Source organism: Brachyhypopomus gauderio, chromosome 16 (assembly GCF_052324685.1).
Source record: "Brachyhypopomus gauderio isolate BG-103 chromosome 16, BGAUD_0.2, whole genome shotgun sequence".
NCBI lineage: Eukaryota > Metazoa > Chordata > Actinopteri > Gymnotiformes > Hypopomidae > Brachyhypopomus > Brachyhypopomus gauderio.
In genome coordinates, this window is record NC_135226.1 from 20573001 (window position 1) to 20689675 (window position 116675).

Below are 116675 nucleotides of genomic sequence, written 5' to 3' on the forward strand. Positions count from 1 at the left end.
AATTCAAGGACTGAATCTGGATTTGCGATTGAGAATGAAAGACCTCTTCTCTAATGGTTGTAGTCATTGGCTGGTAACGACCTGTCCTGAAGTGGATCATTTCACCAGCCACATCTAGTGCACTCCTGCCCTGCTTAGAGCTCCTACACTACAGTGGTGCCAAATCTGTGGATTAGTTTTATTTCACATGACGTGACCATTACTGCGTGTGGCGTGTGTGTAATCTGAAGAGAGTAAATAACTCCTTCTCAATGAGGACTGGATCACACCTTAGCTGGCTGTAAACATCTAACTTTCACGACATCCATTCAAAGGAAAGTGTGGTTATTCCCAGATAGTGTACGAAAGCTGAGGCCAATGACCGGACGTCTCTACAGCTACATTACTCCACGTGGTCAGACACGTCTGTATGAAAGCCTCTCCTCTGGGTAAACACACTCACAGGTCAACATGCAGTAACTCCACCGAGGGCCACTCAAAGTCGTAGTTAACTCAAACTTTCCATAAATCCTCGAGATACCGCGAGATACAGATGAGAAACACATGTGAGCTGAACGGGACAGTCCTGTGCGTGGTAGTGGTAAAAAGGAGAGAAACACTCAAAGCCCAGTTAGAGCTGGTGCAGTGGGCATCTGTAGAAACCATCTACAGAAATCATTCCAGCACATAACATGGGACAAAATCATGAACGAGATGTTATAATGACATATTCACAGACCCCCCTCACCCCCTCCCCAGGATCAAAGCTGAACCAGTCTGCAGTCCCAAATAAGCGCATTTACACACATTTTCCATTCAGGCACAAGCTATGTGGGTTTGATGATAAAAACATCTCCTCGGGCCTTTTTACATTAGAGGTCATGGATAGCCTACAGACTCATTAACTGCCACAGTCCGGGTCAACACGTGTACCTGTTCCTGTTTCTGCTCCTTACCTGTTTAAAGTCAGCGACAAAGGTTATAAGAGTTCCGTCTCCTTGTTTGAACTCCAGTGTGATGGAGTCTCTCTCACTGTCCGCCTCCAGCACCTCTTCAGTGATCTGTCCATCACCTAACCGAACTCGCACCTTTAATTCCGAACCCAGCGCAGGCGTGATCCACAGCGCGAGCGCCCACAGGGACAATGTGACCCGTGCTGACAGCGTCGGGATCCACTTCGCCAACATTCCAAATCCGAACGCGAGGATCCAATCAGAACGGGGATCCACTTAGAACGGGGATCCACTCAGCGCGAGGATCCACTCAGCGCGAGGATCCACTCAGCGCGAGGATCCGCGCGCGAGAACAACACGCGCACTCGTCTCTAACTCAAACGGGGATCTCGCGTGTGTCATTCCAACTCATTCCGACAAACGCAGCTGTCGCAACTATGTCAGAGCTGCTCAGTTTTAAGTCTTTCATCCATTTTCTTGTGCCGATTTCTTCAAAAATAAGCGACAATGTTCCTCAGAACAATAAAATAAAGTGTTGAAACTTGGTAAATGATCCCATACGATCTCCACGTCACTCGGATCAATCTCGGATTTTCACTTCTCGAGCGCCGCACGTTTAGTTTGGATCCGTGACCCGGCCGATCTTCGCAGTAAAGGACAGGCGGACTCCCATCCAAGACTCTTCACGCTGCCTTCACGTTTGCTATCTGTTCTTCTCCGCTTCTCCCCAGCGCTCCATCGAAGATCCGTCACTTCCTTCATAATTCAAAGTGCAACTCCGCAGTCCGACGGCCTCCAAAGTTTCAGTGTGAGCGCAGTAAAGTCTTAAAGGCGCACTGCCCCTCTCACACGCCTCCTCACACACACCTCCACTGGCGCAGGTCGGATCAACTAGCCAAGAAACCAAACAACACCTGACAGGACCTCACTTTGCTGGAAATATATTTTCCTAAGCAACTACATAACCGATTGTGAACACAACAAAATCACAACTTTTAACGATTTTTTGTTTCCTAGCCGTCTTTAGTAATCTTAATATATCGAATTAGTTATCCTATAAAAGTGGTTGTCACGTACAATTTAGATTCTCTACAGATTCTCTACTTCACTTTATTTTATTAAATGCCTGAGGGAAAATTTGACGATACTGAGATAATTTGTGGTGCCACACACCAAGAGCAACATCTGTGTGTAGTGATCAAAGTAGCACATTAAACCTCGCAGGTGACGTGTGTCTCCCTGGGTGGCCCAGGTGGGGCTGTGTGTGTGTGTGTGTGTGTGTGTGTGGGGGGGGGGGGGGGGGGGGGGGGGTAGCCCACCGTGGGGGAGGTCGCGTCAACAGCAGGAGAACGGGGGGGGGGGGGGGGTTGAGGACAGGAGATCGACTAAACAATAATCCTCCTTTGGTGAAGTGTGAGCCCAAACATCTCCAACAGGTTGTGATCACCCACAGTTAATTTCTCTTTCTGTGACTTAAATACCACATCAGCACCTTGGGGGAGGAAGGATATGACGGTTTTCGACCTAGTTATGTTCGAGCCAGTATTGCTTGTATTTTGATTCCATACCATGTTGAAAACCATGAGGTTAAGACACTCTTCATTCAGCAGTACAGCGTGTAGATCCTGGACCAGGGACCCTGGACGAGATTGGAAATGCCATTAACCTATTACACAAGCAAAGCCCGGAATAGGCAGCCATAGTCCAGTGAAGTGTGTAATTAATTACAGAGTGAAGTGGTTTGTGTGTTTTGGCTGTACGGTCAAGCACATGACAGATGAAAGACCCTGGGGTTAAAGTTCAGAATGTTATCAGGAGAAATAAACGCCTACAGTGAACTGTGCCGTGTGTTTTTATGTGGAGAATCTGTTGCTGTTGTAAAATGACAAGTAAAAGTCTTATTGTAAACATTTTTCCTGGGGTGGGTTAATCTTGGACTAAAGTGCTGGTCATATAATCACAGTGCACTGTTTAAGTTTCTTAAAACTTAACTTGTGTGTGATGTAGAGAATATATGTGTCCAAGCATACACCACTATGATCACAGTGTGGTTACCACAAGATGGTATGAGCTGATGAACAGAACAGTCTCTTTAAAGTACAAAAAAGTCTTCTAGACAGATAATACTAAAGTACACATAAGTCTTGTAGACAGATTACAGAGACGTAAGTGGAGACACTCCCCCCCCTCTCTCCACGCTCACTTTTTTGTAACTCACTTTTTTGTAACTGACTTTTCTTGCACACTTTGTAATTCTGCAGAACTATGCTACAGTGAGTTTGCTCATTGTGTTATTGGCCTGGTTTGTATTCTGTAAGGAATGCTGTCCTCTGTGATTTATGTGGTCGGTGTATTATGACATAAATAGTGTGTGTTGGGGATAAAGAGTGTTGGGGTGTGGAATGGTGAGGCTCAGCATGTCATGTGAGATCCATCTCATCTGTGATCCATGTTATGGGTTCCTTCTTATCTGGGATCCATCAGATCTATGAGCTCACTGGTCATGGTCACACATCATGGTCATGACATGGCTGGCAGTGGACTGGGCTCGCATGTCTTCACAGCTGATGGGATTGATTGAGGGGAAATCTGAGTATGTTCTGAACTGTACAAAAGCATCTTATGGATGCCAAACGTAACACAAGGCAATGATGCAGAAATGCTTAAGTATTTAGGATGTTTTTCAGAGCAAACGAAGATTACTTTTGACAGGTAAGGTCAAAAACCCACCCAGGAGTGTTTCACTTACTGAAGAAAATATCTAAATCACCTCCCTCAACACCACTGAAAAGCCATCTGTGAAAATGACTGTGTAGGCTGGATATAACCTCACCAGGAAAAGATCTGGTGATCTGTGTTGGAATATTTGAACCCAATTAAATGCAAACAAATGCAACACATTTTAATTCTACTTTTGGTCCACTAAAAATGCCACTATGTACAAAAAGGCCTGTCATTTCCTACCTATGCATCTCCTAGTCTCACTCTGAATTATCATCGACCTTCCTATAGTCAAGATGTTTACAGTGTATACAAAAAGTTAATTAGTAACTAGGCATTCAGGTAATACACACACACACACACACACACACACACACACACACACACACACACACACACACACACACATTCCTATACAAGCAGACCAGCTGGGATTTTGCCTCAATTACTGTCTCCATCTAGAGCGACAAAATGCCTAAATCACCAAACCACTTCCAAAGACCATAGAGCTGCATTATTACCCTACAGTGGAACAAAGGCTCACCCCTCACCCCTCACCCCTCACCCCTCTGACTCCACACTCACCCCTCTGCCCCACACTCACCCCTCTGCCCCACACTCAATTTTTTGGGTTTGGACATCTTTGCTATTCTACTGAAATATGTTACAGAGGGTTTGCATATTGTTTTATTGGACCGGTTTTTATTCTGTAAACAATGCTCTGTAAACAAACAATTATTCAGTGAACAAACACTGGTGTGTGTCCTCAGTGTTTGACTTGAGCATGAAATGAAGGCGGCAACTCTTATTTACACCAGACCTTTACCTGACCTTTACCTGCTGTGTTGCCTACATTAAGGCACTACGTGCAAACTGATGACGTATGTCTGCAGCTGTAAAACCCTGTTTAGATACCCCAGCTACCCCAGGGACCCCAGCTACCCCAGTTACCCCAGGGACCCCAGCTACCCCAGCTACCCCAGGGACCCCAGCTACCCCAACTACCCCAACTACCCCAGGGACCCTCGACATGGAAGATGCAGGTTTGGACCCCACACGAGGGGATTATAGTTTCATTTGCATCCCCACTGACAAGAGAGGAAGGTGTGTCTTCTGGTGCTCTGCTTGACACAGTTTCTATTAATACTGATTCATTAATCTTTAGAACTATGATAATTGTAGTATGAATATCACCTCTAGGATATTCTGTTTCTCAGATTCCAGCACACTGTCATTATTCAACAGATGTCATGTGTGTGGAAAGAACAGCAAGATATAAACTCAAAATAGGTGGTGTGTAATGAAACAATTAATAAATAATCCTTATCTTGATATTGATTTTGATATGATCTCAATATGGCATTTCTTAGTGACTTTATGATGGTACGCTGCCAAATCTTTAAAATGTTTTAATTGTCACAGCAACCAGGTTTTTTGACGATTGTTTGCTCCCTTTGTATCCTACATCATTTTCAGAATCACACTAATATATAAATGAAGATTGTAGTTGTGTATATGGTGCCTGGTGAGTCCTCTACCTGGGGAGTCCTGTACATGGTGAGTCCTGTACCTGGTGAGTCCCGTACCAGGTGAGTCCCGTACCAGGTGAGTCCCGTACCTGGGGAGTCCTCTACCTGGTGAGTCCTGTATCTGGTGAGTCCCGTACCTGGTGAGGAACTGTAAAGAAGTGACAACCCACTTAACCACTAAAGCTTTTGTAGGTCTCCAGTTCACCCTCCAGGTTTGTGAGAAGTGAAGCAGTATATTGGTGGCAGCACGTTGGACATTTATTCAGGGACATGTCCAGGGTGTTCATGTGTCCACTCCATCTCCACTGGCCTCTCTACTTTAGCCCCCAGCCGGGGTCTAACGGTCTTAACACAGCATTCCTCTGTTGAAAGCAAGTAAAAGTGTCCCGGTGAAGTGAGGACTGAATACCATAAAGGGCTTTTATAGCGGTTCAGTCAGTTCTAAGATGGGCCTGTGGGCTAGAAACGGGCAAGGGGATGAAAAAAAAATCTAAACTGCATAAAGATGTAAAGAAAGAAAGAAAGAAAGAAAAAGGTCACCTTCCTTCATGGGGAGGACTGGTCATTACGTTACCAGATTCTCCCTCCCACGCCCCATTTGTCTTGGGGAGAATGAGGCGTTCCTTTTCCACAATTAAGTAAACTAACATGAATTATAGGCCAACGTGCTCTACAATAGTTTACATTGGAAGTACTGCGCAGTGCAGGACGGGGAGCTCGGCCTCGGCTGTGCAGTGGGCCTGGTCTGCTACTACAGTACGTGTCAGTTCTCCACCAAATATATGGCAGTGTGTTGTTGAGTCTGGTTCTCTGTGATGTCCTGGCCAACTGTCCGTTGTCTCAGACTCAGACTCACAGATGAGCTGGTCGAGATCAGGGACGGCCTCCTCTACACAGTGAAGAGAGAAGAGGGCCGAGATGAAACGTAGCGTCCTCCCTCTCCACGTTACGTGCTCTGTGGGTTTAATCACTCTACCAGAGAAATGAAACAAGGGAGGAAGAAAGAAAAACAAGAGAAAAATATGGGCCGCAAGAGTAGGAGTGCCATATTTATATCAAAATTCCTTTAGGATGTGAGGCCATGCTGTTTCCATGTAGTGAAAACGTCTGGGGAAGTATCTCCACCACCGACAGGCCCCTCAACCCCGCCAGCTCCTCGGTGGAGGGAGGAGTATCTTCTTACATGGGCTTCTGCCCACACGCTTTTCTCCTCAGAAGAGCACAAGCACAAACGGAGTGTGGGACCAGAGTCAGGACACGCGGCGCTGTTCTACAGACGAGATCCTGACGCTTATGAAGAATTAGGCCCACGCTGAGGGTTTGGCTTGTTTTTGAGGAGTGAGGGGGGGAGGTCGGGGGGTTGTTGTGGGGGGGGGGGGGGGGGGTAGAGGGGGAGTTGTTGGGGGTGGAGCATCCGATGTCACTTCCATCTCCGCCAGCTCCAGTGTGGACACATCTGCTGTGCACATGTACAATACATCACATTCCCCGTCACATCTAACCGTAACAAATGCATCGGATCCTGCATGCCTTTGGCACAGAGCAGCAAAACACCACACCTACTCCTGCAGACTCTCACCGACCATCAACACTGGGGCAGAGTGTGTCACAGAAGTGGGCAAACTCTCAAGTCCCTTTTACTACCGCTGAAACAAATGGGGTTTAAAAATGGTCAGTCTCTCTCCTCTGGTGGTTATTTACCCACAGACTCCAGCCAGTGACCTCCAGATGGAACTGATCCAACAAAACAAGGTTTGCGTTGCAAAGTGTGTGTTTGAACAGAGGCCAGCAGAAGGTTGCAGTGCTAATTAAACTCATCTGTTACTTGGAGATGCTGACAATTTCATGCAGGCCGTCTCCTGAATTCCTTCTCCATGGAAATTCCCATTTTGAGGGAAGAAAAGAAGTATTTGAGACGACAAAAACAAACAAACATGTTTGGGCCAATGCTAGAAAAGTGCCTTACGTGTCGGGCCTTAAACGAAAGATGAAAGAAAACCCTCGTTTACACACCACTGGCAGGCGTCTCGTGTCTCGCTCCATTATCCGAGGTCAGAGCACCCGGAGCAGAACGTCTCCTTCTGGCCCGTTTGCATAGTGCCGTGCACGAGACGAGCCCTTTCCACGAGAACAGAACTGGAGCCGGTCGTTCCTGGGCCTCACGTGTGAACATCTGGATGACACTCGATCCATCCGTCTCGAAACGATTATGTCCACTGACAGGAGATTTCGGAGAAAGAGCTTCCGGCTGAGCTGAGCAAGCGGTCTCCACTGCTATGGCCGCAGAGCCAAACTCTTTGCTGTAGCCATCAATTTGCCATTTTTCCACCCATATGGAAACATTCACGGCCGTGCGGCCGCAGCTTGTTGCCCTGTCAGGAGTTCTTCCGCAGACGATCAGGTGGTGCTGGATAAGCTCGTGGGCACTCGAGATACACGTGCTGTTGGAGATACACGTGCTGCTGGCATGTGAGGAATAAATCGGCACGTTTAATTAAACTGCCTGGGAAAAGTTAATGGGATGCTTTCTTCCTGTGAGCATCAGCAACCCTAACACGCCCTGGGATACACAACAATTGAACAAAAAGTCAGTTTTCCCAGTCAAACACAAACACACGCTCCTACGCACGTGTCCCGCGTGCACGTGAGAATACCACGCACGGCTCATTCTGTGTGACTCTTCCTGCACTTCTTTCGAAGTAAAACAAAGACAAAGAAAAAAACCAAGTAAAGTGTAAAATGGAGCTTTTACAGTGTCTGGTTGGACACGAGGGGATTGTGGTACGCTTGGATAACGGCAGACAGGCCGCAGGGACCAGGAGATTTCCTGCGTCTGAACTGGGATTGGGAGCAGGTTTTCCCCATTAACTTGTGAAGGGAGACGTGCAGCTTCCGATCAGCACAGCGAATACAGAGCAGCTGAACTTCTTCCAAGAGCAAAACTGGGACGAGATCACATCTGTCAGGGCTTTTACGCAGCCTGGCTCTTCCATGTGGGATTACACTGAGCTGTAAAAGCCTTCCTTCTTCAAAAAAATTCAATTAAACTAATTAAACTAATTAAAATTGCTATGGTAACCTGCTTTAAAATGAAGAAAATTGGAAAACCTGAACTATTTTAGTTTGCAATAAAATTGTACAATGTTGCCTTAAATTAGAAAAGAAAAATCACTGTGTATGATGAGAGAAGGAGGCAGAACGAAGAATATGAGAGCTGGTGGTTTAGGAAAAACACTGACTTGTGTAAATGAATTAAATGCCGCTAACTCGACACAGCTGTTCTAAATGTTTGTCTCTCACTGAAGTGATTTCAAATGATATAACATCATATAATATTACAAGAGCCAAACTGGAAGGAGATGAGATATATCAGGTCCCAGGGGATCTTTATGGTCAAAATCTAAACGTTCTTCTCCTAAATAAAGGCAGACACATGCTAGTGTGAGGGGTAACAAAAATGTGGGCCAGGATTGAGTGTTTACTGGAAGAGCACAGAGCTATAAACCTAGCCTCTATGGGAACAGCTCACGTGTGGACCTAGCCTCTATGGGAACAGCTCACGTGTGGACCTAGCCTCTATGGGAACAGCTCACGTGTGGACCTAGCCTCTATGGGAACAGCTCACGTGTGGACCTAGCTTCGATGGGAAGACCTCACGTGTGGACCTAGCCTCGATGGGAAGACCTCACGTGTGGACCTAGCCTCTATGGGAACAGCTCACGTGTGGACCTAGCCTCTATGGGAACAGCTCACGTGTGGACCAAGCGTCTATGGGAACAGCTCACGTGTGGACCTAGCCTCTATGGCAGGGGTGGCCAACCCGCAGCTCGCGAGCCTGGTTTCATGCGGCTCCCCAGCCGGTCCGCGGGCTCACCTGCACAAACGGGGCGACACACTGCTACATTTTCGTGCTGCGCGGTTAGTTTACAAGCCTAGCGAGCCGCTAATACTTTTAAAACCGGCATAATGGAAAACACGCATTTGACTGTCTTCAAAGCTAATAATTTACACTCGCCCCCCCCACAACACAGTAAGAAAAGTGGCTCTTGGTCTGTGACGGGTTGGCCACCCCTGCTCTATGGGAACAGCTCATGTGTGGACCTAGCTTCGATGGGAAGACCTCACGTGTGGACCTAGCCTCGATGGGAAGACCTCACGTGTGGACCTAGCCTCTATGGGAACAGCTCACGTGTGGACCTAGCTTCGATGGGAAGACCTTACGTGTGGACCTAGCCTCTATGGGAACAGCTCACGTGTGGACCTAGCCTCGATGAGAACAGCTCACGTGTGGAACTAGCTTCAATGGGAAGACCTCACGTGTGGACCTAGCCTCTATGGGAACAGCTCACGTGTGGACCTAGTCTCTATGGGAACAGCTCACGTGTGGACCTAGGTTCGATGGGAAGACCTCACGTGTGGACCTAGCCTCTATGGGAACAGCTCACGTGTGGACCTAGCGTCTATGGGAACAGCTCACGTGTGGACCTAGCCTCGATGGGAACAGCTCACGTGTGGAACTAGCTTCGATGGGAAGACCTCACGTGTGAACCTAGCCTCTATGGGAACAGCTCACGTGTGGACCTAGTGTCTATGGGAACAGCTCACGTGTGGACCTAGCCTCTATGGGAAGACAAGATCTTCAGAGATCTCACCTTCTCTGAAGGACAACATTCATTCCCCTATTTGAGCTCCACGCAAATGGTTTACGGCGTAATGTCTGGATGCAGTTTCTAGCTTGTCTGGAGGTGCCAAACATCTGCTGTCATGTTTGGGAGCTGTGGCCAAGCCCAGTAATGTTGCCAGTGCTCTGAAACTGCCAATGATTTAATGTCTGCTGCTGGTATTCTGCTTCAGCGCCTGGGACGTGTGCTGTCCTGGGACGTGTGCTGTCCTGGGACGTGTGGTCCAGCGGCGTGTGGTCCTGCCACACATGGTCCCGCAGTGCCAAGTCCTGCAGCGTATGCTCCTGTGGTCTCATAAACAACGGTCTCAACAGCCTGTGCAGGACATGCTTGGTAAGGTGTCTGCAGGGAGAGGTTAAGGGCATCTCTAATTGAACAATACCCCGCGGGCCCCTGGTTCGGACCTCTTGGGATGAGGAGTGTTTAAGCACGTATTTGCCCTCTGCTGGTGTCAGGACAGAGCAGGACAGTCTTTACTGTATGGTGGAGAGAAGCACAGAATTCATGTGGATGTCCTGCATGTCTGTTTAGAGAGGACCTCTTGTGCTTCGCCCTCACCACAGCGCCCTCTACAGACAGGAGCAGTCATTACCCATCTAAAAAAAACAACAGACTCATTCTACATGTGTCATGCAGCCCTTGAAGTGAAAATCTGGAGAAGTATAGTAAGTATTTTTGAGGCCGTTCTTCATTTTTATTAAAAAGGAAACGAGAGGCTCTTCAGCGTGAAGCGACAGAGTCATCGGTCTGGGGATAGCGGAAGACCAGACATGTGAGGGTCCAAAGATCAGCGTAGACCTGAAGGAGCAGCGTGGTCCAGCCCGGCGTGGTCCAGCCCACACACTGACCCCAGCGCTGGCCTGCGCTAAGAAAACAGAAGGCAGCTGGGGAGGTTCTCAGAGTGAAAACAATGACACTATCAGCACAGGAAACATGTGAGGGATGGGAGACACTTTGATGTGGATGAGCCCCATACTACAGACGTCGTTCATCACAGCGGTCTGGAGAACAAACTCTTCACGGTTACCCAGCAAGTTAGGAAATCTCTGTTTAAAGATTCAGAATTCATGGAAAAGCCTCTAATTATACGGACCGATTTTGCAACTAGTAAGAATAATTGGGCAGAAAGAGGCGATTTTTGTTTTCAAAACGGTTCAAATCGCGGACTTAATTTGACTCCACTGTTTGCACTACAGCAACTGCAGTGACACAAGACAGATCTAATCTGTCATGATTAACATTCCAGCGAGCTTATCTGCACCACACTCTCCACGGAGAGCGTGGTTTAAAGTAAGACGCTGGTCAGATAAACTGTGATAAGAGACAAGGGTAGTTTAGCAGGGTCAGATTTCCATGGGGGCCCCAGCTCTGCGGCAGCCATTACGGTTACTAGGAGACATGCGCTAGCTAATTGCGCCTTCTTTGTTCACAGCTAACGAGACCTGAACTGCTTTGATGACTGATACGCACTACTGCGCTAATTACTGTGGGGCCAGTGCTACTTCCGACTGCTGGTGAAGATGTTAGAAGTGTGAAATGCAGGACATGAGAGTGTTAAGACCATGAATGGGTCCTTAGAGGAGTGTCAGAAAAATAGCACATAAATACATTTCACAAATTAAATTCAGCCTATATTCAAAAGCTTTAAACTGGATAACGCCACTGGAGAAATATTGCCACCCTGTGGAAATACTGAAGAAAAAAAAATTATAATAAAAAGAATTCCAAAAAATATATAAAGTTTAGTTCATGTTAGTTTGTAACAGTCATAATTTTGGTAAGTGTAGATATTTATATGTTAATCGTCAGTTCGTTCAAGTGTTCTGTCAGTTACCATCATCAAATGTCCAGTGTGACACACATTAGTATTTGTTCTTCAAACATGGTGTGTTTCTGCGCAGTGTGTGTGTGTTCACTCTGGGTGTGACATCTGTGCACTCTGTGCCACAAAACCAGGGAAAAAAGGACCGTTGAGTTCCTTCGTGTTCTCATCACCTCTTATTTCCAAGCGCTTATTATTTGACATCGGAACATTCCTTCAGGTTGAGGTAATATCTTACATGCCACTAAACACCAGGGGTGTGGTTGATCATAATTATACCTCAGGAACAAAAATAGAACAATTTGATTCAGCGGATGTTTGGTTCTCTATAGTGGCTAGTGTTGCGGGAGATTAGGAACGCATCGCAACCTTAATAAACAGCACAAGCAGTGACACGGCCCAGCTGAACTCACAGCCTGTCCAGACGAGGTCAGTAAAACTCCGGCTCACATGAAAGGCTGGTTTCTTCATTTCTCCCGACTGCCCCTGTCACAACATCCTTGGACCCCCTAACCCCCCTAAATGAGGCGTGAGGAACGTTGTTTTTTGTGAATCGAGATAAAGCGGCAGCAGTACTACCTTTGCGACTATATTTAGTGAGTATTCAGACCTTTCCATCTTCTCCTTTTAGGGTGTTACGTCAATTAGCCACTTTCAGCCCCCCCACCACCACTCTGTTTGGTTCGCTTGAGTGAGACCCCCATCACACACACACACACACACACACACACACACACACACACACACACACACACACACACACACACACACAAACACACACACACACACACACACACACACACACACACAAACACACACACGCACAAACACACACACACACACACACACACACACAAACACACACACACACACACACAAACACACACACACACACACACACATACAAACACACACACATACACACACACACACACAAACACACACACACACAAACACACACACACACACACACAAACACACACACACACACACACACACACACACACAAACACACACACACACACACAAACACACACACACACAAACACACACACACACACACACACACACACAAACACACACACACACACACACAAACACACACACACACACACACACACACACACACAAACACACACACACACACACACAAACACACACACACAAACACACACACACACACACACACACACACACACACACACACACACACACACACACCTCTGCCCCACCTTGACTACTCACTTCGCCTCTCAGAGGTGGTTCTAGGGACCAAGTACTGCCAACTAAGTGATTTTGTCGCTATATTTAATGAATGAGGCTAGTCTCTCCTCTAACACACCTACATGGTTCCAGTCTGGTATGAAACAAGGTATGAAACAAGATGTATCAGAGAATCTTTGATCTGGACTCACGATAGTAACAATGTGGTAACATGCATCTGCAATAGCTCATAATTAATAATACAGATTATTTTTAAGCTCAGATTCCAACATGCAATACTGCAGTGCTAAAAGATGAAGTCAACACAAGAAAAAAAGAACAGGAGAATAAACAGCGCTGGTGTATGTATGCCTATGATATCTGAACAAGCCTCATAAACCAGTGAAGCAGGTGGACAGTAAGACTGTTCTACTGAGCACCGCCTCGCAGCCCTGTGGAGAAACCTTCACCCAGTTTCAGACATTTGAGCAGTTCTCATGCTCCTTTGGACTCAATCGACCAGGTGGCTGTCGTGAACAGCACCTTGGTTCAGGGGAGGAAGACCTTCAGGAAGGTTCAGGACTCCAGGAAGACCTCCTCAGCATTGCTTCACACAAGAGCTCCACCGACTCTGGGGGAACTGTCCAGAAAGTGAGAGGTGGGTGTCAGTGAAACCACCTCCAGTTTTCCCCTGTGAAAGGTTTCCTTGGCAAAATCACCAGAGGCAGCAGGAAACTCACCTTGCTAGTTCACAGCAAACAGAGAAAAAACACACATTCAGAGGAACAAATGGGACCAATAAACACAGCCCTCCTCACCAGTGAAACGAATGTGCTCATGACTTCTATGGCTTCTTTATTCTCTAGTTAATTTCCTTTTTTCAGTTGCCATGCAACAGGGTTTAAAGATGCCTAATGTGAATTTTGTCATTACTTCAGATTTAAGTCGCTGTGCTGACTTTGGGACGGCTGAGGATTGAGGGCTGTTTTCTTCAGGACTGGTTAAGAGCTTCTCCATGTGTTCATGATCAGCATGTGGTCACAAAGTGAAGCTAAGCAGTTTTTCTACAGTCAGTACAGTAAATACGATCTATGGTCTCACTGTTCGGGAGCTCAGCTAGAGTGAAAGGCACTAATCAAACTACAGCCAGTATTAACTTACGCAGAAGCACTCAGCTCAAAACTGAGATCTTCTTCCCTCCTAATGACATATTTTCTGTTTCTTTCTTCTGTGCCTCATCAAACAAAAGACACATCTTTATGTTAGCACAAGGTGAAACGGAGGCAACTGGGTCCTAAATCCTGAATATCAGGTCAAACATTCATGAACGTCTAAGCAAAAAGCCTCAGCGTTAAAACGTCAAGGAGTTTAAGAGCTTTGGAAATTTTACAAGATAGCCAAGAGAACTGTTCAGTATTTGTACAGCATTCGCTGAGTATTTCTTCAGTATTTGCAAAGATGTTTGAGATCATTCTGAGATCGCGCAGACCAAAACCCATCATGAATTTTTATTATTCATATGAAGGCTGTAGGCTGTAAGGAGTAGTGGAGGATGGTCTACCTCAGACATGGCATCATCTATCTGCTTCAGCTCTTCATAGTGGTCCCGGGAGTCCCGTAGGGGCTGGACCATGATCTCCTCAATCTGTGGGAAGAGCTGGACATGGACACACACACACACACACACACACACACACACACACACACACGATAGTCAGAATGCCTTTGATGGAGTTCACCCGCCCCCAGAAAGGCCCTGGTCCTCACCTTCATGACCGTTTCAAACATGGGGATGAGAACGAACTTAATGAAGCCGATCTGGGCAGTGGGCTTGGTCACTTTGTCTCTGTCCATAAAGGAAGCGACGGGCAGACCCTCCGACTTCTCTCGGTCACTCTGAGCAGAAACACACAGATCCATGAGTGTCCGCTGCAATAGCGCAGCCAGGATCCCAGCGGGAGGTGCAGGAGGTGCAGGAGGTGCGGGTGGTGCACACCAACCTGCATGAAGTACTCCTCCAGCAGACAGTCCACCCATGGCTCTGACACCTCCGTGGGGCGCACTTCGTTGGAAATGTCACAGCACTTAATCAGGAGCATCTTCAGCTATACACACACACACACACACACACAAACACACACACACCAACAGGGACACAAAGAGAGCTCTCAGGGACTGCGTTTGCGTGGCGTACCTGCTCTGCTGTGATTGGCCAGGGGGAGGAGGGCTCCGTTTCCTCAGCCAGATCACTCTCGGCGGCACGGCGTACATACACAGGTCACATGCTCCTTGTTGCTGAAGTCAAAGTTGTCCACTTTGTGCTTGAAGGAGTCCAGGATCTCCCCGTGCCGGACCATATCTGTCGCCAGAATCAGCGTAATGATGGCCTGCGAATGGAATGCAAATCATGTATACCTCACGACTGCAGTATCGTTCATCTCCTATCACCTCTAACCGAGTATTGTCTCAGAGTATTGGGCTCATGTCAGGAGTATTTAAGCGTTGGCACATGTGGACTCCTTCTGAGCTTAAGACGCACACATCGCACATCGTCGCATGCAGGAACTGGCCTGGCGTAATTCTTTGAAGGCTTCAGCATCCATGTTGGCAAAGATGTTGCACTCGGGGAGCGTGAGGATCTGGAAGGCCACGGCGCAGTGGTGGTTCTCCAGAGGAGAGATGTCGTTGTAGCGCACCGCTAGATCTGTACGGGCGTTTATCTGGTACCTTGGAGGAAAGACAAAATCACGTGTACGTGATTAGCGCACGGCTTACATAAACGTTTCTGATTAGCAGCAGCACTTAGGCTCGTACGTGTTGTTGTATCCTGGATGGTCCAGGTCATGGCACACTGCAGCAGTCATTAAAACGCCCAGATCGGTCAGTGTGAGCTTGTCCTGCAGACCAAAACCACAGAAAAATGCTGTGATGTTGTGATGTTATGATGTGATGCTGTGATGTTGTGATGTGATGCCGTGATGCTGTGATATTGTGATGTTGTGATGTGATGCTGTGATGTTGTGTTGTGATGTTGTGATGTTGCGATGCTGTGATGTGATGCTGTGATGTTGTAATGTTGTGATGTTGTGATGCTGTGATGTGATGTTGTGATGTGATGCTGTGATGTTGTGATGCTGTGATGTGATGTTGTGATGTGATGCTGTGATGTTGTGATGTTGTGATGCTGTGATGTGATGTGATGTGATGTTGTGATGTTGTGATGCTGTGATGTGATGTTGTGATGCTGTGATGTTGTGATGTTGTAACGTTGTAATGTTGTGATGTTGTGATGCTGTGATGTTGTAATGCTGTGATGTTGTAATGTTGTAATGTTGTGATGTTGTAATGTTGTGATGTTGTGATGCTGTGATGTTGTAATGCTGTGATGTTGTAATGTTGTAATGTTGTGATGCTGTGATGTTGTAATGCTGTGATGTTGTAATGTTGTGATGTTGTGATGCTGTGATGTGATGTTGTAATGTAATGTTGTAATGTTGTGATGTTGTGATGCTGTGATGTTGTAATGCTGTGATGTTGTAATGTTGTAATGTTGTGATGCTGTGATGTTGTAATGCTGTGATGTTGTAATGTTGTGATGCTGTGATGTGATGTTGTGATGTTGTCTTTCTCTCTCATTCCACTGTCATAACGTCAGTGTGTTCTGTGAGTGAATCCGAGAGTTGAATTAGAGTTTAAGTGGTCAGAAACTCATTTTCTCACCTGAAGGTCACACAGGTGTATCATGCCGTACATCATCTGACTGACACAGAAGCAATGGCGGAAGTTATGGAATGGGTTGTTACGGTAATTCTCCTGAATGGCAAGCTAGGAAAATATGCGCCAAATAAAATGACCATGATGTTTGTACAACACTCATGTATTTATACCTATAAGCCCAACAAGCAAGTCAAAAATCACAAGGTTCTAATTTCATATATGTGTTGGGCAGCTAGAACATTTAGGCAGGAAGAATTTGATGGTGAACCAGAACAGGATGACAAATAAACATTTGGATAACTAAACAGACAAGTACCGTATATATAGAAATGTGTTTGCATTTACCAAAATGGGATTTTGATAAAGGTCACCCTGATAACAATGTATTTCCAAATGACTAACTACATACAGCTGATTTATTCTCTTTTTCATGAGGAAAGCAGTTATATTTTGATAATGAGATTGAATATAGCATGGAATGTTATACAATTCAAATAAATTATCAATAACCAAATTATGTAATCATTAATTTTATTCTCAGCACAGTGAACAAAACAATAATGATAATAATAATGTGTGACTGTGTTAATAAAATGTGACTATGTTAATCAGATTGAATATTATAGTAGCAAGATTAACCACATAAGCTTGATCATGTGATCACTCTATCTCAATCTCTGATCATGTGACCAGTCTAGCTCAATCTCCGATCAAGTGATTAGTTGATTCCAACCTCTGATCATGTGATCAGTCTACCTCAACCTGTGATCATGTGAATAGTCTATCCCAACCTCTTTTTGTAATTATAATAACAAGACAAATGTTTCTGCCACGCCTACATGTTTCCAGCGCCGTGGTATAATTTGTGCAAACATGTGCTGCGTCCATGAACATAGTCTTGACCACAGTGACCACAGTCTTACCAGCCAGCGTTTGAGAATGATGGGGTTCATGTTGAACTCCTTCACCAGGCCAAGGTCATGGTACATGTGCTCCAGACAACTCAGCATCTGCAAGGCACACAGTGATATCACACCACGACATGCCACACGCAGCACATGAAAACCCAGAACTCATCATGCCTCGAAATGTTTACATTCCTCCGAGGACACCTCACTTCATTGTGTTCCCAGTGCCAGACATCAAAGGTTGGTTTCTTCAGAGCTTCAATCGTCTCCTGAGACAGCGTGTACTGAGGACGTGGAAAAATTGGGTGTGAAGACATTTTTTTTTTCTTCCCCGAGGCTGAATGTAATTGATTTGAAGCATGTTGCTGAGGTTCAAAGCACCTTTGGGTAGCTGGGGACATCGCGTCTGGGGGTTAATTTCTTTCCGTCTTCCGAGAAGTTGTACTTACATGGGCAGTTCACTCTAAAAAAAAGTGCTTAGTCACTGAGATGAAGTAGATTTGAACAGAACTCAAAGGATCCCAGTGGACTGCTAGGAATCATTCCAAATAATCAGTTGATTTGAATGAATTCCAGTAGTTGTTTGGTGAACTTTAGGTACTTACCGTCCTCCTGCTTTAGAGTTCATCTCATCCCTGAGCTTCTTCAGGTCGTCCTTACACCTCTCAATCTCCACAACCTTCAGGCCCTCTACTGTGAAGAACCCCGGCATCAAAACTTGGTCAACATCACAATAGCCATCACTAGGAACTAGTCCGGGGTCAAACGGGAGTCTAGAATACGTACACTGCACTCTCTTCTCCAGCAAAGCCAGCCTGTTTGTTATTTCAGTCTTCAGTTCGTCGATCTTGAAGGCCCTAGAGAGGAGAGAGAGGTTTCAGACAGGCACCCCAGCAGCTGAGGCAGCGTATTGAAGAGCGAGAGAGCTGCGGTCGCTGGGAAAACAAACACATCCGTCACCTGCCGAACTGCTCTGCCACCTGCGATAACACGTTCTGGAACGTTTCTTCTTTCTCTGTGGAGGGAGGTGAACAGGCTGTAAATCACGGCCAGACTTCCAAATTCAAGTGTGAAGGAACGAAGAAGCAGAAGTATAAATGTCATCAGTGTGGAGAGGCACATCACCGTGGGGCAAAACTGTGGGGTATTACCTCCCACTTTGGGGCAAAACTGCGGGGTATTACCTCCCACTTTGGGGCAAAACTGCGGGGTATTACCTCCCAGCTGTCCGCCCGATAGAGGCACAACTTTGTACAGTGAACTATACAGGGGAGATGGTGTGAAAACATATCAGCAATTCAGCTATCAAAATGCAAATCAAAGAATATTAAGTATAGAGACTCCCAAATGTGTTTGGCGTAGTTCCTTAGCAATCTGTCTACCTGGGGGAGTTGGTTGGCATGGTAGGATCGATAGACACCAGCGCCCCCTCAGGATTGATGAGCATTATATCTGTGTTCCTGCGGAGACACTTCCAGAGGTTTAGTGGGCGGAGATATACAGACCTGTGCCTTAAAATAACAACATTATAACTGGTATCAGGCATCTGGATGTAATGATACGGCCAACTAACCTGGCGATGTTGGAAGAGGAACAGAGCAGTTCTTTAATGTCCCTTGGACTGCAGTGGCGACTGAAAAGGACCTAGACAAACAGACACGGACAAAAGACAAACTGAAAATTTGGCATTTCCTGTGCAATGTAATTGTTTAAACCTTGTGATCAATTTATTGTTTCACATGATTGTTAATATGACTGTCTCATAGCCTACTGAGGAGATTAGCTAATAAGCTAACGACACAAATATGTCATGTCAAATGCACACGATTCTGATTTGCAAACAGAAATACGTGGGCTGATAAAACACAGTGCTTAAAGACGAACAAGCAGTTTTTGTTTCATTAGTGGCTGTGTGGGTTATTCTGTGATTTTACTGTGCAGGTACGGGACACATCACACAGCTCCATCTGTATGTTCTGATCTAGACACGACACCTCCCGCTCCAGACTGGAACTTTAGTTTCACAATCAGTTTAATATTGTATAAATATTATCATACCGACATCTTTCTATCCACAGTATATCAGGACCAGTGGTATTATGATAAGAGTATTGGCGTTGGAGAAGGTGTGGGGTCAGTAGTCAGGGGTGGGGTCAATAGTGTCTGGATACATGTCCACATCCACCGACAGCTGTCTGGTGGCGTGTTTGTTTTGTGGAATATCTTGCTGACATTTCCCACAGTCGGTGTGTAATCGTGAGAACGAGAGCGGTGTGTGTGTGTGTGTGTGTGTGTGTGTGTGTGTGTGTGTGTGTGTGTGTGTGTGTGTGTGGTCCTGAGGGAGAGTAAGCCGAGTGCCGTCTTCATCACGGTCACGTGGTCCTTGTCTTCTCCTTAGGGACACACACACTGTAGTGTGCTGACAATGAGGGCCCATGCAAGCCTGCCAGTGGTGGGCGTTGTCTTGGTGTTGTTATGGCAACTGACACCTGTGACACAAGCTGTCTCAGGTGTTCTTATTAACCTCGATCTGCTGTTTCTGGACCTGCTTTCGAGTCTCCTGATGTAACTATGGACTGTCTGCTTTGCGGCCTGTACGTTAGCGATCAGTATTGCACCGCCTTTTACCTACATGACTTAAAGAAGACATACGGTGTTCTCCATTGTCACTGAATACATTATGGAAATAACACAACAACGGTTTGGAACCTGTAATCTAACCTGGTCCAAAGAGACCTTGGTCTATTTACACACTGTTAGATATGATTAGCAGTGGTTATTGACGGTCCACGATAAGATAAATGAGACATTAGATGGCGTCGTAACAGTACGTTATGTTGCTACTCCATGACACACCTTTCATGACGGAGTTAGACGAGTGTGTCAGCCTCACACACAAACAGATCATGCTGTATATTCTCTTTTCTTCTTCAATCTATCTCATCTCCCAGATAATAAGAATAAGCTCAAACCTCAGCTACAGTTCCCCTGAAAAGCATCTGTTTCTAATAATGAGTATTTAAGGGATTGCACATCGTATCATATTTTATTTTATATTACACTGAACAGTCAAAGCTGATATGGTGATTCAGCTCCAGTCAGGAGGCTATTTGCACCATTACAACAGCAACCTCAAGGAAATGATCTGACATTTAATTGAGCTTGAAGCCAAGATAGTGGTGGTAGTGTGAGAAAACACACACAGGGGTGAGAGAACACACAGAGGAGTGAGAGAACACACACACAGGGGTGAGAGAACACACACAGGGGTGAGAGAAAACAAACAGGAGTGAGAGCACACAGAGGAGTGAGAGAACACATGGAGGAGTGAGACAGGGAAGAGTGGGACACACATGGAGGAGTGAGACCACACACAGAGGAGTGAGACACACAGGGAGGAGTGAGACACACGTGGAGGAGTGAGACACACATGGAGGAGTGAGCGATACATAGAGGAGTGAGACACACATGGAGGAGTGAGACACACAGAGGAGTGAGAAATACATAGAGGAGTGAGACACACATGGAGGAGTGAGACACACATAGAGGAGTGAGACACACACGGATGAGTGAGACACACATGGAGGAGAGAGACACACATGGAGTGAGACACACATGGAGGAGTGAGCGATACATAGAGGAGTGAGACACACATGGAGGAGTGAGACACACATAGAGGAGTGAGACACACATGGAGGAGTGAGACACACATGGAGGAGAGAGACACACATGGAGTGAGACACATGGAGGAGTGAGACACACATGGAGGAGAGAGACACACATGGAGTGAGACACACATGGAGGAGTGAGACACACATGGAGGAGTGAGACACACATAGAGGAGTGAGACACACATGGAGGAGTGAGACACACATGGAGGAGTGAGACACACATGGAGGAGTGTGCTGCCCACCTTCTGTATTTTGCCGTCCACGTCCAGGTAGACGGCTTTGGGGGCGTAGGATGAAGAGCTGGAGCCCATGTTGGTGTAGTTGAGTCTGTGAGCTGATGTAAAGAACCCCGAGAACCTCTCTACCCCTACGGAGATAGTCTGACCCTGCCTGACCCTGCCTGACCCTGCCTGACCCTGCCTGACCCAGCGCAGCCTGGAACAGGACCTGCTGCTCCTCGGACAAAACTACTCAGGAACCCCACGAAGAGCCTCTGCACATGACAAGATAAACAGACCAAGAAGATCTCATACAGACATACAGAGGAGTGAGACATCATCAAACATGCTAATTAAAATCCTACAGAGGAAGGCGAGTTGTACACAGTATACCTGCTATACCTTTAGTGTTCATACAGAAAGAAAGATGAAAAAATTAAATTTTCTAGAACATAATGCATTCAAATACTGCTTCTTATATTCCTTCAAATTGGTTCCCAAGTCGTTAAATTCCTTGTTGTCTTCTTCATATCTCACACCTCACCTCCTCCAGCCGAAAACCAAATCCGTCCCATACAACGTTGCACGCACGCCTGAATCATCAGAAATCCTTCGTCTTCGTGCTCATTTGGAGTGAGATGTTCAGACTGCTCGTGTGTGCAGAGGTGCACAGTGCTGCTGCCCTGTAGTGTGTGCAGTAGCCATCAGCTTCCTGGGCGCTCTGGACACACACCGGGCGAAGGGGGAGACATGTCAGGACTGGAGGACGCTTGAGGGTACTGTGTATAGTTGATGCGCTCTACTGTTGCCAGGGGACGGTTACTACGGTGAGAAAGCAGCTTGCTCTGTTCCTGCTGGATGTTGTGACTGAATGTGTGTTGTCACTTTTTATACATCAGGACTGATGTTATCTGATCCAACAGGTTTCTTTGTGCTGGACATTTAGGCTTAGTTTTAATGTTTTGACAACATGATGATCAATGATTTAAAGAGACTGGTATAAAATTACGATATACTAATATAAATATAAATAATATACTCCTCATAACCATACTAATAATAATTATTATTATATATATATGTTTTTTATATAAAATAATTACTTAGCCCTTTACTGTAGTATTGATACTAATGCTTTAGTGTAGTATGGACACTAGCCCCTTTAGTGTAGTATTGACATTGGATCTTTAGTGTAGTAATAATATTATCCCTTTTTTGTAGGAATTACTAAGTATCTTTAGTGTAGTAACTCACCTGATCATCTGATTCTACCTGACCAGGTGTCACAGGCATCATTCATTGATAAGGCATGTAGGTTCAAAGTCAAACTGCCTTTGGTCAGTAACCAAAAAAGCAACAAAGAGAACTTCCCCTCTCTGAAGTTCAAATAATTTGATAATTGTTTTACCCAACTTACCCCTGGGGGTAAAGACCTGTGCTTAACCTCCTCACGTGAGGGCATTTCAGCTCTCTGAGTGTTTTTCCGTCTAAATGAATGCTGTTTTAGAGTGCCGATTATACATAATGGCTCTTATCAACAAGGTGGAGTAGCTACTCGAATCAAGCTGTTGGGAACATGTGTAACGGTGTTCCACCATAAATATCTCGCTAAATCAGGGTTTGTCAGCTACATTACCTCCTGAAATATTCATAAATATTTTTAAGTGGGCATTTTATAAGTGGGCATAAATCACGTATTATTTTCCAAACCTTTCAATGCATTTGTGAAGTGTAATTCCACAGTGTGGTCCATACACAGGCGCTAGGGCTGTTTGGGTCAGCATGGGCAGAAAGCTCTGAGCTGAACTGGTAAAATCACGCCGAACATCTTGCTGCTCATGGTCTACACCAGAACCTCACATCTATTAACAAGATATGTCAGGTAGCAAAAGCTTTCATGTCCATGCATGGCATAAAAATAAAACATTAAGACCCCTGAGCAAGAGGAGAAGAAGTTAAAAGGACGTGGAATTAGGAGTCTTCCATATTCCTCCTCTCATCTGGGCCAGAATCGGCGCCACGTTAGCCCAGTTTCAACAAAGCCCTCATCTCATTATCATCATCACGTCTTTCTCTCAGATCTCTGGGTGCTTTTTTCTCCCCCAACAGCTTTTATTATTGAAATGCAATGTGCCGGCTCTGTTCTCCTTCGCATCCTTAATGAGGTGAGAAGTGATGGGCTAACTGGGCGCACTGCAGGGTTCTGGGTGCTGGTCAGATCTGAATTCTGGGTGTTGGGTCAGATCTGAGATCTGGGTGTTGGGTCAGATCTGGGTTCTGGGTGCTGGTCAGATCTCTGCCCACGTTCCAAACATGGCTACTCCTCCACCAGTAGTGAGCCCCTCCCAGCTGAGTCTGTGGTGTAGTAGTGAGGTGTGTTTCAGGTGTGGTGTAGTAATGGGGTATGTTTCAGGTGTGGTGTAGTAGTGGGGTGTGTTTCAGGTGTGGTGTAGTAGTGTGGTGTGTTTCAGGTGTGGTGTAGTAGTGTGGTGTGTTTCAGTTGTGGTGTACTAGTGAGGTGTGTTTCAGGTGTGGTGTAGTAGTGTGGTGTGTTTCAGGTGTGGTGTAGTAGTGAGGTGTGTTTCAGGTGTGGTGTAGTGGTGTGGTGTGTTTCAGGTGTGGTGTAGTAGTGTGGTGTGTTTCAGGTGTGGTGTAGTAGTGAGGTGTGTTTCAGATGTGGTGTAGTAGTGGGGTGTGTTTCAGGTGTGGTGTAGTAGTGAGGTGTGTTTCAGGTGTGGTGTAGTAGTGTGGTGTGTTTCAGGTGTGGTGTAGTAGTGAGGTGTGTTTCAGGTGTGGTGTAGTAGTGAGGCGTGTTTCAGGTGTGGTGTAGTAGTGGGGTGTGTTTCAGGTGTGGTGTAGTAGTGAGGTGTGTTTCAGGTGTGGTGTAGTAGTGGGGTGTGTTTCAGGTGTGGTGTAGTAGTGAGGTGTGTTTCAGGTGTGGTGTAGTAGTGGAGTATGTTTCAGGTGTGGTGTAGTAGTGGGGTGTGTTTCAGGTGTGGTGTAGTAGTGAGGTGTGTTTCAGGTGTGGTGTAGTAGTGAGGTGTGTTTCAGGTGTGGTGTAGTAGTGGGGTGTGTTTCAGGTGTGGTGTAGTAGTGGGGTGTGTTTCAGGTGTGGTGTAGTAGTGGGGTGTGTTTCAGGTGTGGTGTAGTAGTGAGGTGTGTTTCAGGTGTGGTGTAGAGCCCTGTGTTCAGGTGTGGTGTAGTAGTGGGGTGTGTTTCAGGTGTGGTGTAGTAGTGAGGTGTGTTTCAGGTGTGGTGTAGAGCCCTGTGTTCAGGTGTGGTGTAGTAGTGGGGTGTGTTTCAGGTGTGGTGTAGAGCCCTGTGTTCAGGTGTGGTGTAGTAGTGAGGTGTGTTTCAGGTGTGGTGTAGAGCCCTGTGTTCAGGTGTGGTGTAGTAGTGGGGTGTGTTTCAGGTGTGGTGTAGTAGTGAGGTGTGTTTCAGGTGTGGTGTAGTAGTGAGGTGTGTTTCAGGTGTGGTGTAGAGCCCTGTGTTCAGGTGTGGTGTAGTAGTGGGGTGTGTTTCAGGTGTGGTGTAGTAGTGAGGTGTGTTTCAGGTGTGGTGTAGTAGTGGGGTGTGTTTCAGGTGTGGTGTAGAGCCCTGTGTTCAGGTGTGGTGTAGTAGTGGGGTGTGTTTCAGGTGTGGTGTAGTAGTGAGGTGTGTTTCAGGTGTGGTGTAGTAGTGAGGTGTGTTTCAGATGTGGTGTAGTAGTGTGGTGTGTTTCAGGTGTGGTGTAGTAGTGAGGTGTGTTTCAGGTGTGGTGTAGTAGTGTGGTGTGTTTCAGGTGTGGTGTAGTAGTGTGGTGTGTTTCAGGTGTGGTGTAGTAGTGAGGTGTGTTTCAGGTGTGGTGTAGTAGTGGGGTGTGTTTCAGGTGTGGTGTAGTAGTGTGGTGTGTTTCAGGTGTGGTGTAGTAGTGAGGTGTGTTTCAGGTGTGGTGTGGTGTAGTAGTGAGGTGTGTTTCAGGTGTGGTGTAGTAGTGAGGTGTGTTTCAGGTGTGGTGTAGTAGTGGGGTGTGTTTCAGGTGTGGTGTAGTAGTGAGGTGTGTTTCAGGTGTGGTGTAGTAGTGTGGTGTGTTTCAGGTGTGGTGTAGTAGTGAGGTGTGTTTCAGGTGTGGTGTGGTGTAGTAGTGAGGTGTGTTTCAGGTGTGGTGTAGTAGTGAGGTGTGTTTCAGGTGTGGTGTAGTAGTGTGGTGTGTTTCAGGTGTGGTGTAGTAGTGAGGTGTGTTTCAGGTGTGGTGTGGTGTAGTAGTGAGGTGTGTTTCAGGTGTGGTGTAGTAGTGAGGTGTGTTTCAGGTGTGGTGTAGTAGTGGGGTGTGTTTCAGGTATGGTGTAGTAGTGTGGTGTGTTTCAGGTGTGGTGTAGTAGTGACGTGTGTTTCAGGTGTGGTGTAGTAGTGGGGTGTGTTTCAGGTGTGGTGTAGTAGTGTGGTGTGTTTCAGGTGTGGTGTAGTAGTGGGATGGGTGTCAGGTGTGGTGCAGTAGTGAGGTGTTTCAGGTGTGGTGTAGTAGTGAGGTGTGTTTCAGGTGTGGTGTAGTAGTGGGGTGTGTTTCAGGTGTGGTGTAGTAGTGGGGTGTGTTTCAGGTGTGGTGTAGTAGTGTGGTGTGTTTCAGGTGTGGTGTAGTAGTGAGGTGTGTTTCAGGTGTGGTGTAGTAGTGAGGTGTGTTTCAGGTGTGGTGTAGTAGTGGGGTGTGTTTCAGGTATGGTGTAGTAGTGGGGTGTGTTTCAGGTATGGTGTAGTAGTGTGGTGTGTTTCAGGTGTGGTGTAGTAGTGGGGTGTGTTTCAGGTGTGGTGTAGTAGTGTGGTGTGTTTCAGGTGTGGTGTAGTAGTGGGGTGGGTGTCAGGTGTGGTGCAGTAGTGAGGTGTGTTTCAGGTGTGGTGTAGTAGTGAGGTGTGTTTCAGGTGTGGTGTAGTAGTGGGGTGTGTTTCAGGTGTGGTGTAGTAGTGGGGTGTGTTTCAGGTGTGGTGTAGTAGTGGGGTGTGTTTCAGGTGTGGTGTAGTAGTAAGGTGTGTTTCAGGTGTGGTGTAGTAGTGAGGTGTGTTTCAGGTGTGGTGTAGTAGTGAGGTGTGTTTCAGGTGTGGTGTAGTAGTGGGGTGTGTTTCAGGTGTGGTGTAGTAGTGGGGTGTGTTTCAGGTGTGGTGTAGTAGTGAGGTGTGTTTCAGGTGTGGTGTAGTAGTGAGGTATGTTTCAGGTGTGGTGTAGTAGTGTGGTGTGTTTCAGGTGTGGTGTAGTAGTGAGGTGTGTTTCAGGTGTGGTGTAGTAGTGGGGTGTGTTTCAGGTGTGGTGTAGTAGTGGGGTGTGTTTCAGGTGTGGTGTAGTAGTGAGGTGTGTTTCAGGTGTGGTGTAGTAGTGAGGTGTGTTTCAGGTGTGGTGTAGTAGTGGGGTGTGTTTCAGGTGTGGTGTAGTAGTGAGGTGTGTTTCAGGTGTGGTGTAGTAGTGGAGTATGTTTCAGGTGTGGTGTAGTAGTGGGGTGTGTTTCAGGTGTGGTGTAGTAGTGAGGTGTGTTTCAGGTGTGGTGTAGTAGTGGGGTGTGTTTCAGGTGTGGTGTAGTAGTGGGGTGTGTTTCAGGTGTGGTGTAGTAGTGAGGTGTGTTTCAGGTGTGGTGTAGTAGTGAGGTGTGTTTCAGGTGTGGTGTAGTAGTGAGGTGTGTTTCAGGTATGGTGTAGTAGTGGGGTGTGTTTCAGGTATGGTGTAGTAGTGTGGTGTGTTTCAGATGTGGTGTAGTAGTGAGGTGTGTTTCAGGTGTGGTGTAGTAGTGGGGTGTGTTTCAGGTGTGGTGTAGTAGTGTGGTGTGTTTCAGGTGTGGTGTAGTAGTGGGGTGGGTGTCAGGTGTGGTGCAGTAGTGAGGTCTGTTTCAGGTGTGGTGTAGTAGTGAGGTATGTTTCAGGTGTGGTGTAGTAGTAGGGTGTGTTTCAGGTGTGGTGTAGTAGTGGGGTGTGTTTCAGGTGTGGTGTAGTAGTGAGGTGTGTTTCAGGTGTGGTGTAGTAGTGAGGTGTGTTTCAGGTGTGGTGTAGTAGTGGGGTGTGTTTCAGGTGTGGTGTAGTAGTGGGGTGTGTTTCAGGTGTGGTGTAGTAGTGAGGTGTGTTTCAGGTGTGGTGTAGTAGTGAGGTATGTTTCAGGTGTGGTGTAGTAGTGAGGTGTGTTTCAGGTGTGGTGTAGTAGTGGGGTGTGTTTCAGGTGTGGTGTAGTAGTGGGGTGTGTTTCAGGTGTGGTGTAGTAGTGAGGTGTGTTTCAGGTGTGGTGTAGAGCCCTGTGTTCAGGTGTGGTGTAGTAGTGGGGTGTGTTTCAGGTGTGGTGTAGTAGTGTGGTGTGTTTCAGGTGTGGTGTAGTAGTGAGGTGTGTTTCAGGTGTGGTGTAGAGCCCTGTGTTCAGGTGTGGTGTAGTAGTGGGGTGTGTTTCAGGTGTGGTGTAGTAGTGTGGTGTGTTTCAGGTGTGGTGTAGTAGTGAGGTGTGTTTCAGGTGTGGTGTAGAGCCCTGTGTTCAGGTGTGGTGTAGTAGTGGGGTGTGTTTCAGGTGTGGTGTAGTAGTGTGGTGTGTTTCAGGTGTGGTGTAGTAGTGAGGTGTGTTTCAGGTGTGGTGTAGAGCCCTGTGTTCAGGTGTGTGCGAGCGGCCTTGTTTCCCCGGGGGGATAGCGCACCGGGGGAAGAGAGTGTGAGTAGTGGTAGTGGTTTGTAGCTTCGTAGACTGGTGTCCCTGTCTGAATAATGCTGCTTGAGTAAAAAAAATAGCCACTCCTGCAAGGCTGCAGTGGTTGCTAAGTTTTCCTGGCGAAGAGTTTTCCCATTCGCTCATGGATCCAGAGAACACACCTGCCCCCTCCCTCAGGGATCCAATAATTACACCTCCTTCTTCAGGGATCTGATGAGCACATTTGCCCCCCTCCTTAAGAGATCCAGTGAGTAAATTGTTTGTTTGATGTCTGGGGAATTGAGAAGGAGATGAGTAGTAACAGCAGGTTGGGTCAATATGCATGTTCAACAATGTGTCTCTCAATGTTTACACTAAAGTGTTAGTATTAATACTACATTAAAGTGTTAGTATCAATACTACACTAAAGTGTTAGAATCATTACTACACTATAGTACCAATACTACACTAAAGTATCATTACATTATGATTTAGATGATATGGCTTCCTGAAGGTAACAATAAGAACTGGGCTGTGACTGTTCTACTGTAGTACAGTAGCTGATTTATATTTTTGCTGCAATTAAAAAGAAAATCCTGTTTTCAACTCCACATGTATCAAATAATAATTTGTTTTTTTTTTAGATCAGAGTGAACTGAGAGAGTAACTACCAACTCCGACAAACGCGAGTAAACGGTTCACTATATAGGGCATACATTAAATAGGTTTCTCAACTCAGCGCCTGCTGACAGAGTGAAACTCTTCGCTACAGTGATGGTGACCTCTAGCGGTTATGAGGAGTAATGACGATGATCTCTAGCGGTTATGAGGAGTAATGATGATGCCCTCTAGCGGTTATGAGGAGTAATGATGATGCCCTTTAGTGGTTATGAGGAGTAATGATGATGCCCTCTAGCGGTTATGAGGAGTAATGATGATGCCCTTTAGCGGTTATGAGGAGTAATGATGATGCCCTTTAGTGGTTATGAGGAGTAATGATGATGCCCTCTAGTGGTTATGAGGAGTAATTATGATGCCCTCTAGTGGTTAAGAGGAGTAATTATGATGCCCTCTAGTGGTTAAGAGGAGTAATTATGATGCCCTCTAGTGGTTATGAGGAGTTAATGGATTAAGTCCCCAAACTTCAAACTTTCTCACACGCTGTTTGACATTAAACCCACCTGCACGTAAACATTGTTTGACACTAACCCCCCCATTCACACAGTTTGTTAATAACCCAACCTCTCCACACTAATAATATATTTGAACACTTGCCCTTGAAGAATTGCAGATAATCCAATTAAATAATTTCTTTTTTATTGTTTGGGTTCTATCTTTAAATGTATAAATGTATAAACTTTTAAGGCATCCAGACGGTCACTGTGAATAATATATGGAGAGGTCACAGTAATATAGCTATTACAACAAATTTATATAAACATATGTACAATACCCCATCCTGGTATCACATGTAAAGTGGTATTGTTGCAAACAGGTACATAACTATATTATAGATATGTTTTAAACACCAAGGCTAAACATAAACTTGACGACAGAAGTTTACTTCGTTGTGTAATTTACGAGTGCAAAAAAACACAGTCCGCATTTGTATATAACTAGAACTGGACACACTTGTTCTTCTGATGACAGTGTGTCGATTTTATACTGGATTTATACTGGTTTTCCCTCTTTAATTATGCAGTTTTGAGCTTCAAACAGTGAGAAGAAGAAAAACTACAACAAATTGTCATATGTACTAAAATCAAGAAGAAAACATCTCACTTCAGCATCGTCTGGTATCTGGTATCTGGTATATGGTATCTGATATTTTAACTATTTTGCATGTTCCTGTATGTGATCTCTGTTTTGTATTTTTATCATTAGTGCTGATAACATTGCTGTGCTTATATGGATGAACTAGATGTATCATCATTCTCTCTCTCTCTCTCTCTCTCTTTGTCTCTCTCACTCTGTCTCTCATTCTCTCTCTCTCTCTCTCCCTCTCTCTCTCTCTCTCTCTCTTTAGATGTGACTGTGAATACTGGCGTCATGCACAATAGGCAGGTCTTCTGCATGTGATTGGGTGGGGCCGGCCACTGGAAGGCGGGGCTTCCGCGTCAAGCTTCGCAGGAGTGGTGGAGAGGATGAGGGCGGGGTTGATACTGGCGAATGAGGGCTCGTGGGTGGAGAGGGGACAGGGGTGCGGGGGTATCTTCGTCCTGAAGGGCCATAAGCGTCTGGAGAGGTGTCTGGGAGCGGGTAGGTGCCGGGATAGTGGGGCGGGCCGTGGGGGTCCACAGGGTGCATGTAGTTACACGGGGGTTCCTCCTCCCCCTCAGCAAAGTCCTACACATATATTAGACGTGACAGACAGCTCAGTGCACCAACTCAAAGTGAAGTATGTTTCTATCTTCACGAGATACAATGGGGGTTCAAAAAAGTTGCTCTTACCGTTTCTTTCAAAACATACAAACCTCCTGGGTTTTTGCGATTATGGTAATTTCTTCCTGGAACAATATCGACTGCAACTACAAAGTATGTACAAATTTATTGCTAGTCTTCAAAACAACAGAAGACGATTGTAAAGGCAGTGAGCTGCGTTTTGGAGTCTTACCTTCGTGACCTCCGGTCCATTGCTCCGTGTCTCGTGCGCCCTGTCTGAACGGATGCTGCTTGTTTCTGCATAATTAATTTAACAAATGACCAGGGTGTTAATATGTTGAATAAACACATTTGGCCAGACTGCTCGGTCACTTTGCTGAATGTTTGCAGTAAAACATGGAAGTGCTAATATTTCCCTGCATGTGTTTTTGTGCTGGCTATTGACACTGAGTCTTATTGTAGCCGGAGCAACGTGAGGCAGTTTGCTGGTCTGCTCCAGAACCACCAGCGTGAGACGTGAGACGTGAGACGTGAGACGTGAGACGTGAGACGTGAGGACAGTGGGGTTACTTTTTGGAGGGCTTCCAGCAGGCGCACACCGTCACCAGGGTTACAAGCAAGAAAATGCCACCGGTGGAGAGGATGATATAGAGAGAGCTCCGTCCTGTGAAAGACAGGAAGAAAAGTGGGCGGGCAGTTGTTGTCATGGTTCCTCTCTTGTCCTGGAAACATGTTCCTCTCTGCACCAATCAGGCACATTCAACACTGCTGACGGACATCACCCCAACAAATCGCTTAATGACATCTCCTAAATTAAGAAGACCCCAAACGCTTAAAGTTACTGTGAAAATGTCATAGTGCTCACCAGACGCCAGCCTGGAGAAGCCAAACAGGGGGGGTGAGTTAAAGGAGTCCCGAAAGGCCCTAAAGGCGTTTTGGTTACCAGGTTTCTCAAGATGAGGCGTGACTGGGGTTGTTTTTAAATGAAAAAAGCATGCAGACAGAACGGCAGGGGAGTGATATAAGATGAGGAAGAGGAAGATATGATGAGCTCCACTGTGGAAAAGCTTGTCTTATCACTGCATTTTCCACGATGCCCCTGAATTTTGTGTGCTTAAAAGTTTAGAATGTAATAGACAGTGAGCCTGATGGGCAGACGGAGTCACTACACCTACTGTAGACAGTGAGCCTGATGGGCAGATAGAGTCACTACACCTACTGTAGACAGTGAGCCTGATAGGCAGATAGAGTCACTACACCTACTGTAGACAGTGAGTCTGACGGGCAGATAGAGTCACTACACCTACTGTAGACAGTGAGCCTCATGGGCAGATAGAGTCACTACACCTACTGTAGACAGTGAGTCTGACGGGCAGATAGAGTCACTACACCTACTGTAGACAGTGAGCCTGATGGGCAGGTGGAGTCACTACACCTACTGTAGACAGTGAGCCTGACGGGCAGATAGAGTCACTACACCTACTGTAGACAGTGAGCCTGACGGGCAGCTAGAGTCACTACACCTACTGTAGACAGTGAGCCTGACGGGCAGCTAGAGTCACTACACCTACTGTAGACAGTGAGCCTGATGGGCAGATAGAGTCACTATACCTACTGTAGACAGTGAGTCTGACGGGCAGCTAGAGTCACTACACCTACTGTAGACAGTGAGCCTGATGGGCAGATAGAGTCACTACACCTACTGTAGACAGTGAGCCTGATGGGCAGATAGAGTCACTACACCTACTGTAGACAGTGAGCCTGATGGGCAGATAGAGTCACTACACCTACTGTAGATAGTGAGTCTGACGGGCAGATAGAGTCACTACACCTACTGTAGACAGTGAGTCTGACGGGCAGCTAGAGTCACTACACCTACTGTAGACAGTGAGTCTGACGGGCAGCTAGAGTCACTACACCTACTGTAGACAGTGAGCCTGATGGGCAGATAGAGTCACTACACCTACTGTAGACAGTGAGTCTGACGGGCAGCTAGAGTCACTACACCTACTGTAGACAGTGAGCCTGATGGGCAGATAGAGTCACTACACCTACTGTAGACAGTGAGTCTGACGGGCAGATAGAGTCACTACACCTACTGTAGACAGTGAGTCTGACGGGCAGATAGAGTCACTACACCTACTGTAGACAGTGAGTCTGACGGGCAGATAGAGTCACTACACCTACTGTAGACAGTGAGCCTGACGGGCAGATAGAGTCACTACACCTACTGTAGACAGTGAGTCTGACGGGCAGATAGAGTCACTACACCTACTGTAGATAGTGAGTCTGACGGGCAGATAGAGTCACTACACCTACTGTAGACAGTGAGCCTGACGGGCAGCTAGAGTCACTACACCTACTGTAGACAGTGAGCCTGATGGGCAGATAGAGTCACTACACCTACTGTAGACAGAGCCTGACGGGCAGGTGGAGTCACTACACCTACTGTAGACAGTGAGCCTGACGGGCAGATAGAGTCACTACACCTACTGTAGACAGTGAGCCTGACGGGCAGATAGAGTCACTACACCTACTGTAGACAGTGAGCCTGATGGGCAGATAGAGTCACTACACCTACTGTAGACAGTAAGCCTGACGGGCAGGCTTTTCATGGTGCTTATAGGGTTCTCCACCGTGCAGACGTAGACATCGTCGTCAGACAGCATGACGCGGGTGATGGTCAGGACTTTTTGGTCATGGGAGAGAAGCAGGCGGGAGTCGTTGGTCAGTGGCTTCCCGCCCTTCAGCCAGCTGTAGATGGGCTTGGTGCCTCCGTCATGGGTGCAGTTCAGCGTGAAGAGCTCCGTCAGCTCCAGCACAGAGGACGCTACCAACTGCACCAGCGGCTTGGACACAGGAACTGGGAGATGAGAGACATCGGCTGCTATGAGGAACAAGCTTTTGTGTGTGTTCAGTCTTCTTCACACCTGTCTGGCATACTTACAAATTAAATGTTTTTGTCTTTAAGAGCTACCTTTGCCCAGCTGGAACATTAGCAGCTCTAAAATAAGATATACATACTATACATACTATATTCATACTATATATATATATATATATATACATACTAGGAAATCAAAGCATGATGAGAACATCGTACCATCAACGGTGAGGTTAACGAGCTTCTCTCCGGTGAAGGTGTCGTCGGTGATGGAGATCTCCACCTCGTACGCGCCCTCGTCAGACAGGTGCAGCTGCTTGAGCAGCAGCGATCCGTTCTCGAAGAGGTGCACGCGTCCTCGGTACTCGGGCCGCAGGTTGCCGATGACGTCGGTGCCGATGGACTGCACCACGGTGACGGGCTTGGACCGCTTCAGCTGCCACTTGACGACGGGCCGGTCGGAGCTGGTGCTGGTGTAGCTGACGGAGAGCAGCGCCGAGGCCCCCAGCGTGCCACGCACCACGGGCCACGAGCTGGTGATGTTCACCGAGCTGGCGGCTCAGGGGGGAAGAGAGAGACGCAGCTCACAAGTCATGATTCCAGTCATTCTGATGCAAGACGTGTGGACATGATGGACGTGTGGACATGATGGACGTGTGGACATGATGGACGTGTGGACATGATGGACTGTTCTTCTGCCACAGGGAAGTTTAAGTCAAACAAGATAAAACAAGACAACATAAACTTTGCTCTGGATAAGAGCGTCTGCTAAATGCCGTAAATGTAAATGTAAATGCTTTAGAAAGAGCAGCTTTAGTGTTACCCTACAGTGTCATCTAAACCCTCTCCAGCCTTACAGACCTGCTGTAGCACTACAGACCTGCTGTAGCACTACAGACCTGCAGTAGCACTACACCAGACCCGTCTGCGTCCACCCCTCCATACCCGGACTGTGCAGAGCAACTCAGCATGGCAGGTCTCCATCGCCCTGGTAACAGTACTTGATGTTCATGGCTTGCCAAGACGAGCCAACAAAGATCAGGATTGTGGGCCGTCCCTCGTCCAGTGAGGGACAGCTGGGAGGGACACATTCTCTGCTGTGATTGGCCACTGGTAGACAGTGGGGTCCAGTGAGTCTGCTAAATCAAAGTCCACCACAATAACACGACAGTAGCGGTTTGCAGACAGAATTCGTTGGCTACATGTCCTTCTGTCCAAACAGGCCTCCTTTAATTTAATGTCTTTGTCCACTTGTCCCACAGGACACCAACCACACTATCCGCACACTCTGTACACCCCATGACTTAAATACCACACACCATCCGCACACAGCGTCTCTGTACACTGACCATGACTTAAATACCCCACACCATCCTCACACAGCGTCTCTGTATGGTGACCATGACTTAAATACCCCACACCATCCACACACAGCGTCTCTGTATGGTGACCATGACTTAAATACCCCACACCATCCACACACAGCGTCTCTGTATGGTGACCATGACTTAAATACCCCACACCATCCGCACACAGCGTCTCTGTACGGTGACCATGACAACCACCTCACACAGCGTCTCTGTACACTAATCACATCTCCCCTCATCACACATGCCTCTCTAGAAAAATAAATTACATCTCTGTAAAATAATCACATCGTATTTCACATCAGACGTTAATATCCGATATTTGTTTTACCTCAATCACCCCAATCAATGTCCACAAGAGACGTTTGTGTTGTGTAATAAATCTTAATTTACAATAAGAAATGAGTGTTTTTATCAGGAGACGTATGAAATTCAACACTTCAAAACAATTATACAATCTGTAAATTAAACCAATAAGCTACTTCATAACATACAAAAACGCAGTAGTAACCCTTGCAGTGGTGTAAGTGGCATCACACAGACAACACGTGTGCATTTCTGCATTTTCTAACTTTTGCCTGCGAAACTTCTACCTTTCACTCCCCCCTATAACAGTGAAGGTTTTGCCGCTCCTGACTTACCTGCCACGAGGAAGACGAGGAGGTAAAGTTTCTGGAGCAGTGCAGGAGCGGTGGGCTGTTTGGAGGAAGACTGCCTCTCTGCCTTCATCTTGCGAGCAGCGCTGGGCTTCTCTCCCCCACACGCAGCATGATTTGGCCGCAGCAGGCGCGTCCTGCCGAACACACAAGGCTTCCTGCCAGAGGAGACTGTCTGCTGTGGACCCCTCTCTCAGGACCCCTGCCTGAACAGCTTTGTGTGTGTGTGTGTGTGTGTGTGTGTGTGTGTGTGTGTGTGTGTGTGTGTGTGTGTGTGTGTGTGTGTGTGTGTGTTTTTGTGTGTGTGTGTGTGTGTGTTTGTGTTTTTGTGTGTGTGTGTGTGTGTGTTTGTGTTTTTGTGTGTGTGTGTGTGTGTGTGTGTTTGCCTGGTGGTGGGGGCATGTATTTAGCTCTTTGTTGGGGCCGAAAGCCCCTGGTACATGAACATTTTGATAATGTGGCTGGTAAACTTGAGGTAAAAACACAGGCAGCGTGTTATTTAACTGCCCGAAAGTCAACAAGGCAGTGAAAATTCCACACAAGAACACCAATACATGTGTGTGCGCGTGTGTGTGTGTAAGGCTCTGTACAATATGCGTTTATTTTCAGGGGTGGCTCTGTGTCTATCTAGTGAAGTGTGTAAACAAGTGTGAGTGTGTGTGCGTGCACTCATGTGCACATGTATGTGTGTGTTATTGTGTTTCTCTGGTCACTAGGCAGAGGCAGGATGAGTGTTAGACTGTGTTTGCTCTCTCGGCCCGAGTGCTGTTACGTGGTTACTGGAGAACTGAAGGGCTGATGTGAGTCTACATACACAGCAGCTCATCGCCACACTACAATCAAGACAAAGAACTGGAGAAATACTGACATATCGTGTGAAACTTCCATGAACAAGAAACAACAAGGAGAAATAAATGCCATGGGACATGATGTACAGTCCAATAAGATTCTGAAGGGAAGGAACTTTGACCCGCTCACTGAACATGAAAGAAAGCCAACCCTAGAGTCTCACATGTGAACTCAGAACAAGAGCCTGTAATGAATGCATCTGCTGTTCCTGAAAAACACCCCCCCCACCCAGACCCCCCCCCCCCCCCCCCCCCCCCCGCCACACACACACCATGCAACTCTGCCACCCAGACCCCTCCCACACACACACACACACACACACACACACACACACATCTTCTTTAAATGGGCACTAAGGACATCACTACTAACAAACCTCCCTCATCTGCTCCCTCCAAACCTCCAGAGATAGAAGGGACTAAAATGGGGGGAGGGGCTAAAGGGGGTGAAAATGGGGAGGGGCTGAAAAGGGGGCGTGGCTGAAAATGTTGATTGGATGATGAAGGTTTAGCTAGCTAGACAACAGATTTTTGGCATTCTTTACTTAACTGAAAGCAAGTTGCATAATTTTTTCAATTTTTCCTTCATAGCATGATGTGTGACTAACACCATCACATCAGTCTGGAATCTGTTGCTATTGTGCTGTAATTTATGTTCTGAAGAGTTTATTGTTTGTTGTTAGGGTAGAAATTGAATAAATATTAAAATCTCGGACACTTAGCAACCAGCAGGATACATGTAGTTCAGAAAGAGATGATTCTCCAGAAAGCTCCCAGATGAGCAGACATCCAGCTCAACACTAAAGCGTCTTTTCTACTCCAGCTGATCAAAGCTTCAGCTCTGAGAACCTCTTCTACTGTCCAACACTTCGAAGGATAAAAGAACCCCCCCCCCCCCCACTCCCACACACACACTCCACCACCACCACCACCACCACCTTGTATAGCTCTTTATCGTATGACTGAAATACCAGTGAAGATGTTCAGCAAAGCGTGAAGAGGAAATGTTCAGTGACCAAGCAGGGCTTTGACAGAGATGTTCTCAGACAAAGAAACTATGACCACCATGATGTGTTATTTACCACAGGAACTATGACCACTGTGATGTGTTTCTTAACACAAAAACTGTGGCCACCTATGTGTTGTCTGACTTATTCACTGATATTAGGTGCTGTGTCTCTATAGCTAAGTACACGCCATTTCTATTAAAAATGTATTTGATCAGATCCATGTTTCATCCCTAGATATCCCTAAAACACTATTTTGGTTAAGCTGCTGTTAATTTGAGCTTCTTAATGTAATCGTTTATTTTTAGGAAGGTATAATGACCACTAGAGGGTGAAAGACCGTAGAGCTCGAAGATGATGCCATCATGTGAAACGACTGCACTGCCCAGGCAAAGAAACCAGTGGGCAACTTGAAAGCGATTTTTAAGAGATATTACAGTGAGTGTTGTGCACAACGCTACGTTTCCACATGAAGAAACACCTGAAGGAACACATTACGCGTCTGTTTAGTTTCCTTACATCTTGCAGGAGGTTAGTGGACATCATGAACACGTTCCTGCAGCTTGCAGATCTTCTCGGGCCCCAACGAGAACATTGTATTTGTGTGCAGGACGTGTTCGGTGCGCTGCAGGAACCGTGGCGCTCGCAGCTGTCAGAGGAGATACAGCGCGCGCGCCGGGGCTCGTGCAGCGCTTTGGGTTGCCATTGGCAACCTGCACAAAAATCCCGACGGCATGCTGTAAGTGGCGGAGCCGGTGACAGGCCCGGTTCTGTGAGCGGTTCCTCCGGAGAGGCTGAGACTGCTGCCTGGGCTTGTGGGTGGGTGTGTGGGCGGGAGCCCAGCGCCACTGTTCATTCGACTATCTTGGGGGGGGGGAAGCCAGGTTCGATGGTACACATGACAAAGATGACACATTGTGCATTTGGTTATTTCAGGGTGTGAACTCGGGTTATTTCGGGGCGGTGCAGTGATTGCGTCTCCAACATCTCTCATCCATCCCCGGGCGCGTTGAGTCGGTCATCACACAGAGAAAGTGCCTTGATAGTTGTAGACAAGTTCGTGCAGCGTAGTCACGCCAGATTCAGACATAATGGAGAACTACGTTACTCCCGGGATTTATGAACTTTGCTGTGCTCAGGAAGTACATTTCAGAGGAGCCAGGAGCAATGAGCCGCAACTAATGTGTACAGTAAGCCTGCGGAGACATGCGTCCTCTCATAAAGAGCCATATGCCTTTGTTTAATTGCAATCTGCAGTGCACACCTCATTTAGAAGCAGATCTGGGAAAAGGTTGGATAAGCACACTTTGTCATGGGAAATTTAACTCATTATTTAGGCTACTTTCAAATCGTTAAATAGGGGAGAATTAAAGTACATATTACAACAAACATAAAGCCGTTAGTAATATAGTTATAAAATGGAAGTCAATGTGTTTTACAAGCTTTTCACATTTAAACATAGTATTTTATATTCAAATGTAAGCTAACACACACACACACACACACACACGACAGCATGCATCCATAATCACAGAAGCTTCAGTATCTTCAAGCACGCTCAGCTACACCAGTCGAACAGGAGCAGAAGTGATGTGTGATGTCAAAGGTTCATTTGACCATGATAAATGATCGGACCGGCTCATTAGCAGAGTTTCCAGCTGAGAATCTCCAGTGAGCTCCCCCCGCGGGACCCAGGAGACGGATGCGTGGGTTAATATTTCAGCCGCAGCCTCGTACCCCCCCCCCCCCCCCCCCCCCCCCCCGAGAAAGGCAGATAAAGACTAATGATGCTCTGCGAGCAGCACGAAATCACCTTCTAAAAAGGAAAACACATTCCAGAGCATTTTAGTATTATGTTTACTTTTGATACAGTGCGTCGCTACTCCGTGTACATGCAAAACAATCTTTACAGTCTTACAAACTTACATTTCCTAGTCAAATCAATAGTCGTATGCTCTTTGAATTACAGTAACTGTGATGATTTCAAAAGGAAGTCAAACAGGAAATGCAGCCATGCTGAACGCAGTTTTGGAAGCTCTGATTTCTTTGTCTGAAGCCAAAACAAGAAAATAAGATTAAAGGGTGCAAACTAATAGTTAAAACAGATTAATTATAGCGATAAATACATTATATCTTTCAATAAATTATACAACCTTCAGGATGTTTCTTAAACACACACACACCAAAAAAACAAACAAAAAAAACCCAAAAAACTAAACCCAAAGGATTTAAACATCCTACATGACCACGATATTGAAACAATTGTTCGAGCAAATATCAAATACAAAAGACAATCGTGATGCAGAATTTCAAGTCTAAAGTCACGTGGATACTCAGATATCTGACTCGAGCAGTGCGTATTCGAACTGTAAGAGCATCACTTCTCACTTTCACACGAACGTTTGGAACAGGACACAACGCAGGCCTGTGAGACACACATGCATGCTGGTTTGGGCACTTACAACCCCAGAATGATAAGCAGAAAAGATTGTGTGTGTATGGGAGGGAGGAAGAGAGGGGGGGGGGGGGGGGGGGGGGGGAGAGCGAGAGACAGGCCATATGTTAGATGAAAGTGTTTAGTCTATGACTACCGCTTTTCTATATAAAACAAAAGAAAGATAAAGAAAGGGTAGACGGGTGTTTGCAGGACCAGGGCCGACAGTCTTCCTGCGGTCCACAGGGGGCAGGGTCTTCACTGCTCTGGCATGGACGTGTCCTCTGTCTCTACTCCTTCTGGTCCTCCTGTTGTCCAAACACGCAGACGTTTCACAACTTTAGTGCGAGGGGTTCATTTTGTTGCAGGGAGATCAGAGATTATGTTTGGCTGTGGATTCATGGTTTATGGCTTTATCGCTTCCTTCCAGAAATGATACTGCTAATTTTTCTGTTCCCTAAACAATAAGTCTGATAATAAAAACCTGTTTTAACAACTCTGGGATGTTAAACTATATGGTAAAAATATTGCATTCATTTTGTTTTACGTATGTAACTAAGTACATCCAGAATACGGAGCAAGTAGGCTAGGACAAACTAATTTGCATAATTACACGTAATTAATATCTTTTTGTTTTCTACCTGATTCTAAACGAGATGTAATCCTTTTACACAGACTGCATTCAAAGTATTACATCATGCGGTGGATCATCTCCAGACCTGACCATCATTTCTAGGCCATTGTGCACATGCTTCTCGGTCTCCTCCCTACATCTCAAACCTCCCCAACAGACGGCCCTGTTTCTCACCCCCATCTCCGTGGTGCAGACACACCTAAAGATAAAAATAACAGCTCCATACATAAAATGCTTAGCAACCAAGAACTGGGTTGATGTTGCTTGACAAAAAAAAAGGCCCAAACTCCCCGCTCTCTTCATAGTTGGGCCGCTGCAGCAGGGCTGCTGAAGGTGACACATCTAGGCCTGGAGATGTGAGCAGCTGGAAGGACACACCGAGTCTCACTGCCTGTCCCACTTTCCACAGCAAATGACCAGGTTTCCTCACTTTCTCCACAGTTTCATGAAAGGACACCAAAATACACACGTTTGGGTAGTTCAAGCCTTGGAGCAGTGGAGCTCGTAACAGGGACAGAATGTTTATGCTACATTAAATGTCATATTTGCTGGATCTACCACTGCTGTAAAGGGGAATATCTGTGTTTCTCTTGATTTTCCTTTTGAGGACTGAATCTTTGGAGTTAATTTGCGTGCCAGCTGAGAAGAGGAAACAGCACTCCACCTGTCTGTAAAACCGCGTGACTCCATGTGCAATACACACATCACAAAAGAGACTCTTTTTTTTTGGACAATAAAAACAAATGTGATTTAGAGTGAAAGTGTTTGAGATGTTTTCAGATTCAGCTCTGGAGGAGCTGGGGAGGTTTTAGCCACCCACAATGGCCACTCACATTTGAGAGATTTATGTCTCAGCTAAAAGTGGGAGAAACTTGTGTCCTGCTGATATGATGTTTCCCACTGTGTCTGTTAACCGTCTCGTGAACTATAGCCTGTGGAAAGTATCAAGACTCATTGCAAGTGCTCTTCACTTTAATTATCATCACAAATCATTTTTGTGTTAATTAATAATTGCTACTTTTTTATGCTCATAAATAATTACTGAAACATTTAAAGTTAGAGCAGTGAAAAGTTCTTTCAAGCATGTCTGGTCATAACATCTTATTAAAGATACCTGATGGATTTTTACGTTAAACCACCATTTTTTAAAATACGGTTTATTTAATTCCCAATGATAATTGGAGATATTTCTCAGAAGTAGCATGCCTCTTTCAAGTATGTATGTCTCAGTTTCAGATTTTAGCCTCTCAGAACACATGTTCAGAAACTGAAGCTTGAATAACCAGCTATTGGAAATGCAATACAGAACGCCCACATCAAATCTTGCACCCAACATCTAATTGAGGGATTCTGAACGGAGACGTGTAACGGATCCGTACGTCTGGGAGGTCTTATGCTGGCGCTCAGGCACTGACCTGTGTTGCCAAGGCACTGACCTGTGTTGCCATGGCACTGGTTTGTGTTGCCGTGGCACTGACCTGTGTTGCCCTGGCTGCCGTTGAGGGCCTCACCGCTGCTCACCTCCTCACCAGGCTTCTCGCCCGGCTTCAACTTCTTCCGGGTCATGTGGCCACGGAAACCCGCCTGGATCTTGGCCGCCGCCTTGTTAGCCTCTGGGTCGTCCAGGGGGATGTCCATGATGTCTTCCTCCTCCTGGGGCTGGTGAGAGTCCTCCTGTTCACCAAGACATCCCAGCAGACCCGTTTCAGTGACACGTAGACGTCCATCCATCTTTCTGTCTTCCCTAAGTTTGGACACAGTCCCGGGCGTCTCCTACACCCGGTGAGTGGTTTGGACTGTTCTTCAGACATCTTAAGACTCAACAACCTGAAGTGAGTCTTCACTAGTCCAACTTTGCACCCCCTATACAGCCTGGATTTATTACACCAGTTCAAATCACCGCCTCATGTCCCAGTTGTAGAAGAAGATACTCAATGATGAGGGGGAGAAACCCACTAAAGTAATTTTGGAACCAAGAACAGCCCACGGAAATTAAATTAGGACATCAAACTTGGGGATAATTTACAGAAACTGGATCTGAATTACTGTTTTGGTCTGGTACAATCCTAAAATATAAACCCAACAACTTTCTAGTACTCGGAGAATGAGGCTCCACTCCGAGTGATCAGTCGGGGGGGGGGGGGGGGGGGGGGGGTTGTGGGAACTGACCCGGCCACACTGGGTCTTTATGAGGCTCAGACCATGTGAACACCCCCACACCCACCCACGCCTCCAGCTCTCCAGCTCCCACCCCGTCTTCTCCTGCTGTGCTTTACCCAGCTGAAATAAGAGCCCATATCAGGGTGACGAGTGTAGGCTACATGTCACTGCAAACGCCTCTGAGTAGGAGGAGAACCGGCTGAGGAACATTCTGAAATGTTCTCATCTCATGACCAAATGCAGATGTGTTGAACACGCTTCAGTCCTTTATTAAGCATTCCCACACCGTACTGGTGGCCATATAAACTTGCGTTTATACCAGTGGTTGGCCCAAGATTAATCTAGTTACATTGAAACAACGCACCTACAGATCAAAACAATTTCGGTCCAGGTGCGCAAAGCTGCCTGGTGTGTCCTGGTTGCGCATGTGTATAGAAGCAGCTCAACCGGCTTTCGGTAGGTAAAATCAATTCGTACTTCTCGAAGATAACGGGGCATGAGCACTTTATATCAGGGTCCACTATGGTAAAACGATAAACATAAATAATTATCATAAAGTTGCGGCCAGAACGTGCAGCTGCGCTACTAATGCGCCCCGCGCACCTGATAAATACGCATCTGAACTCAGAAATGTTCTTACATTCACGAATACAGAAGTTGCACCAGAGCGTTAGTTGAACAGATCTGGCAAAACACGTAAACATGAGCGTCTGTCTTACACTCAGAGAAACAAAAAAACTTATAACATTTATAACAACGTCTTATTGTTCTCTGCTGGATGGCACACATTAAATATAGTCAGTACTTACGACACGGCAATCCATGGTGCACTATTACAGACGGCGATACACGCGCTCTTCTAACGTGCTAATTGCAAGAAATCATAAACCTCGTCGTACTGTCTGCTTCTCGAACAAACACGTCTCTCTCCCAGCTATCCGTATTGCTCTCAATCTGAAGGCGTGTGGGAAGGAAAGGGAGTGACAGTGAGGGGAGAGAGAGAGAGAGAGAGAGAGAGAGAGAGAGAGAGAGAGAGAGAGAGAGAGAGAAAGCGCACGCAACATACCATTGGTGTCCAAGGAATCTTTATTCCTCACAAATGATTAAGTCTACTACAATTTCATATAACCCCAAAATAATCACCTTGATATCTAAGACTTTCATAGATGCCACAAATACTAATTTAAGCAGATGTGGGATAAATACTGCAAAAATAGGAGTGTGAATAGTTTACCGTTGTCAATTACCAAATTACAAAGTGAATGAACACAAGTGAAATCAAAGACAAGTCAATTTTTGGTGTGACCACAAAAGAGCATCAGTTCTAGGTACACTTACACAGTCGGGTAGTATGTAGGAGGACAGTCATGTGTATGCTTAACCAATTATATCAAACAGGTAAATAAGATTCATCATTTTATATGTAGGTTGAAACAGTCATTAACTGCAACTGTGCAGGAAGCTGACCAATCAAACTCAACGGTGAGGTTGTGCAATACAAGACGTTTCATGTCACAGTTCATACACAGTGGTAAGACTAAGCACAGCAACAACACACACAGCAGGTCTACACACACGGCAGGTCTACTGCACCAGCAAGGTCCCTCCCAGGCAGAAATTTCAAAGCAGACTGGGGTTTCAAGATGTTTTTGTACAAGCTCTTTTGAAGAAGCACAAAGAAACGTTGAGGACAGCATTCGGCCAAAGAACCTTAGCTCCCTTGTGCAATCAGCTCAGGACTGGCAGAAACCAGTGGAACACAGTGGGACCAGTGGGTACACACATCTACTGTTTGGAGAAGTCTGACCTGAAGTGCTTTTCATGGAGGAATTGCCACCAAAAATCCAAACCTTCAACGTAGAAACAAGACCAAGTGACTATGGCAGAAAACACAGGAACGAGGGTGCAGAAAAACCAGCCACGTGTGTTCTGGAGTAATGAGTCAACATTGATAATATTTGGAAGAAGAATTTAAATTTTATTTTATTTTTTACTTTTTTAATATTTTAATATGTTTTATGTTTTGTAACAGAAGGCAGTTTTCTTGCTGAAGGGCTGGAGAGGGTGCAGAAATGAGTGTCTGCAGACAACAGTGAATCATGGTGGAGGTTCAACAGTGAATCATGGTGGAGGTTCAACAGTAGATCATGGTGGAGGTTCAACAGTGAATCATGGTGGAGGTTCTACAGTAGATCATGGTGGAGGTTCTACAGTGAATCATGGTGGAGGTTCTACAGTGGATCATGGTGGAGGTTCTACAGTGGATCATGGTGGAGGTTCTACAGTGGATCATGGTGGAGGTTCAACAGTGAATCATGGTGGAGGTTCAACAGTGGATCATGGTGGAGGTTCAACAGTGGATCATGGTGGAGGTTCTACAGTGAATCACGGTGGAGGTTCTGCAGTGGAACATGGTGGAGGGTCAACAGTGGAATCCAACTAATATAATTAAGCAATATATTCATAAAGAAGAAAAATAAGTCTGGGAAATGATGATACGACCCCCACAGAACCCCGATCTCATCTCAAGGGATTGCATGAAGAGACTTGAGGATCTGAGCAAGCTGACATCCACAGATGATCTGTGGTTAGATCTCCAAGATGTTTGAACAACCTCGCTGTTGAGCTCCTTCAAAGAGTATGTGCAACTGTACCTAGAAGAGTAGATGCTGATTTGAAGGCAAAAGGGTGTTCACACCAAATATTGATTTGATTTAGATTTCTCTTTTGTTCATTCACTTTGCATTTTGTTAATTGACAAGTAAATATTTATTAGGGACTGTAGTGAAGGTCACCAAATGTCCAGAGAAACAGGATGTGTGTGTATACGTTCATACTAACATGTACAGTATGTGTGTGTATATGTTCATACTAACATGTACAGTATATGTGTGTATACGTTCATACTAACATGTACAGTATGTGTGTGTATATGTTCATACTAACATGTACAGTATATGTGTGTATACGTTCATACTAACATGCACAGCAGGATGAAAGATCTAGCAGAGGTGGTGGTGATGTACACTGTGCCCCCAGAGGAACTTCATTTCGTTGCTGTGTTCTTGTGACAATGGCAATGACAATAAAATCTAATCTAATCTAATCTAATACACTGAGAGAAACAACAACATTTGAGCTGAACGCTTCCAAGTCCAAATGGGAGGAGACAGACAGAGTGGTGAAGAAGAACAAACCTGACACCCTGTGGGACCTCCAGATCTATCAATGAGATAAATGTTAATAGATAGTTGTTGTATACTGTAGATGTTGTAGGCTCAAATCATAAAAACAGCTAAAGGAAGGAATATGAAAAGTTTGGAAATGACCGGGGATAGAAAGGAGAAATGGAGAGAATGTGGATGGTGAACACCAAGGTTGTCCCAGTGGTGACCTGGGCACTGGGGCTGTGACCCTTAAGCTAGAGGCGTGGCTTCAACAGATCCCTGGCATGACATCATCAATTCCCATCCAGAAGAGCACAGTCATAGAAGACCAACAACACTACACCCTCCAACGTCTGGAGTGTGAGGAACACCAACACTACACCCTCAAACGTCTGGAGTGTGAGGAACACCAACACTACACCCTCCAACGTCTGGAGTGTGAGGAACACCAACACTACACCCTCAAACGTCTGGGGTGTGAGGAACACCAACACTATACCCTCCAACGTCTGGAGTGTGAGGAACACCAACAACACTACACCCTCAAACGTCTGGAGTGTGAGGAACACCAACACTACACCCACAAACGTCTGGAGTGTGAGGAACACCAACACTACACCCACAAACGTCTGGAGTGTGAGGAACACCAACACTACACCCTCCAACGTCTGGAGTGTGAGGAACACCATACGACCACCCACTGGAAGAGTGAGACTTTTTCTAGTAATCAATACTAGTTATTGCAAAACCTAAGAGTGCACAATGCCCTCCAAAGGTCATTTGACTTTCCATGTGTCAAATTCTCAGTTAAAAGGTAGCTTCAGAATCCTTTAATCATACTGTACTTGGCTAATAAAGTTTGCACTCAAAACCAGCTAGACACTTGAGTAAAAGTAATATGTAATATGTATTACTGTAATGTGTTCTATGAATCTATGAAAAGACAATATTATAAGTATTTCAGAGATTGTTAATGTCATGAATTTTATTCCTGAAAATAGCAGATACATAATTCTCAGCTTTTCCTGAAATGTAAAGTCATTGGACATGATATAGGTCAGGTTAGATGGCCTACATGAGTGAGAGAGAGAGAGGGAGAGGGAGAGAGAGGAGAGAGATGGAAGAGAGGAGACAGAGAGAGAGAGAGAGAGAGAGAAAGAGAGAGAGAGAGAGAGCGAGAGAGGAGAGATAGTGGAAAGAGAGGAGAGAGAGGAGAGAGAGAAACATTACACAGATCATATTATCCTCTTCAGAACTGTATACTGAACTGTTAAGATGGGCTACTTCAACATGAATGCCCAAGTTACTTTTTCTGAGAACCGAGGTATTTATGGTCAATCTAAATGAATCTATTTTAAGATAAAGGAGGATAAAATGGTTGGTACTATGTTTCCATGGAAACACACTAATAAATATTTTTTCTCAAACTTCCTTAAAAAAGAACCATATAGAAATCTGACATTTTGGAGCCAGTATCAGAAGATGCCTCTATATTCTAGCTGAAATCTATGGGATGAGACTATTCACTGAAATTTATATATATATTATAAAATATTCTATATTGAGAACAATGTAACATTTATGTAGGTTTGAGCTGTGCATCTGAATGATACAGTCTGTTACCCAGAAGCTGAACTATTTCAGGGGCATCCTCAATCACCTTCTCCAGAGACCAGAATAGAGCCACTGTGTCTTGCTGTTGATCAGACACGTCCTTGAAGTTTTTATTTTTACATATTGGGACCAAAATGGGAACGGTTAAATCCAGGATAAGGGGCCTCATACATCATAACATTACCCATTTACCAAAAACAATGTTTCAAATTCTGATAAAATCCCTGTCCATCTAGAAAAAGCCATTCTATAATAAAATAATAACATCTCACCTGTAAGTTCCTCTTGTTCTCAGGAGTGTCCATCTCCTCGTTCTCAGTCTCTTGTAGGAACTCTTGGTTCATGGCTTTTTCCTTTTCAGATGGTCCTCCCAGACCTGTACCTCTCTCATCATCTTCATCCTCATCTTCTTCCTCATGCCTTTGGTCAGTATTCCTTTCCTGGGTGACCTCCGTGTCCTCAGCAGCTTCATCAGACATACGCTCAGAAGGAGCTTCTCCAACCTGAGCAACGGACTTGCCATCAAACAAATGGTCTTCATTCATCTCAGCCTCATTCGTGCCACTCTCTTCTTGATCCTCAGGTCCAGTGGCGTCTTCGGTCTTAACCTCATGAAATGTTCTCGTGTCTTCTCCGTCTTCTGCAGTGAGATCAGTGCTAGATTCCATCCACCCTTGCAGTTCCTCCACAGGGACGTTCAGGCCACTCTCAAAATTGTCCATGCCCATGTTTATAGGATAAGACTCTTTGCCATCATATTTCTCATCTTCTTGCACATCTTTCTCAGAGGAACTTTGTTTATGCTCAGGGCTCATAGTTCTGTCATGAATAATATCACCACCAGTGATGCGATCCAAGTCACTGTAATCTCCCCCTGTAAGTTCAGATGTGTTCTCACATTTGGTACCACCATTATCACCACCGTCTTCTGGGCTGACGTTTCCCATAGTGGACAACATCTCACTAATGCCTTCAGTTTCCAGCAAAGTCTCCTGTGTCTCCTGGTTTCTGGTTTCCAGGGCTACTCTCTCTGTACTTGTTTCATCAAACACGTCCTCAGTGCCTCCTTGTGCTTCATGTAAACTGAACTGCTCATCTTGTGGTCCAACTTCGTCAAACAAATCATCAGTAATTTCAGAGACAGTGTTCTGAACATGCTCAGCTTCCTCCTCCGGTTTAGCTGGGGGAGTGACTGGGTTTTCACTGGTGGACATGTCACCTACTTCATCATCAGCGACCTGCTCAGGATGAGCTGAGGACGGAGTGAATTCATCATGACTACCCTGGACATCACGAGGTTCAGCCAGTTCTCCCACCATGGAACATTCTGGGCTCTTTAACACTCTGGCAAGATTTGCATCAGTCAAGTTTCTGTTGTTCTCAGCGTGTTCATGTGCACGCTCCTCTTCCTGCAGTGTAGACTGCTGTTCCTCAGCACAAGTATCTACGTCTGCAACACCACCATCTGAACATAGGTGTGTGGGATCCGGCTCAGTTGCACAGACGTCTTTATCAGGCGTTTCATTTTCTTCACCGACACCTCCAGTTTGGTGGATGTTTCCGGCCATTTGCTCTTTAATCTCGTCTATATCTTTCAGGCCCTCAGCACAGATGTCAACATTTGCAGTTCCGCGGTAGGGAACATTAGTGATGGGTTCAGGATCAGGTGATTCCTCATCTCGTAGATCCTTCATGCTTTGCTGTTCTTCCGGCTCCTCTCTGTCTTTAGATGGATTGAGGTTTTCAGGTGAATGAGAAGCTTTAAACACCTGATTCATTTGATCCCCACTATTTTCAAAAGATTTGGCCTCATTTGGTTTGTCTCTGAAAATGGACAATTACACACAAGGAAAATTAAGTGGCAATGAGGAATATGTAGGTGAAATTCATGCAGGAGCCAAAACCCTCACAGCAGAAATAAATGCCTGATGGGCACCTCAGTTCCTGCGCACTGCTCTATCCTGAGGAACATCTCCTCTGTCTCGTGAAAGATCTCCCTCGACAAAGCACAGCTGAACAGCCCCATAATGAAAACAGCCGTCAAACGAGGGGAATATCACTCAGAACCAGAGGAGCAAACAATCAAACGTGTGAGATCCAGAATATTTATTTGCTATGCTCTTCTCCTCCCTTGTGCTTCTTCTGTTTTAATCGAGTGGACTGGAAAGCTGCTCTCTGTCTTCACTGTCTGTCTACCATCTTCTCTGATACATTTTCCAGGAAGAAATCGGACTCACTCATTCACAGGGCTCACTCATTCACAGGGCTCACTCATTCACAGGGCTCACTCATTCACAGGGCTCACTCATTCACAGGGCTCACTCATTCACAGGACTCACTCATTCACAGGACTCACTCATTCACAGGACTCACTCATTCACAGGACTCACTCATTCACAGGACTCACTCATTCACAGGGCTCACTCATTCACAGGACTCACTCATTCACAGGACTCACTCATTCACAGGACTCACTCATTCACAGGACTCACTCATTCACAGGACTCACTCATTCACAGGGCTCACTCATTCACAGGGCTCACTCATTCACAGGGCTCACTCATTCACAGGACTCACTCATTCACAGGACTCACTCATTCACAGGGCTGCCAACTGGTGTGGCTGAGCTGGAGTTTTCTTGGTTTTCTGTGTCCTGTTTGAGGGAAACAACAACCAACCAGTGATTGAGCTAGATGAGTTGTCAGATGCACAAATTTTCTCCTTGAGAAAATGCTTAGTTCTGTTACACGCAGACGTCACCTTGAAAGCGTGATTATTGTAGAACCGGTCCTCCAGTCTGGCACCCCATTCAGTTGCGTCTAGGCCGCTTTCTGTTGAAAAGAAAATGTAGTAAAATGCATTCAAAGAAAACAATGTAAAATGAAAGGATATATTTGGACTAAAATGTATTTAAACGTGTATAATTCAACACCATTAAAAGAAGAGATTGACTCAGAATTATTGCCATATAGACTTGTGAAAATGCTGAGTTATTTCTGTTTATCAGTCCTTTAAATCTGGGGCAGTACAGTATATTACATTATATTACTACAGAATGGGTCTGCATGGATGATTCTTTTAAATCCTTCTTCATAGGTGCAGCACACTCAATACTGATGGTGAATGTAATTTGCAGGGACGTCTCTCCAGTGTTGTGCTTTGGTCAACTTTGCCTCTGGCTGTAGTTACCTGATGTGACTGTTCGTGCTACAGATATAGTCCTAGCCTGTACTATTCACTGATCAAGTGAAGTAAATATAGACTAAAAGCGATGTTTAATCTATCTTATCTGGAGAATATGTAGAATCATTTCTTTCCTCCTGCTGTCACGGCAGTGATGAGATGCGAGAGGAGGAATGGTGGCACCTCCAGCAGGTAAACGAGCGTTACCTTCTCTTTCTTTCAGAAGCGCTGTGAAGTGCTCGGCTGCGAAGGCCGGGATGTCATCAGGCTGCTCTCTCAGAACCTCTCTGGCAAGACCCTCCAGGATATTTCCAAACCCACGTGGGACTCGCAGGTTGGTGTTGGAGAAAGGCACAGACATTTCCCCAGACACACCTGCTTCCAACATGTGCCACAATTTTTATGAACACAGATTACAACCACAAAACGCCTCTTGACGGGCAAGGACAGCACGCTAGCTCAGCTAACTAGTTAACAGAAATATAACACAGTTAGGTCAACTAGTCAGCTAACAAACCCTAGATTTATAACTCATCATCTGGACTGGCCAAACCCAAACCTGCGCCTTATATAAGATGCAGACATGAATCATTCATAAACACACTTTATGTGGGACAACCACAGCTCAAGACCAGACCACAGATGGTGTGGCCAAGCCATAAAGAACAATTCATCTATAAAATATCACGACCTCTCCGAAAAAACAAGGTTTATTTGAACCCATTGACTCCCTCTTTCTCCACCTTACCGTTTCGTCCAGGAAAAAAAAACTTCAAAGTTGTTGTCGAGCGTTGCTATGCAACCGAGTCGCAACCTTTCGAACTACGGAAATCCAAGACGGCCAAAAAGGAGTGTGACGGTTATGTCTAAGGAACACGCCGCACGCCCACTGAAAGTATTAAAGGGGAATTTAATTACAAGTGAACAATTGTGAAACTTGAATGTCACTCACTCAGTTGAAAAAGTATGAGGGAAAAGTAGGAAAATAATTACTTTTACAGCATAGTGAAAACAGAAAAATAGAAAATACCATTATAATATCGTAAATATCCCTTAGCAAAAAGAAGTGTATTCAAGTGTACTATGAGTATGCTTTTTTTTTACTAGAAAAAAAATGTTCAAATTTAGTCCGAAAAAGTATTAAATTGGTATACTTTCTAGTCCACTTAAAGTATATGGTCTGTATATATATACTTGCTATACTTATACTTATACTGAAGTATACTTAATGAAATGAACTTTAAGTATACTACCTTTTTGCTAAAGGATTACTTTCATCAAAACGTACAGACATTAATAAAAGTCCGACACGCAGTCCTTTTCTCCTGTTTTGCGGACTAGCTCAGCGCGTCCGCGGAGTAGGTGATGACCGCGTACTCCGAGGTAGTGCTCAGCCTCCTGCCGATCTCCTTCTGGTTGACGTGCAGTCTGTCGGCGGAGCGACACGCGTGCAGCCGAGCCCCCGCGGCCGAGTCCTCCCCCCTCCATCTCTGCACACAGGACGAGCCTGTTAACACTCCCGAGGTTAATCACACCTGTGCAGTGGTCACGTGTGGGTCCTGTCTTACAGGTCTGTGGTCCCGTGGGTTATGGTTTCGGACCCCCGTGAGCTCAGGAACACTGGACCCTCTCACGGAGATTACGATGTCGGCATATGGCACTTCGGGATCACTCTGGCAATCTGAGACAATGCAGCGACATGGCAGTAGTGATTATTAAATAACTTTTGGGTGCTGGGAAATTTTCATGGAAAGCAAACAACGTTGTTTCTTAAAACAACGACACTATTTTTGCTGAACAATAATAAACAGTGAATTGAGGAAACCTTGTTCTAGAGGCCTGGGGGTCACACCTTCTTTTTTGGGTCTTGTGCTAGAAAAAATAATTTTTATTATTTTTTATTAATAACTACTGTATTTGCAAACATTCTGTATATACCAATACATATGTATATTTATACACACACATATGTTAAAAGGTCTTACTTTTCATAGATTACCAGAGATGAAACCTCTGATTCTTGCAAACTGCGTTGCTTTTTGTACCATAGGAACATCAGTTTAAGCATTAGCATCACTGCTGCAGACAGTGCAATAGCTGTTAAGATTTGGATCCACCCAGAATAATCTGTTAGAAAGGATCAGTTATTCGGGGAAACATCGCAGAGACGTTGTTCTTTTCATTCATATTCCCTTATAATAAGAGCTCACCATCTTTAATGACCTCTATAATGACCGTGATATTCTGGCTGGCACAGTGACATGTGTAGCTCCCGCCGTCCTCCTGGCTGATCTCAGTCCACTGCAGCAGAGCTCCAGAGTTTGTGTTTGGGAGAGCGACGTTATCTCGCATCCACTGGCCCTCGCAGTGTTCGTCACTGGAGAGACACGCCAGTTGGAGGTTCTCTCCCACCGCCACACGGACGCTGCCCCACCAGGACTTTTGGAGCGAGTGATTCCCCCCGTTCCTGTAAACCTTCACTTTCAGATTCGAAGCTGAAACAAACAAACGTCTTTTACAGTAACACAGAGCATCCCGCTTAACTGAGTTTGTAGCAACTGTTTGTTGAATATTTTTGGCAGAAAAAAAAATGTAAACGAAATACAATTAAAGTTCACTTGCTGAATGATTTCTTTATTTTAAGCCTTGATTTTGATAAACATGACTGGACTGTGTAGCTCAGATCTGGTGAGTGTGCTCTGTTGAATGGTAACTAACACAATCACAGTGTTGGAGACTAACGCATATATTACTCACCTATAGGCACTTCATGGGGGCTGACTGGCGCTGTGGTCGTATCTACCACAAACATGATCATGAATGGGTTAAAGAAATTTCGCAGCAGATAAATGTGTTCATCAATATAACAATTAAGCTTTGCTATTCCTACCTTCAATTTGCAGTGATACCAGCCTCTCTATCTTACGAGGGAGGTCTTGGTGATCATTCATGATGGAGACACAGGAGTAATTGTAGAGTGTCTGATCCATGGTGAGATTCAGAGTAAATAAGCTCACCGTACACATGTCTGTGCTCATCATACTGTGTTGATTTTCCCAGACACACGTGGCACATGTCGGCGTGTTTTCCCACGTCCAGAGACCACGGACGAAGCCGGTGGAGCAGTTGAAGGTGCAGTCCAGTCTTAGAGCCTCGTTTAGCCGTGCTTTAACCACCACAGACACCCCGGCATCCTTCCTGCTCCAGGCACCTGTGAAGAGCCAAAAATGTTGTTAGGCATGACATAAAACTGCTGCCTTCTGAATAACTCAGTAACGATGCTCTGTGAGGGCAGCCAGGGTCAGAGAGAATGACCTTCAAGTGCCATGAGAAGCAGGAGACTCATGTAAGTCATGCGAAACAACATGATTTTGTGTTTGCGGGAGGGATTGTAGTATTTCTGTCTCTAGCGTGGTTCACGCCCGCTCATAAATGGAAACATGATGTGTGAACGCCTCAATGAGACTGAAAACACAGCAGGCTCCTCCTTAGGGGGGTTCAGCAGTGTTTTAAAAGCACATGTCTGCAGGAAATATGAAAAAAAAACTTTGGTAATGTGATGTAGTGCAACAAAGAATGAATAGGAAGCCGACAGTCGGTGTGATATCAAAAAATGATTATGTACATCTAACATACACATAGAATCCACAGCAAATACAATATTACATTTTAAACATTTGTCAGACTCTAATCCAGAGCAGTGTACAATTTCAGTCATGTCAGAGAGGTTGATAGATGTAGTGGTAGGAGTGATGTTAACCCACGACACCTCCCATACTTTTATTCCCAGAGATCCATATGTAGTTTGGTGTTTCTAAAAGGGAGGCAGTAAATATTACAATAAATGCCTAAGAGACAAAGTGAGAGAAATTATCTCAAATTCCACACTCACTTGAATGTATATTTCAGTTTTTCAGTTTTCTTTTTGCTTTTAAGATCCGCAGTAATGAATCAATGTGTCGTCTTCTGCTGTTTGATTAATTAATTGGCTGGCTGTGGTTGTGCATGTGATCATTGCAGTGGAAACTTGGGCTGGTGCAGTTTGCACAAGAGTGCAGGAGCCGAGCTGCTCGCCGCCCTGTGGAGGCATCTGCTTGTGGTGGAGACACACACAGGAAATCTCCCACACTGACGCTACCACAAAAGAGAAAAAAAAAACGCCTTCCCACTGTCGTCATACTTAGCTGTGCTGCTCTTCTCCTCTGTGTGTTCTGGGCATGCTACATTCAGTTGAAGCTTTTTGTTTGAAGTGCTGTTGCCTTTTATGATATCCTTCTATGATTTTGTTAGAATCAGAATCTCTTTATTTCACCAAATATTTTACACATGCACAAAAGAGATTCGTCTGGCATTGGTGAATGTATTTACATGATAGTTCATGATTTGGCAAAAGCGGGAATGTACACTGTGCATTGGCTTGGATTCATAGAAATATAAAAATATGGTTCCTTGACAGGTTTAAAAGCTTGATTCAGTCCTGTAGCTTCCATTCACAGACTGAATTGCAGCATGCAGCTGGAGATGTAGCATAGCCCACCTTCACTGCTGCTGGAATCACCTTACAAGCTTCAAATTTCACTTTCAATTATTGACGTGCCTGTGTGTCCTCCAATAAAGCCCACGAGGGTGCGGGGGTCATATGGTAAAGAACGCTCGGGCGGTAGGGACGAGGCGAACGGGGTGATTGAACGTGGTCCACCATGTACCGATGGTTTGGTCTCCTTTTCTTCTGTCATGCGTGGAGTGAACACCTGATGATACACTGTATCCTCATATCAGGTAGGCACTAGCGACATGGCATTGTGTCATTCATGAGCAGAGCTGTGTCATTTCAGGCAGGCAGTCTTTGGGCGCCTATAGTGTACTGTCCATATGCTGCAGGACCCGGAGAAGACACGAGCGCTGATGGATTTGAGTGTATAAGCCACTGCAACCTGACTCAAGTCACAGTGTGTCCTGCGGGATCCTACTTTTCTAGAGGCCTTTGTCTTGAATGTCCTGCAGGACAGTAGTAAGTGTAGCTCTGTCATTTTGTCTGTGTGAAGTGAAGGTGTTGTGTGTCGCTACCCAGAGTTCAGCTTGGACATTTCTGCTTGTCTTCTGTCAGCTGCTTTGGCAATGTTTCTGCTCCCAGAAAATGTCCATCCGGCACATATAATCTCCACCCTGGCAGAAGCAGCAATCAGGACTGTCTGGTATAACTGTAATATTGCAGTGCATAAACACGATATTGTCTATTTTTGGACCTTTCTTACCCCAAATACAAACAACGACATGTGTGTATAAATATCTGAAACATAGTTTGTCTGTTCTAGCCCTGCCCTGCAGGACTGATCAGTACAGATGATGGTGCGGACTGTCGACTCTGCCCTGCTGGGTTCTCTTGCGAGGCGATGACACTCACATCGTGTCAGAATGGACAGTACTCGCCTGAGGGGCACACCCAGTGCCTGCCCTGTCCCTTCGGTTTTGTCTGCGTGGACGGATTTCAAAAGAAGGTGGGGACACAACGACCCTGATGTGCCTTTATGGCACTGTCAGCGCTCTTTGCTGCGATTCTTGGCACTAACGTCACGCGTCGTCTCACGTGGGGTCGTGCGCTGGTGCGTGTGTCGTTTCAGTGCGGGCCTGGAGAAGAGCCAAACCTCAACCGAAGCGAATGCCTCAAATGCCCCAAAGGTTTCTACTCCACACTGTGCAGTGACCGTTGCGAGCTGTGCCCCGCAGGTAAAGCGGAAAGATCTTCTGCTTTATCATTAATTTAGGTGCATCTGATCACCCGCTTTCACCCAATAGCGAATCCTGTGCACCTGATCACTGTGGTGCATCTGATCACCCGCTTTCACCTGGTTTCACCCAATCTAGAATCTTCTTTCACCACTGAACTTCAACTCACTCTCCTCTTTTAAGGTTGGTAACAGACACTGCTGCTGCAGGATGTAATGTCTAAATCCTGTACAGGTGAGTGACTGGACTTTGGCACAGTGGCGTATCAGTGATTGAGATGGTTGGCCTATTTCTGTGTGTGCAGGTACCTATTGCCCCTATAAGGGCATGTCCCAGCCGAGGGCATGTGGCGTGGGGCAGCACACACACGCAGAAGGACAGACCTCGTGTGAGGGCTGCAACAGCAGCTTAACATGCCAAGGGGTCGCGGGGGTAAGTGGAGCGGCGGGGGCAGGTGCGGCAGGGGCAGGAGTTCAGCCCCGGGGCAGAGCAGAGGGGCAGATGGGCTCAAAGACCAGGACGTCCCTCTCTTGTCCACCTGGCACCCACAGAGACGGAGAAGGCCCTGGCTGCCATGCATGTCCTCTTGGTGGGTTTCTGTCATACAGAGAGTGTGAGACGCTTCGTATCGAGCATGGTGGCGAATAACTGAGAGTGTGCTGTCGTTAGGGCATTACTGTGTGGGCGGAGTTGCCATGCAGTGCCCAGCAGGAACATACGGGCCTAAAGAGGGACTCCAGCGAGACCGAGACTGTGCCAAGTGCCCTGCAGGTAAGCAGCACGGAGGACTGCCGTCAACAACAGCAACACCATGACACATCGAGATGTTGTTAAAAGTGACGTTATGTAACTGAGGGCAATTCTCTTCAGGGTTTTACTGCCTGGAGGGCACTTCGCGGAGGCCTGGGTCTCAGTTTCTGTGTCCACAAGGCTATTACTGTGAAGAGGGGACCGGCGTGCCACATGGATCACCTTGTCCGGCGGGAACAGCAGGAGGACAACTGGGCCAGACAAGTAGGGCAGCCTGCAAGAGGTGTGCAGAGGGTCGGTTCTGTCCCACAGGTAACACACACACACGCACACACGCACACACACACACACACACACACACACACACACACACACACACACACACACACACACACACACACACACACACACACACACACACAAGGTGTGCAGAGGGTCGGTTCTGTCCCACAGGTAACACACGCACACGCACACACACACACACACACACGCACACACACACGCACACACACACACGCGCACACACACACACGCGCACACACACACACGCGCACACACACACACACACACACACACACACACACACACACACACACACACACACGAGGTGTGCAGAGGGTTGGTTCTGTCCCACAGGTAACACACACACACGCACACACACACACACACACACACACGAGGTGTGCAGAGGGTCGGATCTGTCCCACAGGTAACACACGCACACGCACGCACACACACACACACACACGAAGTGTGCAGAGGGTCGGTTCTGTCCCACAGGTAACACACACACACACACGCACACACACACACGAGGTGTGCAGAGGGTCGGTTCTGTCCCACAGGTAACACACGCACACGCACACGCACACACACACACACACGCGAGGTGTGCAGAGGGTCGGTTCTGTCCCACAGGTAACACACACACACACACACACACACACACGAGGTGTGCAGAGGGTCGGTTCTGTCCCACAGGTAACACACGCACGCACACACACACACACACACACACACACACACACACACACACACACACACTCACTCACTCACTCACTCACTCACTCACTCACTCACTCACTCACTCACTCACTCACTCACTCAGAAGAGGTGTGCAGAGGGTCGGTTCTGTCCCACAGGTAACACACACACACTCACTCACTCACTCACTCACTCACTCACGCACGCACGCACACGAGGTGTGCAGAGGGTCGGTTCTGTCCCACAGGTAACACACACACATACACACACACAAGAAGTGTGCAGAGGGTCGGTTCTGTCCCACAGGTAACACACACACACACACACACACACACACACGCACTGCCACATACACACACTCAAGTGAGCTCACATATGCACACATACACTGTCTATTACACTCACAAATGCACACTCACTGGATCACCACTCATGTACACATACACACTCTGCTTACACTCAGACACAGAACACTACACACATACCATACACACTTGAGTGGTCCCACAAACATAGACACTCAACAACACCACACTCTTACACATACACACTGGAGTACTGTTTCACCATATATATGTCTAAGAATGCTCAGTAAACAATCTACAACAATGTTGAAGTATTTTTTATGATAACTATATTAATTATAGAAACCGTTTGTGTGTGTTTTGATTGTTAAACAATTACAATTACAATAACGAAAAATTTGTTATGTGCCATATGTATTTAAACTAGAATGACATGAACTATATTTGTAGGAGCTCTTGTTTCCTGCCCTCAACTGTTTCCTCACCTGTTTCATGTAGAGAAGTGTGTGTGTGTGTGTGTGTGTGTGTGTGTGTGTGTGTGTGTGTGTGTGTGTGATGTGGGTCAGGGGTGCTGAGTAGAATGGAAAACCTACCCCCTCTGTTTTTGTGTCGCCGCCCCTGTTTCAACCGTCATTTTTCTTTGATTTTTTATTTTTCTCCTGCATACATTCTTGTTTTTATGACTCGGCCTGCCTAAAGTTTTCTATGAATCAGTTTTGTATGTTTTAAAAGAATGTCCCATTTCTGTAGGTTCTGCACCTTATTTGACCTGTCTGTCCTTGTTGGCTGTGTAAGGCTCTGCAGGCCCAGGCTTGCTCTGTGCCCGGGGGAGATACTGCCCAGCAGGCACTGTTGTAGAGGTTCTATGCCCACAAGGCACCTTCACGCCCCATCAGGGAGCTCTAAGTAGGGGAATTTCTAATTGTCTCTTAATTACGTGCCATTTTGTTCTTTCTACCCACATTAAATATGGTGTATTTTATAAACCCCTTAGGTGTGAAAGACTGTCTGAGGTGCCCAGCAGGTTTTTACTGCCCAGAGGGCACAAGCGACCCCATGCCCTGCCAGCCAGGTACATTTAACCCGCTGGAGGGGCAGGACACCCTGGCAGACTGTAGGCCTTGCTACCCTGGGAAGGCTTGTACACAGGTGGCCTTGAAGTCTCCTGATGTGGACTGCATGCCAGGGTAAATCTCAGTCACCATTACCACACATCAGGAACTTGGCTCACGAAGACATTTAGACTAAGACACGATGTGAGTTTATTGTCGCTCATCGCGAGCCTCCGACATTTCAGGTTCGTATGCCCACCTGGCACTGCGCGACCTAACGACCCCGCCAACGCATGCCCACCAGGAACACTAAGCAATCGGACAGACCTGACGGACCGTTCTCAGTGCCAGAAGTGCCCGGCCCGCTATGCCTGCCTGCGAGGTGCCAATCTGCTCTCTGCGCCAGCGTGTGCCCTGCAGGGAGTCAGGCGTGCCACCCTCTAAACGAGCTCCGTCTGTTCCTCGCAGGCACTGGTGGCATGCAGAGGCCTCCCCTCTCATGCTTCCCGGGACATTACTGCCCAGCAGGAACCATGTTCCCCACCCAGCACAAGTGCCCTGCAGGCACCTGGGGCGAGCGCAGTGGGCTGGAGTCCGAGAATGAGTGTCGGCCCTGCCCACGAGGGTGGTACTGCCTGCCAGGTGTGGGCACTCCATCTGGAAGGTGCACCTCAGGGCACTACTGCCCTGAAGGTAGTTTCTGGAATAGTGCACTAAATCATACACAGTGAACCCTACATAAATATCACCCATACCGAAGCAGTGTTATTCACGTCTCTACACTCACATGTTCCAGGAAGCCTGTTCGGCACCCAGTTCCCCTGCCCCAGAGGCACCTACACCACAAAGATGGGCAATGCTGGAAAGGAAGACTGTATAGTTTGCCCTGAAGGGTATTACTGTAAGGAAGGAACCTCCAAGCCCACAGCTTGCCCACCGTAAGTATTCGCCTCACTCTTCCTCATCCGTTACGCCTGAAGGGCCTGGGCGTCCCTGTTACGCCTGAAGGGCCTGGACGTCCCTGTCCCTCTGTGTCCAGGGCAACATTTCGCCAGATGAGAGGAGGCCAGAGACTGGAGGACTGCTTCGTATGTCCAGCTGGCTACTCCTGTCCCCACGCCGCCACTGTCAACCCCAGAGTGTGTGGGACAGGCAGTTACTCTGTAAGCACGTCACCTGCTGCAGATGAGAAACTCTAAATGCATCATGTGCCTGAGCATGTAACTATAGTTTGCATATAGCCTGCAAGGTTCCCCTGTTTGCTTTTATTTACATTAAACTGCATCCCTACATTTTACATTATACTGCACCCAAAATTGCATATTTCTTACCTTGCCGTGATATATTATGTTCACGTAATGCTGATTATTTATTCTGACTCTCCTCAGGACGAGGGCTCGAAGGAGTGTCTGCCCTGCCTCCCAGGCCACTACTGCAGTGACGTAACCACCAGTGAGGAGGCCATGCTCAGAGTGATGGTCTGCCCACCAGGATTCCTCTGCTCTAAAGGCTTGGATCGGGAGCCTCAGCGCTCAGCCATTCTCTGCCCTATAGGCTTCTACTGTCCTGGGGGTGGTGTTGTAAGTGAGGACCCAAGGGCAGCTCTATTTTATATACTCAACCATCAAAAAAAAACGGTCACCAAAGCCTCTTTTGTCTGGTGTAGAACCCACATCCCATCCCGTGCCCCAATGGCACCTTCAGTGAGCAGCCCGGCCTAAGACATCCCGCAGACTGCATGGTGTGTCCAGTGGGAATGTACTGCTTCTCACCGCAGCCGCAGGAACAGCCCATAACCCAACCGGTACGCCACGTTGGTCTCCTTCTCTTCTCCCTTCTACGTAAACTCTGTCTTTACACACAGAGCTCACTTCTAGAGTAGCGTTATGAAGCGCTTCGGTATTGTGTTAATGTTCGGTCGTGTTGCTTTCAGACTGGGGGCTGTCCTGATGGATATTATTGTCCTCTGGGCACGGGACATCCTCTCTCGTTCCCATGTGAGTCAGGATTCTTCCGAAACGAATCCCACGGGCACAGTGGAGGCGCTTGTGCGAAATGTCCGGCCAGACATTACTGCGCCGGTGTGGCGACACACACACCTTCGATCTGTCCAGAGGTAAAAGGAATTAACGGTACTGTTTCACTCGCAAAGCAAATGGATCAGATGTATCAGGACAAAGACATGTGTGGCTGTCTTCCTCTGCTTCCCATCAGGGTTTTTTCTGTCCTGAGGGGAGCTCCTCCCCAGTGCCGTGTGAGGAGGGCACTTTTAGCCCTCGGCCTGCCCTGCAGGAGGCATCAGAGTGCACCCCTTGTGGTGGGGGCAAGTACTGCACTGGAGTGGGCAGACGAGAATCTGCAGGGGTTTGTGAGGGAGGATTCTACTGCAGACAAAGATCTATTAGTGCTGTAATTAAACCCCAGTTTTCTTTTAACAGTAACGATAAGCATTTATTTGACAGCATTGACCTCTTCAAGGTATATAGAGTTTGTGTTTTGTCCCAATGCAGACACCTCTTGATGGACACACCGGAGGCCTGTGCCCACCAGGCAGTTTCTGTCCAAGTGGCTCTGCACACCCACAGCCCTGCCCGCCAGGCACCTTCAGCAACAGCACAGGGCTTACACACGTGAAACAGTGCATCCAGTGTCCCGCAGGGTATGACATGACGACCTGAATAGTTTCATTTACTCTCTTTTGGTCTCTTGTAACACTAATCAGAACTTCCTTTATTCATCAAGTATCCTGACACATGGACCCATGACTCATTAAGCCAACTGGATGTTTTTTGTCAGTTATTACTGTTTAGGCTCAAACTTGACCTCTCCGACTGGTCTGTGCTCTGCGGGGTATTACTGCACCGGAGCTTCTGCGACTCCTGTTCAGTATCAAACTGATAAAGGTCACTACTCTCTAGAGGGGGCAGTCAAGGCTGAGGCTTGCCCTTTGGGCACTTTTCAACCAGTGAGTGAATTTTGTATAATTCAAATAGAAAAAGTGGTACCATAACTAGTATGTCCAGTTGTTTGATTCATATGCCCTTTCATTAGGTAAAAGGTGAAAGTTCATGCCTTGAGTGCCAGCCAGGTCGACTGTGCAACCTGACAGGCCTGTCCCACCAGCCTCTCTGCCCACCAGGACACTACTGCCCAGCTGGGTCTTCAAATGCCCGTCCCTGTCCCCCTGTCAGTATTTAATTGTTTTTTTTTTAAGGTTGTAACTGAAAATCACCCAGTCTTTCATCTGCACTGGTGTACATCCATTTTCTCTGTACAAAAGGGGACCTACATGGCCAATCCAGGAGCAGAGAAGGTACAGCACTGTGGCCCCTGTGACGCTGGTCAGTTCTGTCACTGTCCTGGTCTCTCTGCCCCTCAGGGCTTCTGTGAGCCTGGATTCTACTGCAGCGGGGGGGCCAACACTGCCACTCCGGTAACCATGTGCTGCACAAACCTGCCAAATCCACTCCAGAACAAACTGCCCCCCCCCGTTCATTAGCGCTCAAGCCCAGTGTACTTTTCTCCAGGTGAACTTCAGGTTTGGAGATATTTGTCCTGCGGGGTATTACTGCCCCAAAGGCACTCAGCACTCACGTCAGTACCCCTGCCCCCCTGGGACCTGGAGCAGTGTGGTGGGGGCTCAGAACATGTCCTACTGCTCGCCCTGCCCTGCAGGACTCTACTGCAACGCCACTGGTCTCACTCAGCCCACGGGAATATGCAAAGCAGGTGCTTTAAGCTAGACTGAAAGCGCATCTCTTTATAACTGACAAAAACTTAGTAAGATGACTCTACAAAATTAGTCCTTTGCCCTGAACTATGCAGGATTCTATTGCACGGGTGGTGCTAAGACCTCCATGCCTGAAGATGGAGTTACAGGAAACAGGTGCCCAGCAGGCTTTTTCTGCCCCCAAGGATGCACTTCACCCCAACACTGCCCTGAAGGCACTTTCTCCAACACTACAGGTATACATTATTCTCATTTTAGTTTAACCCTCATTGTTAGCTTCTTTTGTATCAAGGTAAGTGTCAAATAGTGGTCGCCGTGTCACCCTACAGTGGGAATAACGCCACCTGTCGGCACTCTGGTCCACCGTGACATCTTACTTTCATAGTTCATGTTTGTCTAGTCTGTTCTGCCTCCTCAAACCACCAAAGATGTTAAGTTCACATCTCTCTCCATGCTGTTATATCGCTATACTGTATATATTTCCATGTCATTATTTTCAGCCTTCAACAATATAAAGAAAAACCCATTTCTTGTTGTTTAAGTTGTTTAATAAGAATTTGTTTATCCTGTTATGGTTGTTGTAAAGTGACGTGCTGTACACGCAGGTGCTACACAGTGCAGTGACTGCCCTCCAGGATGGCTCTGCCTGCAAGGAGAGGATGTCCAGCGGTGTCCAGAGGGACACTACTGCCTGGGGGGCACAGTGGAGGATGTCCTCCCCTGCCCTCCAGGCACATACAACTCCAAAGCAGGACAGAGACAAGTAGAGCAGTGTTCACTGTGCTCAGCTGGTGAGGACAGGGCCCCTGCTAAGCTCACCTTCACGCCAGTGTTAATTGCATTCGTCGGGTATTGCATTTATTACACCCACCTATCATTTTAAGGAAAGTACTGTGAGGACTGGGGACTGGTGGAACCGACTGGTCCCTGTCAGTCGGGGTATTTTTGTCTAGCAGGTATGCCAAGTTAGTTTCATGTCTCTTTAGAAAACCTTTTGTCACCATCCACCATGTGGTTGGGGTCTCCATTGTGCTGCGAGAAGGAAGCGGCGTGCTTGGTAAGACTTCAGATATGGTCTTTACCCTTCCAGGAATCAATTTCAGGAACCCCGATGGGAACTTCAGCACTGGGGTGGGGGGAGCGTGCCCTGCAGGCCACTACTGCCCCGAGGGCTGCAGCCTACCCCTGCCCTGCCCACTGGGGACCTTCTCAAGCAGGTAATGCTCATCTAACAAACCCTCCATGTAGTCGATGACAGAGGAGTGGTGACTAACTGCCATTCTGGTCCTAGCTTGCATATGGCGAAGAGCTTGGACTGCAGTTTGTGCCCTGTGGGGCAGTTTTGTGGCTCCGTAGGCCTGAGCAGGCCTTCTGGACGCTGTCAGGAGGGATTCTACTGCCCCGGTGGTGCCATAACCTCCACTGGTACGAGCCCTCTGAATCTGAATGCTGTTTGTTATAATATGTGAGATGCTGGCTGGGATACTGTTGAATATGTGGTGGGATCCTGGCATAAATATCATGGTAATGAGAAATTGTATTGTTCTATTGTTCTAATCTTAAATCTTTTAATTATTATACTAATTTGATTTCATTTTTAAATGAATTTAATCATTTCTATTTAATTACATTACTGTTTATTATCTTTTATACTTTTTTTAGAAAGCACTCTGAATTGCCTTATGTATGAAATGGATCATTTAAATAAGCTTGCCTAAAGCCACTGTTAATAATGGCATGTGTAATGACCTGAACAGTGAACGTAACACTAGCAGGTGAAGGTAACACTAGCATGTCCGTGTAGGTTCTGGCACGGACGGTGGGCTCTGCCCTCAAGCTCACTTCTGCCCCGAAGGCAGCGCCACGCCTCTTCCCTGCCCAGCCGGCACCTACACCAACCTTACAGGCCAGTTTAAGTGCAGCCCCTGCCATGCTGGATACTACTGCCCCGAAAGCACCAGCAACTACACCCAGTTCCCGTGCCCCCCGGGCTTCTACTGCCCCGACGGTATGCCACAGAACCCACGGCCATGATCTGTTTACATTAATTGGTAGCGTACCTAAGGTGAAGCGCGTGGTGACATTAAGGCACAGTGAAAGTGTGTATTTCCGATGTGCCGAGTGACATCATGCATTGAGAACTTTCTACAGGCACAAAGCATGCCACTCAGTTCCCATGCCCAAGAGGCTACTACAATCCTGAACCCATGACCCAGAGCCCAGACAGCTGCCTGCCCTGCCCCCCAGGACACTACTGTGAAAAGGAAAGAATGACATCTGTGTCAGGACAATGTAAAGCAGGTTAGTTGCTTAATCTCAGAGTTACAAAGGTCAAGGACCGTTAGTTCTTTCAGATAGTGGCACCGCATGTGGAGAAATCTCATGTCTTTGCTTCCGTCTCCTAGGCTGGTTCTGTGTGTCTGCTGCCTGGAACCCTCAGCCCTTCGATCTGGACAACTACACCAACGCCAACTGCTTGTGTCCAGCCACCTCCACTGGAGGACGGTGTCAGGCAGGGTTCTACTGCCCGACAGGCAGCTCTGAGCCCCTGTCCTGCCCTGCTGGAGCTTTCTGCAATGTCACCGGTGCATTACACTTATCCAGTCTAATTGCAAAGTGTGGACAAGTTACTGAAAGTGACTATTAATAGAATGTGTGAGTCAGCATGTTAGAAGTAGCTCAACCAGCTGAGACAGTTTCAGCACAGTTTGGTTCCATCACCGAGAACTTCCTGCACAGTTTGGCTCGCTGAGACCTGATTTTGAAGCCCGGTGCCTCCGCTTATATCTGTGCCTCACCACAGCACAATTAGCTGGGATCTCTAAGCATGGCAAAGACGCCATCCCAGACGTCTCGGCGCGTGCACAAACAGACCTGAGCAGTTGACACTTTTGTCCAAGCGCGCGCAGGTTGTCTGGGCTGGCAGACCAAGACGCCCTGTGTCCCCTCACGCCTCGGGAGAGCGGCTCGTGTTCGTCCCCGTTTCTCTCTGCTCACGACTCACGAATGACACCTAAAACGGTGGCGATTACTCATGACAAAAATAGGGGAGAAGGAGAAAGAATGATTCAGCTGTCCTGTGGCACATATTTAGTAGGGAACAACTAAACGCCTGACCTTAGCTGGCTTCCTCCGACAGGTCTGGCCCTGCCGAGTGGTCCATGCTCTCCTGGTTATTACTGCACCGGCAAAGCAACAGAATCAGAACCAACAGACGGCGTTACAGGCGACGTCTGCCCTGCGGGTTTCTACTGCTGTACGTACCACTCAGTTGTCTGTATCTCCGTATGCTGCCGTCGAGCAGTGCCCAGAGCACACTTTACCGAAAGTCCTGTTCCTGTTAACCAGCTGAGGGCGCCAGTGAGCCTGAGGCGTGTCCGGCAGGGACGTTCTCCCCAGCCGCTGGGCTGAAGGGACGGTCCGAGTGTCACCCGTGCACGGCCGGCCACTACTGCAGCTCCACGGGCCTGACGTCTCCCACCGCATGCTGCAGTCCAGGTGAGTATCAGAGTCTGAAAGCAAAGCCCTGTTCTCGTGGGATTAAGGGTGTCGGGTACAAAGTAATCGCTACCAACATCAGTGATAATTACCAAGGCTTATGTTCTGAGCAGAAGGAATTATTGTTATGGGAAGAATGTATTGAATTTTGCAGAATACTAATGGACATGCAACTAACAAATTGATATCTTTGTAAACACATAATGGAATTTCACATCAGTAACGATTTGTGGTCTAACACCTCAGATTCGTCTAACACCCCAGACAGGGCTTCTCTCTATTAAATGCATGTAGTCTCCATTAAATAAATGTGGGCCATTCTCAGCTAGGTTGTTAAAACCTCTGGCTGTTGTATCCTCACAGTCTGCCTCCTTCCCCCGGATGATAGGTTACTGGTGTCCGCCTGGTCAGACTGGTGACCAAGCTCTGCCGTGTCCTGTGGGTCACCACTGCCCCCCAGGAAGCTCCGCCCCAGTTCTCTGCCCCCCAGGGACCTACCAGGACATGCAGAAACAGACCAACTGCACGATCTGCGAAGAGGGCAAGATATAATGTTTAAACAAGGCTCTGCTCCTAGTGCAGGTAGCGGGGCCATACTGGGGGTTTAACGTTGCGTTTTACCGTCACTCTTGTCACTAGGTTTTTACTGTGACGGGAACGTCGCGGCCGTTAACGTCTCACTCCCGCAGCCTTGCCTTAAGGGACATTACTGCCCTAAAGGAACCAGCTATGCCACACAGTTCCCCTGTCCCGTGGGTACCTACAACCCCAGGGAGGGCAGTGCCAGCACAGCCAGCTGTCTTCAGTGCCCGTCAGGACACTTCTGCCCTACCGTGGGTGCAGCAGAGCCGGCAGGTACAATTTTACCTGACATATTTTTTATGACATCTTCATGTGTTATTTTGCTGTCCCATTTAGTCCTCTCCACTACAGAAATGTGTCATGAGGATGGATGATTCAGCGATGGTCCTTTTTTTTTTCTTCCTTTTTACAATGTTGGTCATAGTGTGACTCAAAAATTGATGTTGACTGCAGGACTGTGCTTCTCTGGATACTGGTGCAGGGAGGGATCCCACACGGCTAGCCCGTCAGGAAGGGCCCTCACACTGCCCATTAGGGAGGCTCCTCACACCGCCCGCCCACCAGCCGCATCCACGGGTTCGCCTTGTCCAGTTGGACACTACTGCCCTGAAGGTACGAGCCCAGTCTCATCCGTCACAGTCAGAGAGTTGGGAATTAGGGTTGGAGTCAAAATACAAATGACTCTGTTAAAAAGAGTGAGAACAAACCTACATCAAAGAAGATGTATATGAAGATAAATGTGTCTCCTTTAGCACATTTGTTAAGTTATTAATTGGTAAATGATTAATTGGTATAATTGCTCATTTATTAGCGTGAGCACCAGCCGTGCTACTGACAGATTAAATACACAAATCATTTTCAGTGGCATCGTTTGTGGTCTGAGAATATGGAGGCGTTTCACGTTGCAGGCACCACCAGTCCAGTGCCCTGTCCCGCTAGCACCTGGTCCAACAGCAGTGGCCAGCAGAGTGAGGACGGGTGTCAGCCGTGTCCAGGAGGGTTCTTCTGTGCCACCTCTGGCCTCGGAGAGCCAACTGGACTCTGCTCAGAAGGGTGTGTGCAAAACTAAACCCACTCTCTCCAGCTCACAGGACTCTAGCTAATGCTGCCAATGCCTAAATAACATTTTTTTTTGCTCGCCGAAAGGTTTTATTGTGTGGGGAAAGCAAAACTTCCCACGCCTACAGATGGGACCTCAGGAGACATGTGCCCAGAGGGTCACTACTGTCCTCGTGGAACCTCTAGGCCTGTGCCGTGTAATCCGGGGACTTTTATGACTGCCACACAGGCCTCTCACTGCTGGCCCTGCACTGCTAGCTGGTACTGCGTGGGTGGGGCTCGGTTGCCATGCCCACAAGGTTAGGCCCATTCATTCATCTTTCTCAGTCCTCATACTGCACATCTACCATCCGTACATGATTCAAGCAGCACATAAATGGACCAAAATGCAGTTCAAATGTAAACAGTGCCACACTGTGGAGACAATAAGATAAGATTTTATTCAGTATTGTTCTGAACATTGTATAAGGTCTGTTGGTCTACCTGTAGGTTTTTACTGTGCGGAGGGCACGGGTTATGACTGGGAGCCTTGTCCACCGGGGACCTACGGTCCTGATCCAGGCCTGAGGACACTGTCCCAGTGCAGGGAGTGTGATGGTGGACACTACTGCGCCCACGAGAACGCCTCCTCTGTCTCGGGCTCCTGCTCGGCGGGGTACTACTGCTCTGGAGGAAGCAGCTCACCCAGGCCCAGTGCCCTGTCCCCAGGTACGCCGCTCCACCAAACGCCCCATGACCACACCTATGACGATACCTGGGGCAGTTGTGCTTGAAGGCTCCCATGACTATGGCCACAAAACCACAGGATAAACCACAGGATGATTTATGATGCTTCATCAGTAGTAACAGGACGTTGTTTTGTACTTTTTCTCAGAAGGCGGACCCTGTCCTGTGGGTTATTATTGTCCTGAAGGGACTACTGACCCGCAGGCTTGTCCAGAGGGTACCTTCAGCAGCAGGACCATGCTAACATCTCAGGTATCACCATGTTCCTCAACCCAGGAACGGAGGTTCTTCCAGACTTTTATACTAGCAGACCTCACATTGTTTCAGTTTATCACTTAATTTGTTTCCATGGAGTGAAACTCCATTTCCCATCAACCCACTGGAGACATCAATCAATCAATCAATCAATCAAATTTTATTTATATAGCGCTTTTTACAACAGTTGTTGTCACAAAGCAGCTTTACAAGTGCTGAGTCCAAGCCCCCAGTGAGCAAGCCAAGGGCGACAGTGGCGAGGAAAAACTCCCTAGTTTTTTTTGCATGAGGAAGAAACCTTGAGAGGAACCAAGACTCAGGGGGGGAACTCATCCTCCTCTGGCCGACACCGGTCACCATGACAACAACAACAATTTAAACAGAAAGAAATAAAGAAAAGGAAAAATGTAGTAATGTCCATTATGGTGTAGGCTCATCCAGTCAGGCAGTAGGTGGCTGGCACTGGATGGATCGCTCGACATCATGGGAATAAAATGCACAGCAGGTTTCTAATGCCTTTCAGGCACCAGCCACGTGCAGCCCTGCCTGTGAGGCACATTCAGCAAATCATCATAATGTGGATGTAACTCACAGCCCAGAATCAGCTAACCAGGTGTTGCTGTCCTTCAGGACGAGTGCACACCTTGCTCACCTGGCCATTACTGCGAGGCGTCCGGGTTGACCTCTCCAACGGGAGAATGCTGGGAGGGTTTCTACTGCCCACAAGGCACTTCACTCCCAAACGCTCTGAGCCAAGCCGGCCGAGGAGGGCCGTGTCCCACAGGTAGCCCAGGCACGCCCGGACGGGAGTGAGTTAAACCCGTCTGCCTCTCCTCCATCCTCACCTCATTCCTCCTCTTCCTCCACCATCCAGGTTATTTTTGTCCTAGAGGCTCCAGTGCTCCACAAGACTGTCCACAAGGATCCATCAGCAGCAGTGAAGGCCAGGCCAGATGCAGTCTCTGTCCTCAGGGGTACACACACACACACACACACACACACACACGATATCCTTTAAATAGCATGAAGCTTCCTCATTGAACTTAAAATACTCCCTGACTAGGCAGCAGTAGTGAAATAACCACAGTGCATTTTTATAAACTGAAGCAGATTTCTCCTTGTTTCCTGTGTAGTTACTACTGCCCTGCTAACAGCTCTGCAGCTCAAGGCAGAGACTGCCCAGTAGGCCATTACTGCCCCACAGGCACCTCTCTAGAAAATCAGCACCCCTGTCCTCCAGGGACTATTAACCCATACATGCGTAAGGACAGTCCAGAGGCCTGCACGCCCTGCCCCCCAGGTACACTGCTTCACACCGCAGGGCCTCAAAGGAACAACAGGCCAGTGTTTAAACTGAGCTGCAGTAGATCCTGACAGTGATCCATGTGACCCGGGCGTCTCGCCCGATACCAGCCGCCTGCGTTCATAACGTCTCCTCTATTGCAGGTTTCTTCTGTGAGGCCTCTGGTCAGAGTGCACCGTCTGGACTGTGTGCCGCAGGACATTTCTGTCTCTCAGGGGCAGTGTCCCCGATTCCGGAGGACAGAGTGACTGGTGACCAATGTCCTGCTGGGTATTACTGCCTCACAGGCTCCTCCTCTCCACAGCCATGTCCTGTGGGGCACTACAGCGGCGGACACAAGAACACTGAGCTCTCTGCCTGCCTGCCCTGCCCTGCTGGTGAGACAGTCCAGATCAATACACATCTATACAAAATGAAGAAAACACCATAGAGTTTCTCATTACACTTATTAGTGTGCACAGGTGAACTTCACGGCTTTCTGCTTTAACATAAGCAAAACATGCACCAGTTATTTTTAACCACTGGGACTTTTCTGTCTTGTAGGATTTGCTTGTTCCAGCAGGGGGCTCTCTGCTCCCTCTCATGCCTGCCAGGTGGGCTACTACTGCCCAGAAGGCCAGAACTCCAGTCAGCCCACTGACTATGTCTGTTCACCTGGCCATAGGTGCCCCTCAGGCAGTTCTGCCCAAATAGCCTGTGTTCCTGGGACCTTTCAGAGTCTACATGGACAGGTGAGTGTAGGTTTGCGATTTTAGCTTTGCCTGAAAGTGCCCCGCCCCGTTTAAACGACGGTACAGTGATCCAGTTCTGCAGGCAGAGTGTGTGCTCTGTCTGCCGGGGTTTTTCTGTGCAGGTTCGTTTCATCCTGACACAGGTACTACGGGAGGTACAAGCACACCTGCCCCATGTCCTATGGGGCACTACTGCCCAGCAGGTAGAAACATCTGAAATTATACTACAGTGAACAACAGTATACGAACAAGAGACTTTTCCCACCATATATCTCTGCAATTGTTCATAGGTACGACGTTTGGCAAGGAGTTCTCCTGTCCGACTGGCACTTACGCTGGTGAGACAGGTCTGTCCAGCATGGAGCAGTGTACCCCCTGTCCTGCTGGGCAGTACTGTGTCTCTCCTGGCCTGGCCAGCCCCTCTGGAAACTGCTCTCCAGGGTGAGTGACTGCCCCCAAGGATTTCAGCTTACCACACAGTTTTGATTTGTTCCACCTAACAAGTACCCTGGTTTCTGTCAGGTATGTGTGTATCCATGGGGCCTCTCTCCCACAACCCCCTGGAGACGTCACGGGTCAAAAATGCACAGCAGGCTTCTACTGCCCTTCAGGCGCCAGACACATGCTGCCCTGCCCTCCAGGCACATTCAGCTCCCTAGAAGGTCTTGTCACATTTTACATAACAAGATATTCACTCAACACACTGAACAGACCGTGCAATCTGTGTACTCGGTGTTGTGATGTACGATCCAATAGGGGCCGTGTCTATAGCAGAATGCCAGCCGTGTGCACCTGGACAGTACTGTGGAGAATACGGATCAAGCAGACCATCTGGCCCCTGTCATCCAGGATATTACTGTGTTCTGAGATCAATCTCTCCCAGGCCTCACCACAACACAAGCAGCGGTAATGAACTGTGCTCACAAATGAAATCAGAGCAGGTCTGTGGGACATGGTTCCTGAAGCGGTGTAATCCCTTCATTTCAGAGTGTAAGGACAACAGACCTGAAGGATATCACGAGTGCTTCACTGGCGATGTCTGTCCTACAGGGCACTACTGCCCCACAGGAAGCTCCCAGCCTCTGCCCTGCCCACCAGGTAGAGCCCTGACCCAACGCATCCATCGGGTACACTTGTGAAAATACATCTCACATTCTCAGTTGAAATCAGAGAAATCTCACTCAGGATTAGCACAGAACTGACTGCCGAATCATCATATGATGGAAACCATAATTAGCTGAACAAGGTTCCAATGAAACTTTTATAGACAGATAAAAAGCAGTTTTACACATAGCAAACAAGTGAAAGGGAAAGTTGCTATGCGGCTGTTGCTGTGTGACAGCGTGTGCTGTTTGAGGACAGCTGTGTGCGTGGGCCCTGCGCGTGGGCCCTGTGCTTCTGACCTGCTGCCTTTGCCCAGTGTTCTAGTTCATGTCTCTTCTGGTACTGGGAAATTTAGGTGATTCTAAATGTAGAAGAAACATTACACAAAATGATTACTTTTGACATTTAATCCTATTTTTATTGAAGGCAATTTAATTATTTTTCATTGACACTGATGGGTTGTTTATGTCTCCCCATAGGAACGTATGTGGGTCAGCACGGTTCTGCCTCTGAGTCCCACTGTTTGCCCTGCGCACCTGGGTTTTATTGCCCCGACTGGGGCCAGAGCTCTGTTGAGTTGGGCTGCCCTGAGGGTTGGTTCTGCCCTGCAGGCACTGTGACTGGACATCAGCCTGGTAGGCCATAAAGACGGCCAGGTGCCAAACACTCTTCATGGTGTTCGGAGGTCTGATTATAGGGATGCTGGCTCACCGTACGCTCTGTGAAAGGAAGGAATCTGTTTCTACATGCTAATACTTCACCATACTCACCATACTTCATCAGTGCTGCTGTCTTGTCTGCATTACACATAACATGTATTATGTCATGGCCTGTGTAAATGGTTTGTACATTCGCCTGTCTGGTCAGGTCGGCAGTGCCCACCTGGTCATTTGTGTCCATATGGCAGTGTGGAGCCATTCGTCTGTCCCTCTGGCACATATCAGCCTCAACCTGCTCAACCCTCCTGCCACACCTGTCCGCCAGGTGACTGCAGTACAGTACAACTATCAGGCAGAAGTAATATCAGTGGAAACATTGCAGGCTTTAAGTTCTCAAGTTCTCATTCTCTCCTGTCCCAGGGTTTTACTGCCTGGAAGGAACCTCAGCTCCCATGACCTGCCCGGCAGGCACGCTGAGTGTGGTGGCGGGGCTGCCATCTAGGCAGGACTGCTCTCCCTGCCCTCCAGGATTTTACTGCAACACCAGTGCACTCACCAGCCCCTCTGGGCCGTGTGTGGCCGGTCAGTGTCTAACGCTGTTTGTTTTTCTCCGCTGCTAGAGTCCGTGCCTTTCTGATCCATTTCCTGAATTCCTGTAGGTCATTTCTGTTTGCCCGGAGCCCAAGAGTCCGCCCCCGTATCTCAGCTGTATGGAGACATCTGCCCTGCAGGCAACTACTGTCCTGAGCGTAGCGGTGCTCCTCTGCCCTGTCCTGTTGGGCACTTCCTTCCAGATAAGGGAGCTTCTTCTTTGTCTCTCTGCTTATCCTGCCCTCCAGGCCGCTACTGCGACACAGTGGGCTCCTCTCGGCCATCAGGTAGATCAAACACAATATACTAAAGGAGTGAGCAAGATTAAAGGCAGTTTTCTGTATATGATTTGAAATGTGAACGTAGGTTGTGTTGTAATTTGTCGGCTGCAGGGTTTTGCGCCCCTGGTCACTACTGCACAGGAGGTTCAGACACCGACACTCCTCACGCCAACCCCTCCCAACACGGGTGCTTCCATGACATCATCACAGAATCCTGTGATGTCATCCCCGAGTCATGTGATGTGGTTCCAGAGTCCAACCACACACTGTCCTGTCCGTGTGCTCAGAGACTCAACAGCACTGCTCACACTTCAGGTCTTTGCAGCGTGGCTGAACGCACGTGTATTGATCAGATCATGTGACGCATTTGTTTTAAGTGCCTTTGGTTCCTCCAGCAGGGGTGGAGAGGAACTGCACTGGGGCAGAACCTCCGTCAGGTTCAGCACACACTCAACTTCATTCCAGATCTGCGTTGGAGATCAGGCAAGCTGCATGTGCAGGCTTTAGAGGAGACATTTGTCCTGCAGGTCAGCTGGCAATTCCATTATGTATTTTGCCCTTTAATATCTATGATTATATATTTTATACCATTGTTAATAGTTTTAGATAAAAGTTCTAGATGGTTTTCATGACATGTATAAAAAGAAGTTTGATTCATGTGTTTCATTCAGCAAGGATTTAATTATTTGTTTTAAATAAATATTTAAATAATACTTATTTAAATTAAATAAATATATCAACCTTGAAATTCTTCCCTTTGTTATGGTTATTCTATTTTTTTAATCAAGTTTTATAAATTTAAGAGTCAAAAAATTTATATTTTTTCAGACTACAAGGCACTTTCATTTACCGTCCATTTGTGTGTCCAGGGTTCTACTGCCCTGTGGGGTCATCTCTGCCTCAGCCATGCAGTGAAGGCTCTCACTGCAATCGGACGGGCCTTCACGCCCCTGCAGCCCTCTGTCCTGCAGGCTTTTACTGCCCTAAAGGCTCCTCAAGTCCTTATGCTACAGCTTGTCCTCCTGGACACTACTGCCCCAGAGGGACACCTTTGCCCTTGCCCTGCCCACCAGGCACACTGAAGAGTAAGAAAACATTGATCAGAAACAGTGCCTTTTACTATTTATGGGTATTCTGAATAATCATGATTTTAAATATATTGCCTGACAATTAATTGAAGTAATTTGCTCAAAATTGTTCATTTGTTGATTATATCACAGCTTTCTACTGTAAAAACTTGAATAGCTCGCTCTGATAGCTCGTCCTTGCTAATGGGACTGACCTCTCTGGAATGTGGGCTCATACTGTCTGCTCTTAGATACTGCAGGAGGAGCCAGCACACAGCACTGCTCTGTGTGCCCGTCTGGATATTTCTGTGACCAGCGAGGCCTATCAGAGCCCAGTGGTCTGTGCTCGAAGGGCTATTATTGCCCTGGAGGTCAGAACACCTCACAGCCATCAGAGCATAAATGCAGAGTAGGTCACTACTGCCAAGAGGTGAGAACATTACACAAGGCATTTCAACCACATGTCAACTTTTACTGCATGTATTAGCATCGGTAAACAACTTTGCAGGGGAGTGTGAGTGGGCGTGTGTGCCCTGTGGGCACTTACCAGCCTCACGAGGGCCAGCACAGATGTGAGGTTTGTCTCACTGGTTTCTCCTGCCCTACAGAAGGTGAGCAGCCCTCCTTTAACAGAAGAAGAAGGTCGATTTGTTAGATTGCCGTTCATGATCACACATGTTTGTTCACGCCAGGTATGACTCGGCCGGCCCCATGCCAGCCTGGATTCTATTGTCCTGCAGGGACGGCCAATCAGAATCCATGTCCTGCAGGGAGTTATGGAAACAGGTCTGGCATGACTGAAGCATCTGAATGCACCCCATGTGATCCTGGCAAACACTGTGCAGGTGCAGGTACTGAATAGAATCTGAACAATGGCTCTCCTCACACAAGGCAGCTCATAAAGCCAGACTGTGCCCCCCCTCTGTGGCCATGACTCATTGATGTTTGCGTGTAGGAAGCACCTCCCCCTCTGGTCCATGTGCGGCCGGCTTCCTGTGTTATGGAGCTGCATCTCTTCCCACCCCCACTGACAATGTAACAGGATCACAGTGCCCACCAGGCTCATACTGTCTCCCTGGGGGTCTCACTCCAACACCCTGCCCCAAAGGCACATTCAGGTACTAATTGAATATCATGGAAACCTTACTACTACACACTGTGCCAAATGCACGTTCAGGTACTAAGCAAATATCATGGAAACGTTATTACAGCACGCTGCCCCAAAGGCACAGAGTGAATATGAACATGCAGTTGAGTGTATCATGCATGGCAAATGCCACAGGAAGTGTCTGATTCCCTCTGCAGTGTACAGGCTGGACTGACCGGCCCAGGAGGCTGTCAGAGATGTTCCCCTGGGTTCTTTTGCTCAGAACCAGGCTTGTCTGCCGTTACTGGACCCTGCTTGCCAGGTCACTACTCCGAAAACCAAACATGCGAAAAAAATGAAACAAACACATTCATCTTTTAATGCTGCAGTCTTTGACTACATTTTGTTTACTTCTTCAGGGTATTACTGCACTGAGGGATCTCCTACTCCTGCCCCTGTGTCTGCGGTGTTTGGTGATAAGTGCCCTCCAGGTCACTACTGTGGTGCGGGCAGTGCTGTGCCCATCGCCTGCCCAGCAGGCACCCGGCAGCCTGAGGCTGGTGGAAAGGGCCCAGAGGGCTGTAGGCCTTGCCCTGAAGGTAGTGATTTATTTCCACTCTACGTCCTGAACTTCTGCCCTCAGTCTGAATTTGGAATATATCAGGTCTCACACACACACACACACACACACACACACACACACATTCTGCAGTCATTCTGAGGTGCAGGTTCTCCAGGGGAGAGTGAAAGGTTGTCTTCCTTCTCCAGGACTGTTCCAGGATCAGAAAGGGCAAACGGAGTGTAGACCCTGTCCTCCTGGATTCTACTGCCCCTCCACCCCCCAGCAGCCCCATGGCAGCAGCGCTCCACTGATCTGTCCAGAGGGGTATTACTGTCCAAATGACACACTGCCAGACAGGCCTGTGCCTTGCCCAAAAGGCACATACAGTAATTCTCAAGGCCTTTCATCAGCAGGTGATGATGTTTGGCATTTGACAACTGTGAATTCTCTATTCGTTACCCACACACTGGTTCCATTGTATTCGTTTTGTCTTCGGGGGGTTAGATGAGTGCCTTGCCTGTCCGTCGGGCTATTTCTGTGCTTCACATGGACTTGTCCAGCCTTCTGGGCCCTGTGCCTCCGGGTTCCTCTGTTTTGTGCGTGCCGCGGTTCCCAACCCCAGTGACAACAGCACAGGAACTCTTTGTCCACCGGGGGCGTACTGCCAGCGAGGAGTCAAAACGGGTACAAATCAACTCTGCAGAAATGTTCTACTTCACTGAATTGACATGAACAACACACTGCTGTCTTTTTCCACTAGCAATAAGCAGTTTCATTAAGTCTTATGAATACGTTTTTTTTGTTGTGCCTTACAGGCGACTGCTCTCCAGGCTACTACTGTGACTGGGGCTCTAGCAGCCCAGAGCAGATACTCTGTCCAGCAGGCTTCTTCTGCCCTGCAGGCACATATCAGCCCATCGCCTGTGGAGCAGGGACGTTCAGCTCAGTGATGGGGAATAGTGTCAAAGAGAACTGTGAGCCATGCCCACCAGGCTACTGTTGTCAGGGTGGGTTACTGTTACCATATGGTGGTCTCCTGGGGGCCTTATCTAGATATCAGCTTTAAATCTGCATCTTCTAACATTTAGGGGACGGAGTGGTGGAACCTGATCCTTGTCCCCAGGGGTTTTACTGCCCCTTAGGCACAGTGATGGGCACAGAGTTCCCCTGCCCACAAGGGACAGTGCGTCCTCTGCCTGGAGCATTTAGTGAAGAGGACTGTTTGCCGTGCCCTTCAGGTCACCCTGTTACTATCTCTATTATGTAATAAAAGTAATAATATAGATACATTAACTCATGATGCTCTTTGCCCATGTAGGTATGTTTTGCGCCTCTCCTGGGCTTTCCGAACCTACTGGACTCTGCCAGGATGGATTTTACTGCCCCCCAGGAGCCATTAGCCCCAATGCCACTGGACAAACAGTAGATTTAACATCACGTCACACGCACACTGAAATGTACCTTATAGCTGTCTAATTAAGGATTCGTCCACCAGGTGGTGCTAGAAAGCAGCTGTAGCTTAAACTGTGACAACTTTATGCTCATGGTGATTTCCCTGTTCAGATTCAACCACTTGATTAATTGCTACATTTAGTGTCCTAAGAACAAGGGAAAATGCCTGAAGCAGAGCTGGGGGCCTCCATTCTAAAATCTTTACTGAAAGAGGGAGAACAGAACAGTTTGTGTTTGAGTTTGAGGCCGGTATGCTGGCCCTCCAGTGTGTCCCCAGTTTTATTGACTCGTTCTGAAATGTAGTTGCTGATTCTTCCATAAACAAAGGTACATAAATTCGAGGCACTCCTTGAACAACTTTTCAGCCCCTCGAAGGGCAAAACCTCATATCTGCCCCTATCTGCTTCTGTCATTTGCAGATGGAATCTGTTAGTAATAACATCTGCCCTCCTGGTCACTACTGCCCAGTTGGCATGGGCTACCCTCTCCCGTGCCCCCCAGGCACATTCTCCAGCACCCCAGGGTTAAGTAAGGTGCAGCAGTGCCTGCCGTGCCCACCAGGACACTTCTGTGAGAGCCCTGCGATGCTCCGCCCTTCTGACGCTCTGCTCTGTGATGCTGGGTAATCTATTCCAGGAGCTGCAGGCCAAGGCCTCACCAAAATGCACCCACATCAGTGTGGTTTGGGTATTTTGTATGCACTCGTAGGCTACTAATGGATTTGAGTGGATACGCTCACTATCAGTTAGCTTCTGCTCAAGGCTTCAGAATGAAACCCTAGCTGTATGTAGTTGAAATCATGAAAATGGTAGAAAAGAGAAAGACTTGTGGCTTTTTCTATGACTGATGCACTTGGTGGGAAACATAAGTGTTCCTTGTGCTTAGGTATGTGTGTCTCGGAGGTAGCCGTAGTGGTCGTCCAGTAGACGGTCTGGAGGGATATCTTTGTCCTAGTGGGCACAGCTGCCCCACTGGTTCCCCCGTGGAAGCGCAGTGCGAGCCTGGCACCTATAACAGTGCCCCCGGGGCAGCCCACTGTCTCCCTTGCCCCGCTGGCACTATGTGTCCCTCCCCAGCCACTCAGGAGCCCTCCCCATGCCCTAAAGGTGCGTCGGCATCTCGTCTAGTCCTGTATGATGGAATGTGTGCTTGATTGTTGTCTGAAATACGGCAATTTTACACCTTTTGTAGCTTTGCAGAAATAACAATCTAATCAATGCTCCAGGCTCTGCAGTCAGATTCTGTGTCTGCTCATTGATTTGGTGATAATGACTGTGCTATACAAGAGTGACATAGCTTGATCAATATGGAACACTGAACTACTGTTTACACTTTGTACCAGGACATTTCTGCCCTGCTGGTAGTGCTGCTGGACTGCCCTGCCCGGTGGGCAGTCTTGGTCCAGTCACCAGGGCCCAGTCTGAGGCTGCCTGTGTACCCTGCCCAGCTGGGCTCTACTGTGGTTTATCTGGTGCCTCTCAGCCACAAGGTCTGACGGAAATTAACGTCACAAACATTAAAAAAATTATCTCGTTTGTTTATACCTCACATATTTCACCTGTTTGTGTGTTCTAGGTCCATGCCAGGAAGGATATTTTTGCCAGAGTGGTTCTTCACATCCAGCCCCAGTGAACACATCCAGCTTCCTGAGTAATGGCCCCTGCCCGAGGGGACACTTCTGCCCCTCAGGCACCCTCACACCCCTGCCCTGCCCTGCAGGCAGCATTCGTAACCTCACTGGTATGTAAACATTAATAAACCAGACAGATGCCCTGGGACATTGCACTGTAGCGTGAGCCATAGTAACCACACACTGATGAACCCCACAGGTGGGTCTTCCCTAGACAGCTGCCTGCCCTGTCCTTCTGGGCATTACTGTGCCAGCGAGGGCCTCGATTCTCCAAATGGTCCCTGTGCTGCAGGCTTCTACTGCCCTGGGGGTTTCTCCTCCACCACTCCCCACCCTTTCCTCTGTCCTAAGGTCAGTCCCATCTTCACGCAGCCTGCCTGTCTTATGGTAATCCAAGCCTAACAGGCTGTTGACTGCCAAAATGTCCTCTCCCAGGGCCACTACTGTCCCTTGGGCTCTGCAATGGCCTTGCCCTGCCCCACAGGACAGTATCAGCCCAATCCAGGCTCAGACAGCTGCATCCCATGTCGTCCAGGTTTCTATTGTGAAGAGGTAGTAGTGGGAGATCCTTCACCATGTCCCCCTCACTCCTACTGCCCAGCAGGTACTACATAACGAACACAGAAAGCAGCAGCATCCATACAAACAACTGTAAACATTGAACGTGCTTCTTGGGTTTGAAATATGCAGCTACGATGGTGCCACAGCTCTGCCCCAACGGCACGTACACCCCGCCTGATACAGGAGGTCTGCAGGATGAGAGAGAGTGTCTGCCCTGCCCACCAGGAAGGTTCTGCAGGTAATCTCATCCACAATGCAGCACACTCTGCTTGCGGGGTCGTTTTGCCATTTTGTGGACTAAATGTGGTTGGGGAAAAAAATGCACATTACAGCTGTTGAGTTTGTTGAGTACTTAAACGAGCACTAACTCAGCAGATAGCACTTGTGGCCCTTGTTCTTAATTTATACGTTTCTGTTTATGGTTATTTGTGCTTCTTGGTACAGGTTTAATTCCTGTTTAAGTGAGCCTGTTTAATTGAAATGCTAGGTAATGGCATTGATTCCTGTAATTCAGTAGTCTGGCTCAAGGGTATGTGGCCTATTTGTGCTACTATCTAGGATGGATTCTGTGAACAGATGCAAAGCACTCTGCGAGTCGCTCTGGATAAGAGCGTCTGCTAAATGCCCTACATGTAAACGTACATCTGCTTGTGACGTAGGGGAGGCCGGGTCAAAGGTCCGTGTGCTGCTGGCTATTTGTGTGTCTCCGGAAGCTCAGAGTTCACCCCACAGGGCCCGATATCGCACAGCACAGGCCAGTGTGAGTGGGGCCTACAGTGTGCTGGTCTCTGCCCTGCTGGTAGGTCCCCGTGGACACTGTCCTACATTAAACAATGCTCTGGACATGACCCAACACAGCGGCACGGCCACACAGAATATCACGGGGGCTATTTTGAGACAGGGGTGAGATTCAAAGGCTCTATCACAGAACATGAAGGTGTGGCTGTGTGTGTCGGCAGGATTCTATTGCCCCGAGGGGTCAGGGCAACCGCAAGCCTGCCCCTCCAACACTTTACAAGAGAGTTCAGGAGGAAGCACTATAAATGACTGTCTTCCCTGCCCCCCAGGACACTGGTGCAAAGAGGGTAAGACAAATGCACACTGAACATATTTGTTGTCTAATAAAAATCTTGTTGTCTAGCAAACAATTGGAAGGCTACACAAACCTTCATAGCACTTCATGAGTCATCATACTCCAACAAGCTGTGATAAGGAAATCTGTGCCTCAATCCTCCTTGTAGGCGATCCTGTGGCGTACATGTGTCCAGAGGGTCATTACTGTGATGGCATAAGTGACTACGAGTCCAAGATCAGGCCTGGACCAAGGCGGTGCCCCCAGCTGACCTACCGCCCCACCCCTGGGGCACGGAGCAAAGGAGACTGCCTCACCTGCCCTCCCGGAACTTTCTGCAATGCTACAGGTCAGAAACACATTTAGCTGTATTTAGGTGAATGACCTTTTCAAATCACGTAGATTATATGGAGGCTAGATTGAAGATTTTATGATTCATCCAGCCTTGAGGTCAGTGCTTAGATTTTAGAAATATTATAAATTAATTAGGTCAGTCATATAAATTATAAATTATGTAATTGATAAATTTTTAATTAGAATTATCTAGGTCTTCGTGTCAGATCCCATTTTGTCCTTTTCATAATAAAAGTCACTTTTTCAGGTCTCACTGATTTCTCCAGCTTCCCCTGCCCCTCTGGTTACTGGTGCAGTGGAACAGGCCTGCCGGTCCCCTGCCCTCCAGGAAGCCTCAGGGCACTACCAGGGGCCTCGTTTCCCAGCCATTGCAAGCCCTGTGCAGCTGGCACCTTCTGCCCCGACCCTCGCCTGACAGGCCATCCTAACACTGCGGGTATCCCATGCAGAGCCTCGTACCAATGCCCCACAGGCAGGTTCACCTTGGCTTTTCCCCCCCTATTGACCAGGTTTCAGACTGGCTGAACACATAGACTCATCTGTCCTACCGAATCTTACAGGATCAGTGGTGGAAACCTTGTGCAGAGCAGGTTCATACTGCAGCCCACAAACCGGGGAGCCCACACCATGCCCTCCGGGTTACTACTGCCCCGAAGGCTCACATACATATAACACACCCCAGCAAGTGTACGTCAAATTAAAAATCTGTCCTAATACATGTTCATGTTCAGAAACGAAGACTAATTAATACAAGCAACATTGACAAAAGGCCGTCCATGGTTGATAAGAGTGATGTTTCTCTCGTCAGGTGCACATACCCACATTACTGCCCAGCCAACAGTTCTGCAGTGCTCTCCTGCGATGGTGGCTTCATGCCCTTGAACATCAGTGGTCTGAGGGTTTCTCACGACACCAGCTGCATCCCGTGCCAGGCAGGAACCTACAGGCCCAGTCAGGCTCCTCATTCTCACTGCATCACCTGCCCACCAGGCTACCACTGCCCCACAGGTTAGTCTCCTCACATGGGAATCTACAGTGGGAGACCAGTTAGCCACACCCAGTTGTCACATAACCACAGTATTCCAGTAATTTGATTATTATCACAACCCTACACACAAGTCATGGTTGCCAACTGTGGAACATGGTTGTAACCATCATGGGTCATTACACTTGTTTCTAAAATGTCTACCTAAGAATTCAACAATCACCAACGAATATATTCTGCTCCTCAGGTGTAGACCACTATGGTGGACAGTCGTGTCCTGTGGGGCACGTTTGCCCACAGGGGTCATCCAGGCCCATCCCATGCCCTGCAGGCACCTATGGGAACAGCACACACGCAGAGCTCCTTGAAGAGTGCCACCAGTGCCCTGCAGGCACATTCAACCACCTTCAGGGCCAGAGAGCCTGTTTCCCCTGCGGGAGCTCCTCCATGTCGGCCAGAGGTCTCCAAGCCACCACAGCACACTGCCTGGGCAAGCGCATGCTTCAGACCACATGCTGCATGGCTACACTGATGACGTACTGAGGGGTTTCTGTGTCCCCCTTGCAGGGGCAACCTCGTGCACGTGCATGGGCAAAAACCGGGCGTTCCAGCACTCCGACGGCTCCTGTCTGTGCAAAGCCGGCTACGTCTTCTACGATGAGCTGGACTTCAAGAGATCCAGTGCTGACAGTGTCCTGGACTGCCAGCCCGAGGTCAGAGGTCGCCACTCACTCAGACTCTACACATCAGGGTCCACTTTTCTAATGTAAATGTATGTAAACACTGATGTAATGACTAACAAAGATGTGAATGCCCCAAAGGTGAACAAACGCTGTGGAACAGGACAAGTGAGACTGGCCTTGTCCCAGGAATGTGTTTCCCCCTTAAAACACTCCTGTGACCTTACCTGTGGTCCTCAGGGAGGGAGCTTGGATGTGTACTTGGGCATGTGAGTTCACAGCTGTTGTTCTAATGTTGAAAACATGGGCATTATTTTCTAACCAAAGTCAAATTTATTTATATAGCACTTATTACAGCATATGTTATCACAAAGCAGCTTTACAATCATATGGGTCCAGATCCCTAATGAACAAATCAGGGGAGACAGCAGCAAGGAAAAACTCCTAAGGCAGGGATAAGGAAGAAACCTCGGGATGATCAAGACTGATCTTCCATTGGGCGTTAATGAAAGTCCATATTTATAGTTCTGATGTAGTTTTATAGTTCTAATTCCAGGCCAAGCAGTCAGTCCCTGCAACGTAGATGTTGAACGTCAGGTAGGAGTTGGCACAGGCACGGCCACTGGTGATAATGGCACATCCACCGGCAAAGCCTGACCATCTAAGCACTTCTGCAGAATTGTCTTTGGTAGAAGCATCTAACCAGGATATAAAACACCGGTTAAGTATGTAAACATCAATTTAAACAACCATATATATATAGCATACAAGCCAGTGATCAGCATGTGACTCCAGCAGACTTATCTATAGCAGCATAACTAAAGGGAGGGGCCTGGAGGTGACCACAGTCATGAGGGGCACTGAGCCATCGCTTTGAACCCAAGTCATCATCACAACTAGAGTGATCACATGACATGGCTGGATGACAGCATCATCCCCTCAGATCACCAGCAGACTCAATGACTGGGAGCCCCTGAGCTCCACACATTCACATGTAGAATATTAACTGAAGGTTTGATTAATAGGTGAGCCTTAGGTCTAGATTTAAAGATTGGAGCCATGTCAGAATCTCAGATTGGAGCTGGAAGACTATTCCATAACCGAGGCGCTTTAAAGGAGAAGGATCTGCTGTGGTCTTGCTAATTATTGGAACCAAGAGAAATCCTACATTTTGAGAGCACAGCAGGTGAGATGGTTTATAGTATCCAATGAGTTAAGTAGATATTGTAGGGCAAGACCATTTAAAGCCTTGTAGGCTAACAGAAGAACTTTAATCAAATCAAAACAACATTTAACTGGAAGCCAGTGCATCACCAAGAGAGTAGGACTAATGTCACCAAATGTTCCTGCCCTAGTTAAGACTGCAGTATTCTGTACAAGTTGGAGTTTCTTTAGAGACTGTTTAGAGCATCCAATTAAAAGACCATTACAGCCATATTTATAGCCAAATCTTGACGAGACAAAAGCATGGACCAGCTTCTCAGCATCAGCTAACAAAAGTAAATGTCTCAGCTTGGCAATATTACATAAATGTAAAAAGGCAGCCTTAGAGACAGTATGTGTGTGTATGTGTGTGTGTGTGTGTGTGTGTGTGTCAAATGAAAGATCTGAATCAACAGTGCCACCTAAGCTTTTTGCGGTAGATTTAGGCCATCAAGGGTAAGAGTGTAACATTCGGGTAAGGGAGGCTGGACAAGTGTTGACTATTTATTAACAAAACTAACAAAGCCACAGAAAGCACATAAAACAAACCAAACAGTAACCAAATACACCAACTAACACTGAAGGCAAACACTAAAACACTGAACAGGGGCAGACATAAAGGACAACATTAAAGACATGAAACAGTAAGATCACCAACAGCATATAAACTCACACTTACCATCATCAACAAAACTAGACACCAAACAGAGGGACGAGGAACCAAACCAAACAACACACACCTGAAAGCAAATATGAGGGGGCGGAGAACAAGGGAGGGGTGTGAAGACAGACACAACCAGGAATTTCAAAATAAAAGCACACAAAAGCGGAGAACACATGGAGAACCAAAGACATGACTGAGAGGAAGGAGGGTCATGTGTGACAAAGAGAAATATGGGATGAAGGTGCCCAGCAGTCGCATATATAATGAGACATGTTCTAGGACATGTTCTGTCTGGAAGAGAGTTGAGAAGAATCTACTTTCTCTAGAACTTTGGAATTGAACAACAAATTAGAGATTGGCCTATAGCAGCGGTGGAATTTGCAGCATTGTGTTGCTATGTGATGGTTTACACGTCATGTGAAGGCGTACGTCTGAGTGTGCACCTCTCTGCAGCTGTGATTGTCAGGTGTACGTGTCGGCAGAGGAGGTGTGTAACTCCTCGTGTGTGTCCACGCTGCCAGTGCTGTCTGCCAGACCGTCTCAGCCTGGACAACTGCTGCTTAGGATCAAAGCACTGGATGAAGACAGGATCTGGAGCAGAGTGAGAACTGTTTGTGTGTATGGGAATATCCGTGTGTGTATATATACATATATATTTGAGTGTGCGTATGTATTTGAGTGTGTGTGTGTGTGTGTGAATATCCATATGTATTTGAGTGTGTGTGTGTGTGTGTGTGTGTGTGTTAATATCCATATGTATTTGTGTGTGTGCAGAGGTGGGCAGTAACGAAGTACATTTACTTAAGTACTGTACTTAAGTACAGTTCTTGAGTATTTGTACTTTACTTAAGTAGATTTTTTTTAAAATACTTATGACTTTCACTTCACTACAGTTGAATAACAAATACAGTACTTATCACTCCACTACATTTCTGTCCAGCTCTCGTTACTCGTTACTTGTTACTTCCACACACAACTCTCCTCCCCTCCCCCGATAGTATTTTCACAGGTGACAGCCTATCAGCAATCAAGGATGTGTCTGTGAGGTGTAAAATCAAGTTCGGTGTCGCTAGTCGTTCTTTTCCTAAATAACAGCAACATGAGCGGAGACGGCGGTGATGGAGCATGCCAGGGTTGCCAACTTTTCAAGATCGCTTGGAGGGAGATTTGAACCTGGACTTGGTGGCGAGTGTAAATTGTTGATCGGGGGGTGGCGAACGTTACCGGTGCGGTGAAAAATGGACACAAATTAAGTATTATATCGCGATCGCCGGTGGTTGATAGATATAGATCAGAGGTAAATAAACTAGATTTTTTTTCGGCATGAGATATCGGAACTGTGGCGTGAGAGCGTGTGAAAACGGTCAAATGCGTGTGTCTCACGCTCAATGCGTGAGAGCTGGCAACCCTGGCATGCTCTTTTGCACCCATGGCCGTATCTCGACAAAATGTTCCAGTTTTCTGAACGGATGAATCATTCCTATCGTTTTAAATGCATGCTTTGTTTGCCAAAAACAAACTATATCACTGCATACCAAAATTCACCGTCCCACCTGAGGAAGTATATTACGGTATGCAGCCTAAATGTTTTGTTAAGTGACTATGTAGTCAGAGGAGCTTTGCTGTAAGGCTAGTGAAATGACTTTGCCTGCTCACTCCACTGCTAGGTCTGCTAGGATCACTATAAATAATGTTAACATTATATTGGCAAGTAATTCAAACTACGGAAACATCAATAAGGGAAACCGTGTGGGTTAATGTTTCCATTCTAATGTCAGTGTAGAATTAATGTCAATAATTCTAATGTGGCTGTGATTTCTAGTTTGAAAAGAGTTTGTTAGCATGTTGGGTGGCATGGAGTTGGTGGGCTTTAGCCATACTGCAAAAGGTTGTAGCAAGGTTAGACTACCAAGATGCCACACTGCTAATTTTACTTTGTCTTTGTTTATATTGACTGTAGCATAATGTTGTATTGGATGACTGAATACCTAACTAGCAAAGAGAGAAAACCGTCATTTTATTATTGACTTTTAATATGGTAACATAATTTGCTTAAACAGGTTAGGCTAGGCTAATCAGTGAATTGTGGTTTTAGAAAATGTTTTTGTTCCTTAAACTAAAGTGTAGGTTAAACTTTTCTGCTACCACTACCTGAATGATGTACATCATTGGAATATGCCTTATGGATTATTATCAAAGACTGTATGAATATTATGCCCAAAGAGGATTTGGTAGGATGTATAATACTTTTAAACTATAACTTTTTTACAAATGTGACGGAAGGTGTACTTTAATACTTAAGTATTTTTAAAAGCAAGTACTTCAGTACTTTCACTTAAGTAAGATTTTGAACATGCAACTGTCACTTGTATCGGAGTAGCATTTGACCAGTGGTATCTGTACTTTGACTCAAGTAATGAAATTGAGTACTTCGTCCGCCTCTGTGTGTGTGTGACCTTACATGTCATCCCTCTGGTCAGATGATGAATGTGTTGGGACCTGACAGTCATGTCAACCACATCGGAAACATCCACTTTGTCCAGTTTTCCACAGAAGGACTGTTTGGGTGGATTTTAAAGGATACTGCTTTGATTGACACCTTTTTCTCAGGTACCTTCAGTGGATATTTTATGTATTTAGCATCTGTTACCATTTCTCTTGATTGCTTACAGACTATATCTGGGCCAGAGATCTAAACTATCTGAACTATAACGTAATCCACCAAAATACAGACCCGTTTCCTAGAACTATAAATGCTATTCCCACTGCACACACAACTCCTCAGGTGGAAAGAACTATCAGTCAGATTAGATAAAAGGGCTTTTGGTTAGATCACTTGTACTGAATCAACGGATCAACAACGGCCTGCATGTAGACAGAGGATACGGGGGGGTGGAGGAAGATGAGGATGAAGGACATAGAGACAAATCATTTCTGATGAGATTCATGCAGCTCTAGCTAACCATGTCCTTGTCCGTGGGGTGGGTGGGGGCGGGGCTTTAAGACCACCTGCAGCAGGGAAAGTGGGCAGGTCATTTACACCCTGCCCCCCCTCACTGTGATTTGAGAGTGCTATACTCCTTACTGTTACAGCGTATGCGTGCACTGTAGCTGCAGGCTCTGAGGTACTCTATGCTGATGTGTGTCAGTTACTGTATGTTCCTGTTGTGTGAAATGGATGATTTGCAGTAATCCCACCAGGGATTCTATCTTTGCATCTTCTATCCTAATGAAGGCAGAAGCTATTTTCAGGAAAGCATGAGCTAGATCTAATCAGTGGTCATAGCCCACGATATCATTCGCTTGCACGAGACTAGATGAGATTAGTTTCAAGGCACTGATGCAGTCAGCGTCTCGACAGATTGACGATGAATCGGAAGGAAAGGAACAGGAAAACTGTCCAGTGATTGGAATATGCACAAATGTGATTACTCATGCTGTGCCACTCATTTGAGTACATGTACTACAGCAGTGTATACCATTGTACAGGCTACATGGTGGCCTATTTTTGTGTACTGTAACAATGTGTTTCAGAGTGGTCTTTTTTCTGAGCTGTTTCACCTCTTTCCACTGGGCTGCTCTAGTTTGTGGTGGTTTAATGAACACCTGCATATTCTCCTTTGCTAAAGCCCAAAGGAGTTTTCTTAGTTTCTTTGACATGGAGCTGGAAGGTCGATGGCCACGACCTCTACATCTATGTAACGCTCCTGCATGAACAGGCAGGTGCTCGCAGATGAGATTTCAAGGTTTTAATAGCAACCTGTATAAAATTGGGTAAAAAATAGTCATGATCAATGTGGAATATCCGAGCCATAGTCTGTGATGAAACATCCAACAGGGCCAAAAATCAGAAGGGTATACATAGGGACAAAACAAGAAACAGACAGATTCATACAGGACTAGGCTTGGTGCACACTAGAGATAATAGTGGCAATAATTCACACAGAATGATTGGAACAGAGAGTCTTTATAGGATTGACTATTAAACCACAGGTGAGTCTGATTAGTATTCCAGGGATGGTTCCGTGGTGATAGATTTATTGTGTAATCTGGGATCTGTCTGTAGTACTCTGTGGATTCGAGGACTGCATGACAAGCCGTGTTCACCTCCACCAGAGCATTATTTTAACTCTACATCCTTTATCAAATGTACTTTTTCACAAAATATCAGTTTTTACCATAGTACACTAAGGAATTAAAACATCTTGTTAATGTGTTATGCCTTCATACTGGATTCATTAAGATTTTTTTTATCTTAAGTTTTCATTGTAATGTTTCAATTTGACCTCAGCATGAATTGACCATTTTGAACGGCAATTTTGTATTGTGTGTGTATTGATGGCTTTGGTGTTATGTTTAAAGGCAATTTGATTCAGACGTAAGGTTACATGTTTTTGAGTGTAGAGTTTGGATTTGACATTGAAGTCTGAAGTGTGTGATTACTTCAGTTATACATTGGTGCATGTAGTTTTGGAAAATGGAGCATTGTTTCAAGCAAAGTGTCTTGGCAATCAAGAAAAACTGTCATGGACACTTTAGCACAAAGTGTTGTGGCTCAATAGTCTTTTTTATTATTAGATCCATTTGAAGTTCTGAATGGAGGTCAGAGAACAAACAGAAGAAAAGATGGTGGTGAGACAGACTTACTGTCCCAACCCCTACCACGCATCCCCAATCCCATAGCATGCCTCTCTCCCACGGACATGATCGTCTTCCAGATAACCATCAACTACACTGGTAACGTATTTTGCACAAACCGTGTGTCTATTAAATACTCATCATATATGTATGGCGTCTAATATCACAGTACTGGTCATGTAGATCGCCTCTTCAGTCACTTCCCAGTCTATCAGAAGGATCATTTATTCAGCAGTAATCCAGCCTGGGACTTTGGCTCGTTCCGACGTTTGGGACGTCTCATCAAACATTCCCACTTCAACTCCACTAGGTGTGCTTGCCAGTGTTTGCTAAACTGAACATGACATATGTAGATGATCTAATTCACAGCTTTTAAATGACCGGGGTTCCGTCCTGTGTCCACTGCCCCACCCCCAGGTTCGCACATGTGTTCTCTGATCCGGGGCAGTACGTGTTCACAGACAGCGTGGTGCCAGATTGGAGCCTGGTAGTCGTGGTGAGAGACGTGGGCACGGAGTGCGACCCCACCACCTTCCAGCCAGCTTCTCCGGCTCAGCTGGTGCGCCACGGGCTCGTCAGACAGCAGCGCCTCAACCTGCTGCCCGACTGGACCGCTATCACAGGTGTGAGGCTCCAGCCTGTGGACTCCCGTACCGTCAAGAGTAGGTGATTGAATATAGTGGATGTACCACTGGTCTGACTTGGCTGGGCGTTTATTTGCAGGGGTCTTGATTCTGTTGGTGGTGCTTGTAGCTGCGACGACTGTATCCGCCGTGCTACTGGGGCCCAGCCACGCCAGTCTCGTAGCTCACGGCAGGCCCAAGCCCAGGTGGCGTAGCCTGGGGCAGCCTAGCGTTCCTGAGTATACTTACCACGGAGATCAGTGAGTACACAGCTGGGTCAATTATTGGACGAAAGAAGACACATGACTCAAGACCTGAATGGGGTTTATTTTTTTGTGCTGCGATGTGGACGGCAGTGATCTGCTGGGGTTTCGGGGAGCAGGTGAAGGTGTAGAGGCAGAGGAACCTGCTGTACGCACAGGTGATCAAGCACAGTTTCACCAACTTTCCCTCTGCCTTCAAACTGTGCCTCAGATCCTGTCCCCGTGGCAGGGAAGCTGTGTGCGCTGTTGAAGAGCACACTGATGAAAAGCATAAGTGTTCTTTACAGCGTTTTCTGTCTAATCCTGTTCTGAAACACCTGTGCTGAAGGATATAAGAACACGCTAATGGAGCTGGAGGAGTTCAACGTGAAAACGCTGTATGACAAACTGGAGGACCAGAACCTGCACATAGCATCACAGCTGGCCAAGCACTGCAAAGACACGCAGGACTTCTACAGGAACATCTGCCAGCAGACCGACGCCCTGCAGGTGAGCAGCAGGACTAGGTGGAGACGTTCCTCTGGCGTTCCTGCACACTGCACGACACCGACATGATTGTTTTTTAATGGGTTTGTGCTTCTTCAGGAGATTTTGGAGAATATGGATCCCTCGACGGTTATTCAATGGAAGATGATGATGGAGAGTGATGCACGAGCCAAGAAAGAATCGATCTGTGGTACGGTGGTCAAGATGAACGTGTGAACTACTGGAAAGTCTGCGGCTGTTGGACTGTGGGTACTGAGGTGTGTGTGTGTGTGCGGTATGTGTGTGTTTGTGGATAGTGGAGCCATGGCTTGGCTTGACTGGAGCTGTTATCAGGTCTTTAGAGGCAGTGTTGTGCAGGCAGAATGGAGAAGACCCAGCAGCCAGCAGCCACAGAGACACTGGAGCGAGTGACCTACACATGGGCTGCACCCAGGTCACCAAGCCCACCTGCGACCACAGTCTCTGGCAACCAGTGGCAATCTGCATTGTACTCCACAATTTCTGAAGTAATGTGTATAAAGATCTGTGTCTATGACCTTCCATAGATTTCCTCAGATGATATGGGCAAAATGGAAGTCAGGCCTGACACAGAGGCAACCTCTAGTGATCCAGGTAGGTGAAAACTATAGACCATACTCCCTCCCGCCCACATGCACACTTCATTGGACATCTCCACCTTCTCATCACTGACATGCTCATACATCACGCTCCTCAGGAGGACAGGTGAACACTGTAGCCGGTGTGAGTGAGGAGGACCTGGTCAAGCAGGAGGCTCTGACTCCCCTCACCAGAGCCCTGCGAGACATCCAGCAGACCCTGCAGGAGCTCAGCCCAGGACCCACGGCAGGGCAGGATCTGAGTAGGGCCTTTAATCCCTCCTGCACACGTCTGTATGCTAGGACAGTAGACAGCAGCATCAGATAGTTTAATTATGTCAGGTTAAGATACGATGTATGGATGTGTGGATATATGGATGTATGTATGGATGGATGGATCACATCAGAGAAGCTGGGTGAGATTCGTTTAATGCACTTTAGATAACAATTATCCATCTTTTCATTGATTAAATCACATGACTAATAAGACTAATTAAGATGCTATGGTGTCAGTCTTTGTAATATATGCCCGTTTGTACCAGCAATACCCAACGACACAGTGGAGGGTCAGCCAGTGCACCTGATCCCCGTTGCCCTTGACAACCTCCCCCCACGGTGCTTTGCGGTCTTCCTGTTGGGCTGCCGCGTCGTGCGGCTCCTGAGCGGCGAGTGCTCCTTCCCGTCTGTCATGCTGCTGCCAGCCAGGGCTCTGCCAATCACGCGCACCTGCTCCCTGTGGGCCTGCTGCCATGGTGACTTCTATTATGACACGTCCAACCAGATCCTGTACGTCCTCGAGAGCAAACTCGAAAACGCCGGACAGTTTGTCTCTGTGCTCTTGCACGCCATGGCCTGCATTAGCTCGGGTACTGGGAATCCCTAAACCACCTCTGGTTTATTTCTTTGAACCATGTTCACTGATCCGTTCACTAAGAATCCGTGGTGTGATTTTTTTTTTTCCCCATCTGTCTTTCCTTCCAGGTCCTTCTCCACAGGACTTTGGTAGGGACCTCCATCTGGCGATATCCGCCCTCGGCACGCAGTTATTCCATCTCTCATTTACTCAGGAGCGACAGAAAGACGAGGTCGGAACATACCTGTGTGATGTGTAAGCTCACCTGAGGCCCTTGCAGAAATTCATGTTCTGATACTGATGTGTTTCCAGAGGGACGAGGAGAGCTCGCAGGTTTCCTTTGGAAGATTAGTGGAGGAGTTCCTTAGCGTCAAGGTCCCAAGAGAAACACGTTTTTCTCAAGATCTGCTGGCTGAACGGTTGGTCCTCCCTCCCTCTTTATACTAAAGTTACATGAGTATACAGGGTGCCAATACACTCATCCCTCCTATCAATTCCAGCCAGCAGAAGTACAAATATTTCAAGCTAGAACAGCTCCTCCTGGAACTGAAACCACCTCCAGCCATGAGATCCACACACAGTAAGTGAATTACCACCGCAGCAGAGAGCAAGAGGCCCCATACTAGGCCCTAAATAAAGATGGTGCAGAGCGAGGCAACACTTTTACTTTGATTTCAGGTCCAGGAGAAACGAGTCTCCAAGTACCAGTGCAGGTGAGCTGAATACTACCCACATATGCATTGCTTTTCTAGTGGTGTGTCCAGACGTCTGCCAGCAATGGCTGATGTGTTTGCTTTAGGTACTTTGCGTAGAGCAGGAACTAGACCACCTTAATGAAGCTTACCAACAGCTCAGCTCACGCCTTTCTGGCACAGTGCACACAGCCTGCTCGCTGGACGAGAGCCAATTACAAACCGACAAAGCCCTACAGGTACTGACTCCTGGTCTTGCCTCAGCATTGAGGGCAGTGTATGTGACCTGTGTGACTATCCTGCTGCTCTTTAGTTTTTGGTGTGATTTATTTATTTATTTTTCTGGGAGTGCTTCACTCGTGGGTTTATTTTTGGCCTGTAATGTCTGGGGCTTTCATGTTTGTCCAACTACTCCCTCTCTGCTCACTTGACACTCGATTACATGCTTGGTCTTGTTCTCTCTCTCCCTCTCTCTCTATCATTGCACTTGATTTTGCTTTTCTCCAAATTACGCTTTTACGCTTGTTATCTAATTTATGGTTTTCTATCCCTCTGTTTCTGTCTCTCACTTTCTCACTATTTCTCTCTTTCACACACATACCCTCTTCCTTTCTGTCTCTCTGCCCTCCAGGAACAAGCCATGATGCTGAAACTTCAACAGCACACAGTTGAGCAGAGGCTGAAGGAGATGAGAGAGAAGCTGTTCAATCCGGTACACAGAACTGGGCATCATGATCACAGCGTTTCCCAAACCACAGAGCAAAAACATCCAGACAGCCAATCTCCTGGTCCACAGTTACACAGTAGAAGACCAGAGTCCAGCCACAGTGCAGTTCCCATTAAGGAATCAACTCCGTAAACACCCAGAAGCTGCTGCTAGGGAAACAGACAGCGTGGCCTCAGCTGTTTTGTAAATAAATAAATGTATAAAAGTACAGTCGTTTATAATTTAAGTAAATGTAATTGGTTTGATTTAGTGTTTCATAAACTATGTTAAAGTTTCCTTTATTTATTTTATTTCAGGAAAAGGCATTTTATTAACAATTGTCATATATGTTAACGACTTATATAAACTTTTATATGTGTATTAACTATACAGTGAAATGCTAAACTACTGCTGATTAATTTTACAGAATAAGAAAAAAAAAACACTTTTCTCTATTTTAGTAATACGTTTACTTAAGTCGGTGGAAATGTCAGTCTCTTCACTACAATATAAAGATGATAAAAACTTAACTTGTGCTGTCACGATAATAATTGATTTAAATTTTTCAACCGATTCCCTAAGGGCGACACTTAATCAAGCAACATAAATCAACCACTATTTTAATTAACTCCGTCTTTAAAGACGTACCCAACCACTTCTTGGGTTTGGAGGATCTATGCTAACGGCAGCCATTATCAAAACGCCACTGGTTTCTTTTACGAGCGTCTACGCCCGTGTGTCTCCACATACTTACGCGAATTAACAGATACCGCTAGCATGACTTCACCTACATCACTTCACTCATAGAAATCACTCTAAATTTATTCGTACGTACAGTACCTGCTTGAGGTTTCCTGTTGGTTGTTTTTTGTCGTGTCTTTCATAGCCATGAAATGAAACGGCCCAACATGACGACCGTTGAAGCGCGAGCGTCCGCCATGGGAATAGAACTCGAAAAGAGCGGGAAGGGTTAGCTGTGACGCCGCTCCCTCGCGACCGAAGTTCCCGCCCTCCGCTCGCGAGGCTGATAGGCTTCCATCTTGCTCCTTATCGCTTAGATTACCCGCAAAAAATGGGCACGCGTTCCTCGCCCGACTTACTAGCCACTTAACATACCTTTCATCTGCTGATGTGACTTGTCCCGGTCGACGTTGTGCCTGTCGCTGTCGCATTGGCTTTAACAAGCGCGGGCGTTTGAAGAGTGAGGCGTTTACATTTTTTTTTGTTACATTTTTTTTTGTCAACAGGTCAACATGTTATATTTCTGGTGAGGAGGTCGTTCCTATTTCTGTCCCGCTGCTTTGGCTTACACACGAACAGCTGTTTGCCACAGTCAATGGTTTGTTGCCTCTAACGTATGCTAAGGGACCTTTGTAGAAGGAATAGGAATAATCTTTCCCTTAAGGAATCCTCCTCTAGTAAGTGTTTGCATTTATTATTCATGCTGTCTAAGGTTAACGCTTTGTTAATTGCATTGATTAATCTAGTGGAATTGTGGAAGGATCTCACAGTAAGTGTACTGAGTACAAGCAAGCATATCTTTGGAGACACATCTCATAATCAGCACAAATGCACAGTACAACAGTATCACCATGCATAGAAAATAGGGTATAGCTCAACAGGAAATACAGCTGTATGTGTCTCAGGCCTGTTTGAGGAGTAGAATTTCATCCTTTAGTATATTAAGTAATAGTCATGGAGACAGGCAGATGTGGGTAACACTACACACACACACCGTTATTTTTACTGGCCGACTGCCTAGCTGCACAGTACATTTCCCAGGTTGCACTTTTCCTGTATATGTACAGAATAAAGAAGGCATTACACACCTTCCATACTGCATGACAAGGTCATCTGTTCTGCTGAATCATTGTTGGATTTATGCAGTTTCATCTGTTCTGATACTGATACTGTTGCACCTTCTGTGCAATAAAAAATATACAAAATCCCAGCAAACAAAACCATGGCAGTTGCAGAAAGAAACTCATGATCAATTATGCATGTAGATGCAGCCATACTCTCTTTAATACAGTGTAAAAGGGCTATCTTGTTGCATTGAATTTTGAACAAGCTCATTTGGTTATCTGCTGATTACAGAAAAGTATAGTACTTACCTCCATGCAGGACGGTACTAAACATTTGTAGTCTGCTTGAGGTACCAAGCCAGTAAAGCTTTAATACGTTTGTATGGATGATTCGAGGAGGTGTGGTGAGCTTCCATCCCCTGACTCCTGACCACGTGGGAGTCAAGAGCACTCTTAATCTAAGTGGATAATTTATCTTGAAGCTTGTATGTAGGTTTTTTGATATTTCAGGTTTTTGTGAGAAAGATTACAAACACCTTTTAGTAAGTAGAAAGAAGGTGAATATGTTAGCTGCACATGAGGAGGGTTATTTGGGAGAAGTTCATGCTCCCACCCAGTTGGCAGACACACACAGCCAAGATAAGCCCTGCTGAGCACCCAGGACCTACGGGAACTCCTCTCCACATGGATGACCTACTAAATGAAGGGGGAAATGTACAGTACTATAAATCTATACGATAATATATGCCATGTGGTATAATAAATATCAGTGTATACCATAATCTGAGCTGTATTTTAGTGGGGTGGTATAATATATATCAGGGTGTACCATAATCTGTGCTATATGTTACTGTATAATATCATTTTATGCCATAATCTGTGCTATATTGTAGTGGGGTGGTATAATACACGTCAGTGTATACCATAATATGTGTTATATTTAGTGAGATGGAAAATTAAATATAAACATCTGCTCTAATTTTAGTGAGGTGATATGATAAATATCAATGGAACCTGGAATGTTAACAATATGCAGTCATGAAAAAAAAATACTGACCACTGTAGAAATTAAATTTTGCTTGATATATTATAATTTTTTCTCCTCTTGTCTTGGGGCCCATTCGTGTAAGGAGGGCACTGGTGTGTGTGCTGGGTTCAGGGCTCTGATCCACTCCTAAGGGTGCTGCTTCAGTGCTGGCTGTCATTCTGCATCACTGTTGCCATGGTTTCTCTATTTCGTGGATATGGCAACCATCAGGCCTGCCATTTTTAGCCTGAGTTGAGTCTGAGGCAAAATGCCAGTGAGCTGCATCCTCAGACGCATTCAGCTGTTGTTGTGATTAGTACACTTCACATTTCAACCATTAGCCCAGACACACAGGCCCCCTCCTCTCAGTCCTGGGTTAATGTTACACCAGAGGCTCCGCTGGGCTCCCTGTGCATCGCTAGGTGAGATTAAGGACGAATAAGGACTAGACATTCAGAGTACAAGTCTTGTGGTTACTGTAGTGTCCTAATCAGACATCCTATCTGCTGCTCATAAAAATGTAGGCAAATGTGAAAAACGGAACGATTTTGTACACAATGAAGAACCCTGTCACTACATTAATGTCTTCATGGGTGCTAATATGTATGGGGAAAGGTCATGTGTGATCCTGAAGTACAGAGAATGACATTGTATGTATTCTAACCTCCTGTAGCCATATATATATATATATATATATATATATATATATATATATATATATATATATATATATATATATATATATATATATATATATACTGTATGAATATATTGTAAACTCTGTTCAGTGTGACTCATGATAATGACTGTAATTGTCGAGATGCTCGCTCTTTTAGGTTAAGAGGGTGTACTGTGTGGGTTTGAACACTGGAACAGTCAGTTCTTGCTTTTAGAGCAGACAGACGTTTGAAAGCGCTTCGTTGTTCCGTCTCAGTTCCATCTGGAGCGACTTCACATTTCATCAGCGCCTGGCGGATGTTACTGAAGACGTAACACACAGAGGAGGGATAGATGTTAAAATTGTTATAACTACTCTGTAGCCAGATATGATAAATTCACGTTTAACCGAAATGTTATGCACAACAGAATGTTCTAAAAAAAAGATGGAAGGCGATCGGATAAAACTGTCAGTTCGTTTACATTTAATTAATTGTGCACTATAGTCTTTGTCTAGATGCAGAAATAGCCTGTTTCATTGGCGCATGCGCAGTAGAGGAAGAAATGTAAGCGTAAGTGGACGGCGAATAAAAAAAAAACAAACACAGGCGGTCCTTACACGACGACGGAGGGCGTCAATCTGACGACGGCTCATATTTACAATTCGAACTGATGGAAAAGGAATGTAACCTCTTGACTGTTCATGATTATATGTAAATCATTTAAATTTGGATGTGGTATATGTCTATTTTCAGGGACATTTCTTTGTAGAATTATTTGGAATCCACAGGTCTTTTTGTTGGCGGAAACCCCGTGTTCTTCCTATTAACAAGTATCGCTACCATGAAAAAAACTAGCAGGAAAATACAGCGGGCATTCTCGGTTTAGAAAACCGGACGGGCTTCTTCGACGGGTCTATATGTAGTCTGCCTATCACGGTATGATAAAATCTTAAACTTTATCTAAAAAAACTTCAATTTCTTGAACTGTTTTTTAACGTCTTTGTAAGGCGTCTGCTTGAACTTTTCTGTATTTCATTCACATTACTAACGGAAACAGACCGAGTGTTTCAATTTAACCTGGTTATTTATGTGGCTCCTTCCTATATGAAAACGTTGTTTGGAATTAACAGCGGTCGGTTTTTCAGGAAGGACGACTGGCCGCTGTCCAAGGTCCTGATGTGTAGGGCTGTAGGATATATGTGATTTATGAGCGCACCTAACATCGGGGCATCATCAACACTCAACATAATCCGCGAGGTGTTTCAGAATACAGTTTTACTACCACTTGATTTTGCTTCTTTTGTTGTCAACAGGAGACGCAGCCCAGACGCCGCCCTCTAGTTCGAAGCATGATAACTCAAACGAGGGTTCTGTTGCTTTTTCTTTTACTACTGATATTTGCTGGTAAGTCGCCTGAATCGTTGTGAATTAGGTTACAAATGCGTACTTTGCACATTTTACTATATAAAACAGTAGTAGTACTTTACAAAAATGTTTTTAGCTGAATATATATTTTAGTTATGTGTCTTGTGTACACGTAGGTTACAAAACACAAGTTACAAAAATGTAATCTATATAGACTGTATACGCAGTCGTGAATGGTGATTATTTGATTTGCAATATTTTAGGTAGTTTCTGTATTATCATCTAACCAAAAACTAAATGTTCGAGACATATCTAGTGATAAACCATATTTTGTGAACTTGAAAGGCCCAGGTAGAATCCATAGTATGCCACAGTATCCTTGCAGTACGTCGGTGCATGTAGAATTAACACTTACCTTTCTACTCCTGTGTTCACACTGAAATTGGTCTGCTGGTGGGTATGTAATGTGTCAAAAATCTAATTTGTTGGGCAGTCTTGTGTGTTTCTTGTGTGTTTAGTTCTCCCATGTGTCTGTCTGACTCTTAAAAACAAGAAGATGCTGTGAATGTTGACAGCATCACCTTGGGGCTGTGGATTATGTAAGATGGCCTCCATTTCAAACAACGTTTGAAGCTGCGTTCAGTCTCGGCTGTGGCCCGGACGGCGTTGTACATTTAGAGCTTATAAAAGGCGAGTGCATCATAGAACTTGGGCCTGCAGTGTTAATGTCACCGTGTTAAGTGTGTATCCAGTCAGGTAGTGCAGGAAAAGGCTGATGAACTGAAATAGGTTTGGCTCTTTCTGGAATCCCGACTCATAATGGGTAATCGTGTCCTCCGTGCCCCTGGTCTCCCTTGACAGAAGTCTGCCTCCAATTTAATTGACCTCCTTAGCAGATGTGTGGATTGAGGCTAAGTGTTCGGCAGAGGGAAGAAGTGCATGTGTGCTGGCTGCACCTTTCTGCCACTTGGGTGAATGGCTTGATCTCAGCCAATGGATCATATGACTGACAGCATATCAGCCATCACAGGGTTACCAGTCTGGCAGCACTAAAAAGACAAACCCTCCATTAGCGTGTATTGTTCTTGACATGGACATCATTAGCATTAGTTAAGCAGCTTGACCGAGAGGAATTTAATCACCAGCTCTCAGTCTTGTAGAGATTTATCTCTGTAGTAAATGTTTATATTTATGTGTGTGTGTGTGTGTGTGTGTGTGTGTGTGTGTGTGTGTGTGTGTGTGTGCAGTGCCAGAATGCAGGCCCGTGTGTGTGGATGCTGTCTCAGACACAGAGGCAGTGCTGGGAAATGCAATGAAACTGATCTGCGTCTCCTGCATGAAGAGGGAGGAGATCAATGCTGAGACCAAGGTCAGCTGGTACTATACAGGCAAAGACCTGGAGCGCCAGCAGGTACGCCCACCCCAGACTTGGCTCCTCCCACCCCAGACTCGGCTCCTCCCACCCCAGACTCGGCTCCTCCCAGCCTTCCCACTAACAATCACCTTTAACCTTTAACACAGTGTGTGCTTTTCATGCTGACACCATTGTTTTATTTCATGTGTGTTTCCATATGCGCATGAAATTGAAAACATAAATACTTCATAAGGAGTGTAAAAGCAGCATTCAGCAAAACCAAATGATGCTTCTAAAGCTGGTACTCCTCACCACAGTCACTAATTGCCATGACATTAAGGAGCATAAGAGATTAAGTCGAGATGTTCTATCTTGGCTGATCAGGATTCTGATTGTTTGGCTTCAATTTTTTGCGGTTTCACATGCAAAATGTCCTAAGCAGGTATTAGTGAAACATCAGCTCTTAGCAGCAGCTACCTGTGTGTGTCAGGAACAGTTCAGCAGTCCGCTGGCCAACCTGTCAATTAAATTCATGTTTTGTTTTAGAAGTGTTATGTGGACTAGTTTATTTGATTGTCATAAGGGTTGTTTCTTGCCTGCCTACAAACGCTACATTTGGTGCTGTGCCACCTCATACTTCAAATCAAATCAAAGTTTATTTGTATAGCGCTTGTAACAACTCAAGTTGTCACAAAGCAGCTTTACAGGATTTACAAGGTTAACAATACTATGGGTCCAGAACCCTAATGAGCAAGCCAAAGGCGACAGTGGCAAGGAAAAACTCCCTATGATGGTGGGAAATAGGAAGAAACCTCGGGAGAACCAAGACTCAAAAGGGAACCCATCCTCCATTGGGCGGCCCGTTAACACACAAATTACACAAATACAGACAAATACACAAGTCACACACAAATCACACAATCAGGCTAAGTAAAAATGACTAGGTGCTTGGATTACTTGTGCTTGGATTCTGATGATCTAAAACAGGTTTGTGGTTGTTCTATGTTTAAGTACACTTCTCCCCCTCACAACTACAAACCTTAAATATATGGTTTCTATATGGTCACAAAATAATTGATATTAATTACTGAATTAATATGCCTTAAGATTAATAACGGGACTGTAACCTTTGAGTCTACGAGGGTAAGGAGCGCGTTGGTGAACACTCCTGAACGTCACTCCTCCACTCTGTGCGTTAGATATTCCTGTATGACGACGGGCCGCAGATGCTGGAGGGTCCGTGGAAGGGAAGGTTGTTGTGGAACGGCAGCAAAGACCTGCAGGACCTCTCCATCAGCATCGCACAGGTCAGGACCAACGACAGCGGCCTGTACGAGTGTGTGGTACACCGCCAGTTCTCCTTCAACCTCTACAGACCGTCCATGGAGAAACAGGTCAGGATCAACCTGGTGGTGAAGGAGAAAGGTAAGTTGGCCACGCCCCTGCTGTCTGACTCCACCCCCACTGTTCCCGTAGACTGTAGGTTGTGTATTGTTCTCCTGTAGCCTCATCTTTAATCAGTGTCCTCATATTTAACCTTAGTAAAGTTTGTGCATCACCACAACCGTGTAGATGTTTCTTAAGTGCAGCGTCCCTTGGCCCAACTGTTTCTATGACTTGTCTGTTTTGTTCCAGTAATAGTGTGCTTTGTTCTGTTTCTATCACTGTCTCTGCCTCCTGTGTATGGGAAGGCACGTGTTTTCAGGGGATGAATGTTATCTAGCCAGCCTGTTACTACTGTGTCTGTTTTAAGGGGTAATGTACAGATTCTGGCTTGTATATTATTCTGTGGATGCCTGTCTTGGAACTGCTGAATGCACACTCAGATATCGAATATACTTTACTGAATGTATATTTGTTTGTACATACTCATGCTACTGAAAAAAATCTCTATCTGTGTCTCTACCATGGCCTCTTTGGTGCACAGATAGAAATAGACTGTGTTGTATTTAAGTCGTGGATTTAGGCATTTGGGAATTATAAATTAGCAGCCACAGACAGTACAACTCAGCCTTTTCATTTCATGCCATTTGCTTGTAAAGCTGGAAATTGCAGTGCAGTAGCAGTTATGGCCACAATATCTAAACCTGTCAAAACATGCACCTGTATTAAAATGAAAAAGGTTTGACAAACAGACCAGTAGGTCCGTAATCTGGGTGATCCCATAATCGGGGTGATCCCATAATCTGGGTGATCCCATAATCGGGGTGATCCCATAATCGGGGTGATTAGGCACTTTTACAACTCTTTCACGTGCACTGCACTTCTTCCGATGTGCAATTAAAGCGATTCTCAGCTTTTCTCAATCTTCCACCAAACATCTCCAGCCTGAGTGCTGCAATCACGTATGTGTAAAGTCCTTGTGCACTTTACACTACTGCCGTTCCACTGGAGATTGAAGGCTGAGATGCTCCATGCTGTGTTGTGCTCACCACTCACTCTCTCACTGCTCACTCTCTCACTGCTCACTCTCTCACTGGCTGTATATGTAATATACATGAACTTTCAAATATACTGAAGACTTTCTAAATATTAGCAGTGCTTGCTGTCTTTTAAACATTCGTTATAATTTAACTGCTGACAATGACCAGTTGCCAGTGGTAGATTTCTCGGGATCTGTTTAGGGTTTAGGTCTATATTTGCTAGCTTGTACGTAAAGATGTTTGATGATGGTGTTGATTCAAATCAAGTCTACACTGCATGTTAATTCATTTAAACATTCCGCTCTGACTTTTTTTTTGGTCATGTAATATCTAAATGTGAAAATCCGAATTGGCAAGTAATTTCATTTCAAAATCACATGGGTTTGATTTTATTCAATTATATTAAAACACTTACTGTAGCTCACCAAAAAAACCTGCCACATTGACTTGCCTTCAGTCATTTGTATGGACCATGAAAATGCATTTGTGTATCTTAATAAATAATTTGTTACATAAAATAATAAAATAATCTGATCGGATGACTCAAGGCATCTAAAACTAAACCGAACATTTCACAAGGAGGCGGCAGTGTGATCTGCACGGTGTGATTAATGCACATCCTGTGTTGACCGATGTTTAAAGAACAGAAGTCCTGGAACTACTGGAGACGTAGTTGAAGTGGTACTGGACGTAGTCTGGAGTTACTGCACTGGTGAAGCACAGACCAGCATACAGACTGTCTGTAATCACCTGCCCTAAACCTGCAGAGGCTAACACAGCTTCCAAAAAAATCACTACCTGATGTAGCTCTTCAACTCTCGCTTTTAGCTTAATAACGTTTTGCGTTTCAGAGCCATTGTTTGCAGCTGTGTGTGTTTACCCATGTCTAAACTCTAAACGTGTTTCATGTTGTGTGTGATGCGTGTGTGTTGTGCCTGCGTGCGCGTGCCTGTATGCCAGCGAGTCCTGACCCCACTGCGTGGTACTCGGAGATCATGATGTACGTGCTGTTGGTGTTCCTCACCTTCTGGCTGCTGGTGGAGATGGTCTACTGCTACAGGAAGATCTCCAAATCAGACGAGCAAACCCAGGACAGTGCGTGAGTGTCCACATCACACAGATCTCACAGGAAGACCCATGATGGCGTGTGAGTGTCCACCTCACATAGATCAGACAAACAAGTCCAGAACAGCGTGAATGTCCACAACACACAGGAAGACCCAGGATCAGACAGAATAACAAAGTGTGAACGAGGGTTTTATAATCTGTATGGGTTGATTACATTGCAATATCGAGTGAGTCATGTTGTTCAAACCCCACATTTAGTGCACACAGTATCAGGAACTCTGAATTCTATGAGGGACCACTACACTAGCAACTCATGTAGACTCGTACAAGCATATGCACGTGCTCACACACAGCCAACGATAATAACCTGTCCAGACGGCTCCAGCTGCATAAGTGAACCCTAATCATATCAAGATCAGACATGAAACACTATACCGCGCCCCCTCCTGACCGATCTGCGCTAATCAGATTCAGCCATTCATCCATCCTCACCCGATAAAATATGAGACCACTGTGAACCTTTTTAAAACCGTAAACTTTCTGTTTGTCAAACGCGTGTTTGTGTGATTGTTTTCTCTGGTTGTTTTTCTTCACTCGTTACAAGTGTTTGCTGAAAAAGACACATATGGGATTTCAAAGCATCCACATCCACCGTGAAAATGTGCTGGTGGTCATCGTGGTGCCCTGAGTAGAGACCTGTATGAGGCCCCTGTATGAGGCCCCTGTATAAGGACCCTGTATGAGGCCCCTGTATGAGGCCCCTGTATGAGGCCCCTGTATGGGGACCCTGTATGGGGACCCTGTATGAGGCCCCTGTATGAGGCCCCTGTATGAGGCCCCTGTATGGGGACCCTGTATGAGGCCCCTGTATGGGGACCCTGTATAAGGCCCCTGTATGAGGCCCCTGTATGAGGACCCTGTATAAGGCCCCTGTATAAGGCCCCTGTATGGGGACCCTGTATGAGGACCCTGTATGAGGACCCTGTATGAGGACCCTATATAAGGACCCTATATGAGGACCCTATATAAGGACCCTGTATAAGGCCCCTGTATGAGGACCCTGTATGAGGACCATGTATAAGGCCCCTATATGAGGACCCTGTATGAGGACCCTATATAGCAGGGGTAATCAATTAAATCTTTCCGCGGTCCATTTTTGGCAGATAGCTCAGACCTTAGGTCCGGGTCCACGGTGGCGAACGAAAGTTGTTGAGCGGGGGGGGGGGGGGGGGGGGTGGCGAACGAAAGTTGTTGAGCGAGGGGGGCAACGTAACACTCAAATGGGTGGTGAACGTAACACTCGTCTCCGGTTTAAAATATAGTCTCCCGTTAAAATTTTTTTGGCATTTGGGTCCGTATCTAGTTAATCAGGAATGTAATTGGGTCCGGACAGGACGGCGTTCGAGTCCGGATCCGGACCGCGGTCCGCCATTTGGTGATACCTGCTATATAGGGACCCTGTATGAGGACCCTGTATAAGGCCCCTGTATGAGGCCCCTATATGAGGACCCTATATAAGGACCCTATAAAGGACCCTGTATGAGGACCCTATATAAAGCCACTGAGTAGGCTTCGACTGCCTCTTTGTTTGTACCCATGTGTCTACAGGACAGACTACCTAGCCATTCCCTCTGAGAATAAAGAGACTCCAGGCCCTGCAGTAACGGAATAAAAGTGATTGTCTCTCATACACAATACGGTATTTTCAATATCTCCTACCGCTCAGTCATGTCTCTTTCCGCTCAGTCATGTCTCTTATCGCTCAGTCATGTCTCCTACCGCTCAGTCATGTCTCTTACCGCTCAGTCATGTCTCCTACCACTCAATCATGTCTCCTACCGCTCAGTCATGTCTCCTACCGCTCAGTCATGTCTCTTTCCGCTCAGTCATGTCTCTTATCGCTCAGTCATGTCTCCTACCGCTCAGTCATGTCTCTTACCGCTCAGTCATGTCTCCTACCGCTCAGTCATGTCTCCTACCGCTCAGTCATGTCTCCTACCGCTCAGTCATGTCTCTTACCGCTCAGTCATGTCTCCTACCGCTCAGTCATGTCTCCTAGCGCTCGGCTTCATCGTGTTTGGCTAAGCGTCGCCTGTCTCTCTGTGTCCTTCTCCTCTGTCATACTAATCATCTGTCCTCATGAGCTGTTGACCTCTCATGCCTCTTCCCTCTAGCCTTTTGTTCTGAAACAGTAAGCCCCGCCCTCTCAAACCCCTAACTCCGCCCACTCACTAACACAAGCTTTCTCCAAGGGCACTTGGATGCCGAGGGAGGGAGAGAGGGAGGGAAAGGGGGAGTGTCTAGCACAGGAAATTATGGCCTACTCTAATTCCAGAGGTGTGGGAACTGGTGTGTGGGGATGACCAGTAGGATGAATGATTGAGGTTCATGCTAAAAGGGCAGTTGTGGTGATCTACCACCATTTCTGGGCATGGAGTGGTCTGGGCTCTGTAGAAGAACCTTCTAGAAACAAGCTCAGAACACATCATTATCAACTGCCCTTCTGATTCATGCCAAGTTCAGAGAACTCGGTTCCAGTTGGAGGAGGGATGTCTGACGAGCGGGGGATGAATGTTTCATGCTGCACTGGCAACGTTGACGTTGTTTTCTATTTCAGGTACTGATGACTCCTGGTGATTGGTGTGAGAAGCAGGCGAGTTCTGATCTTGTCCGACCCGCGAGCCGCGCCGACATAACAGGAAACCTGCCAAAACAAATCCCCGTCGTCTTGGTCACATGGTGTGAGGCAAACTCTCTGCTGATTAATTATTTCCTCACCCGTCTCTCTCTCTCTCTCTATTTATCTCTATTTCTCTCTCAGAGAAGCTTTACACACTCTTAACCCTAGAGCAAGAGGGTAATGTTTGTGTTTTTTCAATTATTGCCTTAGAAGATATACAACATTCAGATTAGCAATCAGAATGAAAAAGCTATTAAACTGCCTCTTTACCAGATAAGCTGCCTGCTTCTCGTGGTTTTGATATCCATCCTTAGACCCACTAGGCCTTTGAATTCCTTTGGTACACTATGTTCTTACAATTTTGATAGAATGAAATTTTTTAATACAACCTTGTCCTCCACTCTTTTATATATAGAACAAACAAATGGTGACCCATCCTAGCTTTGAGAGTCCATTTCAAGCCAGGTTCCTTTAACTAGACGGAGTCTCTGGGAGCGATGTGGTACGTTTGTGGTCTCTGTAATTTCACCTGTGAAAGAAACCCTATGGATTGACTCATGTTTACCTTATATGTTGATCATAGGAAACAGCTTGGTCACATGTCACACAGACATTTTATCATGCACATTTGAAGTTACATAAGTTATATATTAGAGGAGAAACCACTCCGAGGATATGTAGTTGTAGATCTGTAACAGGAAAACTAGCATATACTGGAATCATGCTGATATCAGTTATTATTATTCCTTGCCTAGTAATCCTCTGTGATTATTGTTATTGATAATTGCTCAATAATCCTCCGTGATCATTGTTATTGATGATTGCTCAGTAATTCTTCTTGATCATTGTTATTGATGATTAATCAGTGATGCTCAGTGATGATGCATTGATTATTGATTGCTCAATAATGTTCTGTGATCACTAGTTATTATTGATGATTGTTCAATAATGCTCTGTGATAACTGGGATTCTTTTCTCTGTACACGGTACTAATCTTAAACTGGCTGTTGAATAAGTTGTGTGTTATGTTTTGCTTACATCTACCAGTTCTACATCCATAACCAGTTCTACAGATGAAATTGTCTCAAATAGACTTTTTTTTTACAAGATTCACATGCTATAATGTAATCTGCATTAGCTGTTCACTGTCTTCAGTGGCAGCACAATATCTGTGATCACATGACTGTTGACTTGGGAATACGCTGTCTTCTTAGTTTACCTACAGCTGGAATCTACTTCTACAGATGTGATAGTGTACAAGTACTCCTAACTATTTTATTATTTTTTACTTGTAATCTCCTTTGGAACAGTTGAGATTGCACTTTGCAATGTTTTATATGATGCTGTGACAACAAATAGCCACACATATACACACACATGCACACACACACACACATATATATATATATATATTGTGTATATAATGTATTGATGACTAGCTTTTAAAACATTATATATATATATATATATATATATATATATATATATATATATATATATATATATATATATATATATATATGTGTGTGTGTGTGTGTGTTGTAAAAGCTAGTCATCAACTATTAAAGCAATCAGATGCATACTAAAAGCCCTTGGTCTTCCTGTCGTTTGTTTTCCTGTCCTTGGTCTGTCTTCCTGTCTGTCAGCTCTGACATACTGTGTCTGCTTTTACCTGACAACCTGCTCTCCGTTATCAGAAACACATTGGATTAAGATTGTGAACACATGGGATTAAGATTATGAATACATGGGATTAAGGAGTGGCTATTTTTATTAAAGCTTCATCACACAGGTTCGGGGAAAAAAAAAAAAACTTTGTTTTAGAACAATTGTCATTGATCTACCCCACATCTCATACAACTGATCACTCAGGGCGTCTGTGAAGGCAAATCACCCTAACATGTTAGAAGCAGCTAGTACAATGTGAAAATAATTTGTTTAAACTTCTTTTTAAGGGCAAAGAGAGCCGTCTGATTCATTAGTTTACTCCATGTCCTATAACTTGATTTAGTTTATCTGATTTAAACCTAGTTCACAGCCTTGAAACAGAATTGATCTGAGCACAGTGAAGTCCTTCACTGTCCTGTCAACCTCTTTAGTTTATATGGTCATAATTATCTAGAATGGAACTACATTCTAATAAAAATAGGTCTCTTGATGATTCCTCATATGTAGTTTCTTGCAGAAAGCATCTGTGCGAGACACCCATTCATTGTATAGACACCGACGTTGTGCTATACAATGAAACATTTCTTCCATTAACCACTGGATGGCAGTATTGCCTTGCAGACGGTGCATATAAACGAACAAGTATGGGATATACGTTCTTGTCGCAATTTTTTCCACGCAGTTATCTTATAGAGGCAGAATAAATGTAATGTCGATCTTTGGCATGCTTTGAACATTTAGCAGGAGTTATGGGCATAACTGCAGGCAGCTCATCTGTGAGTGTATTATAAAGTGTCCCGAACTGAGCACTCAAACTGAGTAACCAACATATTACAGTGTGTAACTGTAGACTTCTAAAATGCTCCAATAAGAGAGGAGAACCTATTGAAGTAGCAGGTGACTGTAAGTACAAGATGTTTCTGATATGAAGCGGCTGTTAGATGCGCATTAATAAACCACAGAAAGTGGCCACTGCGTAATGGCGCCTATGTGAGCCCGCGGTGTGTGTGTGCATTAACATTATCATTATTAGTGTGGTTGGTGATGGTATGTTGTTGTTGTTGTTGTTGTTATTACTGCTATATTAATAAATGAGAAAATAAGAAGAATTCATTCGACCTGTGTAGTGCTTTTCACAAACCCACATACACTTCCGTTTGACGCAGATTTAGCGCCTGTGGCCTGCTTTGCTGATGTGCTCTGCAGCGGTTCAGGCAGAGACGGGCTCTCTGATGTACACGTTAACATTCCTCATGGCGCATGCATGAATTCCCTGCAAGGTTGATTTAACGCTTAGACAAACTCAGCGTGCTCACATATCCCTGCTAGACTACGGAGGCGAGATGTAGGGCTCAGTGCGCCATTCCTCCCCAGCGGCGCTGCTGTCTGCGGACGGTGCACGCACAGGCACACGAGCGCGTGCTGATATGCGCGAGGGAATATTAGTTTGGACTGGGACTTCAGCAGAACTGGACCTCAGTACCTCTACACGACCGCAACTGCGGCGCACACGGAGACTGCAGAAATAAAACGCTGCTGCATAGCTTGCTAAAACTGACCGGACTATTCCACAACCTAAACCTGGACACCCAAATGGATCTTTGCTCTTCTGGAGAGCCTTAACAGTTGAGGAGTTCTCCAATTTCTCCAACAAAGCAGCTTACTAGAAACTTCAAGCGTCCGTAATTTAATTTGCCGCAACTCTAACTTATGCGTGAAAGTAGGCATTAGATTTTCCAGATGAGAGACAGGAGGTCTGCTCTGGCACACTGAGGGAAATCATGTTTCACAGCCGCTAGGTTAGCTTGGGTCTTCATAAACTCAAGCGCAATCAGCTCCATCTGGTTAAAAAATTATGCAGCTAAGACAGTGTGTTGTGTTTGGTGCCGATAAGATTTATTAAATATAAAATCACCTTCCCTTTCTAACGTTATATGCTGTAGTGAGGAACTTCTCTTATCTGACATTAACAGTAGTCCAACGACTTGTTTAAAAAAAAATCTCTGAAAAAGCACATAACTTAAGCGAAGCTTGGTATTCTGAGATATCTATTAGTCTGAACAAAACCTGCAATACTATGTAAATCTGAAGGCTGAATTAGTTGGAAATTGAGTTACATTTTGATTGCAGATATAATGTGTAGCAGGTGGTTTTAAACAGCCTTCCTGCAGGTCTGGGGAGGGGGGGGGGTACTGGGGAGGGTACTGGGGTAGTTCTCTCACACCCAGCTCACGACTGCAGCTGCAGGGTCCCACCTATCCAGACTTTACACTAGTCTACTTACACGATGCTACGGCACATATAGACAGTTCTATCCTTCATTTTCTACATTTAGGAAAATTTCAGACTCGTCTTTGTTTCTCAGTTGATTTGATACATTTCTCACATCATGGTTTATATTGGCATCACAAGTGCATTTCTCAAAACAGTGCAAACAGCAAAACTCAATGAAATACCTGCAAAAGCACACACTTCACTCAGAATTCTTTGTTTTTGCCTCAAAACCCAATATTTAGTCAGTGCCGTCAGAATATCTAGTCTGTGTGTCATTGCCTATGAACAAGACAGTCAAAATACTTAGTCATTTTGTCAGTGCAATAGTGCAGACTGTTAGTATATTCTTATGGAAACTAGCTAAGCTTTTGATTTCAAGAACGCTGCACATTCTGTTGTATATCAAATGAAACAATACGTGTTACAAAATACAAACTTACACAGAGCACAAAGTTACACATGACTGTATGTGGCAGACTGACAGCAAGAACTTGGACTGGAATCAAATTTATACAGTAATATTCTTTTATAGTATTGTTCAGTATAGTAGTATAGTATTGTTCGCACTGCAATTTGTTGATGAAAACAAATCTGATTGAAATTCAGAAAAGACAGACAACTGTTTGGCTGGAAAAACTGCAAAATTAGAAACTTACTCTACGCATTCAAAGCAACCTGAGACAACAACTTAAGGAATGATAGTGCTGCATCTACACCACACAGTCCTACCCCTCTACACCACAGTCTCACCCCTCTACACCACACAGTCTTACCCTTCTACACCACAGTCTTACCCCTCTACACCACAGTCTTACCCCTCTACACCACACAGTCTTACCCCTCTACACCACACAGTCTTACCCTTCTACACCACAGTCTTACCCCTCTACACCACAGTCTTACCCTTCTACACCACAGTCTTACCCCTCTACACCACACAGTCTTACCCCTCTACACCACACAGTCTTACCCCTCTACACCACACAGTCTTACCCTTCTACACCAGTCTTACCCCTCTACACCACACAGTCTTACCCCTCTACATCACAGTCTTACCCCTCTACACCACACATTCTTACCCCTCTACACCACACATTCCTACCCCTCTACACCACACAGTCTTACCCCTCTACACCACACAGTCCTACCCCTCTACACCACAGTCTTACCCATCTACACCACAGTCTTACCTCTCTACACCACACAGTCTTACCCCTCTACACCACACAGTCCTACCCCTCTACACCACACAGTCTTACCCTTCTACACCACAGTCTTACCCCTCTACACCACAGTCTTACCCCTCTACCCCACACAGTCTTACCCCTCTACACCACAGTGTCATACCCCTCTACACCACAGTCTTACCCTTCTACACCACACATTCCTACCCCTCTACACCACACAGTCTTACCCCTCTACACCACACAGTCCTACCCCTCTACACCACACAGTCTTACCCTTCTACACCACAGTCTTACCCCTCTACATCACACAGTCTTACCCCTCTACACCACAGTCTTACCCCTCTACACCACATAGTCTTACCCTTCTACACCACAGTCTTACCCCTCTACACCACAGTGTCTTACCCCTCTACACCACACAGTCTTACCCCTCTACACCAGTCTTAGCCCTCTACACCACACAGTCTTACCCCTCTACACCACACATTCCTACCCCTCTACACCACACAGTCTTACCCCTCTACACCACACAGTCTTACCCCTCTACACCACACAGTCCTACCCCTCTACACCACAGTCTTACCCCTCTACACCACACAGTCTTACCCTTCTACACCACAGTCTTACCCCTCTACACCACAGTCTTACCCCTCTACACCACACAGTCTTACCCCTCTACACCACACAGTCTTACCCTTCTACACCACAGTCTTACCCCTCTACACCACAGTCTTACCCTTCTACACCACAGTCTTACCCCTCTACACCACACAGTCTTACCCTTCTACACCACAGTCTTACCCCTCTACACCACAGTCTTACCCCTCTACACCACACAGTCTTACCCCTCTACACCAGTGTCATACCCCTCTACACCACACAGTCTTACCCTTCTACACCACACATTCCTACCCCTCTACACCACACAGTCTTACCCCTCTACACCACACAGTCCTACCCCTCTACACCACACAGTCTTACCCTTCTACACCACAGTCTTACCCCTCTACACCACACAGTCCTACCCCTCTACACCACACAGTCTTACCCTTCTACACCACAGTCTTACCCCTCTACACCACAGTCTTACCCCTCTACACCACACAGTCTTACCCCTCTACACCACAGTGTCATACCCCTCTACACCACAGTCTTACCCTTCTACACCACACATTCCTACCCCTCTACACCACACAGTCTTACCCCTCTACACCACACAGTCCTACCCCTCTACACCACACAGTCTTACCCTTCTACACCACAGTCTTACCCCTCTACATCACACAGTCTTACCCCTCTACACCACAGTCTTACCCCTCTACACCACATAGTCTTACCCTTCTACACCACAGTCTTACCCCTCTACACCACAGTGTCTTACCCCTCTACACCACACATTCCTACCCCTCTACACCACACAGTCTTACCCCTCTACACCACACAGTCCTACCCCTCTACACCACAGTCTCACCCCTCTACACCACACAGTCTTACCCTTCTACACCACAGTCTTACCCCTCTACACCACAGTCTTACCCCTCTACACCACACAGTCTTACCCCTCTACACCACACAGTCTTACCCCTCTACACCACAGTCTTACCCTTCTACACCACAGTCTTACCCCTCTACACCACACAGTCTTACCCCTCTACACCACACAGTCTTACCCTTCTACACCACAGTCTTACCCCTCTACACCACACAGTCTTACCCCTCTACATCACAGTCTTACCCCTCTACACCACACATTCTTACCCCTCTACACCACACATTCCTACCCCTCTACACCACACAGTCTTACCCCTCTACACCACACAGTCCTACCCCTCTACACCACAGTCTTACCCATCTACACCACAGTCTTACCTCTCTACACCACACAGTCTTACCCCTCTACACCACACAGTCCTACCCCTCTACACCACACAGTCTTACCCTTCTACACCACAGTCTTACCCCTCTACACCACAGTCTTACCCCTCTACACCACACAGTCTTACCCCTCTACACCACAGTGTCATACCCCTCTACACCACAGTCTTACCCTTCTACACCACACATTCCTACCCCTCTACACCACACGGTCTTACCCCTCTACACTACACAGTCCTACCCCTCTACACCACACAGTCTTACCCTTCTACACCACAGTCTTACCCCTCTACATCACACAGTCTTACCCCTCTACACCACAGTCTTACCCCTCTACACCACATAGTCTTACCCTTCTACACCACAGTCTTACCCCTCTACACCACAGTGTCTTACCCCTCTACACCACACAGTCTTACCCCTCTACACCAGTCTTAGCCCTCTACACCACACAGTCTTACCCCTCTACACCACACATTCCTACCCCTCTACACCACACAGTCTTACCCCTCTACACCACACAGTCTTACCCTTCTACACCACAGTCTTACCCCTCTACACCACAGTCTTACCCTTCTACACCACAGTCTTACCCCTCTACACCACACAGTCTTACCCCTCTACACCACACAGTCTTACCCCTCTACACCACACAGTCTTACCCTTCTACACCACAGTCCTACCCCTCTACACCACAGTCTTACCCCTCTACACCACACAGTCTTACCCCTCTACACCACACAGTCCTACCCCTCTACACCACACAGTCTTACCCTTCTACACCACAGTCTTACCCCTCTACACCACAGTCTTACCCCTCTACACCACACAGTCTTACCCCTCTACACCAGTGTCATACCCCTCTACACCACACAGTCTTACCCTTCTACACCACACATTCCTACCCCTCTACACCACACAGTCTTACCCCTCTACACCACACAGTCCTACCCCTCTACACCACACAGTCTTACCCCTCTACACCACACAGTCTTACCCTTCTACACCACAGTCTTACCCCTCTACACCACAGTCTTACCCTTCTACACCACAGTCTTACCCCTCTACACCACACAGTCTTACCCCTCTACACCACACAGTCTTACCCCTCTACACCACACAGTCTTACCCCTCTACACCACAGTCTTACCCTTCTACACCACAGTCTTACCCCTCTACACCACCCAGTCTTACCCCTCTACACCACACAGTCCTACCCCTCTACACCACACAGTCTTACCCTTCTACACCACAGTCTTACCCCTCTACACCACAGTCTTACCCCTCTACACCACAGTCTTACCCCTCTACACCAGTGTCATACCCCTCTACACCACACAGTCTTACCCTTCTACACCACACATTCCTACCCCTCTACACCACACAGTCTTACCCCTCTACACCACACAGTCCTACCCCTCTACACCACACAGTCTTACCCTTCTACACCACAGTCTTACCCCTCTACATCACAGTCTTACCCCTCTACACCACACAGTCTTACCCCTCTACACCACACAGTCTTACCCCTCTACACCACACAGTCTTACCCTTCTACACCACACAGTCTTACTCTTCTACACCACAGTCTTACCCCTCTACACCACACAGTCTTACCCCTCTACACCACAGTGTCTTACCCCTCTACACCACACAGTCTTACCCCTCTACATGACAGTCTTACCCCTCTACACCACACAGTCTTAGCCCTCTACACCACAGTCTTACCCCTCTACACCACACATTCCTACCCCTCTACACCACACAGTCCTACCCCTCTACATCACACAGTCTTACCCCTCTACATCACAGTCTCACCCCTCTACACCACACAGTCTTACCTCTCTAGATCACAGTCTTACCCCTCTACACCACACGGTCTTACCCTTCTACACCACACAATCCTACCCCTCTACACCACAGTCTTACCCCTCTTCACCACACAGTCCTACCCCTCTACACCACAGTTTTACCCCTCTTCACAACAGTCTTACCCCTTTACACCAGTCTTACCCCTCTTCACCACACAGTCTTACCCATCTACACAACACAGTCTTACCCCTCTACACAACAGTCTTACCCCTCTACACCACAGTCTTACCCCTCTACATCACAGTCTTACCCCTCTACACAACAGTCTTACCCCTCTAAACCACAGTCTTACCCCTCTACATCACAGTCTTACCCCTCTACACCACACAGTCTTACCCCTCTACACCACACAGTCTTACCCCTCTACACCACACAGTCTTACCCTTCTACACCACAGTCTTACCCCTCTACACCACACAGTCTTACCCCTCTAGACCACAGTCTTACCCCTCTACATCACAGTCTTACCCCTCTACACAACAGTCTTACCCCTCTACACCACAGTCTTACCCCTCTATACCACACAGTCTTACCCCTCTACACCACAGTCTTACCCCTCTACACCACTGTCTTACCCCTCTACACCACACAGTCTTACCCCTCTACACCACAGTCTTACGCCTCTACACCACACAGTCTTACCCTTCTGCTTGGCTGTTCTCCCTGAACACGGCCTTGTCTTTCCATTGTGAGATTTTGTGATACTGCCGTGTTTGGTGTCTATAAATGTTTGCCAATTACAGTAAAGGTTCATGAGACGCACCTCTGACCTTTGGTTGAGAACACTGGTTGAGTGAAACCTTCACAAATTCCTTTTCTTAGCTGAATGCCAATATTCACCTGAGAACAATTTAATCAGTTAGGATAAATGACCAAAACTTAACAAAAGCCTAAAGCCTAAATGTTTTGGAGGGTAAGATAATAAAAAAATCAGTAGAACACATTTTGACAAACACGACATAAGCAATTTATTATGCAAAAAATATTATAATGACCGTTTACATGAATGTACAAAAGCATTTGCAAATTGTGAAACAGTGAGAAATGATATGATGTCCAGAAGTGACAAGGAGATTGAATGAACAGTTTTGAGAACTTCAGTTCTGATCTGAGAAATGTACCAAATCGACTGAGAAAAACTGTTTGGGAATCTCCACTTTTATGGATGTTCTGTAGAAAAACGTATTTAACACGAGAAGTCAGAGTGTGTGCGGTTTCTTAACGTGAGACTTGAGACTATTTTCTCCTAAATGAGAAAGAGAAGGAACTGCTTTACTGCCATAAAATGATTTTACTGAAACCTGTCAAGGTGCCGCCCAGGCCATACATGGGAATAAAATCATCATCAAAAGATTTTATTTCAGCATTATCCTGTGGGCAGCAGGGCTGTGTAATTTGTCTAAGGAGAGACAGCCTAGAGTTTTAATCTCTTTTATGCTTGGAATTAATTAGTCCACTGGGTTTCGATATATTCAATTCTGCTTAATCTAAGTCATGGCGTGCTATGTTTAGGTGTGTTTAGATTGAGAAAAATTTAATTGCGATT

The 116675-nt window shown here is 46.4% G+C and overlaps 10 protein-coding genes and 1 long non-coding RNA gene across 16 annotated transcripts in view; 4 read left to right on the forward strand and 7 right to left on the reverse strand.

Annotated features, from left to right (window-relative positions):
• tlcd5a (TLC domain containing 5a) overlaps positions 1–1074 on the reverse strand; it is a 14127-nt gene extending 13053 nt beyond the window's left edge. The window contains exon 1 of the mRNA XM_076975840.1: positions 936–1074. The gene's annotated coding sequence lies outside the window, so the exon portion shown is untranslated. The remainder of the gene's footprint in view (positions 1–935) is intronic.
• The window catches only part of oafa (OAF homolog a (Drosophila)), an 11227-nt gene extending 9454 nt beyond the window's left edge, over positions 1–1773 (reverse strand). The window contains exon 1 of the mRNA XM_076975842.1: positions 936–1773. Within this exon, the coding sequence (XP_076831957.1) occupies positions 936–1166 (231 nt within the window). The 5' untranslated portion in view covers positions 1167–1773. The remainder of the gene's footprint in view (positions 1–935) is intronic.
• Positions 1774–12814: 11041 nt separating this feature from the next.
• On the reverse strand, positions 12815–21541 carry pde9ac (phosphodiesterase 9ac). Its single transcript, XM_076976390.1, has 17 exons — positions 21428–21541; positions 19088–19158; positions 18897–18974; positions 18732–18775; positions 18475–18529; positions 18301–18371; positions 18120–18207; positions 17896–17977; positions 17724–17798; positions 17530–17616; positions 16610–16714; positions 15704–15786; positions 15460–15616; positions 15163–15276; positions 14890–14994; positions 14657–14785; positions 12815–14546 (listed from the first exon to the last, which is right to left on the reverse strand). The coding sequence occupies exons 1-17, from the start codon at positions 21494–21496 to the stop codon at positions 14388–14390; spliced, it is 1572 nt and encodes a 523-aa protein (XP_076832505.1). The 5' UTR covers positions 21497–21541; the 3' UTR covers positions 12815–14387.
• Positions 21542–29320: 7779 nt separating this feature from the next.
• Positions 29321–36338, reverse strand: hepacama (hepatic and glial cell adhesion molecule a). Its single transcript, XM_076976799.1, has 7 exons — positions 35300–36338; positions 33511–33849; positions 32989–33270; positions 30978–31071; positions 30640–30704; positions 30477–30553; positions 29321–30371 (listed from the first exon to the last, which is right to left on the reverse strand). Exons 1-7 carry the CDS (start codon positions 35385–35387, stop codon positions 30048–30050), a joined length of 1269 nt encoding a protein of 422 aa, XP_076832914.1. The 5' UTR covers positions 35388–36338; the 3' UTR covers positions 29321–30047.
• A 2670-nt stretch (positions 36339–39008) lies between these two features.
• nrgnb (neurogranin (protein kinase C substrate, RC3) b) lies at positions 39009–50749 on the reverse strand. 3 transcript variants are annotated; one of them, XM_076976976.1, is made up of 6 exons: positions 50569–50749; positions 49939–50009; positions 49773–49831; positions 47451–49002; positions 41759–41911; positions 39009–39911 (listed from the first exon to the last, which is right to left on the reverse strand). In XM_076976976.1, the coding sequence occupies exons 1-6, from the start codon at positions 50747–50749 to the stop codon at positions 39894–39896; spliced, it is 2034 nt and encodes a 677-aa protein (XP_076833091.1). In that variant the 3' UTR covers positions 39009–39893. The 3 variants fall into 3 exon arrangements, with proteins under 3 accessions (XP_076833091.1, XP_076833090.1, XP_076833092.1); XM_076976975.1 differs by having other exon boundaries at positions 41716–41911; positions 50569–50722; XM_076976977.1 differs by lacking the exons at positions 47451–49002; positions 49773–49831; positions 49939–50009; positions 50569–50749 and adding an exon at positions 43207–43369 and having other exon boundaries at positions 41716–41911.
• Positions 50750–51696: 947 nt separating this feature from the next.
• On the reverse strand, positions 51697–65908 carry LOC143478048 (uncharacterized). Its single transcript, XM_076976978.1, has 9 exons — positions 65784–65908; positions 57061–57112; positions 53252–53572; positions 53119–53160; positions 52572–52856; positions 52347–52488; positions 52187–52233; positions 51930–52042; positions 51697–51851 (listed from the first exon to the last, which is right to left on the reverse strand). The coding sequence occupies exons 3-9, from the start codon at positions 53400–53402 to the stop codon at positions 51699–51701; spliced, it is 933 nt and encodes a 310-aa protein (XP_076833093.1). The 5' UTR covers positions 53403–53572; positions 57061–57112; positions 65784–65908; the 3' UTR covers positions 51697–51698.
• On the forward strand, positions 61397–63278 carry LOC143478272 (uncharacterized; the record flags this gene model as incomplete). Its single annotated transcript, XM_076977236.1, has 8 exons — positions 61397–61588; positions 61690–61838; positions 61976–62144; positions 62231–62365; positions 62460–62612; positions 62707–62908; positions 63005–63145; positions 63202–63278. Coding segments are annotated over 8 exons (1218 nt in total), but the record flags the coding sequence as incomplete, so codon positions are not given.
• A 519-nt stretch (positions 65909–66427) lies between the features above and the next one.
• Positions 66428–96268, reverse strand: LOC143478050 (uncharacterized). The gene is made up of 9 exons (XR_013121683.1): positions 95987–96268; positions 75313–75389; positions 74981–75185; positions 74549–74776; positions 73050–73155; positions 72704–72886; positions 72467–72528; positions 69875–69991; positions 66428–66901 (listed from the first exon to the last, which is right to left on the reverse strand). It is a non-coding gene; the product is annotated as an uncharacterized LOC143478050 (long non-coding RNA).
• Positions 66912–68821, forward strand: LOC143478273 (uncharacterized). Its single transcript, XM_076977237.1, has 6 exons — positions 66912–66948; positions 67047–67262; positions 67443–67601; positions 67898–68042; positions 68136–68347; positions 68538–68821. Exons 1-6 carry the CDS (start codon positions 66912–66914, stop codon positions 68819–68821), a joined length of 1053 nt encoding a protein of 350 aa, XP_076833352.1.
• LOC143478045 (uncharacterized) lies at positions 70272–94785 on the forward strand. Its single transcript, XM_076976974.1, has 61 exons — positions 70272–70329; positions 70476–70709; positions 70876–71063; positions 71146–71266; positions 71354–71504; positions 71586–71725; positions 71820–71969; positions 72051–72161; positions 72647–72802; positions 73035–73151; positions 73247–73408; positions 73486–73704; positions 73810–74013; positions 74097–74225; positions 74568–74783; positions 75017–75195; positions 75274–75376; positions 75458–75616; positions 75721–75883; positions 76071–76174; positions 76272–76451; positions 76621–76827; positions 76919–77098; positions 77230–77421; positions 77503–77652; positions 77733–77836; positions 78286–78488; positions 78752–78972; positions 79209–79355; positions 79442–79606; positions 79696–79847; positions 79932–80100; positions 80187–80295; positions 80717–80856; positions 81017–81142; positions 81299–81478; positions 81731–81955; positions 82044–82170; positions 82292–82491; positions 82716–82928; positions 83036–83181; positions 83290–83417; positions 85469–85616; positions 87496–87625; positions 89594–89752; positions 89837–89963; positions 90071–90276; positions 90377–90536; positions 90633–90697; positions 90868–91028; positions 91125–91215; positions 91322–91458; positions 91571–91637; positions 91741–91884; positions 92164–92487; positions 92603–92706; positions 92787–92893; positions 92975–93054; positions 93153–93187; positions 93274–93405; positions 93798–94785. Exons 1-61 carry the CDS (start codon positions 70287–70289, stop codon positions 94023–94025), a joined length of 9318 nt encoding a protein of 3105 aa, XP_076833089.1. The 5' UTR covers positions 70272–70286; the 3' UTR covers positions 94026–94785.
• Positions 95159–107706, forward strand: scn3b (sodium channel, voltage-gated, type III, beta). 4 transcript variants are annotated; one of them, XM_076976980.1, is made up of 7 exons: positions 95159–95290; positions 98677–98767; positions 99976–100139; positions 101282–101507; positions 103466–103604; positions 105182–105272; positions 106191–107705. In XM_076976980.1, exons 2-6 carry the CDS (start codon positions 98713–98715, stop codon positions 105243–105245), a joined length of 648 nt encoding a protein of 215 aa, XP_076833095.1. In that variant the 5' UTR covers positions 95159–95290; positions 98677–98712; the 3' UTR covers positions 105246–105272; positions 106191–107705. The 4 variants fall into 4 exon arrangements, with proteins under 4 accessions (XP_076833095.1, XP_076833097.1, XP_076833096.1 ...); XM_076976981.1 differs by lacking the exon at positions 95159–95290 and adding an exon at positions 97811–98299 and having other exon boundaries at positions 105182–105247; XM_076976979.1 differs by lacking the exon at positions 95159–95290 and adding an exon at positions 97817–98299.
• The last annotated feature ends 8969 nt before the right edge of the window (positions 107707–116675 follow it).

Excerpts from the sequence above, each read along its gene's own strand:
- LOC143478045 (XM_076976974.1), top strand. The coding sequence starts at position 70,287 with ATGCGTAAGGACAGTCCAGAGGCCTGCACGCCCTGCCCCCCAG. Across the intron at positions 71,726-71,819 it reads CACATTCAGCTCCCTAGAAG|GGGCCGTGTCTATAGCAGAA; the intron begins GTCTTGTCACAT and ends ACGATCCAATAG. Across the intron at positions 80,296-80,716 it reads CCACCAGGAAGGTTCTGCAG|GGGAGGCCGGGTCAAAGGTC; the intron begins GTAATCTCATCC and ends CTTGTGACGTAG.
- LOC143478048 (XM_076976978.1), bottom strand. The coding sequence starts at position 53,402 with ATGATGAGCACAGACATGTGTACGGTGAGCTTATTTACTCTGAATCTC. Across the intron at positions 53,161-53,251 it reads GGTATCACTGCAAATTGAAG|ATACGACCACAGCGCCAGTC; the intron begins GTAGGAATAGCA and ends TGTTTGTGGTAG. Across the intron at positions 52,857-53,118 it reads CCCCCATGAAGTGCCTATAG|CTTCGAATCTGAAAGTGAAG; the intron begins GTGAGTAATATA and ends TGTTTGTTTCAG.
- LOC143478273 (XM_076977237.1), top strand. The coding sequence starts at position 66,912 with ATGCAGAAACAGACCAACTGCACGATCTGCGAAGAGG. Across the intron at positions 67,602-67,897 it reads TGGACACTACTGCCCTGAAG|GCACCACCAGTCCAGTGCCC; the intron begins GTACGAGCCCAG and ends TTCACGTTGCAG. Across the intron at positions 68,043-68,135 it reads ACTGGACTCTGCTCAGAAGG|GTTTTATTGTGTGGGGAAAG; the intron begins GTGTGTGCAAAA and ends GCTCGCCGAAAG.
- nrgnb (XM_076976975.1), bottom strand. The coding sequence starts at position 50,722 with ATGTCTGTGCCTTTCTCCAACACCAACCTGCGAGTCCCACGTGGGTTT. Across the intron at positions 49,003-49,772 it reads GTTGGCAGCCCTGTGAATGA|AGACAAACCAAATGAGGCCA; the intron begins GTGAGTCCTGTG and ends GTCCATTTTCAG. Across the intron at positions 39,912-41,715 it reads CGGCAGCCAGGGCAACACAG|GAGGACCAGAAGGAGTAGAG; the intron begins GTCAGTGCCACG and ends TTTGGACAACAG.
- pde9ac (XM_076976390.1), bottom strand. The coding sequence starts at position 21,496 with ATGGGCTCCAGCTCTTCATCCTACGCCCCCAAAGCCGTCTACCTGGAC. Across the intron at positions 15,617-15,703 it reads CATCCAGGATACAACAACAC|GTACCAGATAAACGCCCGTA; the intron begins GTACGAGCCTAA and ends CTTTCCTCCAAG. Across the intron at positions 14,786-14,889 it reads TGGAGGAGTACTTCATGCAG|AGTGACCGAGAGAAGTCGGA; the intron begins GTTGGTGTGCAC and ends GTTTCTGCTCAG.
- hepacama (XM_076976799.1), bottom strand. The coding sequence starts at position 35,387 with ATGAAGGCAGAGAGGCAGTCTTCCTCCAAACAGCCCACCGCTCCTGCA. Across the intron at positions 30,705-30,977 it reads TGCTGGAAGCCCTCCAAAAA|AAACAAGCAGCATCCGTTCA; the intron begins GTAACCCCACTG and ends TTAATTATGCAG. Across the intron at positions 30,372-30,476 it reads TGTATGTTTTGAAAGAAACG|GACTTTGCTGAGGGGGAGGA; the intron begins GTAAGAGCAACT and ends ATATATGTGTAG.
- scn3b (XM_076976980.1), top strand. The coding sequence starts at position 98,713 with ATGATAACTCAAACGAGGGTTCTGTTGCTTTTTCTTTTACTACTGATA. Across the intron at positions 101,508-103,465 it reads CCTGGTGGTGAAGGAGAAAG|CGAGTCCTGACCCCACTGCG; the intron begins GTAAGTTGGCCA and ends CCTGTATGCCAG. Across the intron at positions 103,605-105,181 it reads GAGCAAACCCAGGACAGTGC|GACAGACTACCTAGCCATTC; the intron begins GTGAGTGTCCAC and ends ATGTGTCTACAG.